The 144,179-nt window shown below is 44.0% G+C and overlaps 1 protein-coding gene across 1 annotated transcript; it reads left to right on the top strand.

Annotated features, from left to right (window-relative positions):
* The first annotated feature begins 71,176 nt into the window (after positions 1-71,176).
* Positions 71,177-143,854, top strand: LOC133097755 (multivesicular body subunit 12B). Its single transcript, XM_061199922.1, has 6 exons — positions 71,177-71,330; positions 84,835-84,957; positions 129,598-129,705; positions 134,601-134,697; positions 140,870-140,999; positions 143,728-143,854. The coding sequence occupies exons 1-6, from the start codon at positions 71,250-71,252 to the stop codon at positions 143,852-143,854; spliced, it is 666 nt and encodes a 221-aa protein (XP_061055905.1). The 5' UTR covers positions 71,177-71,249.
* The last annotated feature ends 325 nt before the right edge of the window (positions 143,855-144,179 follow it).

Here is a 144,179-nt window from a genome sequence, read left to right as displayed (position 1 = left end):
CCAGTGTGTCAGAAGAGAGAGCAGAGGAGGGAGACGAGTTGGAAGAAAGCTGGCCTTACCAGCCACTGGGCGTCACCCAGGGATGGTTTTATGAGCGTGTAACTTGTGCAGTCACACAGGGCCCTGCACTCTAAAGAGGCCCACATTTGGCTTAATGCTCTGCTTTTGCTATCCTAAGATTCTTAATAATTTTGTCTTTGAACTTGCGTTTTGTAAGTCAGGTCTGATGGGACTCGAGCCTGTGCATGATCAAAGGAGATTTGCACAGTATGCCTGTCTGCCATGGATCCTTATGATGCCCCATGAGCACAGAATCTTGGTGGACCCACAATCCATGGGGTCTTGCACGTTCATAACTGTTTGGTTGGTGGTCTTTATATTTGAAGGAGAGTTCACCCAGATCTAAAGTCTTTGGCCCATTTTTCCCCTTAAATATCTTTAAAATAGTCCTCCATTTTTAAAACATAAAATGTTACTATCTAGAATCTTGCTGCCATCCAGATTTTCTTTTCCTTAAAAGTAACTTGGACTTTTAACTTGAATATGTAAAAGATTTTTACTTTATCTTTAAGGAACAATAATATCACTAAGCTAAGTGTTGGTGTTGACCATTCTAGATTAATTCTCATAGGACAGAGTGTACCCTTTCAATATTTAGATTCAGTCCTCTTATATTTTAGGAAATATTTTAATTCAGTTTTTAAATATTCTGTTTCATTGTTTAGGCTTTACTTTTAGGGCCTTCAATTATGCATATGTTGGATCTCCTTATCACCTAGTTTTGTTGAAGAGGGTGCCTGCGGATTATTTTCCTTTTGCTGCTACATTGATTTTCAGGGAATGTTTTGGGGTTATTGAAAAACTACACTGATACCACAATCTCCGTATGACTAGAATTCTCTTATTTTCTATATTTAATTATTTAATTTATCTGGGATTTATTTTGATGAACAGCATGAATTGGGGAATCTAGCCTTATTTTTTCCTTTTTTAAAAAAAGCAGCCATAAATAAATAAATAAATAAATAAATAAATACATAAATAGCTCCCAATCTTTAAAAAAAAGAAAAAAGCAGTTCCACTTTTTCTTATTATAAAAGTTATATGTACATATTGAAAAAAACAGAGTAGATGAGCAAAAGGGAAAAAAGCTAATTATAATCCTTCCACCCAGAGAGAACCATTTTAACATTTTGATCTATATGCTTCTAGGCATTTTTAAGTTGGCTGACCTTGGGCAAATTACTTAACATCCTTGAGATTTAGCACCATAATCTATGAAACGGGAGAAATAACATATTTCATTGACACTAATATGCCATCAATTGTAAGAATTACGTTTTTTTGCCACTGAGAAAGAAAGAAAAAAAACACTGCCAATTAAACTATGACACATAAGCAATTAATTTTAGGTATGTTGATATATAAAAATTTAATCTTAGAATCAATTGAAAATGGTAATAATGACCTTATAGGACTCTTATAGAGATAAGATGATATAATGTATATAAAGTATGATAAATGATAACTACTATCATTCCATCATGTTAATATAGTGAAATTTTATTTATCTAGCTTCCTATTGTTGAACATCTAGGTTTTCTCTATTATAAACATTAATATATAATTCATTAATTAATAAGTGCAAATGATCATAAACTATTAAATCTTAATGCTAACTGAGAAATGTAAATCAAAACAGCAATACTATTTAGCACTTTTCAAATTACTAGGATTCTTTCACATTAAAGAAAAATTAGGAAAACCTCAATATCTGACAATACAATGTAACTAAATAAATCATGATTCAATGGTGGTCTCAGCCATAAAAATAGGTGATTTACAAAGGTGAGCAATTAATAATGTCAAACGCTACAATTTATAATGAAAAACACAGTTATGTATATCCGTGCACTTAGCAATAGGAGATACAAGAAGAGACAAAGACAACCAAATTAATAATAGGAGGCTTTAATTCACCTCTTTAAGTTCATGACATTTACATTAAAAGGTAATAATATAAAATACCTAGAACATAATTAATGAGGTAAGTCTAAAACATAATCACACTGACTAATCATTAAAAACAGTGACTGCACATTCCTTTCAAATGGTCCTATCAGTTTACAAAATTGACCATATTCAAAAAGAAAACAAAGGTAGGAATAGTGAGACAACATTCTCTGATCACAATCAGTATAAACAAAAATTAATAACAGTACTCAAATGCAAAAAATATTTTTCTGCCTATAAAATTTAGAACTTTCAAACAATTCTTGGGTCAGAAAGAAAGCGAACTCCAAACTTTAAAGTGTTTAGAAAATTGTGATAGTGAAAATCCTAAGTATTAGACATATGAAATAGAGATAGAACAGTGATCAGAAGAAAATTTAGTCTAAAAAACTCAGAAGGAAGGAATAATAAAGAGAAAAGACACCAATGAATTAGAAAAGAGGCAAAAATATAGCACTACTAAATAAGGTGCTAGTTCTTTAGGGCAAAAACAATAATATATCAACGGTTTGGTAACCTAATCAAAAAATGAGAAAGTAGGGCTTCCCTGGTGGCGCAGTTGTTAAGAAGCCACCTGTCAATGCAGGGGACACGGGTTCGAGCCCTGGTCCGGGAAGATCCCACATGCCACGGTGCAACTAAGCCGGTGCGCCACAACTACTGAGCCTGCGCTCTAGAACCCGTGAGCCCCGACTACTGAGCCGGCTCGCCTAGAGCTGGTGCTCCACAACAAGAGAAGTCACTGCAGTGAGAAGCCTGCGCACCGCAACGAAGGGTAGCCCCCGCTCGCCACAACTAGAGAAAACCCACACACAGCAACGAAGACCCAACGCAGCCAAAAATAAATAAATAAATAAATAAATTCAAAAAAAAAAAATGAGAAAGTAAAAATACACAAAATAATCATGACAAGTGGAAAATTAGTACAAATAAACAATTATAAGCATTGTAAGAGACACTTTGCTAAACTTTGTGCAAAAACATTTGACATCTAGAAGAAATGGATGCTTTTATTAGGAAAAAATAATTTATCAAAACTGACCCCAGAAGAGAAAGAAATAATAAACAGACAAATTGCCATAGAGGAAAGAGAAAATGCTGTTAAATATTTACTCACTTCCTTGAAAAATAACCCATCCCAAACAGTTTTACAGGGGAATTCTACCAGTGTTTTAAGGGGCAGATAATTCTAATGCTACTTAAACTATTCCAGTGCCTGAAAAAAATATTTTTAATGTTCAAATTGTTTTTGTGAAGCAAAGATACACAGATGTACATACTCATCACATGTACATACATCTATGAATATTGATATAAAGTCCAAATTAAAATAGCAGCAAACAAAATACAACAGTACTTCAAAACAAAACTAATACACTATGACCAGGTGTTTACTATAGTAATATAAGAATGGTTCAGTATTGTAAAATCTAATAGAATTACTTGAAATCTATTAAAATCAATACTTAAAAATGTATTACCTATTATGTAATAAAGCAAGTATAGTAATATGTAAATGGTAGAATGTAAGTGATAGATATATGCTTGTTCACACTGTAAGATTCTTTCAACTTTGGTATATGTTTGAAAAATTTCATAATAAAGTGTTGGGAAAATATCTATTAATATAATTCATCATATTAATAGGTCTAAGGAGAAAGATCATGAGACTATCTCCATGAACACTGAAAGGCATTTGACAAAATTCAATATCTATTCTTAATTTTTAAAACATGTAATAAAGTAGAAAGAGATTTATTCTTTAACATATAGACTCATTTCACCCCATAAGCCAGCATTATACTTAATGGGAAAAACACTAAAGCATTCCCATTAAAGTCAGGATAAAACAAAAATGTTCAATATCATATTGGACTATTATTTAGCATTGTTCTGGAAGAAGTAACCAATGTAATTAAAGATATTAGAGGTATGAAAATAAGAAAATGGGACATTATCTTTATTTGCAGATGATACAATGAGATGATATGACTGTATAGCAGTAAAACCCAAGAGACTAAACTGAAAAACTATTATAAAAATAATATAGTTCAGTAATATAGTTGGGTACAAAATTAGGAGTCAAGAGTATGTGTGTGTGTTTGTGTACATTCTTGGTACTTCAAATGCTTAATATTTTATAATGAGAAATACGTGATATATGTGTAAATAAAACTTTGAAATACTGATGATGACTTTAAAAATGGAAAGTTTATTGGTAGAACACTCAAAATGTAGATATCAGTTCTTTTAAAATTAATTTACCATGTGATGGGATCCCACTGAAATGCCAACCGTATTATTTAATGAAACCAGATGATTTTAAAGTTCAGATAAAAACAAACCAAAATAAGAAACCAATTTTTTGTGTGTCAAAAATTAGAGGGAAATAGGGCACCAGATAATAAAATATATTTTGAGGATACATTAAGTACAGCAGTGCAGTTATGGTACTTGCATGTATAAAGAGATCAGTGGCACAGACTAAAAGTTCAGAATTAGACCCAGATATGCACGGTGGTTTAGTATATGATAGAGGTGGCATTTCAAGTCAGTGTGAGAAAGATTGATCATTCCGTAATAAGTCCTGAGATAACTGGATAGTTATCTGGGGAAAAAAGTTAGATCCCTAGTTTGTACCTTACACCAAAATAAATTTTAGGTGGGTCAGAGATTTAAATATGGGAATTGAAAGCATAAGCCACAGATGAATGTTTTTATAATCTTGGAATGGCGAAGGCTTAGTAAGTACGACAAAAACCCAGAAGCCATAAGAAGATTGATAAATTCAGCTACCTCTTAAAAATCTGTAAGGCAAAAACCATCAGAAGCTAAATCCCAAGAAACTACAGACTGGTGGGGGGGGGATTATTTCTAACTCATATCACAAAGAGCCAGGTTCTCTAACATATAAAGCATTCCTAAAGAATGGAAAGAATAAGAACAACCACCCCATAGGGGGAAAATGTACAAGGGTCTTAAAGCATGCATTTTCAAGGGGTGTAATAGGCCTTCAAGGGGGCAAAAATTGATTCTTGGCGGGTGAAATATCTTAGATATTACAATGGTTTGTGGCCATCCAGAGCTCAACTCTAAGGAATAACTCTTATTCCTTAAAATAATTTTTAAATTAATAAAATTATTTAAAGTTTTCTCCTTATGAGGTTGATAATGAAAAAGAGTTAAGAAATATGAATTTAATCAAATAGTTGACAGAAAAGGAAATATAGATGGTTGTTGCTCACATAAAAATATGCTCACACAAAAACTCTACAGAAGTGTTCGAAGCAGCATTATTCATAATAGCCAAATGGTTGAAACAGCCCAAATGTCCATCAACAGATGAATAAAGAAAATATGATATATTCATGCAATGGGATATTAGTCAGACAAAAGGACGGAAGGAAGTACTGATACATGCTACATCATGGATGAACCTTGACAACACTATGCTAAGGGAAAGAAGCTGGTCACAACAGACCACATATTATATGATTTTATTTATGTGAACTGTCCAGAAAAGGCGAATCTATAGAGACAGAAAGTACATTGGTGGTGGTTTAGGGTTGGGGGCGATGGGGTTTTGGGGAGATGATAGCTAAAGGATACAGGGTTTCTTCTTGGGGTGATAGAATGTTCTAAAATTGATTGTGGCAATGGTTGTACAACTCTGTGAATATACTAAAAGGCACTTTTAGGGCTTCCCTGGTGGCGCAGTGGTTGAGAATCTGCCTGCTAATGCAGGGCACACGGGTTCGAGCCCTGGTCTGGGAGGATCCCACATGCCGCGGAGCAACTGGGCCCGTGAGCCACAACTACTGAGCCTGCGCGTCTGGAGCCTGTGCTCCGCAACAAGAGAGGCCACGATAGTGAGAGGCCCACGCACTGCGATGAAGAGTGGCCCCCGCTTGCCACAACTAGAGAAAGCCCTCGCGCAGAAAACGAAGACCCAACACAGCCAAAAATAAAAAAATAAATAAAATAAAATAATTAATTTAAAAAAAAAAAAAAAAAAAGGCACTTTTAATGGGTGAATTTTATGGCATGTGAATTATATCCACTGAAGCTGTTACCCCCCACCCCCCAAAAAAAAGATCAGTAGTAGTGGTTCTTAGTCTTTCTTTGGAATGGGCCACTTTGGGATCTCTTAAAAGCTATGGATACCCTTCCAGAAAAATTCACACGTGCGGGAAAATTTGCATTTAATTTCAGTGAGTCTAAGGACCCCCTAGAGTCCCTAGGAGTCCTGGTGGCTCAGATTAAGAACTTCTGCTGCAAAATATCTAGTGATATGGAAATATATTTATTAATTGTCATTAAGTATGCAATCTGGTTCTTAAAGATAGAATGATTGGAAAGAATTCATTTCTGTGTTGTGTGCATGCGTGCATTGAGGAGAATTAGCATCTGCAGAATATCAGCTCTTCCCAATCTGGAACATTTCTCATTTATTCTTGTATGTTTCTCATTTATTCAGGTCTCCTTTTATGTAAAGTTTTATGGTTCTCTTCATATGTCTGCACATTTTTTTGGTTAATAATTTGGGTTGCTTTTTTGAATTGTACTTTTATTCCAATATTGCTTTATAAATTTTTATTGCTGCCACATTTATTTTTTAAGCTGCTACCTTACCAAACTTTATTAGTTTTTTAACTTCTCTGTTTTTTAAAAATTTTCAAAATGTAAATATCATTTTTTTCTGAATACAAAAGTAATACATGTTCATCATTTAAAAATTCAAACAATTTAAAAGAAAGTGAAAGTACCTCAATAGTTCTACCCCTAGGAGTAACCACTTTTCTTAGTTCTAAGTATTTTTCAATTAATTTTTTCTGAGTTCTAAGTATTTTTCAGTTAATTATCTGGGATTTCCCAGATAGAAAAATCATATCATCTTTAATTAATGTGTGATAAGGATAATGTTTTGAGGATATTAAACCAATGCTTTTTCTTTAAAAAAAAAAGTCTTAATTATGAGATATTTCAAATACACAAAAAATAACACGAAATGATCTAACAGACATCCATTTTACCATCATCAGAGTTTTGGAGTTCCACCCATCCTTTTCTTACCCTCCTTCCCCCAAGGACATCACTCTCCGTAAGTCGGTGGGCATCATTCCCATATGTTTACAACAAATAATATACAGAATTCTTTGGGGTATTTTAAGTTTACATGAATAGTAACATATTGTCCATGTCTTTTTAAAGTCTTATTTTGAGATTTACTCATGTTGATGTATATAGGTTTAGTTTATTCATTTTATCTGCTTGCTAGTATTTCATTGTATGAATATTTTTCCATTTCCCTTCTAAGGTACAGTTGTTTCCATTTTTAAACTATTACATATAGTGCACGGTAAACATTCTTATCCACGTGTTCTTAGGTACATGGGAAAAAATTTATCTCGTGTAGCTACATGGAAGTGGAATTGCTGAGTCACAAGGCATCTTTAACTCAACTAGGTCCAGTATTATCAAAATATCTCTAATGTGACTGGACCAGTTTACACTCCCACCAGCACTGTATAAGAGTGCTTATTTCCTTGCATCCTCTCCGTCACCAGGTATCATCTGATTTTTAAGTTTTGCTGCTTGATGGATGTGAAATGTATTTCACTGTTGCTTTAATTGCATTTTCCTGGTTACCTGTGAGGTTGCAGAGCTTTTAACGTACTTATTTACTATTTGGGTTTCCTCTTGGGAATTGCCTGTTTCTAGCCTTTGCCCATTTCCCCATTTTCCCCTCATTGATTTGTAAAGGTTCATTATATATTGTAGACACTACTACTTTGTTGCAGATAGTTTCTCCCAGACTGTGGTTTGTCTTTCATTTTGTTTGATATCTTTTATTGTATACAAATATTTTATTTGTGTATACTGAAATTTATTAATGTTTGCCATTATGGTTAGCACTTTTTCTGTCTTGCTTAGGAAATCCTTCCCACCCCGATGTCATAAACACTTGTTCCTATATTTATTTCTAAAAGTTTCAAGATTTTGCAACTTACAAGTAGTCTTTAATCCACCTGGATTTTATTTTTTTATATGATGTGAGGAAGGGATCTAATTTTATAATCTCTTCATAGGGATAACAAATCATCCCAGTGTTGTTTTTCCTCTTTATTTTAGAAAATTTCAAACATAAAAAATAGTACAGAGAGTAGGATAGTAAACCTCATGTACTCGTCACCCAGCTTCAACAATGATCTAATCATGGCCAGTCTTGTTTCATCCATACCTTCAATCATTCTCTCTCCTAAATTATTTTGAAGCAAAGCCAGACGTCATATAATTTCATCTGTAAATATTTAAGCATGAATCTTTAAAAGATCAGGTCTCTTTTTAACCCCAATAACATTATTACATCTTAAAAAACCCCAATTTCCTCAACATCAATAAGCAAATTTCTACAAATTATATCAGTTTTCTTTTTGCAGTTGATTTGAATCAGGATCCAAATAAAGTCCATATATCAATATTACAGTTGGTTGAATGTTTCTTTATTTTAATATATATGTATCTCCTTCCTCTTTTTTTCCCCCTCAAAATTATTTATTAAAGAAACTCGACTTGATTCTGTACCGATTCCCACATTCTGGCTTTTTCTGATTGCATCTTTGTGGTTTCATTTAGCATGTTCTTCTGCCCCCGTGTTTCCTGTAAACAGTCTAGAGACTCGATCAGATTCAGCTTTGACATTTGGTAAGAATACTTCATATAGGATTTTTGTACTTCCACTAGCAGGTACATAAAGTCTAACTTCACATTTTTGGGATGTTAACAACCACTGATGTGCCTAGATCCATTGTTTCATTAGGGCTTGAAAAATGGCAATATTCTAATTCCATCACTCCTTTATCATTTATTATAGCATCATTTATTAAATAGTCCATCCTTTGGCCACTCTTTTGTGCCAGTCCCTTATATGTGTGGGTCAGTTTCCAGGTTCTCTTTTCTGTTCTTTTGATCTGTTTGTCGTGGCACTAATGTCACATTATTTAAATTACTCCAGCTTCATAATAAATCTTCATATCTGGCAGGAAAATACGTCACTGAATACATCAGCTTACACACACACAACAAAAAAAGAGCTATTCTTGACTCTTTATGATTCCATATATATTTTGGGACCAGCTTACCAAGTTCCATGAAAAACTCTCTTGTTTTGGAATGGGACTGCATCAAATCTATACATAAAGTTACGGAGAATTTCCATCTTTATGATAGTGAGTTTTCACATCTACTAATGTGACTTTTCTATCCATTTATTTAGGCTTTTTATATACTTCAATGAAGTTTTATAATTTTCTCTTTAAAGTTCTTGCACATCTTATAGATTTTGTTGTGAGTGGTATCTTTTTAAAAATTACATTTTCTAGCTTTCTGTTGCTGGTGAGTAGGAATGCAGTCGGTTTCTGTATATGGAATTTGTGTTTATCAGGTTTGCCTAACTATTCTGATAATTTGTTGGTAGATTTTCTTGGAATTTTTTCAAATGTAGGTGATGACTCTTTAAATCTGGGAATAATGGCAATTCTATCATTTTCAATCCATATGCCTTTTTTCTCTTATTAATTGTATTTGTCTAGTATAACATTGGATATAAGTGGTGATAGCAGTCATTTTTTAGTTGTTTCTGAATTTAATAGAAATGCTTTTTGCTATTCAGCACTAATTACCATGTCTATTACAACTTTTCTATTGGGGGGGCTTTATTTTTGTCCAGCTTTATTGAGATATAATTGATATGTAACTGTGTAAATTTAAGGCGTACAATGTGATGATTTGAAGCATGTATATATTGCAAAATGATTATCACAGTAAAATTAGTTGACACATCCTTCATCTCACACAATCACCATTTTTGTTGTGGTGGTGGTGGTAGTGAGTACATTTAAGATCAATTCTCTTAGCAACTTTCAAATATACTATACAGTGTTGTTAACTATAGTCACCATGTTGTACATTTGATCCCCAGATCTTATTCATCTTATAGCTGAAAGTTTGTACCCATTGACCAATAAATACCCCTTATGAGACCAGGTAAGCTCCTCTCTGTTCTCTAGATAACTTTTCTTAAATTAGCATTCAGTATTATCACATGCTTTTCCCCACGTCTGTTGAGATGATAATACAGTTTTTCTCTTTTAATATATTACTGGGCTAATTACATAAATATTTTAAATGCTAAACTATCCGGTCATTCCTCAAATAATCTCTACTTGTTATGTTTTGCCTTGTTTTTCACTCATTATTCAATTTAGTATTTTACTTAGGATTTTTGCATCTATACCCATAAGTAAGACTGTCTTATAACATGCAGTCCTTGTAGCCTGCTTGTCTGTTTTAGTATTAATGTTGTACCAGGTTCCTAAAATGTGTAAAGGAGCTTTCTCTCTTTTTGTATTCATTAGAATATGTTGTAAAGAATTAAAATTTGCTATTCCTTGAAGTTTTGATAACTCCTGCTTATAAAATCATCTGTGCCTAATAATTTTGTTTTATTTTATTTTTGTGGGTAGAATCTAAAATACTGAAATAATTGTATTAATGATTAAAGATCTGTTCAGGTTTATCCTCTCTTCCTGGATCAGTTTTGTAAATTACACTTACATATGAAATCATTCAATTTTTTAATATATTATAAAATTCTTTGTAGTGTCTTCATATGATTTATTATATTTGAAATTGTCTCCCCCCCTTTTCATTCTTAATGTTGTTTATTTGTGATTTTTCTCTTTTTTCTTGATAAATCATGCTAGAAATTTGTATGTTTTATTAAATTTTGCAAAGAACCAATTTATGGTCTTTTTAATTTCATTGTTATCAGAGTATATCGTCTGCATGATATTGGAGTTTCTAAGAGTAGTCTGATCTAGAAGTTGACTATTTTTATAACTGTTCCATAGATGCTTTAAAAATTGATTATTCTCTAAAATTTGAGTGCCGGGTTCTAAACAGCTTTTATAAGTTTGAGCTTGTTAACTGTGTTGTTCAAATCTTCTTTATTACTAATTTTATTTTTCATCTGCTTGAAATATAAATAAGAGAGAGTACATTAAAAATCTCCCTGTTTGATTGTGGATGTATCTGCAGTTTCAGTAGTGTTTTGCTTTATGTATTTTGAGGTTGTTATTAGATGCATACAGGTTTAGGATTCTTGAGTCTTTATTGTTTCTTATCACTATGCAACATCACTCTTTATTAGTGCTTTTGACTCAAAATCTATTTTGCCAGATCTTAATATAGCTACACCAGCTCTTAAATTATTTTTATTATATTTCTTTAACATAACTTTTTCTGTTTTTTTACTTTCAGCCTTTCTGAGACATAATCTTATACTGTGTATAGCTGTCTGCTCTCCCCACCTCCCACCCTGCGCCAATCTAAACATCTTTGTCTTTTAACTGGCAGGGTTAGTCCATTTTTGTTTACTTTGAATACTAACATATATTTCTACCATCTTATTTTGTGCCCTCTCTTTGCCATATTTTTTCTTCATTTATTCTTTTTCCCCTGATTTTCTGCCTTCTATTTGATTGGTGAGATTTCTTTATTCCCTCCCTTCCTTTCTTACAATGGTTTGTAACACTATTTCTCTGCTCAGAAGTTATGCTTAAGTTTTTATGATGCATGCTTGAATTACCAAAGTCTAAAGTTAATGAATATCTATACCCTTGTCCCAAACTGTTCAGGGATCTGATAACCACTCCCACTCTCCCACATTGTCCGCGTTATTCTTATCTAGAAATTTAATTCCCCATTTTTTTTTCATTTTAAGCTAAAATGAAAGCTAAAACAGATTTATTTGGTAATCTAAAGTGGATTATATATTGCTACCAATTTTTTAATTGAAGTACAGTTAATTAATTTTACATTGTTTTAAATCTTCTCCAAATTAACTCTCTATTAAATATCTAGACTCCTTACCTCAAGGCTACTGAACTTCAGTTTGTACAGCCCTGGGTTTTGAAAATAACTCTCTTTATTTTTCACAACTTGACATTCATTTATGTGTATTTGTGTGTATGGGCGGGGAATGAATAGGTCTGTATTTTGAAATATTGTAGAATATTTTATATAGGATTTCTAGGAAGATTCTAGGTGATAGCAGAAAGGGGTACCACATCATCTCAGTTTGCCATATTAAATGGCACTCCAGATTTTTTTGGCATTTATATATGTCAACTTAGAGAAAATATAGTTTGTTTGTGGAATTTTTTTTAACACACAGAATATATTATATATACGATACTGCATCTTTCTTTCTTCTGTGAGTTATGAGCATCTTTTCCATCAATATCTATACATCAAACTGATTCATTTTAACTATTGTGGTATATTGCATAGTATGGATTTAATATAGTTTATTCAACCACATTCTGTTTGATGGACAATTAGATTATTTCCAAGTTTTGCTTTTATAGGGAAAGCTGCAGTCAAAGTCACTTGCAGGCTCCCGTGGAGTGTGTGCCAGTATTTCTCCAAGGTAGAAGCAAAGATGTGGAATTGTCATGTTACAGGGTACATTTTTTCTTTTTGGTCCCACCCAAATGCCCTTCAAAGTAGGAATGGCATTTTATATACATTTTCATATACATTTATATATTCCTCTCATAAGGTATGAATTTATTATCCCCATCCTGCCAACACTTGTTATACTCTAACTTTAAAAAATTTGCTAAACTAATGAGTGAAAAATAGTATCTTTTTATTTTACTTTGCAGTTAGTCCCTTGATTACTAGTGAAATGAAACATCCTTTTAAATGTGATTACTGATCATTTTTATATGTCTTTTTCTGTGAATTGCCTGTTCATATCCTTTGTCCAGTTTCTATTGTTCATTTTTTTCTTAATGACTGGTAAGAATTCTTTATTCATTCTTGATCCTAGTCCTTTGTCTCTTAAATAGGTTGTCAATATTTTAAAAAATAAATAAATAATTTATTTATTTGGCTGCATTTATTTATTTATTCGTTGCTGCACGTGGACTTTCTCTAGTTGTGGTGAGCGGGGCCTACTCTTTGTTGCGGTGTGTGAGCTTCTCGTTGTGGTGGCTTCTCTTGTTTCACAGCACAGGCTCTAGGTACACAGGCTTCAGTAGTTGTGGCACACGAGCTCAGTAGTTGTGGCTCGCAGGTTCTAGAGCACAGACTCAGTAATTGTGGTGCACGGGCTCAGTTGCTCCGCGGCATGTGGGATCTTCCCAGACCAGGGATCAAACCCATGTCCCCTGCATTGGCAGGCGGATTCTTAACCACTGTGCCACCGGGGAAGTCCCACATTATCAATATTTTTAACACATTTGTCACTGTTCAAAAACTTTTGTGGTGTCATCTGTCACACAGAATTATGGCTTATAATGTAGTCAATTTATTAAACTTTGCATTTAGGTTTTGTGCTTTATCTAAGAAGCAGCACATACCCCAAGTTGATAATACATTCGCCTATATTTCTTCTAATACAGTTGTTTTGTGTTTATCTTTCAGGACTTTAATCCATTGGAACATTTTCCTTGTGGATAGCGTGAGGTAAGGATCTAATTTTATTTTTTCCAAATGGGAGGCAGTTTTCCCAATATCATTTATTGAATGGCACATAATTTCTTTATGCATTTGACATTGTATCTTATTAGATTAATAAACCAATGGACAAGATATACCTGAATTTTCTACTCAGTTCTGTTATCTGTCAATTTAATTGTCTTTTCCTACTCCAATGTCATGCCATTTTAATTTCTATAATTTTACAAAGTTATGAATCTTGTAGAACAAAAAATAGATTGTTTAATATTTACCTTGTCAATTCATATACATTTGCTTTTCCATATTAATTTTAGAATCAGCTTATAAAATTCCATGAAAATCCTATTGAGTTGCAATTGATATTACATTGACTTTTTAAAATTTTTATTGGAGTATAGTTGATTTACAATGTTGTGTTAGTTTCAGGTGTACAGCAAAGTGATTCAGTTATACATATACATGTATTCATTCTTTTTCAGATTCTTATATAGGTTATCACAGAATATTGAGTAGAGTTCCCTATGCTATACAGTAGGTCCTTGTTGGTTATCTGTATTATATAGTAGTGTGTGTATATTAATCCCAAATTCCTGATTTATCCCTCCCCCCTCCATGTTTCCCCTTTGGTAACCACAAGTTTGTTTCCATATCTGTAAGTCTGTTTCTGTTTTGTAAAGAAGTTCATTTGTATCATTTTTTAAAATTAGATTCCACATATGAGTGATACCATATGATATTTGTCTTTCTCTGTCTGACTTCACTTAGTATGATAGTCTCTAGGTCCATCCATGTTGCTGCAAATGGCATTATTTCATTCTTTTTTATGGCTGAATAATATTCCATTGTTTATACGTACCACATCTTCTTTATCCATTCCTCTGTCAATGGACATTTAGGTTACTTCCATGTCTTGGCTATTATTATAGTGCTGCAGTGAACATTGGGGTGCATGTATCTTTTCAAATTAAGGTTTTCTCCGGATATATGCCCAGGAGTGGGATTGCTGGATCATATAGTAGTTCTATTTTTATTTATTTATTCATTTATTTATTTATTTATTTATTTATTTATGGCTGCCTTGGGTCTTCGTTGCTGTGCGCAGGCTTTCTCTAGTTGCAGCGAGCGGGGGCTACTCTTCGTTGCGTGCGCGGGCTTCTCATTGTGGTGGCTTCTCTTGTTGCGGAGCATGGGCTCTAGGCGCACGGGCTTCAGTAGTTGTGGCACGTGGGCTCAGTAGTTGTGGCTTGCGGGCTCTAGAGCGCAGGCTCAGTAGTTGGGACACACGGGCTTAGTTGCTCCGTGGCATGTGGGATCTTCCCGGACCAGGGCTCGAACCAGTGTCCCCTGCACTGACAGGCAGATTCTTAACCACTGTGCCACCAGGGAAGTCCCCTATTTTTAGATTTTTTTTAAAGGAACCTCAATAGTGTTCTCCATAGTGGTTGTACCAATTTACATTCCCTCAAACAGTGTAGGAGGGTTCCCTTTTTTCCACACCCTCTCCAGCTTTTATTGTTTGTAGACTTTTTGATATGACCATTCTGACTGGTGTGAGGTGATACCTCAGTGTAGTTTTGATTTGCATTTCTCTGATAGTGATGTTGAGCATCTTTTCATGTGCTTTTTGGCCATCTGTATGTCTTCTTTGGAAAAATGTCTATTTAGATCTTCTGCCCATTTTTTGATTGGGTTGTTTGGTTTTTTGACATAGAGCTGCATGAGCTGTTTGTATATTTTGGAGATTAATTGCTTTGTTTGCAAATATTTTCTCCCATTCTGTGAGTTGTCTTTTCATTTTGTTTATGGTTTCCTTTGCTGTGCAGAAGCTTTTAAGTTTAATTAGGTCCCATTTGTTGATTTTTGTTTTTATTTTCATTACTCTAGGAGGCGGATCCCAAAAGATATTGCTGCGATTTATGTCAAAGAAAGAGTGTTCTGCCTCTCTTTTCCTCTAAGAGTTTTATAGTGTCTGGCCTTACATTAATATTGCATTGACTTTAAATTGAGGGAGAATTTCTTTTATTTTGAATTTCTTTTATGCTTTGAGCTTTTTATTTGTTCAAACATTCATTGTAAACTTTTTATTTTATTGCATTTAAGTGAGAAAATGTAGCCTTCCAACAATAAATATTTAATGAGCACCTACATCATAGCAGCCACTGTGCCAGGCACTGAGGATCAGTGCAGACAAGACATTACTTGTTCTCTACCCTCATGTGGCTTAAACTTCCTACCTTTTGAAAGGTATTAACATTTCCTTTGTGGGCTAGAAAAATGCTTCATTTTTAAAAATACTAAGTGGAATGTGTTAAAATTATGTATTCCATATATGTAGATTACATATTTGAAATATATCTAGTAAATAACCTTATTAATGAAATTATTCATATCGTCCATATTTTTATTTCTTTTTGCCTACTTGATTTGAGAAAGACAAAGTGATGCAATAATATTAAGGTATCCTATTAAGACTGATTTTTCCAAATTCATCTCGGTATTTCTGATTGCTTTTGCTATGTATATTGCTTTTTAAAAAATACCATTTATTAGATTTTTTAATAAAGTAAATGTTAAAGAATATCCCATAATCCCACCATCAACATAATCCTTAACAATTCCCAAAACACACTAAGACACACACACACACACACACACACACACACACACACACACACACAGGAAATTCAAATTGTACAGAAAACAAAAACTCAAGTTTCCTGCTTCACTATCCCTCCTCCCAAAGGGAGCCAGTGTTAACAGTTTGGCAGATTTTGCTGAGATCACCTTCTTCCCCTCCAGCATTATCCCACAGAGCCTTGTGTTTCTGGATCCCCAGTGATGAACTGAAAGTGGGCCCTCTCTCATGACACAGCCTCCACGGTGTCTTGGAGCAGGTGTTTTCAGAGCTGTGCCCCAGCTCCTGTTGCCAGTGCCTCTTGCTTTGAAATTGCTTAGGCCTAGGAAAGCTGCCTTCTAGAGCGGTGCTTCCCAGTCATTTGTGTGCACACAGATCCCTAGAGATACGGATAAAAAGCAGATTCTGATTCAGTGGGTCTGGGGGAAGACCTGAGACTCTGCATTTATAACAGGCTCCCAGGTAGCACCCTGTTGGTTCACGGGCCACACTTTGAGTAGCAAGACCCTATCCTTAAACTTGGCTGCACTTTGGAATCCCCTGGGGAGTTTTATAAAATGTGGATGCCTTGGTACCACCCCCAGAAATTCTGATTTAAATGGTTGGGTTGTGGCCTGTACATGGGGCGGTTTGAAAGCTCTCCAGGTAATGCTAGTACTCAGCAAAGTGTGAGAAGCACTGTTCCAGAGAAGCTTTCTTCCTCACCTGCACAACTTTGCTTTTCCTGTAAAATTACTTTCAGCAGATGCCCGAGTGGAAGCTGCGATTGAAGCTTCTGTAACCTGTTCCCCTGGGGTCCTAGTGAGATCCAAGATCTCTCCCTTGTGCTTTTCAGGGCACAGCCTTCACTTTGGGATGGTCCAGGCCTCGAGGAGACTTTTTACTTTATCTTTTTCTGCACTTGTGGGGGTCTGTCCCTACAGTTCCGTGCTTCTGTGTGTTTCCTTTCTCCTTTCAGTAAGGCACTGTTTTTGTCTTGTGGAATCTCCCAGAGTGAGAGAGAATGAAATCAGTTCTGGCTATGCTAAAAGCATCCGTTGAGCAAACAAATCTTGCCCCGTCTTTGCTTCCTAAATTGGGCAGTCCTGCCCAGGAGATGTTCTCCATCAAGCAGCATCTAACCTAGGCCTGCCTCCATGTGTCTTTGTCCCACCTGCCCCCTTTAGTTTGTCTTATCTCTGCAGTGCCTTCCCTTAGAAAACGTGGTTCTCAAAGTGAGGTCCCCGGTGGCAGCCTCGGTGTCACCTGGGAATTGGTTAGAAATTCAGAACTCTCAAACAACACCCCTACCCTGAGGCTGGGGCATGGAAACCAGTGTTTTTTCACGCCCTGCGGGGATTCTTATGTCTACTCAAGCTTGAGAACCCTTGCCCAAGACCGTCAGTGTTATGCTGGCTGATTTATTTCATCTGGGGTGGTGCTCAAGCCTCACTGTGATTCTAATCCCAGGTGACTCTAATGTGCAGCCAGGACTGTGAACCCTGCCTTGGGGAGTCCTAGTTCCTTAGATTTATCAGGCCATTCTCTCAGGAGCTAGGTAATAACTTGATCTCCAGCTACAGTGGTCCTATTACCTTGAAATTCACCTTGTGATGCTTCTAGTATTTTGTGCTGATCTTCTTCCTCTTCCCTCTCCGATTTGCATGGATTCTCTGTAACTCCTCGGTTTAGATGCCCCAGTGTCTAAGGGGAGAGGTCTTAATCGCTCCAGTGATATACTCTGTGTGCGTGTGTGTGTGTGTGTGTGTGTGTGTGTGAATAAGAGGCCATCTCCCAATGGTGTCCTGGATATGATTCCCTTAGGGAGACTCGTAGTCTCCCTCTGAGATCTTGCTTCTCTTCCTTTGGTAAATTTCCTCAAGCACAATTTCTAATGTAGCAACAGTGAAGACATGGCCCCTTCTCTAATGCTGTGTTTACCTTTCCCTTTCATATTCATCTCTTCTGCCTTCAAGATCATATTTGCCATCTTATGTCCATCCAGTCTGGTCCCAAGGTCTTCATCTTTCTCTTCCTCCAGCTTAGTGGAGCTGCTTTTAATTGTTTCCTTTTTTCCATTGCTCCCGATCTGGTAATTCATCTGAGGGATACTTTTCTCTGTATACCTTGATTTTCTGCACAACTTAATTCTTCGAGACAGAGTCCTCCAAGAACAGGCATCTTTACCTCCTTCTGTAGGTTTTGGGTTTGCACTAACTTTACTGAGTTGTTCTCTATGAACCTAGGAAGATAACACCTCTCTTTATAAGACTCCCTTTTCCTTTTTATTTGTCCATTAATAAAATATGCTGTTCTTCTGAGAATAAATCCTCAGTTTGGATCTCTAAAATTCAAGGCCATGATATTTCAGAGCCAACTCTAGACTACATGGTGGGGTACGTGACCCCTGAGAGCCTGTGGAGAAGCCACATAAATGCACTTGCTTTGGCCCTGAAGGTACCATAAGACAACATAAAAGGGCCTGGGGTTTCGGCAGCCTACCTATACTGTCTATGTTAGCCTCATACTAACAATATAAAGGTGAGGGCTCACGCATGTACGTTTGTGTAGCGTGCATGGAACTTGGGTGCAGGATAAATTTTTCTTTTTTTTTTTCTTTTTTAAATGGGATTTTTTAAAAAATTATATATTTATTTATTTTTGGTTGCATTGGATCTTCATTGCTGCGCATGGGCTTTCTCTAGTTGCATTGAGCGGGGGTACTCTTTGTTGCGGTGCACGGTCTTATTGCGGTGGCGTCTCTTGCTGTAGAACACAGGCTCTAGGCATGCGGGCTTCAGTAGTTGTGGCTCGAGGGCTCTAGAGCGCAGGCTCAGTAGTTGTGGCGCACGGGCTTAGTTGCTCTGTGGCATGTGGAATCTTCCCGGACCAGGGAATCGAACCCATGTCCCCTGCATTGGCAGGCGGGTTCTTAAACCACTGTGCCACCAGGGAAGTCCTGGGTGCCGGATAAATTTTATTTAAGAAACAGTGAAAGCAAAAAGTCATTGTTCCTCCCCTTACTGTCTAAAAAGGTCAGCATGGTAGGCTGAATAATGGTATCCCAAGATGTTCATGTCTTAGTCTCCAGAACCTGTGACTGTGTTACCTTACACGGTAAAAGGGACATTGCAGACGTAATAAGTGAAGGATCTTGGGATGGGGAGATGAGACTAGATTATCCCAGTGGGTCCTAAATGCAATCCCAAGGGTCCTTATAAGAGGGACATTCAGGGTGAAGAAAAGTTGATGTAACAACGGAAACAGAGGGAGAGAGATTGGAAGATGCTAAACTGCTGGTTTTGAAGATGGAAGAAGGGGTCAATGAGCCAAGGAATGTAGAGGGTTTCCAGAAGCTGGAAAAGCAAGGAAGCAAATTCTTCCTAGAGCCTCTGGAGGGAGCACAGTCCTCCCAACCCCTCAATTTTTGGTCCAATGAAACTCATTTTGGACTTCTGATCTCCAGAACTATAAGACAATCGATTTGTGTTGTCTTAAGACATTAAGTTTGTGTTAATTTCTTAGAACAGCAATAAGAAACTAATACAGTGTATATATGGATAAATACACTTTTTCTCCTCTGTAGTAAAAGTGTTCCCCTGCTATGCCTATCCACTGCAGCCCCACAGCCTGGTGTGTGTGTGTGTGTGTGTGTGTGTGTGTATATAAAATATATGGCTATATCAATTGTGTATATATATATATATATAAGCCAGGTATATCCTCACAGGAACCACATGAGTCTCAGTCTATTATTATCCTCATTTTACAGATGAGGAAACTGAGGCTCAGTTTGCCCAAGGTCACGTAACTAAAAAGTGACAGAACTGGGATTCCATGTTCCATGTCCATATTCACCACTGCCTCTAAAATAAATGGCAGAAGGAACAGATGGAATGGAGCAGTCCACGTTCTTTGCAGAATAAATTGCTTCCAGGTAGCATAGGAGAATGCTGATTGACTAAAAGCATGTTTAGTCCTGTGTGTGAACCTAAGAGGGCACAGGCAGCCTACCTCTTAGCTCTGGTTGGCTGAATTGTAAAGTAACCTTGGGCAAGGAAAAAAAATAACTTTTTATAGTATATTGTAGTTGGTTGTCTTACATATGTGACATAACGTGCATATTTTTAAAGAAAACTGTTTCATAGACAGTTAGCATTATGAGTGAATGAGCATTAAATGGGATATGATTTTATGCCAAGATTTTGGCTGTTTTTCAATGCACTTAGCAAAAAATGGACTCTTCTTGCCATGCCTCACCCTCTGAAGGACTTCCTGGTAGCAGTAATTTTCCAAATGCTGCGTAGACACTGGGTCTTGGCCCAGACCCATTCACTGATGTGTCCTGGTTTAGTGGAAGTATAATCAGTGTCTGACACTTTGCAGGATTTAAAAGAGTTCCCCCAAAAGAGAAAGCAAAATGACTGCAAGAAAAAGCAAATCAGGCATGTGGCCACCAAAGAGAACAGTGGCCAAAATGTCTGTGATGTTATATTGTGAATTAGCCCCTAACTTTCAAAACTTCATAGTAAGATATATAGTGGTAAAATACCTTTATACTTCATGCTTTAAAAAAAAATGAGACTAGTAAAGTATACCAGCAGCTACTAAAATAATTTTGTGTTTCCAACCAACTCATTTAGCAGGAATCTGTTCACTGTGTTCTTGAGTTGACCCTACATGACCCCTCCTCCAGAAACAAGGGCAGCTTTGTGTTTGAGCTCTAGTGAGCACTTGGAGTAGGGGGTAGGGAGGTGGTCAGCTTTTCTTTCTGTATTTCCCATCTGCCTTCAAAATCATGGCCTGTGTGGAGCTTTGTAAGGCAGGAGGGCCCCAGACTGGGAGAGCTAATCTGAGAGCAAGCCATCTCTCCATACTTGAATCTTGGATAATACAGGCCGAAGGTCAGCCCTAAACGTTGCAACTGCAAACAAAGTCTTGTTTTAGAAAAGCAGATCTGACACTGTGACTCTCCCACTGAAAATCCTTCTATGGCTCCCATTTGCTCTTGGGAAAAATTTCAACTGTGAAGGTGGTCTGTGAGGCCTTGCTGGGTCTGGTGCCCATTCTCCTCATTTCAGGCCCCGTTCCAATTTCTTTTCTTTTCAATTGAATTTAAAAATTTATATTAAAGTTCATGGACATGATTTAAAGAGTTGAATAGCAACATAAGGTTTATAACAAAAAACGATGGTCCCTGCTACATCCCGAGTTTCCCCTTCCCAAGAGACAACTTTCAACTTTTGGCGATCTCTTTTGCTATTTGCCTTTGTACTTCGAAGCAACCGTGTACACTGCTAGTTCCACGTTGTTGAAGAAAAATCTATTGACTTTCTAGTAAGAAAGATGAAGATTTAGGGCTCTTACATCATACTTCCCCTCTTCCCATCCTTCCAACATAGCTATAGCACAATTTTTGACAATTGAACATTCAATATTCATATAATTAGGACTATGTAAATATTGGTCACAGTTGAGCCATACAGTACTGTTAATACATTCTTTTATTGTACAACTTTTGTTATTCCTGGAGTTAATAATTGCTTCGTTTGCTGTATTTGCCTAGTTTTCTATGATTCTTCACCACTTCAGCCTCAGACTTGCCAACGAACTGTAAAAAAAAAAAAACCCTCCCAATATGGTCAAACTCATCAGGTAATATACCTTTTTTTCCTTCACTGGACGCAGTCCTCCTGTGGCTTTCCATATTTCCATTATAATCCAGGGTGATTTTTCTCTAGGCCTACCTGGTATACAGCTGTCATCCTGATACATTTCCTTCCGATCATTCCAAGTTTTCCTTTTGCCTTTCTGTTGGATCTCATTTCCTGTATCCCATGCGCTTGTCTTTCTTGGTTTTCTCCCTTATTTAGCTGTAGTATGTCTTCTAATAGCATCCTGAAAAGAAATGCAAAGAAGCTAATATTTTTTTAAAATCTTGCATGTTTGAAAATGTATTTATTCTTCTTTCACAGTTAGTTGATAACTAGGTGAGATTCAGAATTATTGGTTGGAAATTATTTTCCTTCATAATTTGTAAGTCTTTGTTCCATTTCTTCTAGCTTCCAGAGTTGCTTATTGGGAAGTTTGTTACTATTCTGGTTCCCAATTCTTTGTATGCAATGTTCTTCCTTTCTGAAAGTTACTAGGGTCTCTCTTTATTTTTGGTGTTCTAAAATTTCACAGTAACATGCCTAATTGTGTGTCTTTTTTCACTGGGCTGGAGTGTTCCCTTTCAATCTGGAAATTCATGTCCTTCAATTCTGGGAAATTTTTTTGTATTATTTATTCGGTAATGCTCTCTTTTCTGTTTCTCTTCTCTTTTTCCAGAACACCTATTAGCATCATTCTAGATGTCCTGCATTGATTTTATTTCTCTCTTTCTTGATCTCTGATTAGTTGTATGTTGGATCCCCTGGGTTGATCCTCTTATTTTCTCATATCGTATTTTCTATTTGAAAGAAACTCTCTTTATCTTTTATTCTAATTTCTGGGTTTATCTTCTAACCCTTTCATGTTCTCTCAACGTTCCCTTTAAAAATATATACATAGCATTCTAATCTTATTTTATAGCTGCAATGCCGTCTTTTATCTTTCAGAGGAAATTATTTATAGGTGTTTATTTAAATGTTTCCCTGCTCCCTGTACTATCTCTCTTTCTCCTAGTTGCTTTTTCCTGTTTCCCTGAATCTTTGGTCTCTGTCTTATATTATAGAGTTTTCTACAAATATCTGATGATAGTTGACTGTCATTCATATTTCAAAGTGTTGCATAAAGAGCCGAGTGGAAGCTCTTTACACGTAGGTAGGGGGTCACCCAAGGATCATTAGGCAGGCACTGGCTGTTTCACTGGAGGGCCTTGAATGGCCTCTATAGACCTATTCCTTTGTGCCAGGCACTTTACCCAGAAAAAAGTTTTCTAACTGCCTGACCTGAAGGGAGAAGGAGGCATGGAGATAGCCCTCAGCCCACTTGCCAGCGTCCTTTCAGCAACATGGGAGGACAGAGGTGCCAGTTTTAGCCTGGGCCTCACTCTTTGCTTAGCTAATGCCCCAAGTCCAGAGCATTCTCTGTCAACCTCTCAGAGGGTAAGCTTCTTATCTTCAGCTGTGGTGGGGGGTATGGTTGGTCCTGCGGCTGAATGAGGCTTTCACCTGCCCTCTCATGTTACTCCCTCCCAGGCCCTGTGGAAGCACCCAGCTTCCCATCCCTGAGCCTTTCCCCGGCCCGTGGGTCGGTCCCCAGTCGGTCCCCCTTCCTACAGGCTCCAATTTCTGCTTTCCCTGCTCTGCAAGTCAATTACCATCATCCGTCTTCTTTCTAGCTTCCAGAATTTGGTCAGTAACCCTTGTCTGCTTTTGTCTCCTCTCCTGTTCTCTTTTTCCGGAGGATTCATACATCTTTAAATTCCATTAAAGTCCATTTTGGTAAGATTTCAGGAGTGAGTGGAAATAAACACATCTTCAACCAACCATTTTACCTATCTTTCTCTGTTACAGTTTTCTGTGCTTGAGCCGTCTCTCTCTGATTCTTAAACGTGCTAAGTTCCTTTCTGTGTCTGGGCCTTTGCACATGCTGTTCCCTCCTGGAGCACTCTTCTCTTCTTTCTCCTGCTCATCCTCTGGCGAACTGTGACTTATCAAACATGTCTCAGCTTAAAAGTCACCCCTGCAGAGAGACTTCCCCAATCCTGGGCCTTCTGTCTACTTAAAGGAGCTCCAGTGGCTACCTCTGCACAAACCACGGCTGCTTTCTCTGGGTCTTCCCGGACCTCCTCCCTCTCAGACTCTTTTCAGAAAGAGGGAGAGAAGAAAGGAGGAGAGCTTCCTTCCCAGAGCCCCCTGCGGCCTGGCCACAGCCTCATCCATCCTCTGACCATATGTCTGCTGCCCTAAGTGGCTGAGCTGGTCCCTGGGATCCCTCCCAGCTGCCAGCCAAGAGCGAAGGTCAGCTGACACACGCTTCCCTTTGTTCTCTCAGCCTCCCCGTGATCAGGGACTTTTTACTACACCCCCTCTCTTTCTCTGCTCTGTCACTGTCTCTGGGTCTCCGTCTCAGCGTCTCTCTCCCTTTCTCTCTCTGGCCCCTGTTCTCTCTCTACTGTTCTCTCCTCCTCCCCCCCGCCCGTCCCGCCTTTTCTTCTCCTGTTCTCTCTCTCTTTCTGTCCACCCACCTCATTTTCCCTTTGTCTTTCTCCACACTCCTCCTGCGCCCTCTCTGGCTCCGGCTCTGAGAATGCCTCTCTCCCTGGCACCCACACACTCAGAATCCTTGTCCTGCCCCTCTTCCGGCACCTGGTCGGCGGGGGCCTTCCTGCAGTGGCGCCCCAGGTGTGGCGTGGCCTGGTGGCCGGCCGGACCGCCTGCTGTCTAACGCTCTTGTAAGGTTACTATTTATCTAGTGCAACCAAAGTTGGCACACACATCTGGCGCCTGGTACTTAGTGTGATTATTTATGATTTCCACCAAGATTTAAAAGCTCATCGCCGGCCTTGTAATGCAGTAACTGATTGCACTGCTCATGTAATTAAGAAAAGATTATGATGTCCACGTGGCATACCAGATGGTGGCATTCATAGGAATAGGCGTGCACAACTGGCAGACAACTGTGCAAGGGCAGCCGAGCGGAGGCAGCTGGAGACCAGTGTCTTCCTCCAGCCACTCAGGGAGGCGAGGAGGCTGCTGGGGGTGCTGGTCAGTGCGGCTGGGGGGGGGGAGGGGGAGGGGGGAGGGGAGGGGGGAAGCCTGGAGGGGCGAGGCGGGCTCCGTCTCCCCTGATCTGCTGCTCCGAAGTTGGCCTCTTTGTTATTACTCCCACCCCACACAGACTGAAAAGTTTTGCCTGTGTACGTACACCTGAAGGCACACATGGACACAAATACGCACTCAGATGGCCATAAATACGGGACTCTCTCCTTCATTTATTCAAAGATTTTGATCAAGCAGCTAGCTGGGCTAAGCCCTGGGCCTGTACTGATAAAGCAGACGTGGTCCCCTTCCTTGTGGGGCTCAACAGACTAGGAAAGGAATAAGCATTGATCAAAAAAACCACAAGAATACACGTAGAATTGAATTGCGTTCAGTGTTACACATCAGAGGCTGGTGGTATGATGAGGGCTTCCCCAGGGCATTCAACTTGGTCAGGGAGTCCAGGGAAAGCTTCTCCAAGGAAGTGACAACTGAGGTGTGATCTGAAGAGTAAGAGCTAACCAGGTGATGAGAGGAGGGAAGGGTGTTTCAGCAGAAGGGACACATGCAAAGGCCCAGGGGTTAGAAGGGCCACGGCAAAGACATGCATCTAAATGGAGGCCAGTGCCCAAGAACATCCAAGGCAACTTGAAGAAGAGAAACAAAACTGGATGCCAAGAGTTTTAATGAAACTATAGTAATTAAGGGAGTGTGGTGTCAGCACGAGGATAAACAGATTGACCAACGGAACAGAGGAGAGAGTCTGGAAACAGACCAGCACATACAGGATTACCGTATTTCTGACAAAGATGACACCGTAGCCCAGTGGGAAAGGGATAGTCTTTTCAGTAAATGGTGCTGGGCCAATTCGATGTCCATATGAGAAAAAGTATATCTCGACTCCAACTTCACATTATACACAAAAATCAATTCCAGCCAATTTGCAGAGCTAAATGTGAAAGTTAAAACAATACAACTTTTAGAGGAACACCTTGGAATAGGCAAATATATCTTAAACAGGACACAAAAAGCCTAACTAAATAAGACAGAAATTATAAATCGAACATATTAAAACCAAGAAATTCTGTTCCTAAGAGATACCAGGAAGAGTGCCATTGTAACTGAAGGAGAGGGAGGAGACATCCACAATTCACATGTTTTACAAAGAACCTGGATTCAGAATATATATTTTTAAATGCCTACAAATCAGTAGGAAAACAAAACCGGCAATTCAACTTTTTTTTTGACTTTAATAGATTGCTCACAAAAGAAGATGTTCAAGAGACCAGTGAATATATGACAAGGTGTTGGGATCCATTAGTCATCAGGGAAACATGAGCTAAAATTACAGCGAGGTACCACTACCCGCCCACCAGAATGGCTAAAATTAAGAAGGTAAAATCTTAAGTATTGAAGAGGATGTGGAGAACAGGAACTTCACGCACTGCAGATGGGAATATAGATTGGTACTTTGGCAAATTGTTATTATCCAATAAAAACTGAATATATATGCACCAGTGACCCAGCAGTTCCACTCTGGGATGTATGGATGTGTACCACACTAAATGTTTCCCAAAGACAGGTACTGCAGTGTTCATCGGAGCACTACCTGTAAGAGTCAAAGCCTCAAAACTGCCTAAGTGCCCATAAATAGCAGAATGGATAAATTTATCAGAATAGGTAGATGGTGGTAGATTTATACATTGGGATACTATACAAAAATGCAAATAAATAAGTGACTGCTGCATTCAACGTGGATGAACCTCACAGATATATTTATGGGTGAAAGCAGACAGAACAAAAGCATAGATACTAGATAATTCCATCTATGTCAAGTACAAAGACAGGCAAAACTAACCCATGAGGTTAGAAGTCAGGAGAATGGTTACCCTTGGGGAAGTAGTGACTGGAAAGGACACAAAGGCAGCTTCTGGAGTTTGTGATTTTTCTGTTTCATGCCCTATGTTCTGGTTACATCGGTCTTTTCATCTGGTTAAAATTCTTGGAGCTGTATACTTATGTGCATTTTTATCTGTGTATGTTCTACTTCAATAAAGAGTTAGAAGGAAGAAGGAGGAAGGAGCTGATGTGGAGCGGAGCAGGTGGAGAGAAGCAAGATGAGGCTGAAGAGATAAGTAGGGCAAATGGAAGCAGAGCCCGGCAGGCCTCCTAAGGAGCAGTGGGGAATCCACGAAGGGGTTTAGACAAAAGTTGGGGTGGAGGTGGAGGGTGGAAAGGTGGTGGCATGGTCTGTTTTGCATTCACACATTTCACCCTGGATGACAGATTGAGCACGTGCGTTTATCTCCTTTTCCTCCTAAGGTGCCACCAAAAGGGGTGGAAAGAAGTAAAAAGGAAACGCCCTTACAGAGATGAAAGGAACCAGGAGAAGATATATCGTGGGCCAAACCTTTCACCGAATTTCTGGAAGCCAAAAAGTGGGTGGGAGAGAGAGGTGCTGGTGGAGCTCTCAGGAGGAACTGTGGTTTCAGTGTAGTCCAAATGGCTCTCCTTCCAAAAGGACTTGATCCCATAGCACCGGGGAGAGGCTTGGTCTCCAAGATGATGTGCGCAGAGGCAGCTGGGAGAGACACGGGACACTTAAAACAAGAGGATTAATTGAAAGGTGGCAGAAAAAGCCATCGATTTTTATACCTTCCAACAGTACTCCTGCACACACAGAATGCACAGAACCATCAAATAATAAAGACTCTGAGAAATTAAACATTGAATTGCTCAAATGAAAAAGTCAGTAGAATTAAAAGATGAATTCAATGAAATCTCCCAGAATGTAAGACCTAAGAAAAAGAGGCAGAAAGTGTGAGAAGAAAATAAGAAAATTAAAGGATTTGTTTAAGGGTTTCAATAACTGACTAATGGTAGTTCCAGAAAAAATTAGTTTACGAAAAGGAGTTGGGAGGAGGAATTAACAAAGAAATAATACAAGAAATTTTCCCACAAATGAAGGACATGAGTTTCCAGAATAGACAGGCCCACTGAATACAAAAATGAATGCATAAAGATCCGTATATAGACACGATGTCTGGAAATGTCATAACACCACAAATAGAAGCTATTAAAAGCTCCAAGAAAGAAAAATATATGCTACCTAGAAAGGACTGAGTACCAAAATGACATCAGATTTCTCCTAGCAACATTCGATGCAATATTTCCAATATCCTCAAAACTTTGAGGGAAATGATTTTCGGCTGTTATTTATATGCCCAGCCAAACTGTTGATCAGTGGGAAGCTAGAAGAAAGATAGTCTCAGAAAATTTACCTCCAGTGCACCCTTTTTAAAGGAAACTACTTGAGAAGGTGCTCCAGCAGAATAACAGAATATATCAAGGAAAAGGATTACATAGTGTCCAAGAAACGTTGGGCCAGTTCAGAAAGACAGTGGAGAAATTCCAGAAGAGAAGCAATGCAGCAGCTCTAAGGAGGGACAGTCCACGTTGGAGATGGAGTCTCCTGGAAAGGGAGAACGTAACAAAACACAACGAGATGGGGAGGCTGGAAACAATGAAAATATGGTCATGGCAGACAGCACTAGTGGGAAGGGCAGGTGGAAATTCCGGTGGGGGAATGGTATTCAAAAAAGAAAATGCATATAAGAATAACACACTACTTGACTCTGCAGTGAAGAGCATTTCAGTGTTTTCTGTGAGCTAAACCTTCACCTATCACAGCAGGAATTCAATGAATAATGTCTAAGATACATAAACAGAAATGGAAGCATATTATTGGAAGGCATCAGGGCTACTGTAAATAGTAGTTAAAGGAGCTGGAAGTTTCCGCCAGGATGAGGGCTAGGGGATTGGGGTAAATAGGGGGTGGTGATACATTGTTTTTAACCATGGCATATAATACTTGGATATCATTTTTTAAATTGCTTTTTCACTCTGGCTGCAGAGTGGAAATCTGATTGGAGGAGGTCAAGAGCAGACGCAGGGAGACCGGTTAGGAGAATAGTGCAGCAGTGCAGGTAGAAACAAAGGTTTATTAGACTAGATTGGTGGCAGCGGGGATGGGGAGAAGATGATGGATAAAAAAACGCGATTAGCTCCAAAATATATAAACAGCTCATGCAGCTCAATATTAAACAAACAACCCAGTCCAAAAATGGACAGAAGACCTAAATAGACATTTCTCCAAAGAAGACATACAGATGGCCAAGAAGCACATGAAAAGCTGCTCAACATCACTAATTATTAGAGAAATGCAAATCAAAACTACAATGAGGTATCACCTCACACCAGTTAGAATGGGCATCATCAGAAAATCTACAAACAACAAATGCTGGAGAGGGTGTGGAGAAAAGGGAACCCTCTTGCACTGTTGGTGGGAATGTAAATGGATACAGCCACTATGGAGAACAGTATGGAGGTTCCTTAAAAAACTAAAAATAGAATTACCATATGATCCAGCAATCCCACTCCTGGGCATATACCCAGAGAAAACCATAATTCAAAAAGACACACGCACCCCAATGTTCATTGCAGCACTATTTACAATAGCCAGGTCATGGAAGCAACCTAAATGCCCATCGACAGACGAATGGATAAAGAAGATGTGGTACATGTATACAATGGAATATTACTCAGCCATAAAAAGGAATAAAACTGGGTCATTTGTAGAGACGTGGATGGATCTAGAGACTGTCATACAGAGTGAAGTAAGTCAGAAAGAGAAAAACAAATATCGTATATTAACGCATATATGTGGAACCTAGAAAAATGGTACAGATGAGCCGGTTTGCAGGGCAGAAATTGAGACACAGATGTAGAGAACAAACGTATGGACACCAAGGGGGAAAGCAGCGGGGGTGGGGGTGGTGGTATGATGAATTGGGCGATTGGGATTGACATGTATACACTGATGTGTATAAAATTGATGACTAATAAGGACCTGCTGTATAAAAAATAAAATTCAAAAAAATAAAAAAAATAAAAAATAAAAAAAACGCGATTAGGTCACATTGACAGGACTTGCAGTGGGTTGGATAAAGGGATAGTAAGAAGCACAGGGATCCAGGGATGACATCTAGTTGCATGTGTCTATATTTGAGTGGACAGTGGAACCATCTGAGAATCCTGGCCAAGAACCAGGTCATTAGGAGAGTGTAGTGAGTTCAGTTGGACACATGTTGAATCCGAGGTGCTTTGGGGACATCGAAGAGATGTTAGGTAGACAGTTGTAAACACATCTCTGAGCTCAGATCAAATACCCAGGGATAGGTAGTGACTGAAGCTGTTAATGCAGATGAGGTCTCCTAGGGAGACAATAAGATCCAGTTGCACTGGAAAGATTGAGTAAACTGGAGAGAAGTAATTGATGGCATAAGGTTGACATGAAGTCTCCCATTAGATACATTCAACCCAGATGACACAGATATAAATATATCCACACAGGCATAGTGTCCTTACAGGCTCATAATAACCCAGAGGTTCAAAGATTACCCCTTACTTCACATTAAAATCAGATAGTTCAAGCTCCCATCCGACATGCTGTGGAAGATCCCTCCATGGGTGTCCAGGTGGACTCTACAGGGTCGATATGCACTGTAGCCACCCTCGCCACTATTCCCAGCCCCTAACTGTGGCTTTGACCTCCAGCTTTGGCCGTTCACACCCACTTCTATCCCGTTATTCTCCCCCAAACAGTACCAACAAAGGTTATTGTGTGAGCAGACTTACTGAAGGTTTGGGGCAGTGGGGACAGTTATAGCACACAGCAGGAAGCAAATTAAAACTCAGGATCAGACATCACCGTTCCTAGAAAACTAGCAGCTATACCTCACCATAGAAAATTCTGCACTGGCCTTGACCTTCCGTGGAATCCCTGCCTTGTTCCCTGTTGGGGTCCTCTTCCTACTCGCCAGCCTTTCCCCCGCCTCCTTTCGTCTTGTATCTGTGCCTTTCACCCGCTACCTCCCAGGCTGCCCCCAGAAATTCTGTTGAGAAATCCAGCTGCCTCTTTGTTGCATCCCTTGCCTTCCAGGCCTTTTGCCAAGCCACTTACAACACCCAAGGGGGCCAACAATATACTTTTCAATACAAAGAGCCTTCTCCCCTGAGATGAATTACATTCATCACCTAGAATGGTAAACTGGCTGCCTTCAGTTCATTCTTTAAAAAGCTTGAACTCACGTACACTCAAGTGCAGACACGCACACTGACCATGACATTCATTCACGTACACAGATGCTTATGCTCTCACCGACAACCATGCACTCATATGTGAATGTGAGCACACACTCCCAACTGCATGTACACGCTGTGTGCACACACACATTCATACATGCTTGGACATGCAGATGCACTTGCAGGTTTTTTTTTTTTTAATAATATACTTTATTTAATCCAGTGTAACCAAAATAGTATCATTTCAACGTGTACTCAGTATAAAAAAATTATTAATGGGATTTTTAACATTCTTCTTAAATTCTTTTTTTAATTGAAGTATAGTTAATTTACAATATTATATCAGTTTCAGGTGTACAGCATAGTGTTTCAGTATTTTTGCAGATAATACTACATTATATGTTATTATAAGATAACAGTTATAATTTCCTGTTATATCCTTGTTGCTTATCAATTTTATACATTGTAGTTTGTATCTATTAACCCAATACCCCTAATTAGTCTCTCCTTCCTTCCCTCTCCCCTTTGGTAACCACAAGTTTGTATTCTATATCTCTGAGTCTGTTTTTATTTTACATATACATTCATTTGTATTATTTTTTAGATTGCACATATAAGTGATATCATACAGTATTTGTCTTTCTCTGTTTGATTTATTTCACTAAGCATAATATTCTCTAGGTCCATCCATGTTGCTGCAAATGGCAGAATTTCATTCTCTTTTATGGCTTAGTAGTATTCCATTGTGTGTGTGTGTGTGTGTGTATATATATATATATATATATACACACATATATATATATATATATATATATACATATATATATATGTGTATATATACACCACATATTTTTTTATCCATTCATCTGTTGATGGGCACTTAGGTTCACTTGCAGGCTTTTAACAACACCCAGGGTCAATCCTGAACCATTCCCTTAGGTTAACCCCACCCTCTATATGTGTGCATGTGTCTGTGTGTGCACAGGTCTGCCCTTTGCCACTCGGGTTGTTGAGCTGTCCTAAGGGAGTGTTCTATTCCTGGACTGGTGCCGTCACCTGGGGAAGAGGCATCTCCTTGGTCCAGAAACTAGAACTGAGCTAGTGAGCCTGAGGGTACTGGGGCTGGGCTCTGAAACATGACCATGTCATAATGTCACAAGGCAGCCCCATCCTGAGCACACAGCCAGGAACTGGCATCTGTGGTGGGTAGAAAAATGGTCCCCCAAAGATGTCCACATCCAAAACCTGTGGGTATATTACCTCACATGGCAAAGGGCCATTGCAGATGTGGTCAGGCTAAGGATCTTGAGATGAGCTGGGTGGGCCCAATGTAACCACAATAGTTACAAGGGAAAGAGGGAGGCAGGAGAGTCAGAGAAGGAGATTGACAACAGAAGGAGAGGGCAAGGTGAGATGACAATTGATTTTGAAGATGGAAGTGGGCCACGAGGCAAGGAATGCAGACAGCTTATAGATGCTGGAAAAGACAAGGAAAGGATTTACCTTGCCTTGTAGATATTAAACTATACAGTAAAGCTACTAGAATCTGACAGTATGGTAATGGCATAGGATTATTGGATTGACAGAAAACTTTGGAACAGAATAAAGAGTCCAGAACTATATCCCAGTGTATATAAGAATTTAATACCTAATGAATGTTTCACTCTCAGTAAGAAAAAATAAGTTTAATTGGTAAATAATGCTGGGAGAAAGCACCTATCCATTTGTAAGAAAATGAAGTTGGATCCTCACCTCACGCCATATAATAAATTAAAACCCAAAGCATTAAGACTTAAATGAAAAAATAAAATATAAAAGCCTTAGGAGGAATTTATTTTTTTATTTTTTTTATTTTTTATTTTTTTTTTAATGATATTCTTGTCTGCTTACATTCTTTTTATTTATGTATGTATGTATGGCTGTGTTGGGTTCCCGTTTCTGTGCGAGGGCTTTCCCTAGTTGCAGCAAGCGGGGGCCACTCTTCATCGCGGTGCACGGGCCTCTCACTATCGCGGCCTCTCGTTGCGGAGCACAGGCTCCAGACGCGCAGGCTCAGTAATTGTGGCTCACGGGCCGAGTCGCTCCGCGGCATGTGGGATCTTCCCAGACCAGGGCTCGAACCCGCGTCCCCTGCATTGGCAGGCAGACTCTCAACCACTGCGCCACCAGGGAAGCCCCTTAGGAGGAATTTTAGATGAATATATGTATAATTCAGGGACTGTAGGCCAGTAGGGGTGGGGAAGAGTGCATTTTTATCTGTGACAGGAAACCTAGAGTCTATTTAAAAGAAAGATGAACATCTTTTAGTACATAAAATTTAATTTCATCCAGTTGATTTTAATATTAATTTCAGATACTGTATGTCTTGGTTCTAGAATCCTCATTTGCTTATTTTTATAGTTTATTTCTCTGCTGACGTTTTCTCTTTAATCATTCATTCCTAGCATATTTTCCTTCATGTCCTTGAACATAGTTATAATAGCTGCTTTAAAATTCTTGTCTATAAATTCCAAGATCTGGGTCACCTTGAGGTTGGTCTCCATGATTGCCTTTTCTCTTGAATATGGTTCACATTTTCCTCTTTTCTCATATGTCTGGTAATTTTGGATCAAATCCTGGATACTGTTGTAGAGACTCTGGATTCTAGTATATTGCTCTGAAAGAGTGTTGGTTTTTATTTTACCAGGCAGTTAACTAGCTGAACTCAAACTCTAAACTCTCTCTCCCCTACAGTTGGCAGCAGCTGAAATCTGTTCACTTATTTTAGCCACAGTTAGACTTCTAGGAGTTTCTCCACTGAATTCATAGTTCAAAAAACACCCCAAGGCTTGGATGAAGTTTATAAGCAGAATTGGAACACCCTCTCCATGAACTTCTCTTTCTGCAATTTCCTCCTTCATTTTCCAACTACTGTGGAAACCCCCAATTTTGTCGTCTGATTCCTCAACAAGTAAAACTGCAGATTTCTATGCAGTTTATCGCCAACTCATGTGGCACTGCTTGGGGCCCGCACTTGGGCACAAAGATGTTAAAATGAGAAACTCTTTTACTATTGTCCCTTTCTTCCAAGTGTCAGTCTCTGCAGTTTCTGCCAGACTTCGATCACTTTCAGTGCCTTTACATAGCCTTTTAAATATTTTCTCCAGTGTTTATAATTGTTAACTGTCAGAGAGATTGTCTTTTACAAGGTATTCTGTCATTATCAGATGTGGAACTTTCTGACCACATAAAATTTAAATTTTTTTAGATGAGTAAAGATCCCCATAAACAAAGTGAAAAGACAAACACTAAATTGGAAAAAATATATTTACCATGCCCATGACAGGTAAAGAGTTAATTTCTTGTTCTTACAAACTGGTAAGAAAAAGACAAAGTCAACCAATAGAAAAATGTTCCCAGGATATGAATAGACTCAGAGAAGAGTAAACCCAAATGGCCAATAAACATACAGCCAGGCCTCCTAATACTCAGGGAAATGCAAATTAAAGTAACTTCTTGCCCATTAGATTGGCAAAAATTCAAAAGAATGTTCACAGCTACTACTGATGAAAGGAAAAGTATATTTTCATATGTAACTGGTGAAAAAGAGAATTGATATTGTCTTTTTGGAAAGCAATATGAAAAAAAAATTTTTTTAAAGTATTTATTTATTTATTTATGGCTGTGTTGGGTCTTCGTTTCTGTGCAAGGGCTTTCTCTAGTTGTGGCAAGCGGGGGCCACTCTTCATCGCGGTGTGCGGGCCTCTCACTATCGCGGCCTCTCTTGTTGGGGAGCACAGGCTCCAGACGCGCAGGCTCAGTAATTGTGGCTCACGGGCCCAGCTGCTCCGCAGCACGTGGGATCTTCCCAGACCAGGGCTCGAACCCGTGTCCCCTGCATTGGCAGGCAGACTCTCAACCACTGCGCCACCAGGGAAGCCCCTGAAAAATATTTTTAAAAATTCATTTCCTTCAACCCAACTATCCCACTCATAAGAATTTGTCCCATAGAAGTAAAGAGCACATTCATATGTAGGACTATATAAAGGTGTTTAGTGCAGCAATATTTGTAGTGGCCAAAGAACTAGAAAGCATCCATCAATGGGAGAATGTTTAAGTCATGACACATTCATGCCACGGAATAAGATGTAGCCATTAAAAAGAATGAATTTACTTACAAGGGTTTCCACAATATTATTAATTGAGAAATTCAAGAAATATCTGTAATATGATCCATTTTGTCAACTAATCATGATCAGGATTGGCAAGCCCTATATGTATATAACTATATGAGCATTTAAGAAGAGTATGGACGGGGCTTCCCTGGTGGCGCAGTGGTTGGGAGTCTGCCTGCCAATGCAGGGGACACGGGTTCGAGCCCTGGTCTGGGAGGATCCCACGTGCCGCGGAGCAACTAGGCCCGTGAGCCACAACTACTGAGCCTGCGCGTCTGGAGCCTGTGCTCCGCAACGGGAGAGGCCGCGACGGTGAGGGGCCCGCGCACCGCGATGAGGAGTGGCCCCCGCTTGCCGCGGCTGGAGAGAGCCCTCGCACAGAGGCGAGGACCCAGCACAGACAAAAATAAATAAATAAATTTAAAAAAAAAAAAAAAGGAAAAAACTCAACTATATGCTATTAAAAAAAAAAAAAAAAGAGTATGGACGGATTCACACCAGATTTAAACATCGGTTGTTGGAATGCTGGGGAAGGAGTAGGGAGATGGAAAAGGGGTAAGATAAAAAGACTGGTTTGAAAATGTCTGTGAGGGCTTCCCTGGTGCCGCAGCGGTTGAGAGTCCGCCTGCCAATGCGGGGGACGTGGGTTCGAGCCATGGTCCGGGAAGATCCCACATGCCGCGGAGCGGCCGGACCCGTACGCCGCAACTGCTGGGCCTGCGCTCTGGAGCGCACGAGCCGCAGCAACTGAAGCGGGCGTGCCTGGAGCCCGTGTTCCGCAACAGGAGAGGCAGCTGCAGTGAGAGGCCCGCGCACCGCAACTAGAGAAAGCCCACGCGCAGCAACAAAGACCCAACGCAGCCAAAAATAAATAAATAAAATAAATTAAAAAAAAAAAGTCTGAAAAAAAAATGTATGATACATTTATGTACAAACATACGTACAAAAGCAGAGTAACAGAAAGGTGTTCGAGGCACAATCATCAAAATGTGAATGATGAGGTTTCAGGGATTATGAATTTGTTCTTCATACACTTACATTTTTAAAAACCTTTTAATCACACGATAGAAAAATTAAAGCTATTTTGATCACAAATCAAAGATTTTTAAACTACAGAAGTTGATTTCTTCCCTAGGTGATGTTATCCAGCCCATGACTTACCTGTACACTGATGACTTTGAATTTCCATCTCCATCTCTAATCATGGTCATGAGCTACAAGTTCATAGACCAGGATACCTATGCAACAGTTCCACCTGTATGGGGATTTCAAGCTGGAGAGAGCCAGCATGGATGGCTTTATTCCCTCCCTTCCAACGGGCTCTTGCACCAGTCTTTTCCATCTCAGTAAATGCTAACACCATTTAACAGGTCGATCAAGGCCCAGATCTGGAAGTTAGTCTTGATTCTTCTCTTTTTGATCCCACATTCGCTCCAAGGGCAACCCCTGTCAGGTCTATGTTCAAAATATGTCCTACATCCTACTATCCTCAGTGCTAAGTTTGACCCCGTGGTTAACGGGGTCTGCTGGAGTTTGCCATTGTAAAGGAAACTTTTCCTACTTGACATATAAAATTAATCCATTGGATGATACTCTGAAATTATGTGAACGTTCTGTGTCCCCAAGATTTTCTCCAATGGTTTTAGCATCCATTAGTGAATCTTGTTTGAATCAATTATTGTATCGGTGATTGCAAAACAGTGATTTTTCTAATTTTATTATTTCCTTTATTTTTGTTCTACATTGTTGAGTACTGGTATAAATGCATGGATTATTGTTCAAGTTGATGTGCTATAATCATTATTGTCATTCTTTTTTATGCTCAAATTGTTCAAAATTGGGCCATCTCCATCAACCCGTCTCCCGTATCCTTTTGACATGTCCCCCCAACTCTTGCAAGATACTCTTGTTTTCTGGCACAAGAGAATAGGGATAATTGGAGAAATTTAAACATAGACCTTATCTTAGATATGATCGGTGTTAAACTCTGAGGTGTGGTCATGGTATTGTAGTTATGTAGGAGAATGTCCTTGCTCTTAGAAGATATTCTGAAGTCTCTCAGGGTGAAATGTTGTGATGTCTGCAACTAATTCTCAAATGCAGGGAAGAAGGGAAGAAAACAAAAGTTGCAAAAATTTAACCATCGGTGAACCTAGCTTATATTAAACCTATACCTTTCTTTCAACTTTTTGGTGGGGTTGAACTTTTTCAAAGTAAAAGTTGTGGGAAAGATAGGTTCTGTATCCCGTCACTGGTCACTCCCTCCACCACTGTCGAGCTGATTCTCACCACTAAGGTGGCTCGCCTACACTCCTTATTGGTCCCGGCTTCTCCCCTCCCTGCACAGTTCATTCTCACAGAGCTGCCAAAGTGAGTGTCTCAAGACTTAAATCAAAACTTGCCATTCCCTTGCCTGAAGCTCTCCTTGACTCCTGAAATAAAATCTAAATTCCACACTGAGGTCTCTAAGGCCTTCTAGGGCTGACCCTACCTGCCTGCCTTCCTCACCTCCACCCCTTGCCCACTCACTCTACTCCAGCCTTGGGTCCTTAACCCAGGCTGTTCCCTCTGTCTGAACATACTTACCCCAGATTTTCATGACATTTTCTTTTTCTCATCATTCGCACTTTTGCTCAATGCCACCTCCATCTAAAAGCCCTGTCTGCCCACTCTTACTTAAATAGCTTCTCCATTTCCACCCAAACTCTATCCTTGACCCAACTTAATTTTCTTCTTGGTGCTTATTTGTTGTCTGTCTCCCCGGCTGGAATGAAACATGCTTCCAAAGCAGAGACTTTGTCTATTCCACATTGTATCCTTAGTACTGAGAACAAAGCTTAGCACATAGTAGGTGCACAATAAGCACTTACTGAATAAAACGATGTCGTCACTCACTGATACAGGTACATATACATAGATGTGCTTGTACACGCAAATGCACGCTCACACAAATGCTTCCTGAGGTACATGTAGAGAAACAGAGTCACGTAGAAACATCCATGAACAGACATACAGCTGTACAGTTCCTACAGACACGAAAACACACACACTCATGCAGGACGTTCAAAGACAGATACACTCACGCAGTAACCCACACTTATCTTTAGACATTTATCCACTGGTCCATATACATTCAAACATTGACCTACATAGGCACAAACATGCTCACACCATCACACGCACGCACAGAGATGCAGACATTTAGGCGTAGGAGCGTAAATGAACACCTACACACACTCCCGTACATAAGTGTGCGTGCACACACTCGCCTTAGCTCGACCTGGCCTTTCACATCTTGCTAAGCCCAGCTTGGGTGGGTGCTGCTGGGCTACTCTACAGCCCTTGGCCGGGAGCGTCCCAAACCTCCTGGCGACACTCCCCTCCCAGGACAGACAATCTGGGAGGGGCTGGGGGCTGCTGGGCAGGCGCCCCCTGATTTATGGCTGCTCCAAGGCCGCCATTTGCAGCGGCAGTGTCACCGAGGCCGTTAGCTGTCTGGGCAGAGCTGTAAAACACGCCTGGCTTGGCGCCCCCTGCTCCAGCCATACTCGCCTCTGTGGTCGCCTGCCTCCCTGGGCAGGACCCGAATGCCAGAGGCGGGGGCCTCTCATAGCCACACACACAGGAGACCAGGGCAGCAGGGAAAGCCTTCAGGCCTCTGAGGTGTCCACTTACGTGGCTGGGTGGGGGGTGACCCTGTGGCGGGGTGCATACAGAGGGTAGCGGTTCTCAGCAATTCCAGGCAAACTGGAATACTTTCTGCCCACATGCAGCTGGAGCAGGCAGGGCTGGGGGTGTGGAGAGGGCTACGGGTACCAGGGGAGGGGCTGAGATGGCACCTGGCCCCCCCCAGGTAGGCTCTGCTGGTGCCAGGAGCTCCTGAGGCGCACTCGATGCCGGACCTGGGTAGCATACCCTCTCCAGGGCTCAGGTACTGGTGCAGCCCAGGCTGCCCAGGACTCCAGTCTGAGCTCAGGAAGTCTTCAGGGGGCTGGACGTCTCTGTTACCCCAGACACCTGGGTGGGAGACCCTGGGGAAACTTCTGCGGCTCCTGTTCATATGGGACCTTTGGGTGACACCCTCTGCTGGGCTCAGGAAGCAGAGGGCAACTCCCCAAGGGTTCCCTACAATATGTTCAAAAGCCTAGAAGCTGGAGAGGATACAGTTTGTTCAGGGACTCCGTGACATAGCTGTGAACAAGGACCAGCGCAGTGGGGGGCTGAGGTAGGAGAGATGTGCCCAAGGCTTGAGAGAAACCCAGGCTAGCTGGGAGAGAGAGAGTGAGGAAGTGCGCGGTGGGACAGGAGGCCAAGGAGCAGGAGGTGCCCAAACCCTGCAGCCCCAAGACAAGGATCGGGGGTTTGAACCCAAAGTACTGGAGAGCCGCAGATGGGCCTGTAGCAGAACTGATGTGATCTGATTTGACACAGCATCCCTTGCCATCTCATACAGCGCATGGCTATCATTTCATTATGGAAGCGCAGGGGTGGACCCGGACAGGAAAAAGGGAGGAGGACATTTTACAGCGTGTCGGGGACTGCACCAGCCCCCCCATTTTTTGCCAAAAGAACAACTGCTTGCAACCAGTGTTCAAACAAAAGGCTGGGTTTCTTCCATTCATTCATGCATTCATGCATTCATGCACTTATCCATCATCATATAGGCCCCATGGAGATGAGAAATAAACCAGGTCCTGCCATCCAGGGGTGTCCAGCCCAGTAGAGGAAGAGGAAAGGGAAGGGGCAGCAGCCGGGGTCAGCATTTATGGAGCGCCACTTGTATGCTGGACACCGAGTTGGGCAGCTGACATGCATGATCTCCTTTTGGCTTCACGATCACCCAGTGAGGCAGGTACCTCCCACCACATTTTACAGACTAGAAAACTGAGACTCAGGGAATGGAGCCATCCTCCTCTAAGTCCTCACAAAGGGCTCTAGCCCCCGGCAGAAAGTCTTCAGAGAGTGATAGAGAACAGCCTGCGGTACTTCAAGGGTAATTTCCATCCTTGTCTTCAGGCCTGGCGAGGTTCTGAAGTTCCCAGAAAGGATGAGACCCTGGAGGATTAGACCAAGGGCCCAGCGCTGCCTCCCCCCTTGGCCTGTGATTAATACCTGACAGTCCCTCCACTCGCAGGGAACTCATCAGACTAATATTTCCTGATACGAACTCCGTGTTGCCCTAGAATGAGAAATCCCAGCCCCCTCGCATTCCGTGCCCCAGATGAATGGGCTCCCGTCCTGGGGCCTGTGAGTGATGCGGCCTGTGGCTGCAGAGGGAGGTCGTTAAAGGCCCTTCATCAGCAGAACCGTGGCCTCTCCTGGCTGGCCAGCGGGCCCTGGTTCCCCTCACCCTGCTGCTCCCCTGGGGCTGGCCCTGGACTGCCCATCAGAGATGGGGAGGCAAGATCGGTGCTCAGCAGATGTGCAGGGCGGGGCCTTGTGAACAGAGGGACAGGCCTTCTCCAGCCCTGCACAGGAGTCAGGGCCCTTGAGAATCAAAGGGAAGTGGCAGGGTCTGCCTACATTTTGCCTTGACTTTGAAACTCCAAGGAGCCCAAAGGAGGGTATAAGCATGTAGCCCAAGACCATGAGCAAATGCCTCCTTAAGGTAACCTAGGACCTGAAAGGAGCATCCCCCCCACTGTTGGAATCAAGTGATTCTAGGAGCAGAAATACCAGTGCTTGTTGCTGTAGTAAGAGAAAATAGAAACAATAACCAGTACCATTTATTGAGTGCTTACCGTGTGCCAGGCATGGAACCACACGCTGATGCGCGTTATTGAGTTCAGTCCTCACAGAGCCTCATGGAGAAGGTGGTATTATCCCATTTTTTTTTTTTTTAATTTTTATTTTTGGCTGTGTTGGGTCTTCGTTTCTGTGCGAGGGCTTTCTCTAGTTGTGGCAAGCGGGGGCCACTCTTCATCGCGGCGCGCGGGCCTCTCACTATCGTGGCCTCTCTTGTTGCGGAGCACAGGCTCCAGACGCGCAGGCTCAGTAGTTGTGGCTCACGGGCCTAGTTGCTCCGCGGCATGTGGGATCTTCCCAGACCAGGGCTCGAACCCGTGTCCCCTGCATTGTCAGGCAGATTCTCAACCACTGCGCCACCAGGGAAGCCCTATCCCATTTTACAGATGAGAAAAGTGAGGCCTAGGGCAGTTAAATGATACTCTTAAGTAGTGGTGTCAGGGTTAAACCTTAGATTTCCCTACCTTGAAGCCTGTGCGTTTAGCCATTCATCATCCAGCTGTTCAACTGATATTTGTGAAATGGCGTCTTCATGTCAGGCATTGAGTGGGTGCTGGGAACACACAAGACAGGCCCCCTCCCTGCCCCCGTGGAGCTTGCCGTCCCGTGAGAACCAGTATCAGACAAGGTGACTGTGGTGCTTGGCTGAGAATGTGGCTGGGACGGGGTGCTCAGGAAGGTCTTACTAAGAGAAGGCGCAGTGTCTTGTCTTGCCCTCTCACAAGGAGAAACCAGTCCACCTCCCGAGGATAAGTCCTCCGTGAGGTGCCAAAGGTGGAAAGAATCCAGGGCTGGAGGTCAAAGCATTGAAGGCGAAGCCAGGGCAAAGAATGGTCCTCCCGTGTAGCAGGCACTAACGGGCTGATAGCAGAAGGTGGGGTCAGGACGTGGATGACTGGAAGGAAGCAGGGGTCCCCTGTGTGAAGGCAGCAGCCATCATGATCTGAACGGTGTGGTCCCTGGCTGGGTGGTGTTTGGCTTGCTTAAAGGTGGAGGTCGAGAAGGCAGCTCTTCACACCTGAGAGGGATATCTCCTCCTAAGGGTGTCCTTCAGCAGCAGGAGGTACTTAGAGCCAGATACACAGCAGCACCAAAGGGATCAGTTCATGGGAGGTCCCCAGCCAGCAGCCAGAAGCTTGGGGAGCTGATGTGACTTTGGGGGATGGGAGCCGGCATGGTTTATGCAGGGGTTTCAAGCCCCAGCCAAGCAGGGTGGGTTTGGGTGGATTCAGGGCAGAGTTCCAAGCCCAGCGGGAAAGCGGAAGTTGAGGGTGGAAGCCAGATCTGAGCCGATCCAGAGCCCGTAAGACAAGTACCTGCGGCAACCTGCTGGTGGCGCTGTGGCCACCAACCTGCTTTCCGCTCTGTCACAGTGGGGAGGGGTGCAGAGGGCTCCACCTGGAGAGGCAGGGAGGCTGAGCCACCCCAGGCCTGGCGCTGCCAGGGGCTGGGAGGGGTAGCAGCCTCAGTCCTGCTGCAAAGAGCTTGTCCTCTGTCTGCATGTTGTTAGTGCTTCAGCCCTGTGGCATGGGGTTCAGCTTCTCGAATTGCAAAGTTTGGAACCCTCAGAGCCTCTCACCCCCTCCCTCCCTGAGCCCCTCCTGCTCAAGGCTTCACCCTGTTGCTGAACCTGCCCTGAGCCTGACCCTCAATTCATCCTTGACCCTTGCCCTGTCCCTGACTCTCCACTCCCTGCTGCCCTGCCCCTCCCCCATTCGGTTCCCCCATCTCTGACTCTTGCTCCGCCCCCACCATTTCACACCCATCCCAGATCCTTCCCCCATCCTTCCCACCCACCCTGCCTCTGGAATGGGGTCAAGACCCCACGTGAGATTCCAGGAGGAGAGATGGGGGTATCTGCTGCTCATATTCCTTATAAATTATTTTAAAGCTGAGAGGTCCCTGTTTTCTTCGGGGGCCAAAAATCGGTGGGAATTTCAAGATGACGTCATTAAAATGCTATGTGCAAAATCAATCCACAGCTTGAGACATCAGAATAGTGGTCCCCCTTGTGGGAGGTGGGGGGCAGAGGGTAGAGGGAGGGCACAGGGGGCCATCTGGGGGTTTCTGTCCTGTTTCTTGATCTGGGTGTTGGGTACACAGGTGTATTCAGTTGGTGAAGATAAATCAAGCAATACGATTTGTGTACTTTTCTGTATCTATGTTATACTTCAACAGAAAGGTTTTTTTTAAATGCCCTGTAGTCTGGACATTTTGGGCCCTCGGGGCAATGGAGCTGGCCACAGGGTCCCTGTAGCAGTTGGGACATGACCACCTAGAAGGCTGGTTAGGCTGATTCTGCCTTAAATGGGCCCTTGGAAAAGCACAGTTAGGCTCTCAGTGTTCCCAGGACAAGTTTTCACCCCAACGGGATGCTGACACCAAGCCCCACCCCACCAGGCACCCCCTGTCCGCTGGGACCCTGCCTTGGTGCCAGCTGTCTTTCCTAGCCTAACAGCTGTATTTTTCAGGTACAATATGACAGGCTCAATCTATCCCTGTTATATATTTCCCAGTAAATGGACAAGGTGAAAACAGTGTCAGTTCAAATCACCATCATGACACTTAATTCTGATTTACTGTACCTTTTGCTGCAATCTTGAAAGTGCCTGCATCTGTGCTGAGCTGGATTGCCCAGCCAGGCCCCACGGGGTCGACGTTAAGATCAGCTTCAATCAAAGAATTTAGGGTAAGGCAGCCCCCGGTGGGCAGGGGGCAAGCCGGGGCCCAGAGGACAAACCAGCAGAGACGCTGGAGCCCGGCTCTCCCGCGCCTCCCTCCCACCGACTCTGTGTCCCAGCCCTGTGTTTGCAGCAGCTGGGAAATTTACGGCGGCTCCATAAACGGGTTTTACAGACAGCTGTTAGAGCGTGCGGGGCAAGGCTTGGCTGTCAGGGGACCTAGTCGCAGGCTTACAGCCAAGACACTTAAATATTATGGCCCCACATATATAAAAAGTGTGCTGTGCACGTCCTCTGCTACCTCCTTCCTCCTGACCCAGGAGCGTGGGATATGGCCAGAGAATAGCATCGTTCCCGGCTGCCGGCTTGCCGGAGACCAAATGCCTGCAAACTCTCGCTCCAGCCCCTGCCACCCAGGCCAGGAGCCTCTGGTTGGGCTGGCAGCATGCATGCAGGGAGACTCATCCGAACAGCAGTGCCAGAGGAATGCCGGACTCCTTCTGCCCTGTCCTCCTGACCCACTGTGCCTAGGCTCAGCTCACCAAGTTCTTTTAGCCTCAGGGCCTGGCTCCAGCTCTTTTCTCTGCCTTGAAAGCTCCCTCCCCACCCCCTCCCCCAAACTTTTCTTGCCCTGGCCAGTTCCTACCTACCCTTTCAGAACTCAGCTAAAATATTCCTTTCTCAGAGGCATCGTCCGTGCTTTCTAGAATCAGGTCCCGTGTTATAAATGCTCACATCCCCCTTGGACTTCTTCATAACATTTATAACAATTGTAATTACCTAATTATTGGTGTCATTATCTGTTTAATGTCTGTCTTCCCCACTGGACAATAAACTCTGTGAAAGCAGGGACTCTATTTGAATGTATCCCTAGTGCCTTGCACAGGGCCTGGCACTCAATAAATGTTGAATGAATGAATGAAAGAGTAAATGAACAAAGGAAGAGGCAGAGATGAATCACACACGATCCTCAGACATAGCACAAGGCAAAATGTGCTCAGATCCTAAGAGCAGGTGAAAGGTTTGTGAGGGTTCAGTAAAGAGAAGCCACTTTGACAAAGGGGGAATCAGGGAAGGCTTCCTGGAAGAGGTGCCGTGGAACTTCCTGGTATAGTAAAGTGCTTTCATTCAGAAGTCCCAGCTGTGAAGCTTAAGATGTGAGTCAGAGGGCTAGTTTCTTAGTCTCGTTGAGCCTCAGCTTCCCGGTCTTTAAAATGGGGCTAATGATAGTGATGCTGAAAGCTTGGCGACTCTGCACTGGTGCCTCATCAAATCTCACAGACAGAGTTTTGGGTGAAGTAGAAAAGAATAGCTTTATTGCTTTGCCAGGCAAAGGGGAACACAGCGGGCTCCCGCCCTGGAAAACTATGTGTCCAAACCCAGGGGAGTTCAGTGAGGAGTTTCATGGCAACGGTTCAAGGGTGGGGTTGCTGATAAGATTAGGGTGTGTGAAGGGCCTGCATTCCTTTAATCTCATGTCAGGTAATTTTAACGAGCTTGTCCGATTCCTTTAGTCTGGCCTCAGGTGGTCTTCTCCTATGAAGAATGCTGACATCTTCCATTTGCTGGGTTTTAATTCTATAAAGGGCTTAAAGTTATGTGTATCCCTTGAGGGGAACCAGGACCCTGCCCCAAGACTACACTATTGTTTCTTGGCGGCCCCTCCCTTGTCTTTGCATCCTATGCTTCCCTTCCTGGATAAGCAGCTGTTCGAATCTGCCCTTCAGAACTCAGGGGAGGTCACAGAGGTCGGAGTCAAGAAACGGGGAACAGAAAGGCTTCCATGCTCAGGAGCCCCACAGAGCCCTGCTTGGTTTCAGTAGTGACTACATCATGTGTTTGTTGTGAAGCTTAACTGTATTTATAGCACAGCTCATGTAATGAGCGTTCCTTAAGGTACATTACTGCTGGATATAGCCAGAACTTGGTAATTCCAGGCAAAAGGAGCAGCATGTGTGAAGGTATTTATGAAGGATAAATATCATTCCACTTGATGTCTTGTGCCTCAGAAGCCATGTTTTGTATCTCATAACCTTAGCCTGAGCTACTTGACCAGGGGAGAGTGTCTGACCCAATAAGAGCCAGTCATAGGCTGGCCAGTGACCTAAGACCTATGGCTGGGCCAAACAGATTTCCTCTCTTGGGTGTTTGATTGAAGAGACATGGAAGAATAGGCAGGAGAGCCAAAGCTGAGAGTTCCATGATGAAAATATCATTGCACAGCAAAGTGGAAATTATAACTAAGCGCAAGGAATTGGAAAGATGCCTCGGATGCCTCAGCCCCCAGCCCATCTGTGGCCTTATGATAGAAGTGGTTTTTTTTTTTTTCTTTTCTGTTTGAAGAGGCATTGTAGCAGCGCAATTAAATTTGACTTCTCACTCAAAGACATATTAGCTGTGTGACCTTGGACAGAGGACTTAACCTCTCTTGAGCTTCAGTTTCTGTGTCTGTAAAATAGAGATCATAAAAGTATTTATCTCAGAAACTTGTGGTATGGATTCAATGAAATAAGTAGATAGTGTTACTCTTCACTGATATCCTCCTCATTAAGAACACCAGCCTGGTGTAAAAGAGATTGTTGTAAAAGAGACTTCCCTGGTGGTGCAGTGGTTAAGAATCCGCTTGCTAATGCAAGGGACACGGGTTCGATCCCTGGTCACATGGGTTCGATCCCTGGTCCGGGAAGATCCCACATGCCGCGGAGCAAGTAAGCCCTGTGCCACAACTACCGCATGCTGCAACTACTGAAGCCCGCCCGCCTACAGCCCATGCTCCACAATGAGAGAAGCCCCCATAATGAGAAGCCCGCGCACCTCAACGAAGAGTAGCCCCCGCTTGCCGCAACCAGAGAGAGCCCGCGCGCAGCAACGAAGATCCAACACAGCCAAAAATGAATAAATAAATAAATTTATTAAAAAAAAAAAAAAAAAAAGCAACCACCTTTCGGGCTCCAATCTTTCGTGGAAAGAAAAAAGGCGGAGAAATCTGCTCAATCCCCAAACTGGGCATGTTCTCTAATGCTCTCATCATATGTGGAAGAGGAAAGGTTGAGCCGTATGAAATTGTCAATATTCAATTCAGTGTTTTATGGACATTTTGACCCATTGAAGTGGATTTCCATATGGTTCAACTTCAGAAAAGAAAGGATTCCCCAAGAACCAAGAGCCACAGGGAATACTGGACCGGGGCATTGCTCCCAGGAGATGGAATTGGCACCTAATCGAGGAACTTTCCCGAGGCCCAGGGAATAGACCCCTGGAAATGTGTGCCCAGACTGATTTCAGAATCTACAGAGCTGTGACTGCCATGTGCTCCTCTTCTTGTCCCTTCAGAGTGGAAGTGTTTCTCTGTGACTCCCCGTGCCATTTCACTACAGCGTATTGGGCCTGTGGGTGGCAGGTAGCTGGTTGTTTTGGTTCATAGATCTCTGAACCAAAGCAAGTCAGTTCTCTCTTCTCTCTGACGAAGAGAATTCCAGGCATCACACAGGAATCTTGGAGTTTGAGCTTGAGCCACTGTTTGGATGGGACTTTGGCTTGCTTGCCTAGAGGCGAACAGGTTCTACAAGTAGGGTGTGGGTGGGGAGATGGAATGTGTGATGACCAGAGGGGCAGGCTAGGGTAGATTATTGTGTTGGTCACCAATGTCCCAGCCCCTTGAAGTCAGTCTTGGCCATGCAGCTTACTTTGGCTAATGAAATGTGGGTGAAAGTGACACGTCACTCTAGGCAGAAACTCTACGAGCTACTTTGTGCTTTGCCACACTCTTTCTTGCTGAAATGACAACTACAGCCAGCAGTGTTCCAGACAGAAGAGGCTCCAGAAGCCTGGGTCCTGGAAGAAAGAAAATAGGTTTCCAAGCCACAGCCAATGTACCTCATGCAGGTAGCATGAGTGGGAAGTAGACTTTGGCCATTATAAGACCCTGGCATTTTGGAGTTGTTACTGCAACATAGCTGGCCCATCCTGACTGATAAGATGATATGCAGAAAGCTTAGCACAGAGCCTGGCTCAGAATAAGTGCCGTCATGATTTTTCTATCTCTTGAAAGCCAAGGAGTCATATTAAAGGCCTGGAGGCAGAAAGTATGATTTTGGTTTGGTAAAGAATTTGACGTAACTGGGGTGAAGGCAACATGAAGGGGAGTAGTTAACAATGAACGTGAAAAAGGGAGGCCAGATCATGGAGAACTTGGAATAGAAACCGTATGTCTCGCTTAACTAGCATAGAAGATAAAAAATAAAGTCGCCTTTTAACATTCCACTGACTCTCAGACCCCATCTCCCCGGAGCAGAAAGAGTGTCTTTCTTCTCTCCTGACAGCACCTGCCCCTAAAGCTCCCCACTCACCCCAACTTAAGTTGAGATCCTCAGCAAGCATCCATTGGAATTACTTTTGTCTCACAAAGAGGATCAGAAAAGTGAATCTGTCCGTCAGAGGGAGGGCCTGTGTTTCCCTGCATCACCATGTCACTGCTGCAAACAGACTGGCCAAGAGCAAGCAGCATGAAACCAACAACTGACAGAGCTCACTACACTAAAATGTAAACCTTCCAAATGACAACAGACACCATAAACAAGATAAAAACAAGTAATAGCCTGGGAGAAAATATTTACAATTTATATAACAGATAAGGGATTAGCATCCAGAATATATAAAGAATTCTAACCAATCAATAAGAAAAAGACAAATGGCCTAATAGAGCACTCCGCAAACAATAAAAAAAAAAGTCTATTTATGGAAAAGGAAATTCAAATGGCCAATAAACTTGAAGAATGTTCAGTTTCACTAGTAATCAAGGAAATAAAACATTAAACTACCACGAACTATATTTCATTCATCAGATTGGCAAAAAAAAAAAAAAAAGAAATGAAGTTTGATATTAAATGTTAGTGAGCGTGTGTGGAAATAGGGACTCTTGAATACTGCTCGTGACAGTACAGATCGGCACAACCACTTTGAAGGCCAACAAGTCTACTTGGTAGTATCCCCCCTAGAGAAAACGTTTGCACACGTGCACAAGGAGGCCTGTGTAAGGATGTTTACTGCAGTACTGTCTGGAAGAGGAAAAAATTGGTGAAAAGCTAAATATCCATCAACAGGGGATTAGCTAAATAAACCATAGCATGGGCATCCCATGAGGTACTATGCAACCGTTTAAGAGAATGAGATAAATATATGACATAACATGAAAGGATATTCTTGGGTGAATAAAACAAGTGGCAAAAAATACATAAAGCAGGAAACTTTTTAATGTAGAGATAGAGAAACAAATATACACGATAATTTTTTTTTTTAATCAATAGCTATTGTTTATTTATTTATTTTTGGCTGTGTTGGGTCTTCGTTTCTGCGCGAGGGCTTTCTCTAGTTGCGGCGAGTGGGGGGCCACTCTTCATCGCGGTGCACGGGCCTCTCACTGTTGCGGCCTCTCTTGTTGCGGAGCACAGGCTCCAGACGCGCAGGCTCTGTAGTTGTGGCTCACAGGCCCAGTTGCTCCGCGGCATGTGGGATCTTCCCAGACCAGGGCCCGAACCCGTGTCCCCTGCATTGTCAGGCAGACTCTCAACCACTGCGCCACCAGGGAAGCCCCTACACGATAATTTTTAAGAGATATAAACACATAAAATATCTGCAAGGATGATTCAAAGGGGAATAAGAGTAGCAACTGTGGGAAAAGACCTTGTGTGGTGGTGGTGTTGGGAAGGTGGTAGACAAGTAGGGTTAAGGAGAAGGAGTCAGAGGGGACTTGAGGGACTTCCCTGGTGGTCCAGTGGTAAAGAATCTGCCTTCCAGTGCAGGGAATGCGGGTTCGATCCCTGGTCAGGGAACTAAGATCCCATGTGCTGTGGGGCAACTAAGCCTGCGCGCCACAACTATTGAGCTCATGTGCCACAACTACTGAGCTCACCGTGCCTCAACTAGAGAGCCCGCGTGCCACAACTACAGAGCCCACATGCTCTGGAACCCGTGCACCACAACTACAGAGCCCACGTGCCCTGGAGCCTGCATGCTACAACTAAGACCCAACACAGACAAAAATAAAATAAATAAATAAATAAGAAATAAATCTTAAAAGACTTATTTTGAGTACTGAAATGCAATGTGCAAAGTAAGCATTAACAAAAACAAAAAAACAAAGGGGACTTGTACTGTATTGTCAATATTTCTGTATTTTTTACAGACAAGAAAAAGAAGAAGGTATTTACGGACTGCTTGTGTGATTGAAAATGAATTATTTATAAAGAGAAAAACAGGGTGTCTGGCCTGTGAACCCCCTCCCCACTGGCATCACCACCACTGATGGGCAATTATTCTTTAGGTGCAAGGGGTGGAGCAGGAGCAGGAACTGTGGCTCAGTCGGGAGAAGGTCACTGCTGTAACTAACACCAACACCACCATCTCAGTGCCTTAACACAACAAAAATTAACTTCTCACTCATGTGACAATTCAACGTGCATGGTTGGGGAGGGGAAGCTCTCCTCCACACAGTCACTCAGGGGCCCAGGCCCCTTTCATGTTCCGGTTGTATCATCTTGTGGTGCCTTGTCTTCCTCTGCAACTGGCTGGTGAGTAGGATACAAGAGGCAGCATGGAGGATTGCTTGGGAGACTTGTAGAGGCCAGGCTTGGAAGTGACCATACCTCACATTCTGTTGGCCAGAACTTAGTCACATGGTCCCACCTAACTGCCAGGGAGGCTGGGAACTCTTGTCTAGCTGTGTGCTTGGGAAGAGAAACTGGCTTGGTGGTCACAGAGCAGTCTCTGCTTCACACCGGCTCCTATTTATATAGATGTTTTAGGACACACCCTGGCCTACCTTCTGGCAGCACCTCCCCCACCTCCCTGCACCTCACACTGTCAGCTTAGGAGGGGTTTCCGACTTTCACCATCCTCTGAGCCTAGGCCTGAGGCAGGAGATAGACGGGCCCCAGGCTGAGCAGCCGGAGTTTGTCCCTTGTCGGGGGACAGGAGCAGAGAGGAGCTGAGCCCTGCCCAGATAAAAGATAAAGAGACCACATATTCCTCATTCTCGAGGTCAAGGAGACCTTCCCAACTGCACATGTGCAGAAAGGCTCCTAGGAGGTCAAAAGGGAGGGGCGTCACTCCATAGTACGTGATGTCAACCTACCCACAGGCCTGTTCGCTAGAATCCATCTTGGCTAAGAGATGCACGCACACACATGGGAGGACCCTGAGATGAACCAAATATGGACTCAGAAGCAGGCAAACAAGATGATTGGCCAGAGGAAACCTGGAAGAAATGCCCCATGTAAGTGATTCAAATTGCTATGAGGGCATGACTCTCTCTCTGAGTCCACCCGTGTGAGTCTATTCACAGGTACCCTTTTTCCTCCTAATAAACACTTTACTTGTTTCACTACTTTCTGTCTCTTTGTGGGAATTCATTTCTACAAAGCCAACGGGCCAGGGCCTTGTCACTGGCCACTGGTCTAGTGGCTAAGATTCGGCGCTCTCACTGCCTCGGCCTGACTTCAGTCTCTAGCTGGGGAAACAAAATCCTGCTTCAAGCCACTGCAGGCCAAGGCCACCTGAGATCAGACCCATCCTCTGCCCTCACCTCAGTGTCTTGGCCCTGGAGAGCAGAAGAAATCCCTCCCCACCCCCATGTCCAAATGCCCATCCTATTTTTAGTCCAGTGGGATGATGAGGCACACACATGAGCAGAGGAGACACGCACAATATTTACGTCCACTGTTCCTTGCCTCCCTGTTGGTGTATAGTGTTTGCAATGCCCCACAAGCACAGAATGCCGATGGACCCACAATGTGTGGGAGCCCAGTGAGACTTCAAGCAACTAGAAGGTGCCCACAGCCCCAGGTGGTCACACGTTCCCTTCAAATAAGAATTTGCTTGGAACGTAGAAAGAAGGCAGTTGTATTCTAAGAAATATGAACTACCAAGCACAACCTTATCACATCCTTTGCTCCTTTCCAGTATTAGCCAAACACTTAGGTTGTAAACGGTGACACGAAGGAAAGGAAAGATAGAGCAACCATAGTTCCTTTTCTTCTTGATACTTCCTTACTCCTCAGTAAGCTCAGGGTAGACAATGCTAAGAGAATGTGCATATCAGAAGTAAATAAGAAATAAAAACAGTTGAGTTTGTTTTGTGCAGTGTTCCTATTATTCTGATAAGAAGAAATATCGGTCTATGTGAGCTACCAAATATGTATGTAATTTTGGTGATTCTGCATATGAGTTAAATGCTCTTATATATGCACTTAAGACTGGCATTACAAAATATAAAATACAGTTTATGCTAATAATTTTAAATTATATTATTTCTTCACCTAGCGTGGCATTAACTAGCAAATAAAAATATTAAAAGTCGAGATGTACCACTGAAGAAAGGAAAAAGCTTTGTATTTTAATATTTTTTATTGCACTTTTCCCCTGCTTTTTGAACAAGGGGCCCATGTTTTCATTTTGCAGTGGGCCCTGCAAATTATTTTGCCAGACCTAAGCTCAGGGTTTTGCTTAGGGCCTCAAGACCCAGGGAAAGTCTGTGCTCTGGGGAAAGCATTTGGGCTCACTTGCTTCTTGACCAGGCATTCGAGTTCTTCTGTAATTTGGGCCTGTCTCTGATTGTGGTGGCAGATTGCCCCATGCTTCAGAGCTATGCTGGAGCCAGTCTGCTCCAATTCAAGCCCCAGCTCTGCTGCTTTTGCTGGCTTTGTGATCTCAGGCAAGTTACCTGATGTCTCTGAGCCCCAGTTTTGCTATCTCTTGAGCGGGGATTTTGATAACACTACTCACCTCAAAGAATTGTTGAGACGGTTAGGCCAGTTAATACCTGCAAAGTGTTTGGGACAGCCCTTGGAACCTACAGTTGGGACTCAGTATGTGTGAGCTATTATCCACATGGCCCATGAGGGAAGTCCCTGGGTGCCCTCTCCTCTTGCGTCTTGGTGACGCTGAAAGATGGGACGAAACTCAGTCCCTGTGCTTAGGAAGGGGCTGGGAGGAAGGGGGCTCCCCAGCAGGAAGTGGGCTTCTGGTCTATGCGTGTGTGATGTGCTCACTGGGGATTCTGTGCAAGACTGTGAAGGCAGCAGTGGGCCTGGGGTGGTGTTTGGGGGATGTTGGCGGTCACGTGGTCTCCATGTCTGTTTCTAAGGCTGCCATAATGAAATACTACAGGCTGGGTAGCTTAAATGGCAGAAATTTATTTTCTCATAGTCTGGAGGCTGAATGTCTGAGATCAAGGTGTTGGCAGGATCCGTTCCTTCTGAGCCCTCTCCCCTTGGCTTGCAGACGGCTGTCTTCTCCCTGTGTCTTCACGCGGTCTTCCCTCTGTGTGCATCTGTGTTCAAATCTTCTCTTCTTATAAGGACACCAGTCAATATTGGATTAGGGCTCACCCAGTGACTTCATTTGACCTTAATTATCCCCTTCTAGCCCAGTCTCCAAATACAGTCCTGTTCTGAGGTACTGGGGATCAGGACTTCAACATGTGAATTTGCGGGGGAACACAATTCGGCCCGTGATAATGTCTGTGAATGCGTGGCTGCTCCGTGGGTCCCTCTGGTCGCATGACTGCACACCTGTGGTTCTCTGTCAGTGTCTGTGTCCGTCTGAGTGTTTGACCGCATGACTGCACACCTGTGGTTCTCTGTCAGTGTCTGTGTCCGTCTGAGTGTCTGACCGTCAGAGACTGTGTGTCTGTGAGGCCAGGCTCCTGGGTCTCTCGGTGTGCCTGAATTGGTAGACACTGACAGTGTTCTGTGTTAACCTGCCTGTGTCGTGTGTCCGTCAGTCGGTCTATAATTCAGGATGTTGTAAGTCTGGGAGGTGGGGGGCCTGGGGAATGGGATCTGCTCACCTCTGGGTCTGTGTGCATGTGAGTCCTATCCTGTGTGTGTCTGTGATTCTGAAATCTGACCAGGCATGTGGCTGGCAGGCAGGATTTGAAAGGAGAGGGGAAGGAGCATATTGAGATTTGAAAGAAGACGGCGTGTCTACAAAAGCGGGAGAACAGCGGGTTAAACATATGTTGGCGATGATGATGGTGAGAGGACGGCAGTTGAGGCCGGGCTGGCTCCGGTGTGAATTCTGAGGCATGCTGGTGTCTTTAAAACTGTCACGAAACCAGATACAGAAGGAAACAATGGGACTGAGCGGACTCGTCCGGCGGGGGCGGGGAGAGGAGGAAGCAGCGTGTCTGGGAGGCGGAGTCATGGTGGAGGCCGCTTTGTCTCAGCACCAGCCCGCACACAGCAGGGGGAGGGGTGGGGCCCGCGGGCAACAGTGAACTTGGTCTCACTCTCCACCCCCTTCTTTCCAGCTGAAACAGGTCTGCACCCTGAGCCCCGGAGCAGTGGGGCAGTGGGGCAGTGGGGGCAGTGGGGGCAGTGGGGCAGTGGGGGCGGGTGGGACCCTCACGTCCAGAGCCCCAAATCAGGCTGTGCTGTGTTCTCTACTTCTCCCTACTGGCCTGCAAGGGGGTATTTATTATCTCCATCTAAGAGTTGAGGAAACTGAGACCCAGTGAGATGCACCGCCTTGGTCAAGGCTTTAGCAGCCAGGGTTCGAACTGAGGACTGTCTGATAGCTCTCAGGATTCCTGGATGGTGTTTGGTTAAGAAACAATGAATGAATGAATGAATGAATGAATGCATGAATGAATGAATGAATACATGCTTGAGAGAGAGAAGGAAAGAAAGGAGAGAGGGAGGGAGGAAGGAAGGGAGGAAGGGAAGAAAGAATTGATAAAATAGTCCCTGTGCTTTGAGGTAGAATCTATGTCCAGGCACTAGTTAATGCCCTGAAGGGCAGTAGCCAACCCTTATTTTCTCCACCACACCCATCGTTCCTGTAATAAATGGGGTTAAGCATTTCGATCTATTCTTTTTGAAAAATCAGTAGCAGTCAAGGGACAGTGGACACGGGTGTCTTCTAACTGAGGGAGCAGACTTTTTCTTAGGAAACAAACAAGAAAGAGATGGTCAGGACAGAGATTCTTTTGTTCCCCACCCTTCCCCAACACACAGACACTAAGTGCCAGCCTTGGTTTCGCTCAGCTGTGGATCCGGGTTTGAATATCAGCTCTACCACAAACTAGCCTGTTCATTTTCCTTACTCTCCTGTTCTGGCCTTATGCTTTCATGCCTCCCTTTATTTCACTGAGCAGGCTTAATGCACAGGGCTCTCAGGTTGTTTTCTCATCTCCAGGTCTTAAGGTACAAATGTCCCCCCTGGATGTACCCACTGGGTCTTCCTCTTGGTGGCTTGTTTCCTTTTGTGCTTTATAGTTGTCGTCTGTAAACTCACACACTATGCTTGTTTCCCCTGGGGGTCTCGTGTGCCTTGGGTTGTAGCTACAGAGCAGGTTGAAGCTTGCCTCCACTGGGGATCGCAAGGTTTTTTTCTCTGGTCCTAGATGAGTCTCCACAGCTCCAGGCTTTGTATGGGAGCATGTTGTGGCCCTGGAATCCCATTTCCTTTTCCACTTCTGACACGGGTGGATGGTAAGGCTTTTTGTCTCTTTCACAGACCAGTGGGCGGAAATTTTTCCCTATAAGTTTTTTAAAAAGTTTTATTGAAGTATAGTTTGATTTACAGTGTTGTGTTAATTTCTGCTGTACAGCAAAGTGACTCAGTTATAGATATATATATGTGTATTCTTTTTCATATTCTTTTCTATTATGGTTTATTACAGGATATTGAATATAGTTCCCTGTGCTATACAGTAGGACCTTGTTGTTTATCCATCCTATTTATACTAGTTTGCATCTGCTAATCCCAAACTCCCAATCCATCCTCCCCCGCCCCCCTGCGCAACCACAGTCTGTTCTTTATGTCTGTGAGTCTGTTTCTGTTTCGTAGATATGTTCATTTGTGTCGTTTTTTAGATTCCATGTATAAGTGATATCATATGGTATTTGTCTTTCTCTTTTTGACTTCTTTGCTTAGTATGATAATCTCTAGGTCCATCCATGTTGCTGCAAATGGAATTATTTCATTCTTTTTAATGGCTGAGTAATATTCCATTGTGTGTGTCTGTGTGTATATATATATATGTACCACATCTTCTTTATCCATTCATCTGGCAATGGACATTTAGTTTGTTTCCGTGTCTTGGCTATTATAAATAGTGCTGCTATGAACATAGGGGTGCACCTGTAAGTTTTAATAGGTAGAGTTTCTGTCCTTGTTTATTATTATTATTATTTTTTTTAATATTTATTTATTTATTTATTTTGGCTGTGCCAGGTCTTAGTTGCAGCATGTGGGCTCTTTAGTGGCAGCATGCGGCTTGCATGTGGGATCTAGTTCCCCGACAGGGGTCGAACCTGGGCCCCCTGCATTGGGAGCACAGAGTCTTACCCACTGGACCACCAGGGAAGTCCCTGTCCGTGTTTATTTGTAAGTGTGGCACTTTCTTATTTCCATGACGACATCTTCTTGGACCCATCATAATCTGGAAATGTCTTTGCAACTAGCTCCTTTTTTCCTTTCCAATTCCCTCTTTTATACTGTTGTCTTACCTAGTAATGTTATGTAGATTTATTTGTTGCCTGATTCTTCCACCACAGATTTCTTTGAGGGTAAAAGTTCCCTTCTAACCTTGGCTTTGGCTCTAATCTATGAGTTTTGATGAGGAGTGTTCTCCAACTCAAGTGTTCTAACGGCCATTGCAATTTCATCTTTGATCTTTCCCGGATTTGTAAGTGCTTTGTTTACTTCCCAAGGTTTCTTTTTTCTTCTTTATCTTTTGTCAGTTCTAACAGACTTTTAGAGTAGATACTAACTAGAAAGGACAACATGAGAGGTGTCTAGAGATGGTTTATTTAAGTTGAATGTTTAAATAAATTGACAGTGCCTGATGGGGCAGTACGCAGGAGGGGAATCTGGTGGCCAGGTTGAACCCCTGCTCCAGGCCTGACTTAGTCATGTCAGTTGGATGATCCAGCTCCGCTAAAGGTCTCGGGGCCTCTGGCTGCTCATCAGGAGAGCAGAGAGCCCTGGGCAGAGTGGTGCCTCTTTCTCTTAGCAAATACTTGCCTGTGGCTCCTGGCTTTATGGACGTGGCTCAGTCCCAGCCTACTGTGTTCACAGGGCCCAAAGCTCCCACTGGCCCCCCTCCCCAGGGAGCCCCTCAAACTCAGATCCTGCTCACTGTTGCGACTCCGAATTCCCTCTTTGTCTAGTTCCTGGGGTTTCCTCTTTATTGGCTTTGAACTCAGCTATGCATTTACATTTCGGGGGTTATATTTTACCAAACATTTTAATGTGTGTAGAATAGGAGGGGGGATTTCCCATATTGACCCAATGTACCACATTGACTAGAAGTTTTGGGTGTGACTAGCTATATATCTTTGAGCAAGACCCTTAACTTCTCTGAGCTTGTTTCTTCATCTATAAAATAAGTAGGTCCTATAATAGGAATATCTACAAAATATTGAATAGGTTGTTATAAGAATTATGTGAGACAGGCATGTGAAGAGTTTAGCATATATGGTACCTGGAACATAGTAGATGTCTGATAAATGGTAGGTATCATTATCATTTCTGCTCCTATTTTACATAATAAGATCTCGAGCTCAAAGTGATTAATTTGCCTAAAGTCACACAGCCGGTCAATGGACTAAACCCCAGATGTCTGAGTCTTGTCAGCCCAGATCCAGGCATGTGAGGGAAGAGGTCTTTAGAATGTCTGGGGCCCAAGTCACCAACTGAATATACCCTCATGAGGGACCCCAGGTGAGAACTGCCTAGCAGAACCCAGTCAGCCCCCAGAGGCACGAGCAAAGTAAACAGTGGCTGGTATTGTAAGCCAGTGTTTGGGGAACGGTTGTCACACAGCAGTAGACAGCAGGAATACTGTCCTGTTGCTTCCTAGGTGTAGTTAAGTCCTGGGCAGACGCGAGGAAACAGCGCTGCATCATTTGTTCATTTGTCCGTTTACTCAGCAAACAGAGGTTGAGCCCCATCTGTGCCGCAGGCTCTTTGCTAGGCACTGAGGACTCAGTGGTAAACAAGACAGGCAAGATAGGAAACAAACAAATAAATTAAAAAAAGAAAATACCAGGTAGTGATAAATGCCGGGATGAAAATAAAGCATGATGAGACAGAGTGACAAACGGAGTCTTTTCAACTTAGGTGATCAGGGAAGGTTTCTCGGAGGCATTTAAGGTGAGATGATGAACAAGAGGGAGTAAGAGCTGGCAGCAGAATATTCCAGGCAGAAAGAATTGCCAGGGGAACTGCCCTGCGGTGGGAGTGAGCTTGGGGTGTTTGGGCATCACTCAGAGGCTGGCATGGTTAGAGCATAGTGAACATAGGAGTACGGAGCAGGAGAGGAATGTCAAGTGGTGTACGGGGCACAACGTGTAGTGCTTTGTAGGCCAAGGCAAAGATTTCAGATTTTTTCCGAGAAGGTACTGGTAGGTATTTTAGCAAGATGGTGTGTCAATAAGAATAGGACAGGCTGTGCTGCAGTAGCAAATAAACCCCCAAATCTCAGGGGCTTCCCCAACAATGGAAGTTTATTTTCCTCTTACATCACAGCCTGCAGTGTGTCTACAGGATTTCCTCTATTTGGCAACTCAGAAGCTCAGGCTGCCTCCATCTTGTGGCTCCATCATCTTGTAGCTTCAAGGTCATTGTGATGTCATCTACCTAGGGACAGGTAGAAGGAGAAGAGAGGGTGGGGAAGGCTCACCAGGTACTTATCTACCTTAACCTGGAAATAGTACAAATTACTTTGCTCACATCTTCCCATTGGCCAGAACTAGTTGCATGGCCAAGCTAACCAGGAGGCTGGGAAATGTGAAAGAGCACACAGATATATCTGAGAGCTCCCAACAGGCTCTACCACAGGTAGTAATAGAATCTGATTTATATTGCAAATTGGCACTCTGGTTACTGTAAAAAAAAAAAAAAAATGTGAATCATGAGTAGTGGGAAGCTGAGCTATGGTTAGGTTCTGAAATTGTAGCCTAACTTCTTTCCCTTTAAATTTGTCACTTGTGGTCTTAAATGCTGGGCAAATTTACCTCCTGGAACAAAATCCACTGCAAGTTGTGTCCTGAAGGGATGCTCAGGTCAAAGCTGGAGTCAAGACTTCAAAACCAAATGTTTATGTCACACCAGTCAGAATGGGCATCATCAGAATCCCTACAAATAACAAATCCTGGAGAGGGTGTGGAGAAAAAGGAACCCTACTACACTGTTGGTAGGAATGTAAATTGGTGCAGCCGCTATGGAGAACAGTATGGAGGTTCCTTAAAAAACTAAAAATAGGGCTTCCCTGGTGGCGCAGTGGTTGAGAATCTGCCTGCTAATGCAGGGGACACGGGTTCGAGCCCTGGTCTGGGAAGATCCCACATGCCGCAGAGCAACTAGGCCCGTGAGCCACAACTACTGAGCCTGCGCGTCTGGAGCCTGTGCTCCCAACAAGAGAGGCCACGATAGTGAGAGGCCCACGCACCGCGATGAAGAGTGGCCCCCGCTTGCCACAACTAGAGAAAGCCCTGGCACAGAAACGAAGACCCGACACAGCCAAATAAATAAATAAATAAATAAATAAATAATAATTAAAGGTGCTAATAATTAAAAAAAAAAAAAAACTAAAAATAGAGCTACCATATGATCCAGTAATCCCAGTCCTGGGCCTGTATCCAGAGGAAACTATAATTCGAAAAGATATTATACATGCACCCTAGTGTTCACAGCAGCACTGTTACACTAGCCAAGACGTAGAAACAATCTAAGTGTCCAGTGACAGATGAATGGATAAAGAAGATGTGGTACGTATATACAATGGAATATTACTCAGCCACAAAGAAGAATGAAATAATGCCATTTGCAGCAACGTGGATGGACCTAGAGATTATCATACTAAGTGAAGCAAGTCAGAAGGAGAAAGACAAATATCATATGTTATCACTTATACATGGAATCTAAAAAAATAATACAAATGCACTTATTTACATAACAGAAACAGACTCACAGACATAGAAAACAAACTTATGGTTACCAGAGGGGAAAGGTCAGGGGGAGGGATACATTAGAAGTTTAGGGTTAACAGATACACAGTACTGTATAAAAAATAGGTAAACAACAAGGACCTACTGTATAGCACAGGGAACTATATTCAATATCCTGTAGTAACCTATAATGGAAAAGAATCTGAAAAAATATATATATATATATATCTATAAAAACTGAATCACTGCTGTACACCTGAAACTTAACACAACATTGTAAATCAACTATACTCCAATAAAAAAACCAAAACAAACTCCAAGTGTTTAATTAGGGAGGCCCTGATTCCCAGACTTTGGGATCCTGGATTGGTAAATTCCAAAACTAATTTGGAAACCAACAAAGAGTTATTTTGCCTCATAAGTACATACTGTCACCATCATTCCACTTTAAAAAGGGCATCTTAATATTTATAAGTTGGAAGGAAATAATAGCACAATATAGAACATTCCTAGAAAAGACAGTTGACAACTTTACACAGATCATACGTGCACACGCATCACGCACAGGCATAGACACACTAGCCGAATATGCACAGACACTGTACATTAGTGCTTCCTGAATTGCCTGTGAGAATATTTTATCATCATTAAATAAGTGAGCTATTCGGAGTTGCCTGTGTGAGAAGCGGCTTGAGGCAATTTACCACTTCTCATTCAAAGGATCATCCTCAAAACTTTCAATTTGGGAGTCACAATTGAAGTCACTGTAGGTCTTCTTTTACTGTGATACCTTAATCCTCACATCATGTGCCTCTTGATGGGTCACTTGACAGGCCTCTAATTGTAATAACTGTTTGCCTGTTTGAGGCATCTTTCCCCTTAGGGCTCCCAATGTGAATTTTGTGCTCACTGCGTAGCTTAAATTTTAAGCCAGAGCTTTCCAGACATTGTACTCACATTCATTATGTCCAGCCATGTTCCTGTGATATGGTAACAAACAAGAGGAGATGAAATTCTGTTTATATAATGCCACATTGTCCTTACTTTTCTCATTTCCCGTCTCACTGACAGGCACTGGCCCATGAACTGGTATTTGGAGGTTACAGGGCTGGGTGAACAACAGCAGCCAAGGTCCAGAGCCAGACACAGAGGTTTGGGAACCAGGATGCCAAGAGCCAAGGGTGGCCACATAGACAAAGGGCGGGAGTCTGGGTGAATACAGAAAGGGCAGGCACACGCCTTGGTGATTGGTGACAGGCCACAGAAAGCCTGCAGGGTGAGCTGGGGGACCCAGAGAAGCCTCATCAGGCCCTGCAGGAGCTGGCAGGACTCTACGTGCTTCTCCAGCCTTCCCTCCTCTGGCTGCCTATAGTCAGACTGACCTCCCTCCTTCTCCTATTCCTGTGCCCTCTGTCCTTTCTGCCTGGTTGACCTCCTTCCTGTGCTGCGACCCCACCATTTTCTGCCTGGCCAACTTGTATGCACCCTTCAGATGGAACATCTGTCTTCGTCCACCAAAAAAAAAAAAAAACAGACACAGGGAGGAGTAATAGGAGGACACACGTGACTCTGGAAAAGCCCTGGAATTTTCCTGCCTTGTGATGGCTCCCATGAGAATCCCCATTTGTTCCAGGACTCCCAGTGAGGGATTGAAGGAACAACCGTTACCCATAGAGTAGCAGGGCTCTGTCCGTCAGAATGTTCTCCAGGACTCTGGGAATCCTGTTCCAGAGTTTTGTACAGCAAAAAAGCATTTGATTTGGAGTTTGATGCCTCCAACCCACACTTATAAAAATAAACTTGGCATTCAGGAGAGGCACCTCCTTTACTTCCCCGAGCCTTGAGGCTCGCACAATAGATGTGAAGTAGAAGAGAGAAAGAGGGGGCAAAGATGGCTCCTGGGTTTCTGGCTGAGCACCTGGAAAGATGGAGTTTCCAGCAGCTGAGATGGGGAAGACTGAGGGAGGGGCAGGTTTGGAAGGGACCATCAGGAACTGAGTTCTACATGTGATGCATTTGAGGTGCTGGCTAGACATTCAAATGGGCAAGTCGGGTAGGCTGTTGGATATATGTGTTTGGAGTTCAAGGAAGAGGACCAGGCTAGGAACATAAATTTCAGAGTCATCAGCATAAGGCTGGTATTTGAGGTCATTTGGGGGATGAGATTATGTGGAATGTGGCTCCCAAAGGCCTTCAGCCTGGGACATCAGAGCCTTCTAGCTGGCCTTGGCCATCACTTAACCTCACTGTCTCCCCTCCAGCCGTGTGCCCTTCACAGCAGCTCCAGCAGCCCCTCACCCTTCCTCTGCACTCTGCGTGTGCCCACAGCTTCCCTCCTTCACCTGTCGCTGACTGCTCCTTATTCTTCAAAGACCAGAGTATCCGTCCTTTTTCCCTGTAGCTTCTTTCTGGAAGAATGAATATTTCTATTCTCACTATTACAACAGCACTCTGACTATATGTATTGAAACCCTGGGGCAAATTACTTCACACCATATTATAATACTTGTGTCATTGGTAAATATTTTGAAATATTTTACCCAGTGCGTTTTCTCCTTGGCAATTCCTTCTAGCATCTCAACCTGAGGCTCTTCCCTCTTTAAAGCCTCTTCTCTGAGGCTTAGTACCTCAGGGAAGAAATAGTACAAAGTAAAATCAACAAACAAACAAACAGCAAAAACAAAGGATTAGCTTCTTGGCTTTGAGTTTTCAAATTTCACTATTAAAAATCCATAGCATCAAGGGAATAAGAAGAGAAGCTGCAGATTGGGAGAAAATATTTGTGAGCAACAGTGCCTGAGCCCCAGGTTATTGGGTCCAGGGTAGACCTGACCATTACTAGACCTTTCAGATTCCCCCCACTAAGACTGGAATTGGGGCTTAGAGATGCCTGTCTGTGTCTGCAGTTCTCTGGAACTGATGTGATATAGACAGGCTAAGGGTACTATCACAGCAGCCCCAGTAGATTGTGAACAGGGAGAAGAGAAAGGTAGCCTGTTAGAAAGGATGAAGAACAGAGGCAGGGACTTCCCTGTGGCACAGTGGTTAAGAATCTGCCTCCCAATGCAGGGGACGCGTGTTCGATCCTTGGTCAGGGAACTAGATCCCACATGCATGCCGCAACTAAGAGTTCTCATGCCACAACTAAGGAGCCCTTGAGCCGCAACTAAGGAGCCTACCGGTCACAACTAAGGAGCACACGTGCCCCAACTAAAGGAGCCAACGAGCCACAACTTAGGAGCCTGCAAGCTGCAACCAAGGAGCCTGCCTGCCGCAACTAAGACCCGGCACAACCAAACAAAAAAAAAAACAGAGGCAGACACAGGGAGAAGGAGTAATAGGAGGACACACGTGACTCTGGAAAAGCCCTGGAATTTTCCTGCCTTGTGACTGCTCCCATGAGAATCCCCATTTGTTCCATGGCTTCTCTTTTATTGCCCAAGCTAGCTTGAGTGCGTTTCTGTTACTGATGATCAAATGGTTGTTGACCAACAGTAACTGAATCCCCTCCAGACTGTGAACATCTTGGGGGCAAAACTGACTCTGTTCATCTCTCTAAATCCAAGAGGCTGGCCAGGACTCCCAGTGAGGGATTGAAGGAACAACCATTACCCATAGAGTAGCAGGGCTCTGTCCATCAGAATGTTCTCCAGGACTCTGGGAATCCTGTTCCAGAGTTTTGTACAGTGAAGTTATAAACATTTGATTTGGAGTTTGATGCCTCCGACCCCCACTTATTGCAGTGTGACTTAGGAAGCCCCAATTTCCATAGCTGTAACATGGGAGTCCCAGTTTCTGCTTCACAGGGTCAATGTCAGTATTGAGTGAAATAATTTCTGCAGAAGGACCTAGCCCAGTGTCTGGCACAGAGGAAATGCCCTGTGAATGGAAATCATCATGATTTCTAACTGCTACTGAGAGCTGACATTATTCATTCAAAAAATATTTGTTGAGTATCTGCTATGCCCTGGAGTGGTGAAAAGAGAGACAAGACTCCTCTGGTGCCTGCCCTCATGAAGGTTACAATCGAAAGAAAAGGAAGCGGCTTTTCTTTTTTTTTAATTTTTATTTATTTATTTATTTATGGCTGTGTTGGGTCTTCGTTTCTGTGCCAGGGCTTTCTCTAGTTGCGGCAAGTGGGGGCCACTCTTCATCGCGGTGCGCGGGCTTCTCATTATCGCGGCCTCTCGTTGCGGAGCACAGGCTCCAGACGCGCAGGCTCAGTAATTGTGGCTCACGGGCCCAGCCACTCCGCGGCATGTGGGATCTTCCCAGACCAGGGCTCGAACCCGTGTCCCCTGCATTGGCAGGCAGATTCTCAACCACTGTGCCACCAGGGAAGCCCTGGAAGCGGCTTTTCTTGATTGCCTTCTGTGTGCCAGCTCCCCGGGTCAAGCTCCTCTTGATTAGGGAGGGTGTTGAAAGAATCACACTTTGGATCTGTCATGATGTGGTGCCTCTGTGTAATAAAAGCAGTTCTGCACGTGGTTATGGTTTCTTAGTTTCAACACCACCATTTGTGGTTATGCCATGTTTATTTTTCACATCCTTCCAGTCAAACTCTTGTGAAAGAGAGCCAGCCACATTTATACACCTGTCCCACGAACGTGTCCGTCCCATCTGCCTGCCTTCTGCTCCCACAGGCATGTGGGTTCAATCTGAGAGCACAGATCAGATTAAAAACTGTGCAGATCAGGGGAAAGTTCTGTTTAGACAGCAAGACTGGTAACTGATGAGAGTTTACCCTCCCTCTCTCAAGGCAGAGTCAGTCTGTTCTATCTAGTTCCTACAGATCAATACCAGAGAACAGCCTTAGGGGCAATGATGTATTGATTGAGAGAGCCCTTAAGGAGAGCCAAAAAGGATAAAAGTAATCAGTGGCGATCTCAGGTTCAGGATGCTGCCGGACTTGCTTCCTGACCTGCGTGGGCTTGGACTGGCGAGCAGAGAGCTGCATGCTGTTCCCCGTACTCTGCCCACCTCTCTCAGAACAAGTCCTCTTTGTGGTATTGACCACCCTTTGGGATCTCATCATGTCTGAAATACACTGACATTTTTTTTTCCCCTGACTATAAAGGTTATGTATGTTCATTATTAAAATTTAAAAAAATCTTTATGGCCTTCCTCCCTAATAAGGAAACAGTGATTATTTTTATTTTATTTTTTTCACAGCTTTATTGAGATATAATTGACATATAACACTGTGTAAGTTTAAGGTGTAAAACATGATGATCTAATAGATGTATATATTGTGCAGTGATTACCACGATTACCATAGTAGCACATCCATCACCTTACACAGTTATTTTGTGTGTTTGTGATGAGAACTTGTAAGGTCTACTCTCGTAGCATCTTTCTAGTGTATAATACAGTAAGCTTAACTGTAGTCACCATGCTGTATATTAGATCCCTAGAACTTATTGATCTTATAACTGGAAGTTTGAACCCTTTGACCCCCTTCACCCATCCTCCCACCCTGCCCCTGGCAACCACCAATTCACTCTCTGTGTCTATGAGTTCAGTCTTTTTTTTTTTTTTTAAATATATATTTATGTATTCGGCTGTGCCGGGTCTTAGTTGCAGCATGTGGGATCTAGTTCCGTGACTGGAGATCAAACCCGGACGCCCTGCATTGGGAACCTGGAGTCCTTACTGCTGGACCACGAGGGAAGTCCCCTGAGTTCAGTCTTTTTAGATTCCACCTATAGGTGAGCTCAGACAGTATTTGTCTTTCTCTCTCTGACTTACTTCACTGAGTGTGATATCCTCAAGGTTCATCCATGTTGTCACAAATGGTAGCATTTCCTTCTTTCTATGGCTGAATAATGTTCCATTTTACATATCTATAGCTATATCTGTCTCACACTTTCTTTATCCATTCGTCCATCACAGACACTTAGGTTTTTCCCATGTCTTGGCTCTGGTGAGCAATGCTGCAATGAACATAAGAATGCAGATACCTCTTTGAGACCCTGTTTTCATATCTTTTGGATATGTATCCAGAAGTGGGATTGCTTGTAATTCTATTTTCCATTTTCTGAGGAACCTCCATACTGTTTTCCAAGGGAACAGTGCTTTTTATTGCCCTGGCAATATGGGCGGCCTCAGGCCATGACTGACAAAGCCAATTTCCTAGCCTCCTTTACAGTTAGGAGTGGCCAGGTGACCCATTTCTGGCCATGGGATCAGTTTCTGGGAAAGATTTTGCTCCCCACCCCATCCCTCATCCTGCCATGAAAGAAGAGGCCATGACACCTGAAGCAGGAGGAGCCATCCTGTGTCCGTGAGGCAGCAAACATTAGTGTAAAAGACAACCACCTGAGGAGGTTGACAAAGGATGGAAGGACATGTATTCTTTTTTTTTTTTTTTTAATTAATTTGGTTTTTTTTTTTTTAATTATTTATTTATGGCTGTGTTGGGTCTTCGTTTCTGTGCGAGGGCTTTCTCTAGTTGCGGCAAGCGGGGGCCACTCTTCATCGCGGTGCGTGTGCCTCTCACTATCGCGGCCTCTCTTGTTGCGGAGCACAGGCTCCAGACGCGCAGGCTCAGTAATTGTGGCTCACGGGCCTAGTTGCTCCGCGGCATGTGGGATCCTCCCAGACCAGGGCTCGAACCCGTGTCCCCTGCATTGGCAGGCAGACTCTCAGCCACTGCGCCACCAGGGAAGCCTGACATGTATTCTTAATGTCTTCATTTTCCTGTAACAAGAAGACTGGAAGTGGATGACTCCTGGCCAAATACATGCCTATTGTTCAAGCTCCTGTTGGTTGGGTGTTCTGTTATTTACATCCATATTCCTAAATATGCTATAATATAGATATACAGACGGTCCCTGACTTATGATGGTTCAACTTAACGATTTTTGACTTTACAATGATGCAAAAGCGATCCGCATTCAGTAGAAACCATACTTCGAATTTTGAATTTTGCTCTTTTCCGGGGCTAGTGATGTGCGGTAGGATACTTCCTTGTGATGCTGGGCGGTTGCAGTGAGCTGCCACTCCTAGTCAGCCACAGGATCACAAGGGTAAACTACCAATATACTTACAACCATACTGTAACCAGACAACCATTCTGTTTTTCACTTTCAGTACAGTATTCAATAAATTACATGAGCTATTCAGTGCTTTATTATAAAATGGGCTTTGTGCTAGATGATTTTGCCCAATTGTAGGCTAATGGAAGTGTTCTGAGCACTTTAAGGTAGGCTGGGCTAAGCTTTGATGTTCGGTGATGCATTAAATGCATTTTTGACTTAATGATATTTTCAACTTATGACGGATTTATCAGAGTGTAACCCCGTCATAAGACAATGAAGATCTGTAGATACACTAAAATAGAAGATGAAAGTCTCCACCCTTTCCCCAAATATAGCCACTGTTAATGTTTGGTATACATTTTTCCAAGTATTGTATGCATATGTTAATACATATAAATAATCACAAATACATATAAAATTAATGGGCTCATAGAATAAATGCATTCTGTTCTATAAACGGCTTTTTTACTTAACAAAATACCATGGGGTATTTCTGTGTCAGTACAACTTTTTTTTTTTAACAAGTTAATCTTGTATTGCTAGACATTTAGGATGTATTCAGTATTTTCTCATTATATAAGCAATGCTGAAATAATTATCCTTGAACATACATCTGTGTGCACTTGCCTGATTGTTTACTTTGGATAATTATTAGACATGGACAAAGAATATGCACATATTAAATGTTGACACATCTATCTATTAAATGTTTATTGAGGGCCTAGTATGTGTGGCACAGTTATGCTTGATGAACAGATACCTTGGTGGAGCTTTTAGTCTCGTGGGGAGACTGACAGTTGAACAGATAAACAAATAGTACATAGTTACAAATTGTGATGAGTGATGAGCAGGAAATGAACTGATATGGTATGAAAACACTGGGGACATACTTAAATAGATGACCAGTGAAGGCCTCCAAGGAGGTGACATTTAAGGTCAGAGTTTAAGGATGAGAAGAGCCCAGGTCCTGTAAAGATGGAGAGGAGGAGTGCTCTGGGTGAAATCTCCCAGGGAAGAAGGAGCTTTGATGTTTACGGATCTAAAAGGAAACAAGTGTGGCTGAAACAGCTGAGAAGTGGATGGAGGGGCAGGCAAGGTCTAGACAAGACAAGATCTTGTAGGTCATGTTGGAGCAAATGAATTTTATCTTATGGAAAGTCACTGGAGGGCTTTAAGCAAGGGAGTGACTTGCAACATTTTATTATTATTATTATTATTATTTAGTGACCACTCTTGTTGCTATCTTCCATTGTTTGGATGGAGGCAAAGCCAGATCAGTAAGGAATTTATTGAAGTGGTCTAGGCAAGATAATATGGTTTGGAGTGGAATATTAGAAATATTCAAATAGGTCAGTGGATAGAAACAAAGCATTTATAAACAGGGAACTTATACTAGTGGCCCACAATTTTATTTACTGAAGTTTTACATTATATATTAATATGTTAGAACAATATTATTACTGCTCTAATAGATATTACACTATAATATAAAATTTACTTTATATTGTATATTCATCATTATTTTTAATAATGTTCTTATAATAATAATATATTATTATTCACTTTCAAAAATTTCTTGGATATTTTCCCATATTTATTTATTGGGATAAGTTTTAAAATAATTTTGTCATGTTCCATTGCACCCCACCCCCAAATTATATTGGTTCTTTGATTTGGATTCCACTAAATTTATAAGTTGAGTTGGGGAGATCTGACATATTTGCAATATTGAGACTTCCTGCCCAGGGATTTGTTATGTTTTTCCTTTACTAAGGACTTATTTTCTTATGTCCTTCAGTAGGGTTTTATAGTGTTTTTCCTATGGGCCTTGACATTTCTTGTTAAGTTTATGCCTAGGTATATTATAGTATTCATTGCTAATGGAATATAATCTTTTTAAAAAGTCATACTTTCTAAATGGAAATCACAGATATTTAGTGTTGTAATTAGGGAATCTTCTAAGTAATACTTCTCTTCCTCTTCTGAATTTGGAAGAAACTGAGGCATGGGTACAGAAAAGAGACATAGGAGATAAAAATACTAACTTCATTACTGATAAAGTTGACTGGAAAAATGTAGCTTTTGATCTGTAAGCAAGTAGGCTTGCTGTATTTCTCCCTGCACTGGGTAGATTTACCTCCATAAAAGCAGGTAGTGCTGGACAATAGTATCTTTACCCCGGAAACAGGTCCACTTACCACCTGGTGGAGAGCACATGAAAATATTTGCTCTCTGCAGTAAGCGAAAGCCAAAAAAGAGAACTCAGAGCATCTGTTCTTGTCTAGTTCCTTCTCCCAAGCTCACTAGTGAGATAAACCATTCATTGTCCTCTAGGGTGGAGGAAGGCCACGAGTCTTTTCTAATGGAAGTCCCTCTATATGGAAAAGAAGTCTTTTCCCTTAACATTTAGGAAAGCCATTGATTTTCATTTTTATCTTATAACTAGCCACTTTACCAAAGTCTCTAAGCTTTTTAGTTGATTCCCTTAAATTTTTATTTTTAGGCATGCATTTACATCATGAACAAATGACAATTTTGTCTCTTCCTTTCCATTATTTGTATTTCTTATTTATTTTTCTTATCTTATTGCATTGGCTTTAGTTTGTAGCAATTATAACGGGCATTCTTGTTTTGTTTCTGACTTAAATGAGAATACCCTTAGTGTCTTACCATTAAATATGTTTGTGGATGGCTTCTGATAAACTTTGTCATGTTAAGAAACTTAAATTTTCTTCCTAGTTCATTAAGAGTTTTTTAAGAAAATTGTAAGGTATTGGTGTTGAGTTTATCAAATATTTTAAAAATATTTCTCCTGTTGATACTATCCTGTGATTTATTGTTCTTTAACATTGAAATAAATTTACATACTCCCTAATGTTGAATCATCCTTGTACTTTTGGAATAAATCTTGCTTGATTATGGTGGCTTTTGACTTGTTTTACAGCAAGTTGGATTCAAATTGCTAAAATTTTGCAACTACTATATAGTTAAGCAGATTGGTCTATAAGAGTAATGATTCACATGTTAGAGATTAATTGGTGAACTTTGAACAGGTGGTCCTGGCTCAGATGAGTTTGGGAAGTGCCAGGTTAATCAGGTTTCTTTATTCTTGGACTTCACAGAGACCTTAATAATACTTATTGTGATTCTCCAAAAGATAGACCAGAAATGGCATGCAGCACTAGCACTTTCTCAAGTTATTTGACTGCAGAACCTCTTTTTCAAAAAACACATTAAATTCTCTGGAGACTAGTGTTCTATAACTGATCTGTAATTCTCCATTTTGGTGTTATCTCCGTCAGTTTTGTTATCAGAGTTATGCTAAACTTGGGAAGTGAAATGGAAAACTTTTTTTTTTCTGTGTAACAGTTTAAATAACATAAGGATTATCTGTCCCTTAATGGTTTGATAGAACTTGCCTGTAAAACCATCTGAAGTAGTGGCATTTCTGAGTTATACAGATGCTCAGCAACGCACACACTAACAAGGCTTCCCCACAGGACATTTTTTCCCAACAGCGAATTCTTCCTGGCACCCTTTTCTTTAGGATCAAACAGCTATCTTAGAAAAGCCTAGAATGTGTGAAAATTAGACTTGAGGCATTAGCGAAGTGATGCTGAATCAGTCCTGCAGGGTCCTCAGCTCTAACAAATAGCATGCTGGCTACTGCTCCGGGGTGCCTTGCTGGGGCTGTGTAGGGCATTTTTGGTTAAGAGTGCAAAGTTGACTCCCATCTTTCATAGTAGCCACTCTAGCTGAGGGCCAAGCTCTGGACCCCTTTCCTCATCCAGTTCCATTTTATCCTCTGGCTTGTACCTTTTCTCAAGTACTGTAGGGCGATAGGTCTGCTTAAACTTCTTCTAGATGCTTCCTGGAGGCCAGCCCTCAATAGTCCTTGCTATAGACCTCTGTGGGTAGATCATTTGCCCAGCATAAGGGGGAGGCAGAGAATTGCTAGGAGATCGGGGTCAGTTTGAGAGGCCTGGTATTAGCAGTGGGGACTAGGGCCAAGCAAAGCTTATGTGGGGTCAGCTGGACCAGTGGGTCTCCTGAACTGTATGAGCTGAAGGATTGGCTTGGGGTTCAGTAGGGCTGGGTGTCCCTTCAAGTGAGGGGGGGCGGGTGGTGTGTGTGTGGCCTGGGGGCTTCTAGGGATCTCAGGCTGTGCTGAAGGATTAGTCTACGGTACAGTGAGGCCTAGGAGAGCTGAGGAGGCTGCGGGTCCCTGGAAGAGGCCAACTTGGGGGAAGGGGCAATTGGGGCCCAGGCTCCGACAGGCCCGGGGCTCCCGTGGGTCTGGGCTGGGGCGGGGGCCGCCTGCGTATCAGAGAGGCCAAGTCGGCGGTGCCGGGGCCCTGCCCGGGGCTAACGGGCCGGGCCGTGGGGAGGCGGGGTGCTGGCCAGGCGGCGGCGCGGGCTCCGGACGCGAGGGCTCCCGCTCCCTCCTCCCGCCCGAGCCAGCCTCGGGCGCCCGGCGCCTCCCACGGAGCCAGCGCCAGAGCCGGGAGGCCCCGGCCCGCCGCCGCGGCCCGCGGAAGGAGCCGCCGTTGTTGTTGCTGCCGCCGCCGCCGCCAGGCCGCGCCCCGCCCCTGCCGCTGCCGCTCCCCGGTGAGGCTCGCGCTCGACCTGCGGCGCCGGCCCCGCCGCCTGGGCCCCGGGCCCGGCCCCTTCCGCGCCGCCCGGGCGATGAGAAGCTGCTTCTGCGTGAGACGGAGCCGGGACCCGCCGCCGCCGCAGCCGCCGCCACCGCCGCCCCAGCGGGGAACAGTTAAGTGAGGCCGGGCGGGGCGGGCCGGGCGCCGCGGAGGCTCGGCCGAGCCGGCCCTGCTGCCCCCGCGGGCGGGCGGGCGGGCCGGCGCGGGCCCCGGGCCGAGGGGCGGGTGGGCGGGCGGAGCCGGGCCACCCCGAGGCCTGTGGGCTGTGTGCCCGGCCGGCCGCGGGGACAGGCCCGGCGGCCTCTGCTCGGCCCTGCGCGCGCCGTGGCTTCCCGTCCCCGGCTTGGCCTTGCGGCTTGGCGGAGCCGGAGGGAGCTCAGGGACCAGGGTGCGAGCAGCGTCCCCTGGGCCGGGGCTGGTGAGGGCTCCCGAGAGCCACGTCCGCCCAAGTGAGAGGTGAGGCGGCCCACCTGTGCCGGGGCACGGCGGCCACCTGCACAGACCCGGACAGTGGTTTCACTGGCCGGGCCCGGGTGGCCACTCTCTGTGGTCACGTGGGTGCCGAGCTGACTGCACCTGAGCCTCGGGCATGATCTAGGGTGCGGCCTTATCTGTGACCTGGGCAGAGCAGAGAGGACACCCAAACTCCAGGGCACCTGTGTGCAAGGTGAGGTGCCGGCCGGGGCACCCAAGACCCAGAGTACCCATCCTCGAAGGATGGTGCGCCTGTTGATGGTCACCCCACGGGGACTCCAGCGCAAATGAGGCTCAGGGGCAGGGGCCGGGTGAAGAAGGCAGACCCATGATCATCTTCGTCCTCTTTGTTACCAACACACAACTCTTCCTGAATCACCAGCCTTTCCGGCCATTAAAAATGACTCTTGTATTCCCTGCCCCTCTGCAGCCTCTTCAGCAAGGCACAGGGGAAGGCCCCAGGAGGGCAAAAGGCAAACGGCTGTTGCGCCGTCTCTGCTCCCCGCCCCCACCCACGAACCAGCCCCCGCTCAGTTTTCTGCCACAAAGCAGACAGCAGGCCAGAGTCTCTTTAGGGGTCTTTGTCTCCGTGATTCCTTCTCAGTATAATCTCATTGTACATTTCTCGACAGCTGGCTGGATCTCATCTCATTTTAACAGGGCAAGAAAATCTTACCAGCTGCACCAGAAAAGCCTTAGAAAAGTTAGGAGATAAGCTGTGTGGAAGCCTAGACTAACTCAAAAACTCAGTGTACTCAGAAGATTAGTACAGGAGACAGGTGACACCTTTCTTGCTTGTGGGAAATTGAACCAGGTATTTCAAGACATTGTGCCATGCATAGAATATTTAAATGGGGCCTCTTCTGGGACGTGGGCACCAAGACCCATGTGAAGCAGTTGACATAGCAATTACTGGTTCATTTGAGCTTAGGATCATCTTCTTTAATCCACATTTTTCATTCTTTCCTTTTAGCTTTTAGGCCGCACTCCTGATTTATGCTGAAGGCATTTCCCTGCCCGGCCTCCTTCCCGCTGGTGGGCTTTTCCCCACTTTTAGCTGGAACAGTGCACCATGATTAAATGCAAGGACTTATAATTAGGCCTCAGGTTAAGCCTTGGCTTTCCTAATTACTGTGTGTTCTTAGGGAAATTAGTGAACTTTTCTGAGCCTCAGTTTCCTCATCTGTAGAGTGAGGCTAATGATAATATCTATCTCATAGAATTATAGTGAGAAGTAAATGAAATATTATAAGAGAAGTGCTCAGCTTCATTCATGCCACAGGGCAAGTAGTTAATAGAAATTAGTGGTTATTGGGACTTCCCTGGCGGTCCACTGGTTAAGACTCTGTGCTTCCACTGCAGGGGGCACAGGTTTGATCCCTGGTTGGGGAACTAAGATCCCGCGTGCTGCATGGCGTGGTTAAAAAAATAAAATGAAAAAAATTAAAACTTAGTGGTTATTATTAAGGGTTTGTTAACTGGTTAATCAGAAGAGTAGCTTCAGTTTTTTTTAGAGTGCCTTTCTGTTTGTGGTTACTATTTAGGGCCACTAGGAAGGGATGGTAGAGTAGAAAGAACACTGGGCTTGGAACCTCCGTTTACCTCCTGGAACCCAGGAGACCCTAGGCAAGTCATGGAACCTCATGGGACCTTTCTGAATCCCCATTTCCTCATTTGTTAAAGGGGCCTAAGAATAAAACCTACCCCGTAAGGCTGAATGGGCTAATGTGTATGAATGTGTGTGACACTGTGGAGGGGGTTGGCGGGTCCTCACTAAATGTAAGTGGGATCTAACGGCAGACACCGGTTTTGTGGGTCTGCTGTTTTGACAGTTTGTTGTGGTGGGGGAGGACTATAAGAAGAGCAATGCAAGAATATCTTGTTTGTGTACAAGGATATCTTGGTGCTTTACAAAACCATACAACCGTGTGAACACATTGTGATCCCCCTCAGGGCCTTGGAAGGGGGGAGTGGGCGCTGAAGGTTCATCTCTATCAGTTTCACAGCAGATTTGCTTCTGGGGGCATCAGAATCCCAGTGTCCCCGGCCCCTCTGCCTTAGCGGGTTGGAACTGCTCCATGCTTCGTGCTCAAAGAGCGACATCCTTGCCACACTGGAAAGTCATGATGGTGTTGGGGTCAAGAGTGGGAAATGTCAAAGGTGCTATTATGATGGTGAAGATAACAAATGACTACATGGTTGGATGCGGTGGGCTGAGAACACTGTATTTAGTTGGCTGTGGTTGAGTGAGCGGTCTCATTTGCGCGTTGGCTTGTGGGAGGGGAGGCCTGGGTTCCTTGAATGAGCTGCCTCTCCCCAGGCTGTTCTCGCTGTCTCTGAGGCCCTCCCTGACCAGCGTTGCACCGGCCCCACTGGCTCTCCTTGGCCTCGTGCTCGCTGGGCCACCCTTGGGAATTGTGGTTTCCCTGAGTTGTCGGCACTGTTTGCAGCGGGGTTGCCTACCTCACATCTCTTCTCCCCAGCTGCTTGGGAGGCAGGGTGTGCTTGACGTTGCCTTCTTGTTGGGGACATCCTGTGGGCAAGCGTTGGTTTACTTGACACACTTCTGGCGGGATGCAGAGCTTGTCTAGGCTGAAATGTGAGAGGCCCGTGGGCCTAGAGCCCAGGGGTCACATACTAGAGCTTTGCAGCTCATACTCCCCTGAAGACTGGAGGGCCATCTTGCTGGGCCTGTGGCTAGGATCAACACGGGATCGTTCTACACACACACACACACACACTTTTTTTTTTTTTAATAAATTTATTTATTTATTTTATTTTTGGCTGCGTTGGGTCTTCGTTGCTGCACGCGGGCTTTCTCTGGTTGCGGCGAGCGGGGGCTACTCTTCGTTGCGGTGCGCGGGCTTCTCACTGTGGTGGCTTCTCTTGTTGCAGAGCACGGGCTCTAGGCTCATGGGCTTCAGTAGTTGCAGCACGCAGGCTCAGTAGTTGTGGCTCGTGGGCTCTACAGCGCAGGTTCAGTAGTTGTGGTGCACGGGCTTAGTTGCTCTGCGGAATGTGGGATCTTCCCGGACCAGGGCTCGAACCTGTGTCTCCTGCATTGGCAGGCGGATTCTTAACCACTGCACCACCAGGGAAGTCCACACTTTTTTCTTTTTTTTCAAACAGATACTGATCAGCACAGCAGAATGTTCAAAAGAATATCCTTTAGGAGAGAGAAATAAATGAATTCTTAATGAACTAAGAATCCTTAGGATGTTTATTAAAATGCAGAACCCAGGGCCTCAAACCCAGATCTTGAATCAGAATATCTGGGGAAGGGGCCCCAGAATCTGCATGTTTAACAAGAATCTTGGGTTGTACTGATGCTTACTGAAATTTGAGAACCCCAATTATAGATGCTTTTTAAAAATATTATGAAACGCACAAAATAAAATTTACCATCCTAATTGTTTTTAAATGTATGCATCAGTGGCATTAAGTATATTCATTTTGTTGTGCAACGAATCTCCAGAACTTTTTCATCTTGCACAACTGAAACTCTATACAGTTGACTCTTGAACAACATGGGTATGAACTGCACAGGTCCACTTATACGTGGAATTGTTTCCATAGTAACTACTGCAGTACTACACCATCCGCGGTCGGTTGAATCCCCAGATGCAGAACCACAGATACAGAGGAACTTCGAATTTGGAGGGCCAACTATAAGGTATATTTGGATTTTCTACTGCTGGAAGGTTTGGCACTCCTAACCCCTTCATTGTTCAAAGGTCAACTGTACTCATAAAACTCCTGTTTCCCCCTCCCCAGCCTCTGGCAACCACCATTCTACTTTCTAGGAATTTGACTACTCCAAGTACCTCATATAAATGGAATCATATTTGTGAGTATTTGTCTCTTTGTGACTGCCTTATGTCACTTAGCATAATGTCTTCAAGGTTCACCCACACTGCAACATGTGTCAGAATTTCCTTCCTTTTTTAAGACTGAATAATACTACATTGTATGTATAGACCACATTTTGCTTATCCATTTATCTGTCTATGGACACTTGGGTTGCTTCCACCTTTTGGCTATGGCAAATAATGCTGCTGTGAACATGTATGTACAAATATCTCTTTGAGACCCTGTATTCAGTTCTTTTGGGTATAGATCCAGAAGTGGAATTGCCAGATCATATAGTAATTCTATTTTTCATTTTTTGAGGAATCACCACACTGTTTTCCATAGCTGCTGCATTTCCATTACCACCAACAGTGCACCAGGTTTCCGATTTTTCCACATCCTCACCAACACTAATTTTCTGGTTTTTGGTAGCAGCCATCCTAATGGGTATGAGATGATATCTCACTGTGGTTTTGGTTTGCATTTCCCTAATGAGTAATGATGTTGAACATCTTTTCAGAGGCTCGTTGGCCATTTGTATATCAGCTTTGGAGAAATGTCCTTTTTCAAGTCCTTTCCCCATTTTTTCATCGAGTTATTTGCTTTTTGTTATTGCTAAGTTGTAGGAGTTCTTAATAGATTTGGATTTTAACCTCTTATCAGATATATGATTTGCAAATATTTTCTCCCATTCTTTTGGATGTCTTTTCACTCTGTTGATTGTATCTTTTGATGGAAGTTCTGCAAGTTCTTTATACACGTTAAAACCCTGTAAAGAAAATATTATAATCCATTATTCCAATTTGAGGGGCATGGAAACTTAGACCCAATTCAGTTGAGTTGCTTGGGGTCACACAGCTGTGTCAGAGCTGCGACTCAAGCCCTGGTCCCTCTGAGTCCAAAGTCTGCACCCTTTCCATTCCTCTGCTTTACCTCCCAATCCTTCCCTGAGCTAATAGCATGAAGAGGCCCTATAGGGTCTGCAGGAAGTGGCCTTGGCTTGAGAAGCATTCATTTACAGGAGAGGAAATAGGAACGCAAGACTTGGGAATCCCTTCCTTCTGACCACTGGGGCGCTCCTTCCTGTAGATCCACATCATTACTTAGACCTTAGAAACAGCAGAGAAGTGCAGACAGGTTTCTAATGGTTTTGTTTATTTGTTTGTTTGTTTGTTTAAGCATTTCATAAGCTTGTTTCAGAGCCCATCTGCTACTTACAGTTTCCCAGACAGTCCGGGACTGTTCACGCCACCGTTGGTGCCGTGTCTTCTGCCTGCACTCCTTGCAGTACTCTGCACCCTCCATCTTTCAGGAAGCCCAGCTCCCTGACTGCCCAGCAAAAGGGAGCATCCCCTCATTTGTGGTCCCTTTCTTTCGGGACATTTCCTCCAGCCCGTGAGCCCTGCAGGTGGTACCCATGACTTATTCGTCGCTGTGTCACCCAGCACAGTGGCACTGCACCTGGGCTCTGCATTCTCCAGTCTCTGACCCAGCCCATATCAATGAGATCAGAACCTGGGGGTTGGAACAGGCAGCTGTGGTTTTTACAAACTCCTTAGGGGAGTCTTCGTGCAGCCTCCTGCCAGGCCCTCATCCAGCCTGCTCCAGCTGAGTCACACCCACTTCTGGAACCCCCTGAAGTGCCACAGTCCCACCTCCCTTCCTCGTCAGATGGCCCAGCCCTGGGATCGTGGTGTTTGTCCTGCATGGAGCATCAGTGACCCCAGTGTGGCACTCTCACCATTGCCTCTGCTGCTTTACATGCCCTCCTTAATCTGATGAAACATTGGCGATTTTGAGAGGAGGACAGGAACTTCATTCATCCATCCTCCCGTCCATCCGTCCATCCATCCATCCATCTATCCGTAATCCATTTATTGAGTTCTCATTGTGGGCTAGGCACTGTGGTGGACATATACCTTTGCACAACTGATGTTCTGCCAGGGAAAGTATTATAGCCTTCTGAGAGGCAAGACTCTGTGTGTAAGTGTGTATGTGCATGCGTGCATGTGTGCACATGTATGTGCTAAGGCCATGTCCTTCGACAACATCAGGATTCTTAGTGACAGCACCTGTCTGGCTGGGCAGTGGGGAAGGTTTGGGGTGAATGGGAGATGTGACCCAGATTTTGAATGGTGGGATGGGTGCCATAGGGGAGGAACTGGGTGCTCTTGGGCAACCTGTGTTGGGGAGGGAAAGACTGGGGGACTTACTCTGAGGCTGTTCCCCATGGATGATGAGCTTCAGGTTCCTTCCTCCCTCCCTCCCTCCCTTCCTTCCTTCATCAAACATCTAATGAGTACCTACTGCCTTGTAGTCAGAGTTTGGACTATGGACCTGCTGTTTCAGCATCGCCTGGATCTTGTTAGAAATGCAGCTTCTGGGACTTCCCTGGTGGCGCAGTGGTTAAGAATCCGCCTGCCAATGCAGGGGACACGGGTTTGATCCCTGGTCCAGGAAGATCCCAAATGCCGCGGAGCAACTAAGCCTGTGTGCCACAACTACTGAGCCTGAGCGCCACAGCTACTGAAGCCCATGCTCCTAGAGCCTGTGGTCTGCAACAAGAGAAGCCACCACAATGAAAAGACTGCACACCGCAATGAAGAGTATCCCCCGCTCACTGCAACTATAGAAAGCCTGTGCACAGCAACGAAGACTCAACACAGCCAAAAATAAAAATGAATAAAATAAAATAAATTTATAAAAAAGAAAAGAAATGCAGCTTCTCAGGCCCCATCCTAGACCTGTTGAATCAGTATCTCTGGGAGTGGCTTTAAGACTGTTTTAACGAATTCCTTAGATGACTCATGCATGCTAGAGTTTGAGAACTCCTCATCCAGAATGTTGGGGTTTCCATCTTCACCATTGTTTCATGCTCAGCACAAGGGCCCTCCGTAAACATTTGTGGGCTGACTGTTACGCACCAGGTCCTGTTAGGTACCAGGAACGTGGGAGATGCTTCAGGTGGGAGGATGGCAAGGTCAGCCAGGTTTGAGGTATTAATGGGACGTGTGGGTGACCGTAGCCAACAGGGTACTAGATACACTCGTCTGAGTCTCAGGAGAAAAGTCCGGGCCATGGAGGTAATTTGGAAGTCATCAGCACACAGAATGATTATAGAAACTCTGAAGACCCATGTGCAAGTCACAGAGCGGGTGGTAGTGATGGGAGGTGTCTGCTGACCTGAAGCCAGGTGTTCTGATGATTCTGGCCTGGGAGCCCATTTGCCCGGCGTTGAGGTGACATTTTTACTCTGTACACTGTGGCCATCAAGCCAAGGCTGTGACCGTTTTATGTCACCGAATATCAAGAGAATGTTGCTCTTGGGACCTCCTGGGGTGGGTTCATTTGTAGGGCATCTGCCTTCCGTCGGTGTCCTTCTTCCTTCTCTCCAGGGGACAGTATGACACTAGACCTGATGGGAGTGGGTGGGGACGACCTTCATTTGCAGTGATTGTGAGCAAGTTGCAGGTTGTGGTGGGGCTCACAGTGTACTGGAGAACGCCCCCTCCTCCCCAGCACCAGGCTCCCTGGTTTTTCACATTCGGGCCTATAGGGGCAGGCCTTTGGCCACGGCAGTGCTGTAGAACTTGATCCTGATTTATCTGGGGAGAGAGAACTCCGGGACCTAGCACTGCACTGTACAGGCTGCAGCAGCCCAAACCCCAGGCCCGCCTCACATGGTTTATGGAAAATCTGTTTGGTAATCAAATGGTTAATATCAGTCTAAACATAGGTCTGATGGAATGGATGCATTTGTACACCAGATTCTCCTATTAGAAGTAACAGACCTTCACTGGAGAAAAAGGAAGTGCTTGCCATTGTTAGTTCCCTAGCTGGAAAGTTCTTTGTGATCTAGGGGAGCTTAGGAAAATATTTGCTTTAGTTCCCCAGTATCTTAGCAGCCTTCCCAGCAGCCTGTGGCCTGTTGCCACCAGGTCGTACTCAACAGCATTTGTCAGAACGATTTGGTTTCTGACTGGTCACTAGATAAGTGGTCCGGGCCCAAGTACAGGTGGCGCCAGGATGCTATCCTGAGGTTCCGTAGTGGACGCCTCTCAGCCTGTGTCCCCCATGGGCAGCCCCCAGAGCCGGCTGGCCATTTGCCTGGTTGCTGCAGGGACTCTAGCCTCAGCCTGCAGTCTCCTTAGGAGGTAGGGCTCTGCACCAGGGCTGCCTGAGGTGGCCCAGTTTGTGTATTTGTGTGTGTTGTGGGTGCATTGGTGAAGTCTGGCCTCCCCTGTCCTCTGTCCCCTGCTTAAGATTTTTTAGCAGGAAGGTGCCAGGAATTATGGAGCAACAGAGGAGGGCATGGGTTCCCCGCAGCCCACTGGTACCACTGCTGCTGCTGGGAAACAGGCAGAGAGCTGCCCCACGACGGCCAGAGCCGGAGCTTTTACTGGGGGATGGCCGTTCTCAGTGGAGGCCCTGCTCTTTGGCCGTTTCCCACAGGGAGTGAAATATTTATCCACTGCTTTTCCCCAGCCCCACAAGCTGCTAGATGTGGGCAGACAGTTTGTCTTTTGTGCCCTTGACTTTGGATTTCAAACAATCTGATCACAGGTTCATCCTTCTGTAGGGACTTCATTAACTCACTGGTTTTGTCATTTCAACTACAGTCGCCCAATTTAACCTGCTCCCCCCGCAATACTTTGAAATTACTGTCCTCAAAAGTTGTGTGCGAGTCCTGCCTTCAGCCTTGGTGGGCAGCGAGGGCTCCGCTTCTGAGTCGGCCTTCCTTCCTCGCCCGGGGTCCCTGCTGCGCCTCCTTTGAAGGCAGCACCCCCTGCCCCTCGGCAGTTGTTGCCTCCCCCCGCGCAAAGTGCTTTAAACTGCTCGGCCTGCACCCCACCCTGCTGCTGGAAGGGCCTCCGTGGAGAGAGGTCTGAGCTCTGCTAGTTGGGTTTTGATTTCAGTACTGGAGCTGATAAAACGAGATAAACCCCAGGCTCACAGGGCCGGGGAAATTAAACAGAGATGATATCAAAGTTCCCCTGAGTTTTCAACTGTGATACAGTAGCTTGGTTTTCTCCCAGACCGGGGCCGGGAGGCACGCCTTTGATTCTGAAACAATGGTCAGCATCAGTTAAGCCCAGCACTGCTGACTTTTAGGGATTAAGCACACTGTTGGAGTGATTCTTTGATCAGCTACAGGGGAGCCGTGTGCTGTCTGTATGAAGGGGCTTTATAGTTAAAGTTCATTTCTCCGTGAACCTGGGATGACAGCACTGGTGAGGTGCTGCAGTGCTGGGAGCTGGGGCCTCCCCCAGGCACTGTTTGCAGCATTGCAGGCTCACGCAGGAAGCTGTTCTCTTACCCAATGTTATTGGATAGAACTCATTGAGCACAGCGTGGAAAAAATCCTGCTGGCCTGGAAATCACACCTCACCCTAACTGACCCCATCCAGCCCCTCTAGTCCCAGTATGTACAACACACACACACACACACACACACACTCATTCTCTGTCTCTCTCCCCACCTTGCAGAGAAATCCTCTTGGGGCAGACACGGCACGCCTGTCCAGAGCGAGGCTCTGTAGCCCCCAGCCTTGGCAGTGATCTGAGTGAGGCTGGCTGCACACTCAGGGTAGAGGTTGGGATAGGGACCAAATGACCTGCGAGGTCAAGCTAGGAGGACTAGCTCAAGGTCAGTGTCACCAATGTACTCTCTCCCTGCCCGAGGGCAGATGTGACTCCCAGGTGCTGCCGCCATCTTCATTCCTTACCTCGCGTTTACTGAGAACCGACTTAGCTTCAGGTTGGCTCAATCCTGTAGTTCTCAGAAATCTCAACATCTGTTATCTTGGCCTCTAAAATACTGCATCAACTTTTGGCTTTTTCTGTGGAAGCCCTCCTTGTAGCCACAGCTGGGACGGTAGAAGTTTCCCCAATTGCACCTCCACCCCGGGTGGCCCTGTGACTTCCAGTTGGTCATGGAGCCCCCGTGTGCCATGGATCGCACTCACACTGTGCTATACATCAACCTATTCCCTCCTGTGCCGGGCTCAGATCTCCCTCATTAGGTCTAAATTTACCTCCGTCGTACACAAACATGGCCTTAGCTCATTTTTATTGTTGTAAATTATTTATGAGGGAAATGTTGAATCTTGAAACTGAGGTGTGGGGAAAATTAATCCCATGTTACTTCTATCTTTCTGTACTCTTCTTCCCCTTGCTTCCGTTACTGGGCTACAGCTAGAGAAAGAAGAGCGTTGGCATTTTAAAATATAATTGGTGTTCAAAGTGCTTTCTTGATGGATATCGGATGGGAAGTCCGTCTCTCTCTGCACAGTGTATGGAAAGCAGACCAGACTGGGGAAGGAGGGCCAGAGGTCCTGTTGGGCTCTGCCCTCTGCCAGCTCGTGGTGTCTGAGAACTCCAGGCTTCCGTTTTTTTCCTCTAAAATAGGGATAATACGCCCCAGCCACCTTCTAGGTTTGGTGTGAGCATCGATTGAGAAGGAGCCCGAGAAAGCTTTTTGGTAATTGCAGGGTGCTGTTCAGATGCGGGGAGGTGTGTTAGTGTGTTCTGTGTGCAGCTAGGATTTGGAGATAGAGGTGGGTGCTGGGTGGGGAGTGCTGAGGATGACACCAGCTGTTGCAAGTAGGCCTTCGCGTTTTCTGCTGTAGCCCAGCATCGCATCTTGCAAGACAGGTTAATGTTAGCCTTAAACACCCTGCTTCCCCCGCTCCTCTCCCCGCGGCAGGTCTGCTCTGCAGCCCGGCATTAATGGCCTCTTCTCCCCCTCGCAGAGGCCTGGCCTGTGACCCGGGCAGCCGCGGACACAGTGGTGCCATCCCTTCTGGCTGGAGGCTTCGCACAGCCCGGGGAGCACCGAGAGCTAGTTAATAAATGGCCTTTTGTTAGGAAGGTCAATTGAAGTGACGGTAGAGACGCTGTTAAGAGTAATTTGCAGTCAGAAAATATGTAATTCAGGGCAGGCTGCTTTGAGTGATTGCCTCTGCCGTGGATATCTTGGGCGTTTCTCATTAAAAGCTTCCTTTGCTGGTGGTGGTGCTTCCTCCACCGCGGAGCTCCGCGCGGCGAGGAGTCATTTGTCTGTATCTCACAAAGGCTGCTGGATCCCCAGGGCACGGTCACTGCGGGGGAGGAAAGAGGGAGGCGTGCATCGGAGATGCTCGGTGCTAATGCCCTGCCCGCCGCATCCTCCCAGCCTGCAGGCCGGGCCGTGACCAGGCACGCGGGCCCGGCCGCCGGCTCCTTTGTCTGCTCCGGGAGGCCGCCCGCAGCCATCTTGGGGCCCGGTGCCGGGCTGCCCGGTGCATTGTGGGAGCAGCGGCGTCAGCCCCCTGCCCTTGCTCACGCTGCGGAGCAGAGGAGGGCCGTTGTCATCAGTACGTGGCGTGTGGTGCCCCGAGGACGGGCATCTCTCAGCTAATAAAATGTTTCTTATTTATTCCCATGCTCACTTACCCCCTCTCTCTCTCAGATAGTAGAAGCACTACTATCTTAAAAAAAAAAATCACTTACCTCTGATGTTCTTTATTAAATTCACAGCATGATATTTTAGCACTGGCAGAATTGTACATTCTATTAATGAGTTGTTAATTGCGAAGCATTTTGGTAACCAACAGCAGGTACCAATATTTTGCAAACTGCAGCAACGTTATTTCCATGTTACCAGGAATATGGGGTTTTCCACGTGAAGTACTTTTTGATCAGTGTTTGCTTTGGATTGGGCTGGTGCAGATATTTAATTCTAAACCTTCTTTATTGGGGGCATGTATGCGGATTCAGTCAATAAATATTTATTTAGTGCCTACTGTGTGCAGGAAACATTAAGCCCTGTTCTTTATGCAGATAAAACTGCCTGGTAAGTGAAATTTGAAAATAGAAAACGATGCAGTGATGTGGTTTGGTGTCCTGTCCCCCCTGCCCTGTGCTTCTAGAAGCTTATTTTCAGTAGAATTAAGTAAAGCATAACTTAGTTTGGCTTTTGTCATAAACAGAAGCTGAGAGTGTGGCTGCTGCCCGGCACTTCCTAGCCTTGATCCGAGACTTGGCTCCGTTGCCCTGACAAGTCTGTTTCTGGAGCCTTTCGTGGGTTCCAGGGGACGCTGATTACACGGTAACTTGCATACAGCATTCTGGTTGTTTCTATTCAGGAGGCTGTAGTCATTTTTAATAGCGTCTGCCTTTTCTGATTCTAGGCTGAGAGCTAAGAATATTCCTCCTGCCTGCCTAGTTAGGCAGGGTGTTTGGTTTGCTTTAGAAGCAGTAACCAGCCTTGAGAGATCTGGCAGATCTCCAGCCAGTGGAATTCAATTGCTGCAGAAGGAGGTAGAATTTAACTTGCTCTTTTTCGCTGCTTGTCCTTTTAAAAGCACTAAAAGTCATTTACGTAAGGTGTTAACGTTTTTTATTTGCTTTCTGGTGCACTGCCACTCGAGCTGCCCAGACCCAGTGCTCTCTATATTCTGCTTGTCTCCTCTGGTCACATCAAGAGGCAATCAACAGCAGAATAATAATTTCATTTCCCTCCTTTTCTCCCAAAGTGCCCAACAAGAATTATGGCCATTGTTAGTGCTTAGCTTTGAGTAAGTGCCCACATGACCTGCGGGATTAAACACAACAAAGGGACCCGCCAGTCCTCTTGGGAGCAGCACCAACCATGTTTCTGGCCAGTTACACTGGACCTTTGTATCCCAAACCCTCCAGTCTCATCTGCTCTTTGTTGAGCGCCTACTATGTGCCGGGGAACCTCTCCAGGCCCTTGATTTACGTGACTCCTTTAGTTCTCACAGCAGCTCTGCGACTGTCAGTGTCCTGACCTCTTGCTTGCCCGGTCACCAGCTAGTAAGTCATGGAGCCTGGACTCCAGTGCCATGCCTTGGCCTCCATGCCCAGAGCACTTTATTCTGTGTGTTTGCAAAGCTCTGCAGCCCGAACAGTCCACCCTTGGATGTGGTAGAGGCTGTGGATTTGGAAGGCTGCACTTCTGCAGGGAGGTATTGTGAGGGAGAGAGACGGAAGGTACTGTTAGATTTAGCCGTGTCTGATTTATCCTCAGAGAAGCTGGTGGTATCTGTTCAGAAGTCAGGCAGCTGGGCAGGAGAGTGTTCAAAGCTAACTTGAGAAGAGCAGGGGCCGGAGATGACTTGAATTCTTGATCTGAGGAAAGGGTCCAGGGCTCCCTTAGCCAGTCCAGGTACATGGAGCTTAGTTCAGGATATTTGCCCCAAGACACTGGTTCTGTCTGTGCGAGACTTGACATCGTTCACTTTAAATGCTCGGTTTGAATTGTACGCTTTCTTTTTCCTTTTCGGAACCAGGAGCAATCCGCCATGCCTGAAGTCAAAGACCTTTCAGAAGCCTTGCCAGAGACGTCAATGGATCCCATCACGGGAGTGGGGGTGGTGGCTTCTCGGAACCGAGCCCCGACAGGCTACGACGTAGTAAGTCAAGATTCGCTGATTCGGCAAATAGTTATCTCCTGTGTTCAAGGCCCTCTGAACCCTGTGTGTAAGATGTGCTGCTTCTCTCTAGGAACTTAAAACAGGGAGGGAAGACGTCACCAATGGGAAGGCGTGGGGAGCGTCCTGCTTTGGGAGTAGATGACCTGAGCCCGTCTGGGCTGTTTCGTGGCCTTAGCTGGGTCACTTGACCTCTGTAATGGTCATCTTCACATTCTGTAAAATTAAAGCGTTGGATTAGTTGATTTCCAAAATCATTTCTAGCTGTGACATTTCATGAAAAGGATCCAAGAGTCTGAAAGACCCTTGGTTTGTTGTCACAGATTGTCCTACATGTATAAATGTCATAAGTGTATTGACATATGTTTATATAGCTCCTTACAGTTTACAAAGCAGTTTCCTACCCATGAACTCATTTGGCTCTCATGATTCCCTGGAGGCTGGGAGGGGAAGTTGCTTTCTCTCCACTGTGCTGATCAGGAGAACTCAAGCTCTGAGAAGGGAAGCGATGGAGCCCCAGCCCTTGGGAGTGGTGAATCAGGACCAGACCCCCTCCCAAGTCCAGGGCTCTGACTGACCACATCACTGCAGTATAGCAGAGAACTTGCTTTGCTTTTCAGCAGACATCTGTGGTGGTGTTCAGTAGTACCGATGGCTGGAATTGGTTATTTTGTTTTTTCAGTAGGTAAATTCCGTTTTGGGTGAAGCTTAAAAAGTGCAGAGGAACTATTGGGAGGGTTTAGTTAACAGTGACTGTTGTCATGTGTTCTGAGCTTCTAAGGTGATCTTATTTTCACTTTCCTCATTTTGTTTATGATGATGTTTTATTCTTGCTCATTGAAAATGTGCACCAAGAATACGTAAAAGAATAGAAGTCTCATTAGCCAGCATTGAAAACCTGGCACAGTGATTGGATCAGTGTCTGATGTCCCAGGGGTGGGAGGGATGCCATGCCTAGTCCAGAAGAAGCCCAAAGGCAGGGTTTCTTAACCTTGGCACTGCTGACATTTTGGGCCAGATGATCAGAAAATAGTGTGTAGTCGGGCAGCATCCCTGGCCTCTTCCTACTAGATGCCAATAGCACCAACCCCCGAGTCGTGACAACCAGAACTGTGTCCAGACATTGCCAGATGTCCCCAGGCGGAGGAGGTGGGCGGGCAAAATCAGCCCCCGTTGCGAACAGTGCGGTGCATTTTGCGTCAGCCCATGCCGGGCCCCGTGTGAGGAGGGGAAGCCTGTTAAAATGCTCTACATCACTTTCCCAACTGTTTGAAAGCTTATAAACATTTTAAAAGTGAAAGAACGGGGGAATCTTTTTTGACAAAGATTTGAGTCTTACCTGCTGCCTGACTTCAGAGCACTGTTTGAATGTATAACTTGCCATAAAATAGAATCATTAGGTATGGCTTTGTGCCATAAAACTCCTGGGGAAGCTAATAAAAATGTTCCTGATTTGAGAAGCGCAAGTGTCTTTTGATGAATTAGATATGAAGCAGTGAGGCGTGAATCAGGGAAGGGGCTTGGTGCGTGCCATCTCTGGGAGGACTGGCTCCGGAGTGGCTCTCTGGGGGCAAGGGGTTGCCTGGGGTGTGGCCCAGGTCTCCTCGCTGTTCCCTCTTGCGGATCTGTGTCTTTAACATTCTGCTTGTACCTTCGGGGTCACCGTGAATGCTTGGCTAGTGGGCGACAGATGGCCTTTGATAGTCTGGTTTTCTGAAAGTCTTGGTAAGTCTGACAGGAGCAGAATCTATCCCTATCATTTTCTCCTAACATCTAGCTCAGGGCAGCAGAGCGCAGTGTCAAATGGGTAAGATTAATAAGCACATTTCATGATGAGGCTGTACCAGGCATTACCATGAAAGGTGAGCAGGGCAAGAGGCTCCAGAGGGTCAGCCCGGCAATTACCCAGCTCCTGCACGCCGAGGCGGAGTGTCCGAGCTCCCTCCAAAAGCCCTTTCAGGGAGGGAGGCGGGAGTCCTCTCTTTGGACTGACCGCTGGACTCTTCCCAGATAAGCATCTCCTTCCTCAGAGGTCTGACCCTGAGTTCAAGGGGAATGAGGGAAGGCACGGGGTGGGCAGGCAGGGAGGCACTCCCCATTCCTTTTATCCGGAGGAGTTTCGTGTGAGGTCAACATCCAAACCGAAGTGCGAGGCGTTGGGTGGTGGCCGGGCTGCAGAGATGCTGAGACAGAAGTGCGGTGGCTGAGGAAGCTCTGCTGCGGACTGTGGCCAGGCCTCTCTCGGTCGCATCTGCCGGAGGATTAATCCCTCCCTGTGCACAGGGCACGTTAAGTACCGTGACACGCAGCCCCAAGAGCCGGGCGCTAGATGGGCTGCTGACCCTCGATGGTACAACCACTTTAAAATGAGCGGAGGCCCTGTTGCTGCTTGAAGTAAAAGATGCCAAGTATTTGTTTATAAAAATTTAATTTTGTAACTCCTCTGCAGGTCAGGGGAAGCTTCCTAGGCCAGGCGGCTGGGGATTATTTGCTAAACTTCTCAATTTATTGTCCCCATTTCTGCAGTCCCCTCTGAAATAGCCTACACTGCCTGCCCCTCAGCCACGCTCTCAGATCTGGGAGTGACTGGGGTTCCCTGCCCTCAGAGGGCGGGTGGGTCTCATGTGTGCACGGTCCCTGGTAGGATGACTCTGTGTTGTAGATGCGTGGTAGCACGTGCTGTTTTATCATATGCGATGGGCAGTTTTCAATGAATCGTGATGCCGTGGGAGCACTTCATGCTAAAACTCCTCTGCACAAAATTAACCTTTGATTACCAGGTCCCTCTGGGATGTTGCAGTGTCTAAGGGCATCAAGCTGGACATCACCGATGATCACTGTTGGGTGTATTTCTGTGTATTTCCAATGAAATACATCATACTTTGTACCTGCATTCTCTTGCCTTTCTCAGTGAGTGTTTACAACGCACAGACTAAAGCCACAGCACTGTATTTGTGAGATGACTCTTTCTTTCCAAAAAGGAAATAGCTTCCTTTGATAATATACTTCTTGGTGACATAATTTCATATGATGATATACTTTTTTGGCAAAAACAAAAAGTCAACAATACAGAGAAAGAATAATCAAACACTCCAGAGTGTTTTAATTTTAAGTTGTTTATTTGTCCAACCTATATTTTTGGGTACCTACTATGTGCTGTCTGTCTAGGAGCTGGGGGTATAGTGGTGAATGAAAACACGTTCCTGCCTTCATGAAGCTTAAAGTCTAGATAGGGAGAAAGACAATTAAATGATCATACAAGTAAATGTAAGATAAAATTGTGATAAGTGCTTTGAAGGGAAGTCCTAAAAGACTGTTCCATCTTTCAGATCTAGCTTTCCAGATCTCCCCATTTCTCTTGCTAAGTCCCGGATTGTGACAACACGACCCTCTCCAGCTTAACTTCTAGAAGTTGCTCCCTTTTTTCCATACCCTGAGGCCTGCCCAGTGTCTCTCCTCCAGCTTTTCCTGAGCATTTCCCAGGGCACCGGCTCAAGTGTGCTTGGGGTCCTTCGGCTCTGACCTTCTCCCCTGCCACCACACTGCACCATTTTTGTTGGTGACATCTGTGAGGTCGCCCTTGTCTGGGTGCATCTCCCCCGCTAACCTGGCAAGGCTGCTCCCCTCTTCCTGGCCTGAGTGGGGATGGACACTGCTTTCCCTTCCACTTCCTTGTTCTGTGACCTTCCATGGTTTCCGACAGAACAGCTGAGACCAGAATCACTTTTTGTGAGACTTTTCTGGAGCTCTGAGGATGATGGGAACAAGAGAGTGAGGCTCAGAGAATATTGCTGCTGAGGCCCAGGTCCGTCCTCCGACCCCTCCCTGCCCGGCCTCTGCCTTGCTGTTGGCTACCTTCATTCTACCTAACGGCGTTTACAACTGCCATGTGTAGGGGCCCCGCCAAACTGAGTCTTGGCCTCAGAGAGCCTAAGAGACTTTTTTTTTCTTTTTCTTCACTGAAATCTAAGACCTCCTTCATTCCCTTCCTGAGAAACCCCACCTGACACCCAGGAGTCTTTTGGCACAGTGACTCTGAAGTGACAAATTATCCCCTAGTTCAAGGACTGTTTCCAGATGTCCAGGTGGGGGATTCTCAAGCTTTTGTGGGCCTCATTCCTCTGGGGGACCCCACGCCCCGGATGCCTGCTGCAGTAGGTCTGGGGTGGGGCTAAGAGTTTGCATTCTAACCAGTTGCCAGGTGATGTTGATGCTGCTGGTTCAGAGGCCACACTTTGAGAACTACTGCTCTAAGTTAAGTCATTCTTAAATAATCTGTACACGTGGTCACCACAAGTCTATCTCAGGAAGTGCTGTGCTAGCTTTTCCTGTTATTTTTTGGCGTCTCCTGATTTAAAGTTTAGAAAGTCTCAGGGGATGTGTGTGTACGTTTGTGAGTTTTTTTAAAAAAACATATTTTAAAAATACAAATGGGATGGTACTATTTATACTGTCATAACTTAAAAAAATGTATTGTGGGCATAGCTCTATATCAGTCTATAGAGATAGGTCACATCCTCTTAATAATGCTTTTTTTTTTTTTTAAGGAATTCCTTTATTTTTATTTTTTATTTATTTATTTATTTATTTTTGGCTGTGTTGGGTCTTCGTTTCTGTGCAAGGGCTTTCTCTGGTTGCAGCAAGCGGGGGCCACTCTTCATTGCGGTGCGCGGGCCTCTCACTAGCGCGGCCTCTCTTGTTGCGGAGCACAAGCTCCAGACGCGCAGGATCAGTAGTTGTGGCTCACGGGCCTAGTTGCTCCGCGGCATGTGGGATCTTCCCAGACCAGGGCTCGAACCCGTGTCCCCTGCATTGGCAGGCAGATTCTCAACCACTGCGCCACCAGTGAAGCCCCAGTGGTGCATATTTTATTGTCTGGCTGTACCAAAATTTGGCTAATAATCCCATATTTAAGGACATTGAGTTTGTTTCCATTTTATGTTTTTAACGTGATAAACAACATCCTTGTGTATGTATTTTGGTGTGGTCACCCTGTTAGTGCCATAGAATAATTTCATAGGTTGGAATTACGGGGTCAGAGTGTTCACATTTTAAACTTGCTAAGTATTGCCAATGCCTTCTAGAAATGTTGTGACATTTTGTCAGTTTCTATTCTCACTCAAGCAAGTGTTCAGTAAAGTGAAATTTGGGGGCTGAAGGATGAATTGACCAAGTTGCCCCCCTCCCCCACCCCAGGCTCTGCGCCCAGCTTCCTGTCACTGGCCCTCCTCTGGGCCAGGCAGACCTCTGGGGCGAGGGCCTGGATGGTGTGTTATTTCAGGGGTAGCCGTGGATCTTCTCCCCACGAGCTTCCTCCTCTTGGGTAAACGGAAAGGACAGACATGCAACTCCTTTCACTCGGCACACGTGCTCTGAGTGTGTCTTCCTGTCTCACTTCCTTCTACTCACTTGTCCTCCAGCCTCATTGAACCTCTTACTTTCTCATATTCAGAATAAGGAGCAACTTTGTACCATCAAACCCTTGAACCCACTTTTTCCATATTTTCAAAATTCCTATCCTCCCCCCGTTTTTGGATAAAATTTTCCTAATCTTTCAGAACCCACTTTGAAAACTCCTTGGTGAACCTTTTTCTGATGTTATGCGTTCATTTATTGCTTCACGCAGTGGCTTCACAGATGTTTGTTGACCACCTACTATTGTGCAAGGCCCTGGGAATTGCAGTATCCTGGGAGGGGTTCCATCAGGTGAAAGGCGAGAGATGAGGAAGGGTGGGTAGATGAGGCTGGATCACCCCAGAATGTTGTAAGCTACACGAAGGCATTGGCCATGCCGAGGGTGGTAGGAGTCACGAAAGGACTTTAAGAAAAAGGTTCTTAGATTTGTGTTTTTAAAAGTTTCCTTGGTGTGTACAGGAAGGGAAATAATTGGAGGGTGTAGGTACTGAGGCAAAGGGCTGAGTTTGGAGGCTCTGTATTGGTTTCGAGTGAGAGGGTGGAAGCCTAACCCATTAACAGTGGATCGACCTGAGGGACATGGAAACATGGGGCATGGGGACCCGAATACATATTCTTTCACAGAAAAGAAATGGGTTGAATGTTGGGAGATGGGTGCAGAGGTGAGGAAAGGGAAGGACCAGAGTGACACGAGGGTGTCTTGCCGGGCGGCTGGGTGGATGTTGATGCTTTCTGTTGAGATAGGAACATAGACAACCAGGTGGGTTGAGGGTGGAGGAGGACCGTTGGTTCGGTTTTGGACACACTGCTTTTGAGGTGCTTGTGTGACGTCTGGGTGGGGATGTTGAGCGGCCCTGTGTCTGAAGGTCTGGGGAGATGCCCGAGTGTTACCATCACATGGCAGAGACCGTGGTGTCATGGAGATGATCCTGTCGTATCAGACTCCTCGTCAGAGTCCCCTGGAGCATCGATGATGAGGGATGGTTGGGAAGGAGGCACTCAGAAGAGGGCTGGGGCTGAGCATCTGGAGAGGTGAATGGAAAATTAGTAAGAAACTGGAGGAAAATGAATATTTCTAGAAGAAGAGGTGGTCAGTAATAGTCAGAGTTCACTAAGGGGTAAATAAAATGAGGCTGAAAGCTTACCCTTGGGTTCAGTAACAAGAAGGTGCTTGTGAACTTGGTGGTAGGCTCAGAAGCAAGAGTGGAGTGGATTTGAAAGGCCCACCTGAAGTGGGAGGTGAGAGTGCAGATGGCCTTTAAAGGAGGGAGGGTGGCAGCTGGAGGATGATATGGGATCAGGGGTCTTTTTCCCTTTGTTAAAGGTAGGCAGGTGTTGAGTATGTGTAGTTGCTGATGGGAACGAACCAGCAGTGAGGAGGGTTGATGATATAGGAGAGAGAGGCGCTGTCTGATGAAGCAAGGCCCCTGAGGGGGCAGAGGACTTGGTGTCCAGAGCCTGGTCAGAGGAAAGCCCAGGAAGTTGTGTTTGTATTGCTCTTGTTCCTTGCCGGCGCTGCATGCTGGAAAGCCAGCCTAGGTCGTGGCCTCTGACCAGCAAGTGGGCCTCCGAGGGCCATGCACGGACCAGGCATCCCCTAAGTCTCCACTTCCCATTTCTTCTGTACTGCTTCTCCCGCCACCTCGTTTCTCTCAACACTCCTGTTTATTTCTGAAACTAATTAGACAGCAAAACATTTCTTAAAAACTGCTGGTCCTGTGTAGTTTATATATTTGGGATTTCCTAAATAATTGCTAGTTTCAAATGCTTGAACTGCCAAATGAGAGGGGCTTTGGGGGTGCTAGGAGTGATCAGCTCCCCTCTGGGCCTGTGGGCTGTGTCTAGGGGCATAGAGAAGGATAAGTTTAAAATTCTAAACCCGCAAATGAGGTCCTGCCTACCAAAGTGGAGAAAGAAAAAAATAATCCACTAAATGCTGAAGCTGATTCAAGCAAGTTGGTATTTTTGTATAGAACTCAAGAAATTTTAAAAAAATCAATGAAAAGTATGTGAAGATGGGAATGATATCTTATTAAAAATATATGGTAGATATCAAGTGGGAGTTGTAGGACATAACCATATGTCCGGTCTGATCACAGCTGTCACATGAGTCTCCAGAAAGCTGAAGTTGTGTGGGAGGCCCGAGCCGGGCAGGAAGACCACCCTGCTCCTGTGGCCGGAGGACGGGAGAGCCGCCCCTCCTGAAGTTCTGGTTCCATGAAGCAGATGCAGGAGCAGGTGTGGCAGCCTCTTCCCGCTGCCCCTGGCTCCCTCCCCATGTGGCTTCGCTGTCCAGGGCCTGCTCCCAAGGGCGGAAATGACCGCAGACCGAATCCCAACTCACCCGCTGGTTTATTTTCAGAACCAGAGCTAGTTTTGATAAAAGGCACCAGGTGTTCCTCTCTTTTGTTTTGTGAGAAAATACATGAAACTGAGATTTACTGAAAACACGGCAAGTGGTTTTATGACCAGCCCTTGGGCCTTTGTTTCCTGTGGCCTGGATTAGCAAGCTTCGGTAACAGCATTGTCCTTGCACCTTCCCCTGTGCCCTGCAGAGCCCTGGCCTCGGGCAGTGGAGCCACGCTGGGCAGGACGCACATGGACCACTTACACGTGCACATGCCTGGCTTCCCGGAGGGGTGCATGAGGCAAACATTGCTGCTGTCAGGATGACTCTGAGATCATGGCTTTAAATTGCCTCCTTCTAAGTGTCTCTCCCCCACCAACTATGAATTTTGATTTTGACCCAAAGACTTTACTGTCCCTAATGATTTGTTCCATGGTTGGTTCATTTGGAACTTCCTACTGTTCGCTGCAACCTCCCATTCACTATGTAGAAAGGCTCCTGACAAAAAACCTCAAGTAGTGGATTAATGGAAAAGAGGAGGGACTTGCTTTAATCTTCCATTTTTTTCAGTTAAACTTTTTATTTTCAGATAATCATAGATTCACATGCAGTTGTAAGACATAATATAGGGAGATCTTGTTTGTACCTGTTTCCCCCCAATGGTAATATCTTAAAAACTCTAGTGCAGCATCACAACCAGGATATTGGCACGGATACAGTCAAGATACAGAACATTTCACTTTTAAAATGTACCTGGGATTTTATTTTTGTTCGGGTGTGGTGAGGCCTACAGATCAGGAGAAAACTGCCATTGAAAAGAGAGTTTGTTTTCACAGTCCAAGAGGAGGGGGCCTTCCACGCTATGCAGGGCCACATGGGGAGGCACCAGGGTTGGTCAGCAGGCAGAGGGAGCAAGGGGAAAGTGTGGGCAAGAGCCTTTATTGTGGTTTCTATGGGAAAGGCAAAGCAAGGAAGGGTAAGCAGATTTAGGATTGTCCTAATAATTTCAGCGTGCTCTGGGCTATAAGGGTGGCCTCTAGTTGTCAGATACCTGGCCTTGGGGTGATTTAGGGCAGGAGGATAGTGTTTCAGACTGAAGGAGCCTGAGAAAGGGGGCTGGTGGGCATATATGACCTCAGGATTGGTTGGTTTGCATATCAAAAGTGTACAAATTGTGTTCTGTCTCTAGGAATTAACTAACCTTCTCCTTAACCACTGACAACCACTGATTTGTTCTCCATTTCTATAATTTTGTCTTCAGGAGTGTTATATGAATGGAATCATATAGCATGTAATCTTTTGGAATTGGTTTTTTCATTTTCAAAAACTCAGCATAATTCTCCGGAGATTCATCTACAGAATCTATTGCATGTATCAATAGTTTGTTCCTTTTTATTGCTGAATAGTATTAATTGATACTACTGCACCGCAATTTGTTTAACCATTTACCCATTGAAGGACATCTTGGTTGTTTCCAGTTTGGAGCTATCATGATTAAAGCTACTATAAATACTCGTTTACAGGTTTTGTGTTAACATAAGTTTTCATTCCTCCAGGATAAATGCCTAGGAGTGCAATTGCCGGTCAAATGGTAGTTGCATATTTAGTTTTTTAAGAAAATGCCAAACTACTATCCTGTGTGGCTGGTAACACTTTACATTTCCACCAGTTACTCCACATCTTTTCCAGCATCTGTTATTGTCAACATTTTTTTGTTGTAGCCATGCGGATAGGGTTTTAGTAATAACTCGTTTGGCTTTAATTATATTCCTTTAGTGGCTAATGATGTTGAACATCTTTTCATGTGCTTATTTGCCATCTTTATTTCTTCGGTGAAATGTTGCTTCATGTCTTACTCATTTTCTAATTGGATTGTTGAGTTTTAAGAGTTCTTTGTATATTATAGATATGAGTCTTGTTAAGTGGTTTGGAAACATTTTCTTCTAGTCTGTACTTGTCTTTTTACCTTAGCAGGATCTTTACACAGCAGAAGTTTTAAATTTTGATGAAGTCCAATTTGTCAGTTTTTCTATTTATCAATCATGTTTTTGGTGTCAAGTCCAAGAACTCTTAGCCTAGCCCAAGAACTCTTAGCCTAGCCCTAGATCCTGGAGATTTTCTCTTATTTTTTTTCCTACAAGTTTTATAGTTTTACATTTCACATTTAACTCTGTGATACATCTTGACTTAATTTTTGTACAAGGTATGGATTTAGGTCAGAGTTATTTTTTTCCCCCTATGCATGAACAGCTGCTCCAGTACCATTTGTTGAAAGTTGAATTGCTTTTGAACCTTTGTAAAAAATCAGTTGGGCATATATGTGTGACTCTCTATTCGGTTTTATTCTGTGTGTCTAGCCCTCTGCCAGTACCACACAGTATTGATTGTCGTAGCTTTACAATAAGTTTTGAAATTGGATTAAATGATTCCTCCGACTTTATTCTTCATTTAAGAAATTGTTTTAGGGCTTCCCTGGTGGCGCAGTGGTTGAGAGTCTGCCTGCTAGTGCGGGGGACACGGGTTCGAGCCCTGGTCTGGGAAGATCCCACATGCCACAGAGCAACTGGGCCTGTGAGCCACAATTGCTGAGCCTGCGCGTCTGGAGCCTGTTCTCCGCAACAAGAGAGGCTGCGATAGGGTAAGGCCCGCGCACCGCGATGAAGAGTGGCCCCCGCTTGCCGCAGCTGGAGAAAGCCCTCGCACAGAAACGAAGACCCAACACAGACAAAAATAAATAAATTAAATTAAATTTAATTTAAAAAAAGAAAAAAAAAATTGTTTTAGCTATTCAAGTTCCTTTGTCTTTCCATGTAAATTTTAGAATAATCTTCTTGGAATTTAGACGGGAATTAATGTTTAAAAGGGACTGTGGAACTTCCCTGGTGGCACAGTGGTTAAGAATCCACCTGCCAGTGCAGGGGACGTGGGTTTGAGCCCTGGTCCAGGAAGATCCCACATGCTGTGGAGCAACTAAGCCCGTGTGCTACAACTACTGAGCCTGCACTCTAGAGCCCAAGAGCCACAACCACTGAGCTTGCATGCCACAACTACTGGAGCCCACGCACCTAGAGCCCGTGCTCCGCAGCAAGAGAAGCCACCATGATGAGAAGCCCACACACCGCAACAAAGAGTAGCCGCTGCTTGCCACAACTAGAGAAAGCCCGCACGCAGCAACGAAGACCCAATGCAGCCATAAATAGATAAATAAATAAATGGACTGTGGACCAACATGGGGGTGGTTCCCTATACCAACAACAGGCAGTTCTCAGACACCAGCTGTAGGTGTCCTACAGTTCAACAGTTCTGACACTGTCTACCTGGAGATAGCGTCAGAGTCCATAGGTTAAGGGCTCAGTCCCACAAGACTGCCCCCTCCCAACTTCAGACACTGATCACCAGCCCAGGTTGTCACCTGTGTGTCTGACCAACTGGCTGTAGTTCGGGGGTTCCAATGACCCCCTCCTTAGGTTCAGTTAATTTGCTAGAGTGGCTCACAGAACTCAGAGAACATTTTACTTACTAGGTCTTTGGTTTATTATGAGAGGATATAACTCAGGAACAGCCAGATAGAAGAGATTTATAGAGCAAGGTATATGGAAAGGGTGAGGAGCTTCCATGCTGCCTCTCCCAGCATGCCACTCTCCCCAGATCTCATGTGTTCATCAGCCTGGAAGCTCTCCAAACCTCATCCTTTGGGGGTCTTATGGATGCTTCATTACATGGGTATGATTGATTAAATTATTGGCCATTGGTAATTGAGTCAACCTCCAGCCCCTCTCCCCTCCCTGGAAATCAAGGGGTAGGACTAAAAGTTCCAACCCTTTATTCACGGTTGGTTCTCCTGGCAACCAGTCCCCATCCTTAGGTGCTTTCCAAAAGTCACCTCATTAACGTAAACCCAGTTGCGGTGGAAAGGGGCTTGTTATGAATAACAAGACACCCATTTCACTTTGATGGCTGTGAAGTGATTTCAGGAACTAAGGACAAGAGACCAAATATGACAAAAGATGCTCCCATTGCTCTTATCTTTCAGGAGATTCCAAGGGTTTGGGGAGCTGTGAGCCAGGAACTGTGGGTAAAGACCAAATATGTATTCCTTATTGTAAATCATATTATCACAATGTTAAAATTGTACATCAATTTGAGGAGAATTCCCATGTTTATTACATTGTCTTCCAATTCATGAGCATAGTATGTCTCTCCATTTAGTACTTCTTTGATTACTTTCAGCAGCATTTTGTAGGTTTCAGCAGACAAGCTTTATACGTGTTTTGGTTGCTTTAAGCCTGAATGCTTTATTTTTTATTTTGAGCAATTGTAAATGGAATTGTATTTTTAATTTTGATGTCCATGTGTCTATTGCTATTATATATAGAAATAAGACTGATTTTTGTGTGTTTATCTTTGTGATCTCACTTCTGTATGTTTATCTTTGCTGAATTTTGAGAAGTTTTTGAACTCACTTATTGGTGTATATTCCTTGGGATTTTCTATGTAGACTGTCATGTCATACTTTCTTCCTTTCAGGCCTGTATGCCTTTTATTTCCCTTTCTTGCCTTATTGGAATGGCTAGAACTTCTAGCACTGTGTTGCATAAGAGTGGTGAGAGTAGACATCCTTGCCTTATTCCTGATCATAGAGGGAAAGCATTCAGCCTTTCACCATTCAGTATAACATTAGCTGTAGGTTTCTTTATAGATGCTCTTTATCAAGTTGAGAAAGTTCCTTTCTGTTTCTGTTTTTCTAAGAATTTTTATTATGAATGGGTATTGAATTTTATCAAATGCCTTTTCTGCATTGATTGATACATCATGTGATTTTTTTTCTTTAGCCTGTTAACATGGTGAATTACATTGACTTTTGAATAATGAACCAGCCTTGCATCCCTTGAATAAGTCCTACTTGGTCTTGGTGTATAATTATTTTTTATATATTGCTGAATTTTCTTTGCTAATATATTTTTAAGAATTTTTGAGTCTGTATTCATGAGGGATATTGATCTGTAGTTTTCCTTTTTTTGTACCATTTTAATCTGGTTTGGTAATATTAGATTCATAAAATGAATTGAAAAGTGTTCCCTCTTCCATTTTCTGGAAGAGACTGTGTAGAGTTGGTGTTAATAAAACATCAGCTAGGATTTAAACGTTAGGTAGAATTCTCTAGTGAGATCGTCTGGACCTGGAGATTAATTTTTTGAAAGTTTTTAAATGATGAATTCAATTTTCTTAGTAGTTATAAGACTATTCAAATAATCTGTTTCATGTTGGGTAAGTTGTGATAGTTTGTGGTTTTCAAGGAATTGATCCATTTCAACTTAGTTGTCAAATTTATGTATGTAGAATTGTTCGTAGCATTCCTTTATTATATCCTTGTGATGTCTGTAAAGTCTATAATAATACTCTGTTTCTGATATTGATAATTTGTGTCTTGTCTCTTTTTTCTTTATCAGTCTTCCTAAAAGTTTGTCAATTTTATTAACATTTTAAGAAACTTTGTTTCATTGATTTTTCTGTATTATTGTGTTTTCAATTTCATTGATTTCTACTTTTATCTTTATTATTTCTTTCTTTCTGCCTGCTTTGAGTTTATTTTTCTCTTTTTCTAGATTCTTGAGGTAAGAGCTTAGATTATTGATTTGAGAGTCTTCCTCATTTCTAATATATGCATTTTAGTGCTATAAATTTCCCTCTCAGCACTGCTTTAGCTATGTCCCACAAATTTTCATAAGTTTTATTTTTCTTTTTGTTTTCGTTCTGTCCAGTGTATTTTTAAATTTCTCTTTAGATTTCTTTGACCCACAGATTATTTAGAATTGTGTTGTTTAGTTTCCAGACATTTAGAGATTTCACTGTAATCTTTCTGTTATTGATTTCTAGTTTGATTCCATTGTGATTGGAGTACACACTCTATATGATTTCAGTTCTTTTAAATTTGTTGAGGTTTGTTTCATAGCCCATGAAATGGTCTATTTTGGCATGTATTCATGGTTACTTGAAAAGACTGTGTATTCTGCTATTACTGAGTGGAATTTTCTTTAAATATCAATTAGACCCTTTTGGTTGATAGTGTTGTTGTGTTCCTCTGTATCCTTGCAGATTTTCTGTTCACTTATTCTATTAATTTTTGAGAAAGGGAAGTCCCAACTGTGATTTTGGAATTGTCCTTTTTCCTTTCAGTTCTAATAGTTTTTGCTTCACATATATTTTTCAACACTGTTGTTTGGTGCATACACATGTAGGGTTGCTATGTCTTTTTGGTATATTGACCATTTTATCATTATATAATGTCCCTTTCTGTCTGGTAATTTTCTTAGCTCTGAAGTCTATTTTGTCTCATATCAATATAGCTACTCCTGCTTCCTTTTAATTAATGTTTTCATGAAATATCTTTTAACTTACTTTTACTTTCAACCTGCCTATAGAATTATATTTGAAATAAGTTTCTTGTAGACAGCACATAGTTAGATCATGTTTTTAAATCTACTCTGCCAATCTCTGTCTTTTAGTTGGTATATTTAGACCATTTGTATTTAATGTAATTATTGATATGTTAGGGCTTAAAGCTGCCATTTTATTTTTTATTTTCTAGGGTTTTTTTCTCCTGCCTTCCTGTGAGTTAGCTGAACATTTGTTAGAATTCCATTTTTAGCTTATCTAAGTGTTTCTTTTTTTTCTTTTATTTATTTATTTATTTATTTTTTTGCTGCTTTGGGTCTTCGTTGCTGCGCGTGGGCTTTCTTTTTAGTTGCAGCAAGCAGGGGCTACTCTTCGCTGCAGCGCGCGGGCCTCTCATTGCGGTGGCTTCTCTTGTTGTGGAGCACAGTCTCCAGGCGCACGGGCTTCAGTAGCCGTGGCACACGGGCCCAGCAGTTGCGGCTCGCGGGCTCCAGAGCGCAGGCTCAGCAGCCGTGGCGCTCGGTCCCAGCTGCTCTGCAGCATGTGGGATCTTTCCAGACCCGGGCACGAACCCGTGTCCCCTGCATTGGCAGGCAGGCTCTCAACCACTGCGCCACCAGGGAAGCCCTATCTAAGTGTTTTTGAGTGTATTTCTCTGTATGGCTTTTTTAGAGGTTGCTCTAGGTATTACATTGTGTGTGTGTGCGTGTGTGTGTCTTATAACAATCTCCTGGTAACATCATTTTACTAGTTCAAGTGAAGTGTAGAACCCTTACTCTCTTTTGTATCCTTTTACCCTCCCTCATTTATAAATATAATTGTCTTAAATATTTCCTCTACATATATACAGAACCATATCAGAAAGTGTTGTAATTTTTGCTTCTACCATCAAACATAATTTAAAAAATTCAAGAGGAGAGGAAAGTCTATTTTATTTGCTTATATTTTTGCTTGCCGTTTATTTTCTTCCTTCCCAGTGTTTCAGAGTTCCTTCTTTTATCATTTTTTTTCTGTTTAGAGAACTTCCTTTAAGCCTTTATTTTAGAGTACGTCTGACACATTCTCTTAGTTTTTCTTTATCTGAGAATGTCTTTATTTCTTGGTCATTCCTGAAGGATAGTTCACTGGACATAGGATTCTGGGTTGACAGTTCTTTTAGCACTTGAAAAATGGTGTGGCATTTCCTTCTGGCCACTATGATTTCTAATGAGAAATCTGCAGCCATTCTAGTTGTTCTTCCCCTATAAGTAAAGTGTCATTTCTTTCTCAAATCTTTAAAATGTTTTCTTTGTCCTAGTTTTTCAGAAGTTTGACAATGATGTGTCTTGGTGTGGATTTATTTGGATTTATTCTGTTTGCAGTTTGCTTACCTTCTTGACTTTGTGGATTTATGCCTGTTGCTAAATTTAGGAAATTTTTAGCCATTATTTCAAATACTTTTTCAGCCTTACCTTCTTTCTCCTTTCCTGGAACTCTGATGACAGGAATGTTAGATCTTCTGTTACAGTCCCACAGATCCCTGAGGCTCTGTTTATTTTTTGTTCCGTCTATTTTCTCTCTGTTGTTCATACTGCGTAATTTCTATTCTGTCTCCCAGTTCACTGATTCTTTCTTCCCTGTCTTCCATTCTGCTGTTGAGCCCATCCATTTGGTTGATTTCAGTTGTTGTATTTTTCAGTTCTAAAATTTCAGTTTGGTTCTTCTTTTATTTTCTGTTTATTTGCGAGCCTTTCTATTTCTTTGCTGAGACTTTCTGTTTTTTTCATTTGCTTCAAGCATGTTTGTAATTGATCATGAAGCATTTTCATGATGGCTGCTTTAAAATTTTTTTCAGATAATTCTGACATCTCTGTCATCCTGACTTCGGCATATTGATTTTTTTAAAATTAATTTTATTTATTTATTTATTTATGGCTGTGTTGGGTCTTCGTTTCTGTGCGAGGGCTTTCTCTAGTTGTGGCAAGTGGGGGCCACTCTTCATCGCGGTGCGCGGGCCTCTCACTATCGCGGCCTCTCTTGTTGCAGAGCACAGGCTCCAGACGCGTAGGCTCAGCAATTGTGGCTCACGGGCCTAGTCGCTCCGCAGCATGTGGGATCTTCCCAGACCAGGGCTCGAACCCGTGTCCCCTGCATTGGCAGGCAGATTCTCAACCAGTGTGCCACCAGGGAAGCCCCCTGGTATATTGATTTTTAATTTTTATTCAGTTTGAGATCTCTTTGCTTCTTGGTGATTTTCTTTGATGAGTGAGTTTTGATTGAAAACTGGAAATTGGGGGTATTATGCTACATGAGTCTGGATTTTATTTAAACTTTCTATTTTAGCTAGCTTCTTTTGTTACTGCTCTGATTCCTGCCAGCTAGGAGTAGTAGTCCAGTTTCCCCACTTGGTGACACCTAAGGAGGTGGGGCTCCTTGTTACTGCTGGATGGAGGTGGGAGCTCTAACTCCCTACTAGGTCTCACTTAAACCTTCCTGGTAGGAGTGCCTCATTACAGCTCCCCTTGTGGCCTCCACTGGCATCACAGGGTTGGGGAGGTGGCCTTGGTAGATATTATGGTGAAAGTCCTGACTCCCACCAGGCCTCTTCAACATCACCCCACCACAGGGAGGGGTGCCTCATTACTCCCTGGTGGGGATGAAAGTCCTGGCTCCCTACTTGGCCTTCCCTGGCACTATCTTGAGGTGTTGATGTCTTCTTACAGCCCAGTGAGGGTGGAAGTCTGGCCTCCTTACCCTGGTTTTGCTGGCATGGGTCAGTGGGTGGGCACCGTATTTTATGTGGTGTTTGGCTGGAGTAGATTTGTTACTGCCTAGAAGTTTCTGTCTTGCTAAGATTTTCCTTTGGCTAGAGAAAGCAGGCTTTTGGGGGGGGCTTGTTTTGGTCTGTCTGTTGCTGTTTCTGGGTTGCTGGCTTCTCTAGCTCCAAGTCAGGGATATGTCAGGAGAAAGAAACCCAGGAACTCACTACTATGTTGTTCCTTGGGTCCCAAGGTCCCTAGCTGCTTACCTTCTTCTCTCACCTTTCAGAGTCCACTTATGTTTGTTTCATATAATGTCCAGTGTTTTCAGTTGTACTTAGGAGGAATAGGGAAACGTATATCTACTCCATATTCCTGGAAGCGGAAGTCCTGGCTCACTTTAATTTTATGTTAATTCAGGGTTAACTAGAGAATCTGTTTGTTTCTAAGCCTGTCAGAAATCTTTCCAAAACATTTATGTTCCAGCCTTATTACGTATGTAGGCAGGAAATACGGTACTGCGTGCTTGTAAAATACGAGCTAGTTATTCCTTAATGCCTGTGAGACTTGAAATGCTCAGGGCCACCTTTCTCAATTTTTGTGGTCCACGTTTACAGTATTAACAGGCTGTTTGTGTGAGGATGATGTGTATCAGGAAGAGGAGATGTGACTGAAGTTGAGAACTGTGGGTGGTGAGCTATATTATTGAAAAATCAAGATCGCTAAAAGGGAGAGTCCATGAGATGTCTCCAGAAAAGGGACGTGAGGCTAGGAGGAAGTACCTGCTTTGGTTCTTGAATAGGCAGACATCCAGGGGATCTAGCAACCAGTTCCATTAATTAACTAGCTATTTGTAAAGTATTGTTTTGTCTTAATAACAAGTAACTATTGTTAACAGTTTGGTCTATATCCTTCCAATCCTTTTTCTATGAATTTGCAAATGTCTAATATATAGAGAGAGGCTGTATAGTTGTGGTCAAAAGCATAGACCCTTTAACCCTCCAACCTGGGTTCAGATCTTGGCTCCGCCACTTATTGCTGTGTGACCTTTGTCAGGGTACTCTACCTCTTAGTGCCTCAGTTTCCTCATCTCTAAAGTGGGGATTAATAACAGAACTTTCCTCAGAGAATTGTGGTGAGGATTAAATGAGCTAATAGTGTTCATAAAGTGCCTAAAACAATGACTGGCATTAGCTTGAGCTATGTAGCTGTTAGTATGTTATTGTTGTTATTATTATTATTTGTACAAATGCTATACATAATATTCTTTGACTTTCCTCTTTTCCTTAACAATATATATAGGAAATCTGTCCATGTCGTGTCTGGACAAATATATCAACCTCATTCTTTCTAATGGCTGTTTTTCCACTGTATAGTAAGTAACTTGTTAACCACTGCTCTGCTAATGAAAACTTTTTATTTTTGCCTTTGCAAAGCAGTGCTGTGATAAGTATCCCTGTACATACATCTCTGGGTGTGTGCTGATGGATCAAAAGATATGTCCATTTAAAATTTTAGTAGTTACCACCAGTAGCTTTTCAAAAATGCTTTACCAGTTTATATATACTCCCAGTAAATGTATACAAAATTTTCTATTTACCCTCATCCTTACCATCATTCTTTATTATCAGTCTTCTTATTTTTATTTTTCCAAACTAGGAGCTTGTGGTGTAAATTTGCAGTTCTGTTACTAGTAATGAGGTTGAGCATCTTTTCATGTTTACTGGCCATTTGTGGTTTTTTTATTAATTTCCTGTCTTTACAGTTGACTCATTTGGTTGGCTTTTTCTTATTGATTTGTAGGATTCCTTCATCTATTCTGTTTATTAATTCTTTGCCTATTATATTTGTTATGTATATTTTTCTCAGACCATCATTGTCTTTTAACTTTGTTCATAGTATCAAACTTGGTTTGTTCATCTAATCAAAGTTTTTCATTTTATGTAGTCACATCTGTCAAATGTTTTCTTTTTGGACTTAGTGGTTTAAAAGATCTGTCTAGATGCTAAAATTAGTAGGTAGAAGTTTTAGGAGAAACAGTATATTTACATAGTCTGAAAGTATCTCACAAAAGACTAATTACAAAAGAATAAACGTGGGGAAACCAAGCAGATACCACCTTAAGCAAGTGATCCAAGTTAACATTACCAGTAAGGAGACAATATCATGTGCCTCTTGATATGATTATAAATGTTACATATATGTGTGAGAGAGAGAGAAGAAGCAAATATGGTAAAATGTTAACATTTTAGGGAATCTGGGCAATGGGTAAACAGGAATTCTTTATATTATTTTTGTAACAACTCTAAATCTTAAATTATTTCAAAATAAAAATTAAAAAAATTAGAGACAGAAAAAGCCTGCCTATCCCAGGATTATAGAAATATTAGCCTTTATTTTTAGCCAATACTTCATCTTGTTTTGTTGATTTGGCTTTTTAAATATCCAGATTTTTATTCTGGAGTGTAGTATAAGGTGGGGTCTACCTTATTTTTTCCAGATGTGTAGCTGTGTTCTGAGCACCACCCCCTACACGTGCTGCGGTTGTCGTAGGCTAGATCGCCGCATATGCTGCTCAGGGTTGTGCTTTAGCCTGGCTAAAAGCTCATTTCCTGACCCAGAGGTGGAACTCAGCAGCTTCCTTTCCCTTAGGGACAGGGCCCTTATGTAGACGACACAGTACATGAGGCAAACAAATACAAGCTGTATTATGGTCTCCTTCTGACCTCTGCCGACCCTCAGCCAGACCACCAGGGTTGAGGGGGAGATAGTTGATCTGGGGGATCCACAAGGAATGCCGGGTGGGCCTTGCCTGTAGGGCTGGGATGTGAGTCCCATGTGCCTTTTCAGTAGGTATAACAACAGCTACACTGCAGCAGGCCCAGGGCCAGGGGTGGCACCCCAGTTTGGTCAAATTATACCACTAACAAACAGCAAATCGTGCCCTTAACATTCAACCCTGGCTTTTGTGCTTAAATCTAAACTCCTGCATTATGACAGTGTTGCAACATCTTGCTTATAACTGGAGGCCCGCAGCCATCAACTCATTTAGGAAGCAGCTTGGTGATGAGTCTTGTTGCAGGATGACATTTGCTTGAGCCCCAAAGAGGGGAATTTTCCAGACTATTTCTAGGCTTTCTTCCATTTCATTCATTTATTTAACCTATTCTTCTACAATAACACACTGTTTTAGTTATTGAAATTTTATAGCATGTGGATTTTTTTGAAGTTAGCAATTCCTTGATTTTCTAAAAATTGAGGTGAAATTAACCATTTCAAAGTGAACAGCTCAGAGGCATTTAGTGCAATCACAGTGTTGTGCAACCATCACCTCTATCTAGTCCCAGAACATTTTGTCACCCCAAAAGAAAACCATGCACCCCTTAAGAAGTCACTGGCCTCCCCGCTCCCAGTCCCTGGCAACCGCCATCTGGGTTCTGTCACTATGGATTTACCTATCCTGGATATTCTGTATAAATGGAATCATATAATGTATGACCTTTTTTGTTTGGCTTCTTTCACCCAGCATAATGCTTGCAGGGTTTTCATAGCATGTGTGATATCTGATAGAGTGATTTCCTTCCTTTCTGTTTTCATTTTTCAAAAATTTTTGGTTATTACAACCTGCTATCTGAAAGAACTTGAGAATCAACTTGTCAAATTGCACAAAATATTATGTTTTGACTCAAAGTACAATGCACTGAGTTAGTAAGTTGATTTGAGGGGAATCCATATATTTACAATATTGAATTTTCCCATCTAGGAACATGGTTTGCATTTCTATTTATTTAGGTCTTGTTCTATGTCCTTCAGTAAAGTTTTATAGTGTTTCTTGTATGTCATATCATTTCTGTATGTGCTTTGTTTCCGATGTAAATGGGTTCTTTTTAAATACAGCTTTATTGAGATAAAATTGATCTACAATATACTGCATACATCTAAAGTGTTCAGTTTGATCAATTTTGACGTAGGTATGTATACATCTGTGAAACCATCATCACGGTCAAGGTGACAAGCGTGTCCACCACTGCCACAGACCATTCCTAAGACACCACTGGTCTGCTTTCTGTCACTGTAGACTAGGTTGCATTTTTTAGAATTTTAGATAAATTCTTTTTTTGGCCTGGCTTTTTTCTCTCAGAATTTTTTTTGTTTGAATTTTTTCTCTCAATAATTATTTTGAAATTCATCTTTATTGTTGAGTAGATCAGTAGTTTTTATTTGCTTGTTAATGAGCAGTAAGTACTTCATTGAATACTTACATGACAATTTGCTTGTTGATGATTATTTGGGTTGCTTCCAGTTTGGGCTATTAAAAATCAAGCTACTCTGAACTTTCAGATACAAGTCTTTGTGTGGATATATGCTGTCATTTCTCTTGGGTAAATACGTAGGACTGGATGCTGGATTGAATGGTAGAAGTATGTTTAAACTTTTTAAGAAACTGCCAAACTGTTTTCTAAGTTTTTATATCATTTTGCATTCCTACCAGCAGGACATTAGAGTTTAGTTGTTTCATATCCTTGTCAACACTTAATTTTTTCATTCTTTTTAATTTTAGCCATTTTAGTGTGTGCATAGTGGCATTTGATTATGGTTTTAGTTTGCATTTCTCTGATCACTGATGATTTTGAGTATCTTACCTTATGCTTTTTTGCCATTGGATATCTTCTTTGGTGAAGTATCTGTCCAGATTTTTTTGCCCATTTTTTAAATTGGGTTGTTTGTCTTACTATCCAGTTTGAAGAGTTCTTTGTATATTCGAAATATCAATACAAGTCCTTTGTTGGATATGTGTTTTACAAATATTTTCTCCCAGTCTCTAGATTGCCTTTTCATTTTCTTCACAGTATTTTTGAAAGGCAAAGGTTTTAAAGTTTGATGAATTCAGTTTATTAATTTTTTCTTTTGTAGTTAGTGTTTTGTATTACATTTAAGAAATCTTTGCCAAATGCAGGTCAAGACTTTTCTTTATAATCTCTTCTAGAAGTTTTATGGATTTAGCTCTTACATTTAGGTCAATGACTTATTTCAATTTAATTTTTTATGTGTTATGATACAGGGATCAAGTATCACTTTTACATATAGCTGTCAAATTGTTATAGCACCCTTTTTTTAAAAAAAAAAAGATTATCCTTTCTTCATTGAATTGTTTTGGCACCTTTGTCAAAAATCAGCTAATCTTATATGTATGAGTATATTGCTCACTGTATTCTATTCCATTGATCTATATATCTATGTGCCAAAACCACACCCTTTGGTTATTGCAGCTTTATAATAATTTTCAAAATCAAGTAGTCCTCTAACTTTATTCATTTTCAAAGTTATTTTGGTTATCCTAGGTCCTTTGACTTTTAATATAAATTTTAGAATCAGTATGTCAATTTCTACAGAAAAGGCCTGCTGGGATTTTGATTGGAGTTGTAGTAAATGTATGGATCAATGTGCAGAGAATTGACATCTTAACAGCATTGAGCCTTCAGATCCAATAACATGGTATATCTCTTCATTTATTTAAGTCCTCTTTAATTTCTCTCGTGAATCTTTTTTTAGTTTTCAGTGTAGAAGTCATGAAGATCTTTTGCTACATTTTTCCTTAAGCATTTCATATTTTTGATGCTATTGTAAATGGTATTTATTTCCATTTTAATTCATTCTATTTTACAGAGATAACAACACATTTTTGTTTATTGACTTGGTATTCTGCAACCTTGATTAGTTCTTATGCTTTTTTTTTAGTATTCCTTATAATTTTCTACATAGACCATCGTGTTGTCTGTGAATAAAAACAGTTTTGCTTCTTCATGTCTGGTCTGTATGCCTTTTATTTATTTTTCTTGCCTTATTCACTGACTAGATCACTGACTAGAACCTCCAATGCACTGTTGAGTTGAGGTGGTGAAGGCAGACATGCTTGCTTTGTTCCAGATCTTAAGAGAAAATCATTCAGTGTTTCACCACTTAATTATAGTGTTAGCTTAGATTTTTTTGGTAGATAGTCTTTAACAGGATTAGGAAGTACCCTTCTAGAGAGTTTTTATCATATATGGGTGTTGAATTTTGTCAAACGCTTTATCTGCCTCTATGTAGATGGTCATATGGTTTTTCCTTTTGTCTTTTATTATGATGAAATATACTGATTGACTTTCTTTAATTAATTTTTATTGGAGTATGGTTGCTTTACAATATTGTGTTAGCCTCCACTGCACAACAAAATGAATCGGCCATACACATACAGATATCCCGTCCCTTTACTGATTGACTTTTGGATGTTAAACCAAACTTGCATTTCTGGAATAAACCCCAAATGACATATTCTATTGTCCTTTCAATATATCATTAGATCAGTTTGCGAAAAATTTTTAAGACATTTTATATAGAGGTTCATGAGAAATATTGATCTGTGGTTTTCTTTTCTTATAATTTCTGTCTGGTTTTGGTATTAGGGTAATGCTGGAGTCATAGAATGAGTTGGAAAGTGTTCCTTCCTCATCTGTTTTCTGGAATAGTTAGTGTAGAATTGGTATCTTTTCTTCTTTAAATATTTATAGAATTTACCAGTGAAGCTATCTGGACATAGGAGTGTTTTTAACTTCAGTTCAAGTTTTTAAATAAATATAATGCTATTTAAGTTACCTACTCTTAAATGAGCTTTGGTAATCTGTGTCTGTCAAGGAATTTTTCCATTTAAGTTTTCCAATGCCTGGGCATAAAGTTGTTCATAATATCTCCTTATCTTTTTAAATCTCTCTAGGATCTGTAGAATATCCTCTTCTTCATTCCCAATAATGATAATTGGTATCAGCTCTCTTTTTTTCTTCCTCAGGCTGCCTGGGTTTTATTAATCTTCTCAAGAAACTAGTTTTTTTGGTTTTACTGATTTTTCTCTATTATTTTTGTTTTCTATTTTATTATCTTCTCTTTATTACTTCCTTCTACTTACTTTGGATTCAATATTTTTGTTTTTTGTTTTTTTTTAATAAATTTATTTATTTATTTTTGGCTGTGTTGGGTCTTTGTTGCTGTGCGCAGGCTTTCTTTAGTTGCGGTGAGCGGGGGCTACTCTTCTTCGTTGCGGTGCGTGGGCTTCTCATTGCGGTGGCTTCTCTCGTTGCGGAGCACGGGCTCTAGGCGTGCGGGCTTCAGTAGTTGTGGCACGCGGGCTCTACAGCACAGGCTCAGTAGTTGTGGTGCATGGGCTTAGTTGCTCCGCAGCACGTGGGATCTTCCCGGACCAGGGCTCAAACCCATGTCCCCTGCATTGGCAGGGGGATTTTTAACCACGGCGCCACCAGGGAAGTCCCAGAACAGTGGACATTTTTTTTGGCTGTGCCGTGCGGTTTGTGGGATCTTAGTTCCCTGACCAGGGATTGAACCCACGCCCCCTGCAGTGGAAGCGTGGAGTCTTAACCACTGGACCACCAGGGAAGCCCCTTGTTTTTTTTATAAATCTATTTATTTGTTTTTATTTTTGGCTCTGTTGGGTCTTCATTGCTGTGCGTGGGCTTTCTTTAGTCGTGGCGAGTGGGGGCTACTCTTCGTTGTGGTGTGTAGGCTTCTCATTGCGGTGGCTTTTCTTGTTGCGGGTCACGGGCGCCAGGCGCACGGGCTTCAGTAATTGTGGCACACAGGCTCAGTAGTTGTGGCGCGCGGGCTTAGTTGCCCTGTGGCATGTGGGATCTTCCAGACCAGGGCTCGAACCCATGTCCCTTGCATTGACAGGTGGATTCTTAACCACTGTGCCACCAGGGAAGCCCCACCCCCTTGTTTCTTAAAAGTAGAGGTTTGGGTCATTGATTGGAGAGCTTTCTTCATTTCCAACAAAAGCATGTAATGCTGTGAATTTCCCTCTAACTCTGCATTAGCTGCATCCCTCAGATTTTGATGTGTTGTGTTTAATTTTAATTCCATTCACAATACTGATTTCCCTTTTGATTTCTTTTTTGACCCATGGGTTGTTGAGGTGTGTGTTATCTTGCTTCCATATGTTTGCGGATTTTGTAGATATACCTTTGTTATTGACATCTTATTTAATTCTGTGTCATCAGAGAATAACTCAGTTTTATGGCCTAGTATGAGTCAGCAAACCTTTTCTTAAAGGTTCAGATAGTAAATATTTTAAGCTTTGTGGGCCACATAGGGTCTCGATTGCATATTGAATTTTTTTTAACCCTTAACAAATAGAAAAACCATTTGTAATTCACAGGCTGTACACAAACAGGCTACAGGATGGATTGGCCTACATTGACCCCAAGCCTAGACTATGATCCATAAATGTTTCTTTTCTCCTGAAAGGAATGTATATTTTGCTGTTCCTGCAGTTGGAAAATTTCTGGTCATTATTAAAATAGTTCTCCTTCATCTTTCTTTTCTCTGGGACTCTAATTACATGTATATAGACCACTTGATGTTGTCCCACAGCTCAAGTAGCTTAGATGAACACATGGAAGGAAATAACATAGATATAATCATGACGTAAGACAAAAGAAATTAGAAGTAAGAGAAAAGAGGGGAAAGTTGTTAATTGAGAATTGATTCTTTGTAAAAAGCATAATAGATAAACTTTTGGCAAATATAATAGTAAAAGGAAAGAAAATAAATATAAGCAGAATTTAGATTGCAAAGAGGAAAGTAAGAGTATAAGGACATTTGAAAATTATAAAAGAATATGATGTCTCGCTCTTATGTGCAGCCTATGCAACTAAAATTGAAAATCTTGATGAGTTAGATCATTTCTACTGCTATTTAAGAAGAAATTTCGTAACAAACCCATATCAAAGGAAGAAATTGGAAAAGTCATTAGAGAATTATTACCAAAAAAAGCACTCAACTCTTTGAGTTGGCCCAACTCTTTTTAAGGTAGCAGTCGATAAAATTGTCAAGAACAGGTAATTCCCACATTCTGCAAACTATCTTAAAACTTTGAAAAGAGTTGGGAAGCGTCTCAGTTTGTATAGAGGAAAACTAATCTTTTAAAAATGTATCTTATGTCCAACAACCTCACTGAATTCTTCTATTGTTTCTACTTCCCCACCCTGTTTCTTGGCTGTTCCGTGACCCTTTGGATCATGTTTTAGCCTGACAAGCTTTTTATGAGCTTTATGCGATAGGAAATTATGTGATTGCAAATTGCATGATGTTTGTGGAGAGGGGCAGATGAGAGGGGAAGGGTTTAGGAAGGGGCTGACCTGTTGACTAAGCAAATGTCCAACAACTCTATTCTCCACTCTTTTTTTAAGGCCTGTTGAATAGTCTCCCAGTGCCTCTCCCTAACTCCATTCTAACCTGTCTTTCCTACATTCTCTCCAGTGGAAACTTTCTAAAAGATCAGATTACTCACCTGCTTAGAATTCTCTTCCAGCCCTGTTTTTAGATTCAAAGGCAAGTTCATTGTTTTACTTACTACTGAATGCTTAGCAGCTAGCACTCAGTACGTGTTTATCAAATGGGTGGACCTCACTGGAATCTAAGACTTTTTTGATTTGCCCCTTCCCTGCATTTCTAGCCCTCCTCCTGCCCGTGGGAACTCTGTATAGTTCTCCAGATGTGCTGTTGCCATTCTTGCCTCCGTGCCTTTGTGCACGCACTCCGTTCCTCTCCCTGTGGAATTATGTTCGAGCTGTGTTGTGATAGTGCCTTTACTTTCCTCCATTGCAGCTCTTACCACTCTAGTTACAGAGGCCAGTTAGCGTGCCCCTTTCCCTGCAGCCAAGGCCCTGGAGGCCGTGCAGTGGTGTCTTTCATAGGCTCTCCCTCCAGCACGGTGCTTGGCTGCGTCCATGCTCCACCAGGCATGCAACGAGCGTTTATTGAAGTAGCTGACTCCTTTCTGTTTTGCCTTTCTGTGTCTGGGATATTGGATGCCAACATCCAGCTAAGTTATGTTTGTGTTAAACATGAATTGAAATGCAATTACAGCTGGCAATGTGGTTTGAGGGCTGAGTAATAGAGTAAATAAGAAGGGTGACTTAGTCACAAGTGCCAGTTCATCATCTCCTTTGCTTTCCCACCTCCTGTCATTGAGTGTGACTCATGAGCGGCACCAGTTCAACTTGTCTTCTCTTAAATCCTATCACTTTCACTCTTCCTGTGCTCCTAGCCTTGTTGGGTCTCTTCCAGGGCCCCTTTGTTAAAACCGGTCAGAAGCCCACAGCCAGGCCTTTGCAGGCTGGTTGGTTCCCACAGCACATCCACGGTCTGCTCCGGTGGTCTGTGCGGAGCCTGGGCAGAGGGAGGGCAGCAACACGGGGCAGGGGGAGCCTGGGCCAGGCTGCAGCTGGCATCCTTCCTCAAGCCCCGGAAGCTATGCACGGTCGTTGGGGTTTCTGCTGATGCCAGGATCACTAGTTTTCACTATTTTCTTAGCCAGATCCTGCTAGTACCCTAGCTGAGGCAAAAACATCAAAGGTGTTGATGTTTTCATCAAAGGTGAAAACACCTTTCATCAAAGGTGTTGCCCCCTTATCTTAGACCCGTTTTGTTTTTCTTAGCCTCGTTGAACTGCATTCAGGAATTATATCTTATAATTCGGTCTTACCTTGAAGTTAATTGATTTGGTTTGATGGAAGAACTTCCCTCTTGTTCTGAAGAAGACACTTAGATGTCTTGGGGTCTCCAGAATCTTTCAGCCCTGTGCCCTTGCTTGTTAATGAGCATTTCTATAGTCTCCCTAAGTCAGCCGGCATGCTCCTTCATAGAAGCCCACTCTCCTAGGTGCGGAGCAGGGTTCCTTAAACTTTAGAGACGGAGCAGCTGAAGAGGGGAAGCATTCAGATGTTAGCAGTCATTTATCAAGCCCTCACCACGTGCAGGTCCTGCGCTGGGCACTGGGGATTGTCAGGTGCAGTCCCTGCCCACAGGCAACTCACAGACCCAGACAAGAGGGGTAAAATGAGCAAAGACATGGAGCCCCTCTTCCTTCCCAAGATTGATCCCCCCATGAGCGGGGAGTTCTCACTTCCACGTCTTCCTGCCTTGGTTCTTGCTTGTAAACCCCTCTCGTGAAAATCTCTCTCCTTCTCTCCCTCTTCTCTCCCCGTTCCCTCTCCTCACAAACATGCTGCTGTCCCCTCTCTTCCTGAAGTCAGACCCAGCTCACCCCGTGCTCCCTAAGTGTCTCGCTCAATAGCTTTTTCCTAATTTTTATTCTTCTTGATCTCGTCTCAGCTTTGGATGCTGTTGACCAGTTTCTTCCTTCCTTAGTGTATTCGTTTTCTGAATATAGAACTAACGCATGCTCATTGTAGACAATTTGGAAGATATAGAAAAGTACAAGGAAGGAAAAAAGTGGCTCATAATCCTGTCACTCAGAGGAAAAATGCTGTTAACATTTTGACATACATCCTTTAGTTTTTTCCCTCCGTGTGTGTGTTTTAGCAGTAGTGGGATTCTATCATATATGCTATGTAATAACATGCTTCTTATTGCATTGTATGTTATTATTATACTATCGCAGTGTTTTCCTGAGTCATCAAATACTCTTCTCTAGCCCTTCTTTCCTGAAGCACTCTTATCCCTTAAATGAGATTCCGCCTCTCTTCTCCCTTGTTCTTCCCCGATTTCCCCTTTGCGTGGTATCTCTGCCACACCACCACACCCCCAGGCTCTGACCCAGTCTCCTTCACTGTATGCTCTCCTCCAGCCTGGGGCCCAGCCACTCCCCACTCCTCACCCACCCATGCTAGCCTCGCTCCTCAGCCAGGCCCACGTTTCCACCTGCCTGGCAGACAAGCCCACAGGTCGTGGCTGGCTGACACTCAGCCTGAATATTCCCAAACTGAACTGTCTTGTGTGTCCTCCCCAACTCCCCACCCAAGTCCCCAACGCACAGCCGCCCCTGCTCTGAACTCCCTCCCACTTGGAGGCCAGACTCCTCCTGGGCCTCCTCCGCCCAGCCCCCCGCCCCTCCCACACCCAGTCTGGCAGTTTCTTGGATTCTCCCCCTGCTTCATCTTTTGCATCATCCTTTTCTGTCTCTATCACCCGAGGGCAGGACCTCACCATTCTTGTCCTGGATAGTCTCTTCCAGGAGGACTCTGGTCCCTCCCTTCTCAGCTCTGGATTTTCTCCTTTAAGCATCACTCTTAGAATTTCTCCTCCGGCTCTGAGCTCTCCAGACACTGTCCCTCTTGCTCAGGGGCGAGCCCTGAGTCCTGCACCTGCCCGGCTCCTCCACGCTGCCGTGTGTCTCCTCTCACAGTCCAGCCATCCCAGCCCCTCCCAAGTGGGCCTCTTAGGACCCAGGCCCTTGTCATTTCTGGTCCTGTCTTTTCTGGGGCCGTGCCTTCCCCTCTTCCTCTGCTTCATTCCTGCCTGTTGATGCTTTATGAGGCCCCCACCTGAAGCTGCCTTTGATTCTTCTCTCGCCCCACCCCCTCCCTGCAGCCTGAATATCCGTGCTGTGTCTGTCCCTGTGCTAGTTGCTTCCATAGATAGTATTTACTTCACAGAGTGACTGCATGAAGATACTTATTATAATCTTATTTTACAAATAAGAAAACAACCTCAGAGAGCTCAAGGGCTCAAGATCACACAACAGGTGTGGATGAGCCGAAATGAAACCTGGGTCTCCTGCCTCTAAGCGTTGTGCCCTCTTGCTGATTCATCGCATCCTCTGGCTTTCCTCTGAGGGAGGTTCCGCGTCTTACTCATACTTGTACAAGCTGAAGCGCATGGTGCAATACCTTGCATGTCGTAAGTGCTTAGTAAATGTTTGCTGAAAGAAAAGTAAAGACTTGTGGCCTGAAGAGATGAATTGCAGCCTAGTGATGACTGTACCCACAGGTAGAAGTCTCTATTTAAAGCCAGGTCAGCCAGCATACCCCACGGCGGCACGGGAGGGACACAGCGCTTCTGATACAATGTGAGCAGCAATATTTACCACTGAGGAAGTGTTTTCTGTATGCTAGGTGCTCGGCAAGGCTCATAATTGTCTCTTTTAATTATTACTACAACTGCGTGAGATAGAACCTATTGTCTCCATTTACAGAGGCAGAAGCTGAGGCTCAGAGAGGTTGAGGAACTCAGCCAAGGTCACACAGCTACTAAGTGGCAAAGCCAGGATTTGAATTCACATCTGTCCTGTACCAAAGCCCATGTTTTAAGCTGCTGTGTTCTGCCTCCTTGGCCCAGGAGAGTAGGTATTGGGCCGTATGAGGCCTAGGTTGTTAGCTCATAGCCAGAAAGGGACTTTGGAACACTGTGCCATGGTTAGCCGGGACAGAGAGGGTGGTCTTTAGGGGCTGAGCTAGGCTTCAGCAGCAGCTTCTCTTTTGTTCTCTTTTCCTTCCTCTGCTTGGCAGACGCATCCTCCGTAATGAAATTCTTACTCTCCGGATTCCGTGATAGAGAATCAGTGAACCCTGCCTTTTTTTTTTTTTTAATTAAAAATATCTTCATGACATTTTAAAAATTATAAAAGCTCATTTCAGAAAATCCAAATCACATAGAATTACAGAAATAAAGAGCAAAAATATTACCTTTTCTTCCCTGTAATCCTACGCGTATTATTAACAGTTTGGAAATATCCTGCTAGGCTTGTTTTTTCCTTTTGCAAGAAATTGTATTTATTTTTAATAAAATAAGGAATACAAAAACTTCTTATTTTAGAAATATCAAACAACACAACCAAAGCTCAAGCACCTTTCGACCACACCTCTGATTTCTATTAGCTGCTGTCATCTGTTGGCTTTTTCTTCCTTCTCCTCTGCATTTGCATGTGTAAATAACTTTCAGAACTATAGCTTCATAACTTGTCTTCTCAGTATGAATTAGGTCATGCAGTGAGCTCTCGCTACATCTTTGCTGAAGGATGCACGTGTCATTTAGCTCTTCCTAGATCAGCATCTGTAGGTCACACACGTTCCCGCTCCCCCGTGTGTGGTGTCCGTGTAGGCTGAGCGCTCTGTGCAGGCATCCTCCCGGTGCTCAAGTTTTAGTTTCATTCCGGTTTTTCACTAAACAAAGCCTTAGTACAGGCCTCCCTGTTTGGGTCGCCAGGCTTAGCAAATAAGAATACAGCGTACCCAGTTAAGTCTGAAAAATTTGAAATTTTTTTAAAATTTGAAAAAAATGATTCATTGCTTACCTGAAACTCACATTTAAGTGGGTGTCCTTCCTGTGTCTCCTCTGGTAACGCTCCTCCTTGTGCACATTTGCGAGTATTTGAATGCCCCACTCCTTTATTTTTAAGGTCTCTATCGTCTGATTTTTTTTTAATTAAAAAATTGTGATACAAAACATTTCATATATATACAAAAGTATAAACAATAACGTAACAAATATCCACATAACCGCCATGCATCTTTCCCAAGTCTTAACATTTCACCAGGTTTATGTGAGGTTTTTTTTAATAAAAGAAACAAAGCGTTACTGGTGCCTGTGCACCCTCCAGGCCCACGTGTCCTTCCACGTGCCAGAGTAACCACTGAGTTCGGTATTTATCATTCCTATATGTTCTTTTCTGCTTTTATATAGATGCTATCATATGGAATACATATGATACTGTACATATTTTCAACTTGCTTTTTTGCGTAGCATTGTTTTTGAGATTTATCCTTGGGGATATGTGTGGCTCCCGTTCATGTGTCTTCAAGGCTGTGTGGAATTCTGTTGCATGAATATACTGTGATGTATTTATTCACCCTTCTGTTGATGAAGATTTGGGTTGTCGCCAATAATTCACTACTATGAACGATATTGCAAATAATATCCTCATATCGTTATGCTAAGAATTTCTTTTCTAGGGAACAATTTAGGAGCAGAATTGCTGGGTCGTTTTCCCCTTACTGAACATAGTAAATGTGTTCTCCAAAGTGGCCGTGCCAGCTTGTGCCCCACTCATTTTGGTCAGATAGTTATGGTTTAGTCAATGATTTACCATGAATGGTATAAAATTGTCATTTTTAATTTGTATCTTCCTGGAGTGGGTGAACATTTTCTCATATGGCTTCTACATATTGTATATAATTTTTCTTTTCACTTATTTCTTTTTCTCCTTGATTTGCAGCGGTTCTTTATTTATTTTGGATATTAATCCATTGTTAGTTATGCATTTCTCACAGTGTGAGGCTTGTCTTTTCACTATTTGAGTGATCTTTGTAGTATCAAAGTTTTTAATTTTAGGATAGTAAGAATCATCAGTCTTCTCTTTTATGGATTTTCTTATACACATGTGTTTGTTTCTTTAATAATTTCTTCTATTAAAATCATAAGATAGTTTACATCTTCTTTGAAAAGTTTTAAAGTTTTGCTTTTCACATTTAATCTTTAATCCACCTAGAATTTGTTTTTATGTGAGGCAGAGCTCTAGTTTAATTTTTTGGTCCACAGTGATTACTAGGTATCTGCGTGCTATTGATTGAGTAGTTCATGCCTTGGGCACTGGTGTGTCATCAGCAGCTCTGTCACAGATTGAGTGCTCGTGGCTGAGAGGAGCCCACCCTCCACTTGGGTGCCAACCAGCCACGAGGGAACCTCTAGGCCACTGATGCTGCTCTCCATGGGGTCTGTGGAGGCCCAGGGCTGTGTCCTGGCGTGACTAGCTGCAGGTGGCAGAGGCAGGAGCATTTGCGGCCCAGGTGCTCTCTCCTGACCACCAGGAATGCAGAGGAGATTCCCCTTTGATGCAGCCAAGTGCCCTGCCCATGTTTCCTTCCCATTTCCTGTCTCATGGGCCTCACAGTCCCCAGGAACTGATTTCCCTGTGTCTTCCCTTCCCCATCGGCAGATGCAGAAGCAGGGCTCCTGATTTCCAGGGGTGTCTCCAGGGCCCTTTGCTTTCTTCCGCCCCACCCAGCACCAGGAACCGGTCCCCTCTGTGCCTGCGGCTACCACGGCAGCTGCAAGGAGGGTGGAATAAAGAGAGGGCCGTTCCATGCAGCCCCTGATGTGCCCCCTTCACTCCGTGTACATCTTTCACACTGTACATTCTTTTACTTGTTCATTCAGCCATCTGGCAAATATCTGATTGTGTCCTACCAGCAAGGCCTTGGGCTGTGTTCTCTGAAAAATTTAAGGAGCAGAAGTAATAATAAAGAGCTAACATTTTTGGAGTGTCTATCACGTGCCAGATCTTATGCTAAGAGTTTTTTTAAAAAAATACAGCTTTATTGAAATATAATTCACATACCACAAAGTTCGCCCTTTAAAAGTGTATAATTCTGTGGCTTTTCATATAGTCAGAGTTGTGTAATCTTCACCAGTGTCTAGTTTCAGAATATTTTCGTCACCCCAAAAAGAAACCTTATACTCATTAGCAGTCACTCCCCATCTCCCCCTGCCTCCAGCCCCTGGCAACCACCAATCTATTTTCTGTCTCTATGGATTTACCTTTTCTGGACATTTCATATAATTGTGCAGTTATCTGGCCCTTTGTGACTGTCTTGTTTCACTTAGCATAATGTTGTCAAGGTTTATCCACGTTGTAGCATGTGTCGGTACTTCATTCCCTTTTCATGGCCAAATAGTATTCCATTGCATGGATAGATCACATTTTGTTTCTCTGTTCATCAGTTGATGGACATTTGGGTTGTTTCCACCTTTTTTTTTTTTAATTTTATTGATTGATTGATTGATTGATTGATTGCTGTGTTGGGTCTTCGTTTCTGTGCGAGGGCTTTCTCTAGTCGCGGCAAGTGGGGGCCACTCTTCATCGCGGTGCGCGGGCCTCTCACTATCGCAGCCTCTCTTGTTGCAGAGCACAGGCTCCAGACGCGCAGGCTCAGGAATTGTGGCTCACGGGCCTAGTCGCTCCGCGGCATGTGGGATCTTCCCAGACCAGGGCTTGAACCCGTGTCCCCTGCATTGGCAGGCAGATTCTCAACCACTGCGCCACCAGGGAAGCCCCCTGTTTCCACCTTATGACTCCAAAAATCCAAGTTCTTTCCTCCGTCTCATCGTTTTCTCCATATTAGAGAAGGTTTGATGCACGCAGCTGTCAGAAGGGAAGATCCTGGAAGAAGAGAGTTCGCTCCTGGCTAGTGTGGGCAGGGAGGCCTGGCAGGGTGGGACTCTGTCAGCCACCCCCTGAGTGACGAGAGGGAGCCACGGGGGCAAAGCCGGGGAGGAGGAGGTCGCAGGAGGTCGCCGGGCAGATTAGGAAAGATGAGCTCGAAGAGGGAGAGCTCGGCCCGTGCTCTGGGACGTGAGTGGAGAGAGCAGCCCGGAGGCTGAGGGAGCGGCGGCAGGCTCAGGACAGAGCCGCGCATTCGTTTCTCTTGCTAAGAAATATCAGACATTTCAGCCGAAGACCCCTGGCAGACTTGAGTCTCCAATCAGGATTCAAAACAATAAAATGATGCAAATCAAATCAGAACCGAAAAGCAAGCATTCCTGGGCTCATCAGCAGATAAGTCAAAAGGCTCTTTTCACTTTATCGTCTTTAGAAAACATTTGGGCACACCTCCTGTTAGGGATCCAGAAGGATGTTGTGCCCACACTGGTCTGAATAAGGGTTTAAGGGGCTCCACAGTTGGCCACTGTCTGACCTGGGCCAAGTGTGTGTGTTTCAGCAGAGGATGATCTAACACATCAGGAGCCCTTTGAACGTTGCTCTTGTTTCTAGTGTCTGCCAGATATTTCCTTTGGAATGTCTGCAGAATTTCCTGGCCCCTTTTGATTGCTTTCTGTCTGGCAAGCACATCTTTGAATTGTGGGTGGGCTCTCTTAAAACACCAGGGTGTGAACAGATTGACAAAAACCGGTGGTTAGCTGTCTTTCAAGAGCTACTCTTTGGGCAAAAGTACTTGATCCTGACATTGAAGGACCTCTGACAGTTTTAAGGATTTACTGCACAGACCCTCTCCAGGGGGCTTAGTTGGAGAGCTGATTTACAAAGTGTTTCTCAAGTTTAAATCCAGCATATCTTTAGTTCTCATCCCATCAAATGAAGTCTTTTAAATTGTTGTTTTTCTTTTTCTTTTAATATTAATTTTTTTTTTAAATTTTTGTTTTTCTTATTATACAAGCTATATAGAGTGAAAAGGTACAAACTTCCAGTTACAAAATAAATAAGTCATGGGATGTAATGAACAACATGGTGACTGTAGTTAACGATACTATATCACATATTTGAAAGTTGCTCAGAGAGAGTAGGTCTCTAAAGGCCTCATAGCACACACACAAATTCTGTAAGTACATATGGTAACGGATGTTAACTAGACTTACTGTGGTGATCATTTCATAGTATATAGAATATTGAATCATTATGTTGTATAACTGAAACTAATGTAATATTGTATGTCAGTTATACCTCAATAAAAATAAATTTTAAAAAATAACATTAAAGAATACCCATAATCTCAACTGTGCAGAACCAAACAGTAGTTAATACTTTGCTTTGTATTTGTCTAGATCCTCTTCTGTATAGATAACTTTTAAAAAACAAAATATGAGATTGTACTTTTTAAAAAAAATTTTTATTCAAGTATAGTTGATTTACAGTGTTGTGTTAGTTTCAGGTGTACAGCAAAGTAAATTGGATGGATATGTATATATATATGTGTGTGTCCATTCATTTCCAGATCCTTTTCCCATATAGGTTATTACAGAATATTGAGTAGAGTTCCCTGTGCTACAGTAGGTCCTTGTTAGTTATGTATTGTATATACAGTAAGTTTGTATATGTTAATCCCAATCTCCTAATTTATCACTTCCTCCCACATTTCCCCTTTGGTAAATTTGGTTTTGAGATCTGTGAGTCTGTTTCTGTTTTGTAAATCAATTCATTTGTACCGTTTTTTTAATTTAGATTACGGGATTGTACTGTAGAAACCATTTTGTAACTTATTCTTTCCTCTGAACTTTCCATGTTAGTAGATACCTGTCCTCAAAGTTGTTTGAAAAGGCTGCTGAGTCTTCTGTTGTAAGGGCGACCTGTAATCATTAGAAATGTGTCACTCCCTCCCCACTTTTGCCGTTACACTGTCTAGACAGCACCCCTCCCCTCCTACCAGGCTCCAGTCCCGAGCCCCTCTCTCTGCCCCTATCACCCATCAGCCTTGCTCCCCCTGCCGTCCCCACAGCACCCCGCCAGCCCCCTGCACAGCTCTGTCTCCAGATCTCATGCCAGCATCTTCCTGTCACCTCCTCAGAGAGGCCCCCCCCGGTCCCCCACCTGAGTAGCCTCTCCCTCCCCTCCGTCACTGTCCCCATTACCCTCTTTTATATAAGATGCTTATTACCTCCTCAAATTATCTTATATATTTGTTTATTTGTTCACCTGTTTATTGTGCATCTTGCCCTGTCTAGAATGTGACCCCTGTGGGGTCAGGGACCGAGTCTGTCTTGTCCAACCCTCTGCCCTGTGCACCTCATCGGTGTCTGGCACCCAGAAGCTCGGTATGAAGGAGCAAATGATGATCCACTCTTGTGCACAGAACCGATTATCTCCTCAGACTCTCTGCCCAGAAGTGGAATTCCTTGGTCACAGAGCATATATATCTTTAAGGCTTTTGATATGCAGCACCAAATGAGTGTAATTTAAGGCTGTACCACTTAGTACTCATTTCTGGAGCAATTGGTGTGCCCATTTCCCCCTTATATGGATTCTCTCATACGCTTTTTGGTTAAAAGATCCCCCCCCACACTTAATAAATTATGGACATAATTCTATATATAGACATACTTCATCCTTTCTAAGAACTGAATATGTGTTCCATTACATAGACATACCATAATTTGTTTAGCCAAGATCCTTTTGTTCCTCAGTTTCCTCATCTATAAAATCAGGTAGTAACTGATTATTACTTACAGTAACTCATAGGGTTGTTGTGTTAAATGAGTGACTTACACTAACAATTTGAGAATAAAATACTTAGGGCAGGTCCTGGCACATAGAACACACACAGTAAATGTTAGGTGTTGTTATGATCCTCGCAGCGTGGAGAAGGCAGTGGAATAGACCGCAGAGTAGGGTCATCGATGATGATGGTGCAGCATCTCACATAAGTCCATGCATCTCTCCATCGGGGTCCTGAGCAAATGAACCCAAGTGTGTTCTCTTCCTAGGTCTGCCTGCTTGGGGACTCCTTGGTCCTTGTGTGCCAGCATCCTCTAGTACCTTTTCCTCCACCTCCCCCTGTGTGCGTGAGCTCAGGTATTCCCATGTCCTGCAAGTTAAAGAATGTAATTAGAACACTAGGCCTTGCCTGAATGTACAGGACCTTTTAAAACCATTAGGGCTATTAGCTTAAATTTAAGTCTCACAAAATAAGTCAGTCATTTCAGCGTTACAATTAGTTTGTTTTCTTCTCTTCTTCTGTCATCAGAGCGAAGCTCTCCAGACCCACGTGCTTCCAGAAGTGTTCTCAAGCCCTCTCTTCCCTGCGGCATTCAGCCTGAACCTGTGCCATGTGCCCCCAGCTGCCTTTCACTGTGGCAGTGCTGGTGCTTCTTTAAAGTGGCCCTGGGTGGTTCTTTGTGTTTGGGTCTAGGGAGGCCTGCACGTGGCTTCTCAACTGACCCAAAGGCAGGGCCCACGGGTGTCCTGGTTTTGACCTGGGAGGTTGACTGTCCTTCCCTGGGCCGTGTGGGGGGCTCTGCTTGCTGGGTGCTGAACGGGGAGAGGCAAGGTGCAGGGAGACCCACCTCTGCTCTGACCAGTGAATGACTTTGAGTTTACAGAGGTTCTCCAAGCCTCATCTTCTCATCTGTAAACTGGGTAGTAAATAGTACCCATTCCATTGGGTGGTTGAGAGGATTCACTGAGAAACTGCACATAACCTGCTTCGACCAGAGCCTGGCAAACAGTAAGTACTCGGCAGGAATTCCTGCCCCACCACCTGTCCTCACACCGGGAGGGTTTCCTACATTTAACCTCAGGATCCCTTCACACGGGCTTGCCCCATAAGCCAGCTGCAGGTAGCCAGCCCCGCTCCCCGCGGGCCGTCAGGGCTTCCTGAACACACGTTTCCTTCTGGGACTGCTGCACGTCGGTGCAGAGTTTGACCTCTGAGCTTGAGCCCGAGAAGGAAGGAAGTCGGCAGCCTGGGCTGCGTGAGGCAGAGGCTGAGCCCGCCCTGGACAGGCAGCTTGTTCACGTCCCGGCATTGGTTCTGCAGGACTGGGGGCTGCCGCTCGCAGACACTGGCCTCGGGGCTGCGGCTCCTCCTCATCCTCGTGTTAGCTCTGGTGGACTCCGGCAGTGGAGAAGGCGCATGCAGCTTTGACCATTGTCACGCATTGGGACACACTACAGCGATGCCTAGAACCGAGGTCATGTGCCTGTAGGAACATCCCTGATGGTCCTGATAGTAATGCTTCCTCTAAAAGGAATGATACCCCCATACTGTCTTCCATGGGACATTTTCCCAGCTCTCTGATTTTTTAAAATTAAAATTTGTTTTTCTTTTTAACGAAGTGATACCCATACAGGTTAAAAAATCAGAGTACTAAAAGGCTTATAAGAAAATATAGCTGCCCCCAGCCATGTCCCTGCCCGCTCTCCATTTTTCACTCCCCAGAGGCAGTTACTTTCAACTCTTTTAGATTTTTTCACTTCTGGTACATCTCCTTATTTCTAGATAATATGTTTATACTGCTTATTTCTTTTTTTTTTTTTTTTTAATTATTTATTTATTTATTTTATTTTTGGCTGTGTTGGGTCTTCGTTTCTGCGCGAGGGCTTTCTCCAGCTGCGGCAAGCGGGGGCCACTCTTCATTGCGGTGCGCGGGCCTCTCACTGTCGCGGCCTCTCTTGTTGCAGAGCACAGGCTCCAGACGCGCAGGCTCAGTAGTTGTGGCTCACGGGCCCAGTTGCTCCGCGGCATGTGGGATCTTCCCAGACCAGGGCTCGAACCCGTGTCCCCTGCATTGGCAGGCAGACTCTCAACCACTGCGCCACCAGGGAAGCCATACTGCTTATTTCTTGATCTCCCTATCCTCACGTTTAGTTTTCTCATAATCTCCCCCCATCAGGCAGTATCACAGTTTTTGGTAGATTAGTGAGCAGTGTTTACACATGTAAACATTGGGTACCACTGAATCAAGTAATGCACCAGGACTAGAGTCTCTTTCTTGTAACCCTTTCCTTTTCTTGGAATTAGTTCTTGACTTGTTTCTTTCATTTGCTGTATTGTCTAGGTGCGTACTGATTTTTATACAAGAATTTAACATTTTTCTTTAAAATTTTCAAGTTAGTTACTAAATTATGTTTTCAAACAGCTTTACGCCTCTGTTTTTAATTTTGTAAATGCTCCAGTACGTCTGTCACGTGCCCGTCTGTATCTCCTCCCAGTGTTGGAGTACAGTCCCGTACTCCCTCCTCCCTCAGAGACGGCCGCATCTCTCTTTGTTCCATGACCTTCTCTCCTTTCCCTCCTGTCCAGGCCCTGCCCGGCGGGTGTGCCACTGCCGTCCCCTGGCTGTTCTGTGTGGGATCTGTTCCTGGAGCTCAGGGTTTCCTCTTTATTGATTCAATCCCCAGCCGTGCTCATGCATCCTCCTGTAGGTTCAAGGGTGGGCAGGGGATGAATTTAGTAAATTGTTGCACGTCTGCAAAGGTCTTTATCCTACGTTCATGCTTACTTGACGTTGGTTTAGGTGGAGAATTCCAGAATTCCTCGGAATTTTGAAGAGGTTGTTATCTTAGATTCCAGCGTTGCTGGTGAGAAGTCTGAGGCATTCTGATTCCGTTCCTCTGCACGTGGCCTGTTATTTCGCTCTGGAAGTTTTAAAGGTGGTTTCTTCATCCCAAATTTGGTGGGATTCTCCATTACTTTGCTTTGGGGTGGGGCTTTTTTATTCACTGTGCTAGAACTCTCAGGACCTCTTTAAGGTGGAGGCTCACCTTTTGTTCCATTTTTTATTTCTCTTTCTGGAAATTTCATTAATTGGATGTTGTATTGATTCTTCAGTTTTCTTAGTTTTTTCCCCCTCTGGTTAACCTCTTCATCTTTGTATTTTACTTTCTGGAAGATTTCCTCAACTTTCTCTTCCAATATATTTTTTGAATTTTTTATTTTAGCTGTAAGTTTTTTATGTCTAAGCTCTTTACATTGTCTTAAATTGTTCCTTTTAAAATGTTTTTCACAATATTCTGTTCTTGTTTGGTGGTTGCAATGTAGTCACTCATCCCTCTGAAGATATTAATTATAGATTTGGTTGTTTGTTCCTTAGCCTTCACTGTTTCCTCATATTATCTGTGCTATTTTCAAGTTCCCCTTTTCCTAGTAATTTGGGCCCTGTCTTTCTTATTTGAGACTCCCCCCAATGCCTGGTGACCCTTTGTTGTCAGGTAAGAGTGAGGCCCTAGCTCCTGGGGTCGGAGCCCCGCAGTGGGGTAAGGCCTGATGACCTGCGGGCTGCACAGTGGGTGATGCAGCAGGGAGCTGGCTTCTGTAACAGGAGGCCACAGAGCCTGTGGGTGCTGGTCCTCTCTCTGGAACTCTTTAGTTTCTCCAGAGATGCATCCTTTAATTTCCAGCATTTAGAGGGTACACCTGGCTGCCGAGGTGCCAGAAGCAGGAAGGAGGGTGAGCCTGGAGGGGGCTACCATTCAGTCACCGTTCACTGTGCATAGTTACCCCTGCTTTCACTCTGGAGTCTTACTTCCTCCTTCACCTCCTTCCCCATCAGTCTGGTGTTCTGGAGCCCTGAGCCCTACTGGTCCCATTTCTGCAGAAAATACTTCTGAAACAGGGGTAGGGATCTGGGAGTCTAATGGCTTTGTTTATAGGCCTGTTCCCGTCTGCCTGTCTCAGCCCTAAACTCGCACCCACCCACCTCCAGGCCCTCCACCCTCATCCCGGGGATATCTGGTGGCTCGGGGCCCTGGGGCATCCGTCACCCCCTCCACTCTGCTACACCCCATGCACTTCCCACACCTCCACACATCCTATGGCATCTCTCTCGTCTTGTACTCCTCTCTTGCTCTTTTAGTGGCCCTAATACTTCGTCCACTTTGATTGTCATCTTAGAAGAATATTGGCAGAGAAGAGAGATAAACCCATGTGTCCATTCTGTCACTGCCCACCTACTCCTCCGCAGAGGCAGCTCCTGTACCGGAGAAGATGCGAGAAAGAGAGGGAGGGTATGAGAGTGTGAGTGGGAGACTGTATGTGACTGTGAGTGTGTGAGAGAAGAGTGTGTGTGTGTGAAGCCCTGTGACAGACACTCTGGGGGCGCTGCAGCCAGCAGCAGCATTGGACATGTTCTAGTCATTTGGGGAACGAGGCAGGGTACAAATAAGAACTGAAAGGATAAGTGGCCTTATTGTTGAAATGGGGATGTGGCCTCAGAGTGGTGATTTTGAAGCGGATACATACACTCAGCTCAAGGGATTAAGTCCTGGAAATTTCATTTTTTAGAATTCTTATTACCTCACTCCAGGAGTTGGCAGGGTCCTTGGTTTTTCACGCTTTGCTCCAGATTGACTGGCTGATTCTTTCATTCATTCCTTCAGCAAGTTTTGGTGGAGCCCATATGTATCAGGCAGTATGCTTAGTGCAGGGGATAAATGGCCACCAGGCGTCGTCCTCGTCCTGGTGAAGCTTTTAGTACAGTGGCGGGGCAGTAGGGGCAGGTAAACGTTAATCACACAGGTACCTGATTTGCGTCTGAAGACCAGGTCCAGTCCCAGAGATGGGGAAGGAGTCCCAGAGGACCGGAGGTTGGAGCTGAGCCCGATGTGACAATGCAGGGCTTTTCGAATCCTGACGTAGTGTGGTATCACTTTAAATATCTGTTTTGCTGTCAGACCAGATGTCCTCATGTTTAGCGTAGACCTTTGTGGGGGTTCCGAGTGAGCACTGAAGCACGTCTCATGCATTATCCCCTCTGTCCCCGCAGCGACCTCAGGGTAGGGGGCTTGCTTAAGCACTGGGGTGTCAGGTTGGGGTCTGCTCTGCCTAGAGCACTTCTTCCGCCTCCCCCTGCAGCCTCCCATCCTGGGACTCAGGACTGAGCTCACAAGGGCAGAGTTCAGATGTGAACTTCTGCAGGGGCGCCCCTGTAGCCACCTGCCACATTTACCTTGTAAAGCTCATCTCACTTGGGATGGGAAGAGTTTAGGTTAGTCAGCACCTTTACGTGCCTGGGTTGTAAAGAAGCTTCTGGGTACTTCTTATCGCTCCACGGAGGGCAGGGCTGCCAAGGCCCAGGCTGTTACACCAGGGCCACTTCCCTAGTCCGGCTGTGAGCCAGGCCCGGGCCTTCCCACTCCCTGCTTAGCAGTGGAGCCGGCCGCCAGTGTGGATCCGGCCTGCGGGCCCCAGGCTGCGGGCAGCTGCGCTCTGCCCAGATACACACACACACACACACACTCACGCTCACATTCGCACTCACACACTCCCCCACCCCCTCTCTTTCTCTCCCTCTTCCTCTCTCTCACCCTCACCTCCCTCCACACCTCCCCTTGGCTGGGGTTGGAGGGAGATACACATTTTCACTTCACTGCAAAGGAGTCGTGGCCTCAGGGCAGAGCTGGGCCTTTGGTTGTCTGTGTTGAACGTTTCTCAGGAGCGGGATTGGAGGACTGTAGCTGCCAGGGTGAGAAGGAGAGAAGGGGGCCTCTGAGGAAGGAGCAGGTCCACTGCCTGCTTTCTCCCTTTGCATTCCTGCACCGGCCTCTTTATCCTACCACGGTGTCTTCTCGTTCAGAAAAGGGAAAATTGTAGCAGTGGGGTGAGAGGAGGGAATCATCATTTTCAAACCCTGGAAACAATAGCCTTGATTATTTAGGGTGCATAACACCCCTCGGTGGAATTTCCAGTAGCCTGGAAAGCCCTTCTGAACCCCCTGCCTTTTCCGTGGGAGGTTGGACACAGCTCTCTTCCTTCTGAGTCCCAGCCTGTGGTCCCACAGCCTTTGAGTGTTCTGCAGTCTCTCTATTTTTAAAAATTTATCAAAAACAATGCATTTATTATAGAGAAACCACATAGGTTCCCTTATTTCTTTGTGCCTATAGCATCTTTTCACATTTTAATGGTTCTGAAATTAGGATGCATCTTAAGATAGGTTTGTGCATTTTGATATATTTCTTTTTTTCCTGAAGGAGTGTTCTTTAAATCCATGGGTGATTCCCAAATGACTACATCTTAGAACTGAGGAAATACAATAAAAGTATTAGAATTGAGGAAATACAATAAAAGTACGGTTTGGGAAACAAAAATCTTTCAAACATGGAACCCATGGGAGAAAACAAAGCAAAAGGGATCCTTGGGAGTGGGAAGTTGGGGCCACTGCTTCAAATTTCATGTTTTCTGAGAAACTTTATGTATGACCATTACAGGGGGAGATGCGGACAAGGCCTGATCCTGTTGCGTCGTGTTTCTTTCTGTGAGGGTGACATACTTGGAGCAGACGGTCCCTGAGATTGTCCCCATATCACTCCTCCTTCAGATTTCAGGTCAAACGTATCCGCGTATTTAGAATAAGGACCTTTCTTTTCCCTTTGTTGCACTTGCTAACTTACGATCGTTTGGTTTGAAAGAAGGCATTTTTCTTTTGCCAGTTGGCCTTTGGGCTTTCCAGAGGCCCCCTCAGAGAGCGTGGCCGTCGGGGCTCTGGGACTATCCCAGTGGAGCCACCCCCGCACCCCTGCCCTGCGCATGTGACAGTCCGAGGTCGTGGGCCTGCTGAGCAGTGTGGACACCAGATGCGGCTGCATCAGGGCCGTTTTGTGTAAAGAATGGAGGTGCTTTCAGCAGTTTGTGAGAACGGCCTGGAGCTTGTCAGATCAAGGACGGCTTCCCAAAGTCTAAGCCTCAGAAGGACGAGCAGGGAGATGCCCAGAGTGCCCTGGTGGGGGGAGGGGTGGCGGCTGCAGAGCTCATCCCCAAAGGGGCGCTGCTCCCAGTCTTCCTGGAGGTCCCCCGTTGGGGTCCAGCCAGGGTGTGGGAGCTTGATTAATACTCTGACCTGTTAGGCCGCTGAGGGAGGAAGCAGCCCAGGCCCTGATGGTCCGTTAACGAGTATCTTGGAGAGAATGGGGAGAGCGCATCCTGGCCGGCCTCCGTCTCCTCTCCCGTGTCCTTGTGAACTCTTCCCACTAATAGCCCCAGCCCCGCAGTCCCATGCACAGGTCCTGTAAGACTCAAATCAAGGCTGGCTTCATCCTTGAATGCTGCTTAGAGGAAAATTTCTGCAGCTGAATACGAGAAGATGGCTCTTTAGACTGTAAACAAGCAGCTGAGTCTTTTTTTATTTTCCTATCATGCTACAGTTTCCGACCTTGACTACCACTCGCAGAGCTTGTACCGAGAAGAAACAGTGAATTTCCCAACTCCTCGCCCCCCCCCAGTGCCAAGCAGAGTCCCGGCGACGGCAGCCCCTGGCCGGCCCGGGTCCCGGACAGAGCAGGAGGCCATGCCAGGCTCATGGCGGGTGGTGCCCCTCTCAGGTGGCATTTCACGCCCCATTGGACTTTTTTCTGCACCCTGTACTGTCCCCTGAGTAAGTGGTAATGAGCAACTTAATGTGCTGACTTCTCCAATCCCTTCTTGGTCCATGACAACAAAATTTGCTCTTTTCTCATTAGAACCACTTTTGTCAGGGTGTCTTTAATCAATGGCTTCCCCAGGGACAGTATTTTTAGAAGTTGTATTTTTCACACTCTCCCTTTTACCCCTCTTGGAAAATCTCTTCCCAGGGCCTCATGAAATGGACTAATGAGATGCCGCACGAGTCCAGGCCGGAGTTAATTGGTGCAGGTACGAAGAAGCTGCTCACACACGCCCTCGGCTGCATCCTGCCTCACCTGCTGTCCTTTTCTCCATCTCTTTGGTGTAGGTTGCACAGACAGCAGATGGTGTGGATGCTGACCTCTGGAAAGACGGCTTATTTAAATCCAAGGTTACCAGATACCTGTGCTTCACAAGATCATTTTCCAAAGAAAATGTAAGTCCTCGTGGTTTTCTGTTTGCTAAGTGAGCCCAAGTCATTTACATTCCTGTTTGAAATCTCGTTTTTTGGCTGTGGTTTATTTTCATCACTATGTTAATTTATCTGTGGTTTTAGTGAATGGGGTAGAATCAGCAGCCAGCGCTGTGTTTCATTTATTAACAGTATTATTAACCACATACCCAAGTGTACAGTGAATTCCATTAAAACGTGTTCTCTGAAGGAGACTAGGAGATTTCCCTCACAGCTCTTGTCTGCCTGCCTTTCCTCCAAGTAACAAATCACAGGGTAGTACGGAGGTAAGTGTCTTCCAGGGGAGCTGGATTTAAAGCTGACCAACAGATGGGAGCATAGCTAGAAGGATGCCACGTGGTCACCCCTCCCCCAGACATGGCCTTGTTGACTTTTCTCCCCGGGTCTCTCTGACATATGACATTTCATTGTTTCTGCAGGTAGGTATCCACCACACAGGCAGATTTCTTTTACTGTGTTGTTTTTAATACTTAAGCCCATAAATTAGGAAATTTTAAAGACATCTACTAAAGCTCTTCCAACAAAGTATTCTAATGGGTGGCTTAGAAAAAAGAGAAGTGGCTTTCGTGAGTGTCCACCCTGTGTGAGGCCTGTCCTGGGCACTGTGCAAATATGCCGCTTCTGTCCTCAGACAGGCTCTTGAAGTACTAGCTCCTTTCTGACATCAGGGAGTTTTCATGCTTGTCCAAGGCCACCTGTCTTCCCTAACTCCAAATAGGGAGCAGTCAGATGTTCATTTTTAAGGTGACATTTTATTTTGGGCCTGAATGCTAAAAAAACAAAAATTGGGTGGGAAATATTTTTATTTATTTTTATAAATTTTATTATAACAGTAATACATGTTCATGATTTATAAAGAAAAAATCAGGTTCAAACATCCCCATTTAGAAGCATGGAAGGGGGAAGGCAACGGTCTTTCTCTCCATCACAAACCCCACAGCCCCATGGTCCTATCACGGTCCTCGTGCGTCCCTGCAGCATTTGCTGGCTGTGGACAGTCACACAGTTCTCTGGCCCGCACTGTCTTCCACCAGCCATTCCTGTTGTTTGTTGGTAAGTCTTTGTTAGGAAAATGATTCCTAACGTACTCAGGGAGAACTCATTGCTTTAATTTTTTCCCACTAATGATGAGAGTAATAGATGCTTGCTGTAAAGAACAGAGTTTCTGGTGGAGTAGGGGAAAGTCCTGGCAGCTGAGCCTGCGGTGGGTCTGAGTAGGTCCCTCAGGTCACGGTGCGGCCGAGGAGACCCCAGGAACAGGTCTGAAGGCCGGGTTGCCCTTCCAGACGTGGGGCTCGTGATCTTAGGGGTAGTGCCCCCTTGGCCCCATCCTTCCCTCCTGCGTCCATATCCACTCTTGTCCCCTTTGTCCCTGGAGCTTACCTAAACCTTTTTTGAAACTAGTCGTATTCTTAGCTTTTGTCACCTCTTTTCTGCCCACTGGCTACCCTTTCTGCAGAAGGTCCGTGTGTTCACTGCCGCTCAGGGCTGTGAGGACCAATTTCTGAGGGTTGAGCATCTCGTTCACACCCTCACTCTGCCTGGTGGTTTCATGTGTTCACTCCTGGTCTCCACTCAGCCTCAGCCTCTCCTACTGAAGAGGAGACCGTGGCCGCAGAGGACAGCTACGATCTCATTGGTCATTTTTGATTGCGGTTTTTGTTGCATTTCCTTGAAGGCTGTGGGGTGTCGGTACTCTAGGCCAGAAAAGCCCCTGATCCCTTGGAGTGGGGACAATGACAAGTCTCAAAATGACGGAGAGAAGTCACTGGGGCTTGTTAATTTTAGGTGTCACGGGTAAGTGGATGATAGAAAATACACCAATTTAGTCAACATTTGTCCAACGCTCAGGAGATGTTCCTTGAGTGCCCACTATGCGTGTCTTGCTCCATGAGGGCTGGGCAGACGTGGGGAGGTGGGTGTGATGAGGGGATGTAAGATGAGGACAAGGGCAGTGGGAGAATCCTCTGCCCCTCTTTTGAGGCAGTAAGGAAATTAGGTGCATTTTATTTTCAGAAAAAGAATGAATGGGTCCTATAGTGAGATCCAGAGGAATACAGCTCAAGGGGTGGCAGAGGCCCACTTGCCAGTCCAGGATTAGAGCAGGAATAAGGCATATTTTAATGTTACAGCCGGTCTGTCCCGGCCCTGCTGTCAGAGTCAAGACTTTGCATGCCATAATTTTTTACAACTGCAAAGGAGGGATGTGGAATCTCAAGACTGGACAGATTCTTAATTAGGTGACTTGAGACTCCCTGTGTAGGAGTTTGGGGAGACTCCTTTGGAACCTAAATTCCTTTCCCCCAGTAATGCTATTAATACAGAAACCTGGCTTTGGAGTGACATTGCTTCCTGGGGAAGGATTGAGATTAATTGCACTTTTCATGCCCCGTACTTTCTGCATTACCTGTAATAATAATGTACATAGATTAGGTAGGGAGGATATTAAACAGAAGAATTTATGAACATTTGAATATTAAGTTGGTTATCTGTGGCTACCTTAAATGCAAGGTTGTCAAAAATAATTACAGTATACTAGCAAATACTGGCTACCAGAGACAATATAAATACCCTGAGTCAGTGCATATTGGGCTTTTGGCATGAATCATTTGCTCAACAAGGATTGGGAATACGTTCTTCATATTTATGAGGAGGAAATGAAAGAGAGCACGGGATGGGGGAGGGGAGAGGAACAAGCAAAATTAATGGTGTCGCAGACATACTGTATTAAACCCAGTGCAGTGGCAGCCCCTGCACGGAGGGACCACACCTGGGCTGCGGGAAGCTCTGACAGTGCAGGCTCCTGTTCCATGTGCACAGGAGGGGTTTCTTCATGCTTTTTTTAACGGCTGCACCACTGATGTTCTGGTTTTATGATCAGGGACATTTGTAGAGTGTGGAGGGTGAGGTCACTAAGTGGTTTGCAGTTGACTTCTGTGAAACCCAACTTGTCAAGTAGAAGACGTTTGAGAAGGATACTGATGAACACCCATCCGTCTATGGGGCAGGAAAACATACCCAGTTGTTAATTTCTCAATGCAGAAAACAGTGATGACATGGAAAAGCAACTGCCATGAAAAAGAATTATGATAGATTAGATCAGGTGATTCTGAAAGCAGCTGATGTTTGTGAGTTGGGTTAATGGTTCAAACCCTTCCTCCACAGTCAGAGATTTATTCCGCATCAGTGAGGGTTCCGCTTTCCACTTGCTGCGCTGGTCTGTGCATTGTTTTCCTGAGACCCAGCTACCTGAAATGTAGTAATATTAAATCCTCGGCAAATACCATATTTCTAGAGAAACGGTTTTGTGACCACAGTGCCGAAAAAACACTGGTCATAGTTTACACTTGACATTTTGACCTTCATGGCTAAATTTCAAGAATTTATTTCATTTGTGTACTTTTGGTTTATAATATGTTTATTAAATATACTTTTAATATATCTATTGATATTGTTTAGATTCATCATCCAAGCAAATCCAATTTGATTTCTGATTCTGAGTGGCCCGCCCAGTTAAAAATGTACCAAAAAACATTAATTTATTCAGCAGATAATTATTGCGTACCTACTGTGTGCCCAGATCTATGCTAGGCTTGGATATGTAGTAGTAGCAGAGATAGTTTTGGTCCTCATGGCTCTCAAACTCTAGTGGGGAAGCAGATATTGAATAAAAACCTCACAAATATGTCATTATAAATTGATATGAAGGAAAATTGAGAGGGCCGGGAGAGAACATAGCGTAGAGTTTAGATGATAGGAATTCCCTGACTGGCTTTCAGGGATGGTGTTGGCACTGCGCAGGACGGGGTGGGGGCACAGAGACGAGACGGAGGGGCACGCCCGTCTCTGAGCAGGACGGGAACGACACCTGAGGAGTTGCTGTGCAGGGCAAGGTGGTGGGGTCGTCCAGGAACGCAGAACAGGTAAACTGAGAGTGTGCTCATGGGGACTTGTGGGGATGAGGTGCTTCTGGAAGGTGAGCATTCCAAGTGCATTGCTCATATCCGAACAGGAGAGATTTGGGATCAGAAGGCATCATTCTCTTTTTAACTGAAGAATTTAATGAAATCTCCGAGGTGGGCCCGCATATCTAAGTTGTAGGGTAGATCTCTTTAGAGCTTGTTTCCAGCTTGAAATGTGGGCTGCGAGTGCCAGTGCGTTTGCAGAGAATTCTCTCTTGCAATTACAGGATGGCGTGCTGTCTTCGAAGATATTTTTGCACTGGTTACGGAAACTGCGCATTGTGGACCCCGTGCACTACCACTAAGTAGCAGCTATAAGAGGCCCTTGTGCATGTCATTTTAGAAGATGTGTAATATTAGGCAGCAGGGCTTTTCACTGTGTATTAGTTTATGATTCGTGGGGTTTTACAGAATGTGTCTAGCCACCGAAATGTGTGTCAATATGCAGACTGGCGATCACTTAGGAGTGTGATTGGTTCTCTGTTAGGCTGAGATGCAGCTCTCCTGTGCAGCGACCACCCCAGGAATGTGCTCTTTCTAAACCTGCTGCCCCAAGAGCTGATGCTCAGGGCTGAGTGGCCGCGTGGTCCCGCGACGTGTGTGCACAGCTGCCCTCTGCTGGGTTATGTCTCAAGCATCTCCTAGGTTGCTCATCTTGCTAACCAAGGCCACATCTGAGTGAGTGGCTTTGAGGTTCTGCAGATGAAACTCCTCCCCGGGGGCCACCAGAGTCCCTGTGTAACTGCTGGGGAACATTAAATGACACCTACTCTAATTAACCTGCTGTCGTAAAGCTGCACGAGTCTTGTGTTAAATATGCATTTTGAAGCCAAAATGGCAAACCCACCACAGGCGTGTTCAGATTAATCATCTGTATCTCTTTTCTTTCTTCCCAAGAGCCATTTAGGGAACGTGTTGGTGGACATGAAGCTCATCGACATCAAGGACACTCTGCCTGTCGGCTTCATCCCGATTCAGGAGACGGTGGACACACGTGAGTCACCCCTTACTACTTCTTGTCACGATGAGAATTTTCTTCCTCCAGGTATTATATTTGTAGACATTTTTATGTGCATTTTTCTTTGGAAACATTTTAGGAGGCCTTACTGCGTGCCCCAAGTAAACCCTGCTGCTTTTGACATATGCCTGACTTGGTTCTCCAGGGAGTTTTCAGTGTTCTGGGTAGCGGCATGTAAATGAGCAGAGCGGTGCTCCCTGCTGAATCGGATCACTCAGGAAGGGGACAGTGAAACCGGTTATAGTTTGTCCTTAGCCCATTCCCCGGTGCTGCTGAAGCCAAGCTTGGCATGAGACCCAGAAGCACAAGGAAAAAACCAAAAGCACGCAGGGACCACAAGTGCAATAATATCCCCATTTTTGGCTCTTGGAGCGCACAAGAAAAGTCAGAACCAGAAAGACTGCAACTGAGAGTCCTCAGGATTCGAAATTGAGGGAAGACTCTGATCCCTGAGCAACACAGAGCGGAAGTGAGTGGCTGACACGTCGGAAGCTTCTTCAGGATCCTGGGGCACTTCGGGGTTCTTGTCGTGCACGCCAGTTATTAAATAGAGCTGCAAACCTCTGGGTAGTTGAGCCTCCTCATTTTGATGTGCTATAACTTGTTTTATTTTAAATTACTCATGACCAATGTTAGGATATCCACAACCGTGATGCAGTAAATAAAAAACAAATACAGAGAATCCTTTCTTTATGACACATGATCCATTTATGAAACTCTGCATTTCACTTTTTGTCACACATACTTTATTTTTCCATAGTTAGCCCCATTTTGGACCTACTTTTTTTTTTTTTTTTTTGCTGTTTTCTTACAAGCATTTCTTATGGATCAGACTTTTCATATTTACACAGACCCCACCTAGCTGTTATTTTAATGAAACAAGTGGATTCCATTGTGTAGCCTATTTTTCTTAATACACTCCTCACTTTTGGACATTGGGCTGCTTTTGTTTGTTACTGACATGTAGTAGCTAATAATTGTGATAGTTGATATTTAGTATGTCTTTACTGTATGCTAAATGCTCTACATACCTGATCTCATTTAATCTTCAGAAGACCCCTATTTGGAGATGGGTATTATTATACCCATTTCACATATGAGAAAAATGAGGCACAGTAACTACTTAGGTATTAAAGAGCTTATCCAAGGTTACACATCTAGAAGTGGGGGAATAACTAGATTACACACACAAGCGTGACTCCCCACACTTTTAACCATAGTGCCACTCTGTAAAAGCATGTGTTTAAGCACCTTTTACCGATAGATTTTATATATTTATGTATTGGCGTTTTGGGATAACAGCTTTCTTGAGGTATAATTCACATACCATACAGTTTACCCATTTAAAGTTACAATTCAACGGTTTTTAGTATATTCGCAGAGCTGTGCAACCCTTACCACAATCAATTTTTTATTGAAGTATAGTTGATTTAAACAAATGTATTCTTTTGCATGTGAGTATCCAGTTGTTCCAGCACCATTTGTTGAAAAGACTGTTCTTTCCCCCATTGAATTGTCTCAGCATCCTTGTTGAATACCAATTGACTGTAAACGTGAAGGTTTGTTTCTGGTCTCCGAGTTCTGTTCCGTTGATCTATATATGTCTTTCCTTATGCCGGAACCACACAGTCTTGGTTACTGGAGCTTTGTAGCAGGTTTTGAAACCAAGTGGTGTGAGTCCTCCAACTTTGTTCTTCTTTGTCAGGATGATTTTGGCTATTCTGGGTCCCTCAAATTTCCATATGACTTCTAACATTAGTCAGTTTCTGCAAAGAAGCCAGCTGGGATTTTGATAGGAATGGTGTTGAACCTGTAGATCAGTTTGAACATGTATAGATTTTGAATGATTTCCTTGTGATACGTTTACAAGTACTTGAGGCTGCTGGGTCATATGTCCTCTACGGCCTGCTCCCAACCTTCCTCTACAACAGAGGTCCCCAAGCTATTTGGCACCAGGGACCGGTTTCGCGGAGGACAGTTTTTGTCGGGGGGAGGGGAGGATGGTTCAGGCGGTAATTTCAGCGATGGGCAGCGACAGATGAAGCTTTGCTCGCCCACCGCTCACCTCCTGCTGTGCGGCCCGGTTCCTAACAGGCTGAGGACCGGTACCGGTCTGTGGCCCGGGAGTTCGGGACCCCTGCTCTGCAACGTACTTCTTACCTTCAGGCACCCCATGCTTTACCCAGACCGAGCCACTTACTGTGCCCTCTTCATGCTCCTTTCTTTTCTGACTCCATGTATTTACATTGTTGTTTTCCCTGCCTGAATGCCCCTTCCCTCAACTCTGAATATCCACACCCCATGTCTTTCAAGGGTGAGCTCAAGGCAGCGTGAAACAGCCTCTGATCCCTAGATGTGAGTCTGAAGCAAGCTCTCTCTCCTCTCCACAGTCAGCTACGATGGATGTGTGTCTACTGTGGGCACTGCAGGCTTTGGGATATAAAGATGAGCCTAGGAAAAGAACCCACAAGGAGCTCAGTCTAGCGGGTGGCTATAATCGGTCAGAGGTCAGGGTCCCCGTCTGCCTTCTTTACTGCTTTTCACCTGCCTGGCACAGCACACACGTGTTGAAGGGAGGGAGGAGAGTAAGCAAATGCCAGTAACAGTGGTGGGAAGCCAAAGGGAGTGGTCGATTCTGCTTCTGAGTTCCCATCTTTACCTCTGTTAGGACAGACTGCACCAGGCATAATGGGAAGAACTTGGGCTCTGGAGTCAAACTCTCCTAGCATTGAGTCTGGCTCTGCCACTTACAAATGAGGGGCCCTGGGCAAATGACCTCAGCCCCCTGGACCTCACTTTCCGCAGATGGGGGGGATATTTGCCTGTTTTCTTCATGTCCTTGCCACTTTCTTCGAGGGCAAGATCCGTGTTTAATTCATCTTTGAATCACCTAAGGTACCTGCCATACACAGTGCCTTGACCAGAGGATGGGCTCAATACAGATAAGCTTTATTATCCTCTGTTGCCAAATTAACTTCCAGAAATACCAGTTCATGTTGCCACTAATGATACCGGCTTGCACCTGCTTTCCACCGGCCTGCCAGCATAGGCTTTACATTTTTTATTTAGTTTTGCTGTCTAATTTTATTTAATTTTCACTTATTATTTATTAGCAAAACTGAATATTTTCACAAGTGTTTGCTTGCTGCTTTTGCTTATTCTTACATGAATGGTCTCTTTAAGAACTAAAATTGCCTTGTAGACTTTTTGTATTAATTTCCTACTTTTCCCCTGTGTTTTCCTTAGTTTTAAAATTTGCATTGTCGTTCGTTTTTGACAACTAAGTGGCTTAAAGTGTCTTTATGTTGATATACTATAGAGCCAAGGGAGTTCTCATTCTGCATTTCCCTCTCAATTTGTTGAACCAGTTGAGCGAGGAGGCCCAGGGCCGAGTCCTGGTCTAGCTGCCGTGGGGCCCCAGTGATCCTGGGAAGTCCCCCCACCATGACTGGGGGTGCATTGGTTGCTGCCCCATGGACATTCTGAGGTCGGGTCCTTGCACCTCCAACAAGTGTCTTATCACACAAGGAAGGGTGAGTTTAGGGTCACCTATTCATTTAGGGTCATGTGGTCATTCCTGGAGCCTTTACCCAGGGACAGGTGAGCTCAAGCTGACCAGATGAACCTGTGGTCAGCTCTGTGATGTTTGAGAGCATTTAGGATCCTGATTTTATAAAATCAGCCAGAAAGATGAGACTCCTGTAATTAATTTAAAATACGGTTTGTTGCAATCTGTATAGCACTTAAAAACTGGAAGACTGTTTGTTTTAGTAAAGTGCTGTGTCCTTTCTCTGTGTTCATTAGCATGACTGAACACATTTCTGTGGACTCTGTATGTTTGCTTAAAATCAGACCTATTTAAGCATGTGTAATTAGTGGCTCCATCTCTTACCCCGAGTTTGCTGTAGATGGAAGAATGGAGCAAAGAGCAGCTGGCAAAGCAAGTACACAAAATACCTGCATCTTAGATTACTTTGAGGAAAGGTCTCTCCTCCTTCACGCTTTCAAAGGCCTGATCTTATCAGCTCATAGTTTTTGAAGCTGCAGGGTTGCTGTGGACAGTTTACCCCCAGTTACCACCCCTGCCTTCTTGGATACAATATTTGGGGTCTGGATTCAGTATCCAGTATTATTACTCATAGCTGGTAGATCTGATCTAGCCCTCAGTTTCCTCACTAGGAAAAGAACCCACAAAGTTTCTGAGTTTCCATCTGGTTCCCCCAAAATATCAGCACCTGATTCTAATCTCCCCTTGGTAAAATCAAGACCAGCAGCAGGACTGCACTTCCCTCTTTATCCTGCTCCCTGATTTAAATGTGCTTATTTCCTGCCACAGAACTGAAAGGTCTTGAAAATCAATGCCAAACACTGACACGAATTGTGTGCCAGAGGCTTACTTACAATAATACGGTAAGAACATCCATGGCCGTTCTTTACTGAGCACTTACTGTGTGCCAGGCACGGGGCTAAGGGAAGCATATGTGTCATCGCATTTCATCCACCCGGTGTCCCTATGGCCTCAGGTTTCATTAACTCCCTTTTACCGATAAGTCACTTGCCTGAGATTATGGTGCTGGGTAATGGTGGAGTTGGAATTTCAACCCAGATCTATCCGACTCATGTACTGAATGGCTGTAGTTGATTGCAAGTCATGTTTAAAAACCACAAATGAACAAACAAAAAACACGTGGGTGGTTGTTCACCTTTGGCAGTTGCTGGGGTACCAACTCATAGCTCTAAGACTTGATAAATAAGAGAAAAGAATCACATATTTATCTCTCCTTTCCTATAACAAAGCATGTTTCAGGGAGACCAGGTAGTTGAAAAATAAGATGTTTTTTATATAGAAAAATTCCAGCTAATAAATGCAGAAGGAATGACAGTTAGAAAATCACTATGTTGACGACTTTAATGAGATTATGAATCTAGGCAACAGTCATCAGGGGATGAGAAAACCTCATGAACATGGTTGTTGGGGACTTTATAACTGAGGTACCAACAGCAGTGGAACCTACTGAGGGCGGCCCAGCTGAGCTCCAGGCCACATGTGTGACACCATCGGATGTACGTTGCATCACCTGTGAAGTGCTCCTGCCTAATCGGAATCGAATTGAGCCTTTCACTCTGCCGGTTTACAGGAAGTACAGGGGGTGACCTGAGTTTTCCATCCTATCAGTGCCCTGAAGATAAAGGGAAGGTGGAGAGGTTGCCACAGAACAAGAGACCTAACAACCAAATGCAGTGCACAGTGTTTGGGTCTTGGTGCAGACAAACCAACAGTTAAATGACACTTTTGAGATAATGGAGAAAACTTGAGTATAGACTCTTGGATGATATTAAGGAATCATTGTTCATTTTGTTAGGAATGATAATGGTCATGGTAAAAAAAAAAAAACAAAAACAGCCTGCCATGGATGCCTACTGAGATATTGGTGGGTGACGTGTCATGGTGTTGGGGAGTCATTCTAAATCTCCAGCAAAGCTGAAGGGGGCAGGGGAAGGAGATGAAACCAACTCTCCCATTGTTGACAGTGTTAAAACCGGATGATGGGAACATGTGGATTCATCTTACTGTTCTCTCTGTTTGGGGGAATGTTTGAAAATTTCTGTAATAAAAAGTGAAAAAGGACTTCCCTGGTGATCCAGCGGTTGAGACTCCGCGCTTCCAACTGCAGGGGGCGCGGGTTAGATCTCTAGTTCGGGGAACTAAGATCCCACATGCCGTGTGGCGTGGCCAAAAAGTAAAAATTTAAAATATAAATAAATAAAAAATTTTTTTAAAAAGTGAAAAAGAAAAAAGACCATGTAGTGAAATGTGTTGACACTCAGGGTGTCCGTGTGTTTGTATCTGATGGCTGGAGCAGCGAGCAGGTTGTAGTCGTGGGTTTATTCCAGGATGCTCCTTGCAGAGGTGTGTGTGCCCTGTGGGCCCCTTCTCGGCAGGGGGTGTCGGGGGTCAGGCCCCGAATTGCAGAGCAGGGTGACTGGGCCTGTCCACTGCAGCCCTGCGCCCAGCCCTTCTTTCAGGCGACTTGGATGTCTGGTCACTTCCACTGCCGGGAAGGGAACGTGACAGGAGACATGGTGTTGAAAACGGAGATGTGGGCACTTCTGGAAGACTCATCCCTTTTCTTGTCCTTTCCTTCAGAGGAAGTGGCTTTTAGGAAGAAGAGGCTGTGCATTAAATTCATCCCACGGGATTCAACCGAAGCTGCCATTTGTGACATTCGGATCATGGGCCGGACCAAGCAGGCCCCTCCTCAGTACACGTTCATTGGGTAAGTCTCAACAACCCCAGTCTCATCTCTCCTGTCTGCCGAGAGTGCTCAGGTCACCCCTGGGGACCGGGTCCTGAGACCTTCTGTGTGACCCGTGGGCTCAGCCGTCTGCCTCTCATCAGCCTCTGGCCTTAGCTCTCCTTGCTGCCCTTCCTACCTGGGAGGCCGCTGGTTCAGGACACCACGCTCCTGACCAGTATTCAGAAGTTCTAGAATTCATTCGCCTTGGTCTTGATTGATCTTACTGGGGTCACGTGCACCCTGAGCCCGTCACTGCTGCCTGGAAAATGTCGATCTCTGATTGACCAAACCTGAGCTGAAAGTGGGGTCAGCTCCTTTGGAACTCAGGCGCTGGGAATGAGGGGTGGCTGCTCCCCAAATACGGAGGGAAGGTAAAGAGTCAGAAGAGGGATGAAGGGATGCTGGATGTCCAAAAGAATAGATGTTCACCCATTGTACTCAGTCAACTGAAATTTGGGTCTCTCAAATTAATAGTGTGGTAGAGGGTTTTCGGCCTCTTGGCCATGTGCCTCTCCCTGGCCGGCTTTGCAATCTTCTTGCTTATCCCTGTGGGTCCCTACATCATGGATGCGTTCTCCTACTTGGCTTTCGAGGTCGGCCTCCTGGACCTTGCTCATTTGAGCCCAGACCCTCCTCTTTACTCGAAAAGCCACGGCCTTTCCTTGAAGGCTGCTCACGGACTAGGTGATAGAGAGAGAGAGAGATAGAGCTGCGGTGTTTGCTTGAAGCACATGGGGAGTGGGTGTCACAGAAATAGAGGTTATTTTCATCTTGGTGCACGATAGCTTGTTTGGACTCTTCAGCTATGGAATCTGATTCTCTGTCTCAAGATTTTGTGGTCCTTAAGAAGGACTCAGGCTTCCCTGGTGGCGCAGTGGTTAAGAATCCGCCTGCCAATGCAGGGGACAAGGGTTCAAGCCCTGGTCCAGGAAGATCCCACATGCCATGGAGCAGCTAAGCTCGTGTGCCACAACTACTGAACCTGTGCTTTAGAGGCTCCGAGCCACAACTGCTGAAGCCCGGGCACCTAGAACCCATGCTTTGCAGCAAGAGAAGCCACCTCAATGAGAAGCCCGTGCACAGCAACGAAGAGTAGCCCCCGCTCGCTGGAACTAGAGAAAGCCCGTGCGCAGCAACAAAGACCCAACGCAGCCATAAATTAACTAATTAATTATTTTAAAAAAGGACTGTATGATCATACCCTTTCTACACACTCAAAAATCCTGTTTTGCAACATGGTTTAAAGTCATTATGGAAACAGGATTATGGAAGTAGAAAATAGGTAAGAAAATAACCATACTTCGGGTATCTTAGAAACAGCCATTTACATACAAATAGTAGAAACCAACAATTTAATAATTACTACATGTATTATGTATATTCAGTTGCTATGTGTATTCAGTTCTTTAAAATTACACACTATGCTACTTTAAAAGATTCAATTTTTAACCAATTTAAACAATTCTAAAGAATAGATTCTTACCATATATGTCTTGGTAATCAAAACTAGAATCCTTTTTTATATCATTTTGAAAAGATTGCTAAGTAAAGTATATTTTTGTTTCATCTTGGGGCAAAAATTCTTTTCCAGAGGAAGACAATTCCAGTGTTATTTTTAAGGAAAGAGAATTCAGTGTTCAGAACTCTGTCACTTCTTCTTAAAAATGGGCACAATTCCACAGGTTACTTTGCAAAGGTCTGGGGTTGTCAGACTGGGAACAGGTCCTCCAAGGCCTGACTGTGGCCTGATACCGGGAGGTGGCAAAATCAGTGCAGCTGATTGGAATCAACCATCTGATAAGACACGGCTGTGGTTCAGAATAGTTCTGCAGTGTGCTGAGAGGCTACCAGAAGAATCCTCTGAACAAATCTGTTCTCATTTTTTTGGAGAGATGATCTTCCTCTACATCCCAATGTGTAGTTCTGTGGGGCAGCTGAGCAGTTGGACGTTGATGTGGCTAAAATAATCCTGTTACAGTACCTGCGAGTATGCCTGTCTCATAAACACTTGTGACCGTGGGGCATGGGGCTGGGCTGCGGGGGTGTGTGCAGATCAAGTAACAGGAACCCTGACGTGGCATCCATCGGGCCCTGTTGTCACCACCCTTAGTTGTGGTGGTTCATGGGGCACATGCCTCGGGCTCTGTGAAGATGTCTCCCAGACTGACCCTGAGAATGAGGCTGACTACAGGTGACACCAGGCAGTGAGGAGCTTTATCCTGGAGGTGGGGGGCAGGGGGAGGGGGGCGGCACGGCATGGAGCTGGGTGGGGCTAGTTCTCCCCATAGTTAAATACCAGGCACACGTGTCAGCCCAGTGCCCTATCTGTCTCGCCCTAACCACACAAAGAACTTGAAGCAGATGATCGCACAAACACCCACAATGAAATGGCAGAATACAAAGAATTTTGCAGACAGAGAACCAAGGAAAATGTTGATAGCATATAGTAGGAAGGCAGGAGGCCCAGGGGTGGGGGAAGAAGATGGCCACGTCAGACGGGCCTGCTGAGTTGGGACAGTTGCCATCACGTTAGGCTTTGAACTGTGATGCCCAGAGCACAAAGGGAGGTGATGTAACCCACCTTCATGGGCGAGAATCGGTTCCCTGGCATCTGAGGCTATGATTCTCTTAAATGAGTTGGTTTGCTTTGTAGCTCAGGTAATTTTATGTTAAACGGTGCCATGAAGATTTCTCTTTTCTCCTAAAGGGAGTTGAACAGCATGGGGATCTGGTATCGAATGGGCAGAGTACCAAGAAATCACGACTCATCTCAACCCACGACGCCTTCCCAGTCATCAGCTGCTTCCACCCCAGCCCCCAACCTTCCCAGGTGAGGCCCTGTCAGTGGCATCTTGTTCTGTTATGCATGTCACAGAGTCATGTGGTCTTGGGTCCCACTGCGTAACATCTTAGAACCCCTCCACTTGGTATCTGCGGAAACATTGCAGAAGCGATATACCTTTAGAGGAGATTTTACAAAGCCAGTTAGAAATCTTTGCATTATGTGAACGTAAAAGCCATTCTGTATTCTATTGTACCTATTCTGCAGGATTCTAAAATAGCAGAATATGCAACTTAAAATGGGCTTGTTATTCTAAAGAGCTCATAGTCGCACACAGACACATGACTTGTAGCCACGCTGCTGGGAGTGCTGGCCGT

The sequence above is a fragment of the Eubalaena glacialis genome, chromosome 9, assembly GCF_028564815.1.
Source record: "Eubalaena glacialis isolate mEubGla1 chromosome 9, mEubGla1.1.hap2.+ XY, whole genome shotgun sequence".
Classification (NCBI taxonomy): Eukaryota; Metazoa; Chordata; class Mammalia; order Artiodactyla; family Balaenidae; genus Eubalaena; species Eubalaena glacialis.
The sequence above is the reverse complement of the archived record's forward strand: the minus strand, read 5'-3'. Positions and strand labels throughout refer to the sequence as shown.

Excerpts from the sequence above, each read along its gene's own strand:
- LOC133097755 (XM_061199922.1), top strand. The coding sequence starts at position 71,250 with ATGAGAAGCTGCTTCTGCGTGAGACGGAGCCGGGACCCGCCGCCGCCG. Across the intron at positions 71,331-84,834 it reads CGCCGCCCCAGCGGGGAACA|GAGCAATCCGCCATGCCTGA; the intron begins GTTAAGTGAGGC and ends TTTCGGAACCAG. Across the intron at positions 141,000-143,727 it reads CCTCAGTACACGTTCATTGG|GGAGTTGAACAGCATGGGGA; the intron begins GTAAGTCTCAAC and ends TTTCTCCTAAAG.